The 144179-nt window shown below is 38.6% G+C and overlaps 1 protein-coding gene across 3 annotated transcripts; it reads left to right on the top strand.

Moving 5' to 3' along the window:
• Positions 1-46332: 46332 nt before the first annotated feature.
• On the top strand, positions 46333-117343 carry SIPA1L2 (signal induced proliferation associated 1 like 2). 3 transcript variants are annotated; one of them, XM_081314956.1, is made up of 21 exons: positions 46333-48424; positions 52188-52321; positions 57197-57385; positions 59148-59322; positions 60331-60434; positions 69270-69427; positions 70428-71004; positions 78738-79012; positions 86610-86867; positions 92872-92955; positions 94363-94460; positions 95559-95662; positions 97593-97978; positions 99351-99575; positions 104034-104151; positions 105675-105894; positions 107901-108032; positions 111147-111200; positions 112080-112197; positions 114440-114521; positions 117128-117343. In XM_081314956.1, exons 1-21 carry the CDS (start codon positions 46969-46971, stop codon positions 117272-117274), a joined length of 5094 nt encoding a protein of 1697 aa, XP_081171082.1. In that variant the 5' UTR covers positions 46333-46968; the 3' UTR covers positions 117275-117343. The 3 variants fall into 3 exon arrangements, with proteins under 3 accessions (XP_081171082.1, XP_081171081.1, XP_081171080.1); XM_081314955.1 differs by having other exon boundaries at positions 104001-104151; XM_081314954.1 differs by having other exon boundaries at positions 103998-104151.
• Positions 117344-144179: the final 26836 nt, after the last annotated feature.

The raw sequence follows: 144179 nt of genomic DNA, 5'->3' as shown, positions 1-144179 counted from the left end.
ATTCATTCTGCTCTAGGCCAGAATGTAAAAGCTGTTCTTGTAAGCAGTAGGTTAGACCTTTTTAACAACTTTGCACAATTTCCTTATTTTCATTACATTCCAAAACTCATCTATAAAATTAGGAACCACTATTATTTTGTGAAACTGTGCAGCAAGAAACAAGCCCCCCCCCACCGCTTCAATATGAAGTGTTTAGTAGCATAATGATAGTGATTAGCCCCATAGAAAAATCCCTGAATTAATACACTGATTACTCACAAATATCGTTTGGGTTTTCGGAGATGCAAATTTCATTCAATTGTTGTTCTTTTTATTCTGATCTTAACAAGCTGACTGTCACTCTTTTTTCTCTCCTCCTTTATGTGAAAGATTTGGCTATATAATATTGAAAGCAGAATAAGAGTTAATTCAAAGTAAACCTGCGATTTAAATCCTTTGCAATTAGCTAATCATACTACTACAAAGCAAATGATTTACTATTTCCTTCTTTTGCAGAGGCATTCAGCTAGCTTTCTTTGCTATTCACTACTTTCTTTTTTAAAATATAGATTTTAATGTGGGGACTGATAAATAGCAGAAAAGATTCTTTTTTAAAAAAAAATGTGCTTGTTCTCTATTTAAATCTTGCAAGTAACAAGAAGTGAAGAAGTGATGTAGTTACAGTGGACAACAAATTGATGACACTGCAGTCTGAACGCATTCATCTTATTTATGTGTGTTCAGTGGTCCCTGATTTTCATAACTATGTTTTATCAAACATAATTAATTCTTATTCAAAGTCATGTGGGGATTTTTAGACTATTTCAGCAGCTTTTATGTACAGGCTGTTGGTTACAGTATCTTTTGTGTGATGGCCTAAAGCAAAATTCACAACCAGTAATGTAAAAAGAGATGGGGGTGCCATTCCAATTTTTAAAGTTTTGTTCACTTATTTCAGGTTTTTCCCCCTATTATTTTTGAAATTGATGGAAAATTGCTTTCATTGGAAACAAGTACTGGAGTTTTATTTGGCTTCAGTAGTTAATATTTCAGTTCATATAATTTGATTAACCATAGTTTGCTTAACTGTAATTTGTTGACTAACACTCAATGTAAAATGAGTTGGGCAAATTGCACTCCTTGGCTCTGACATTTGAAGCCATGAACCTATTCTAGTGGAAATGTCTTCTGGACATGTCCAAAAGATCTTGGAAAGGGTTTGAAGTAGCAGTACTTGTGGATGGAGTGGCTTTGCAGCAATGTAGAGGAGAACAAAGTCTCTTTTCAACAAATTTGCACAGACCTGAGTCAATGATTAACAAATTGGAAGTCAACTCATGACCTGAACTGGGACATCAACTAAGGCTGGAGACATTTTTTAAAAAAGAGAAATGAACGTATCATCATAGAAATGTTGTTTCCTTTTTCTGTTATTGGATTTGTATTAGCTTTGCTAAATTGTGTGTAGATTTCTGAAGCACAATGAATAAAGTACTACAGGATTATTTGGGATGCTAGTGGTTGGAGATTTTAAGATTGGAATAAAGAAGACCTATACTGCTTTGTTTGGTTAAAAATCAATAAATAACTCTTTCTAGGTGAGAGTGCAAATGACTGGAAGTAAGCATAAAAATATTTTGGTGAGAAGCTGCTTTTAATATTTTGGAGAAACCAGGACTAGAGCAGGATGGGAAATGAAGCCAAGTGGAAAGAGCCAGATCACATTATGAGCAGCATTTTCTGATCCTTCCCTGCATTTTTTAAAATTTAATTTTATTGCTTTTCAAAAATAAAAGATAAAAAGAAAAAAGATTTGGAAAAAAAACCAAAAAAAGAGAAGTTAGAAGTGTGAAAAGAAAAAGAAAAGTAGAAAAAGAATGAGTTCAGAATTTCTTTAGTGCAGACAAGAATAAAAAATACTTCAAACTCTTGCTCTAAAATTAACATTTTTCTACATTATTTCTGTAATCCCATATAATACTAATAATAAAACCCCACATCAATATTTCAATTATTTCAGTCTCCCACAAAAAAATCCAAAAGTTATTTCAATTAGAAATCAAATTATTCAAAATCTTTTCTTTAATCAAAGCTGTCAGTTTCATCATCCCTGCCAATTCCATCCGTTGTTCTGTAAATATTTGTAAGGAATTCTACCATTTTTTCCATGAATTTAAGGTGGGATTTTGACTTGCTAGATTTAAATGAATGTAGGCTCTTTGTCTCCAGAACAGAAGGCAATGGGATGCATTTTAACAAGGGCTAACAATTCAAAGCATTAAATAACTGACCTTAGTACAGTGCTCCATTCCAGCATGAACAAACGTAGAGATATTCATATTTGATCAACCTTTCCTTTTCTCTAGGGTAGGCATGGGTTATATTTTATCTGCTAATAATCTGTTCTATCATCCTCGCATTCTAGGGGGATGCATGATGAGCTTAGTGTAAGTTCCATAGGAAAAAATAAGTCTTACTATAAATGGAACAAAGTTATTACATTGCATTCACTGATCTTCATCCATTCGTACTCTTCCCCTCCACATAATGTTCTTACATTCATTGTGCTTGGGGAAATAAAATTTGCCAGTGGACAGTTGGGCCCACAAGACCGGTTCTTGGATCATTTTCACCATAGTACCAGTAGAAGAAATTATACAGTATGTAACTCAAGAGATGAACTGTTGAATTTCTGATGCCCTCTGAGCTTGGCTGTTTGCTTGCAGGCCTTTCGTTACCCAACTAGGTAACACCAGCAGCATCAATGATGTTATCTGATTGGGTAATGAAACATAGACCTCATGTATATACTGTATTTCACACGCCACAGCAAGGTACAACAGTGCTTTATTTGACAATTACTGCTAGGTTAGAGACATAAAAATAAAATTTATAAGACTAATTTTCCTGCTTAATTATTCCTACTCATACATAACTAAAATAGCAGAGAATGAGAAGAATTGCCCATTGGTGCAAGGATCAGAAGAGAAGAGCTGCATTCCTCTCCACCTACAGAAAGGAAAAAAATGATGAGAAAATAATAGGGCACATTGTTGGCGAGAAAGCTGAATGAGAAGAAATAAAGAGCCATATTAATTAGCTCTTTGCCCCTCTTTTTATACGCTATGCAGAACTCTGTGTTTGACTCTGACCAGCTATTTTCAACTTGTTCAAATCTGGATATTATTATAGATTTTATGCCTCTTTAGAAGAGAGATATTGTTATCTTCTGCTGTCATAAATATTACTTTCAGAGCTACATATCTTCATTGATCAGAATAGGCAGGCTGGCTATTTGCTGTGTCTCGTGTCTTCCAAGCTGCTCTGTGTCCAGTTTTGCCTCAATTATGCTGGCCTGGAATGGAATATCTCCCTGTTCAATCTGGCATGACTTCGTTCATTAGTCATGTTTACAAATCATCCTAGTATGACTTTTTTCCCATTAAGCTGATCATTAGTCATGCACTGAATATGTCCATGCAGGTTACTCTTTGCTCAGAAGTGGATTCTCTTAGGCTTGGTCAAGCGCTGCATGTCCTCCTTCTATCTTTGTCTCATTTTGATACTTCAGGTATTCTGATTGAGTGTGAGGGTTTCACTGCTGATAGTCTTGCCACCCAGAAGAACAAACCTTGACACCCAGGAAGCCAGAGATGCAATCTTTATAATAACTTCCTTCATCTGGGCGAATTTTCATCTAGAATAAGCAGCTGCTCAAAACCTATACTGAAAAATTACTCATCAACAGGAACTCATCAACAGTTCCTCATCAAACTAGAAATAAATTTCCCTATATGGTGCCAGGTTCAGTCCTAGGCAGAAGTGTCTGGACGAGGGAGTGTCATGTGGGAATGACCTTTGGAGGAAAAGCTGCAGCCAGGACAATGTTTGGATAAGCCACAGCTGAGCCTGCAGAAGGATTTGGGCATGGCAAACATGTCAGAGAGGACCTCCTAGTTTCTTGAGTTGTAAAGGTGATGGGGGAGAAAAGTACTTTCACGCTTGCAAGATAAAGACATCTGTAATGTAATCCTACAATAAAGTCAGAGCTAGTACTTTGGGGTATATTTCCTGGCTGCACTGTCTTGCAAGGATGAAATCAATCTTGCAAGGATGAAAGTATATTTCTCCCCCATCACCTTTACAGCCCCCAAAACTAGGGATAGTCCCTTCTGAGACATTTACTCTGCCCCCATTCCTTCTGCGGATTAAGCTGCCACTTATCCAACCATTGCCATGGCTACGGATCTTCCCCCTGTTTTCCAAGGTCATTCCCACAAAGCATTGCGTCACCAGACCATACATACCTTGTTCCTTTTTTTATGTCTACCATTTTGATACTATTTGGAATTTTTGATTTCGGGCATCAGACTTTAAGGAGGATCCAGTTAAATGAGTTTACAGAATGCAAATGAGGATAACCAGGGAATTAGAAACCAATTATTAAAAAGAGACGCTGGAGGGATTAGGAATGTTTAACTTAAGAAGACTTTGGGGGAATGTGATAGAACTTTTCAGGTACTGGTAGAGGTTTTATACCGAACAAGATTTGTTCTGCAATAACCCAGAATGTAGGACTTGGAATACTGGATATAAGTTTCAGGAAGGCCGATTCCGATACACCGCTAGGAGAAACATCCTAATAACAACAACTGATGGAAAATAGAACCAATTATTCAGAGAGATGTGAGATCTTCTTCCCTGCATATGTCTAAGACAAAACCGTCTATCAGGGATGGTTTCTGTAATGTACTGGTATTTTTACTTGTACTAATTCACGTGTCTGTTTAAATGCTGCTTAAAGGATGCTCAATGGTGTGTCTGTGTAACGGTCACTGACTAAGCCAGACTTCTTGTCTCCAAGAAGATCATTGGTAGATTTGGGGTGGGAATGAGTTCCTTTAAACCTATTGGCTGCTGCCTAGTGGCCAACCGTATAAGTAGCTGCGCAGCATCCACTGTTTCAGTTCTGTTCTGCTTGACTCAAATAAAGCATGTTCCTGTTTGCAACCTTCCATCTCACTTATTGCCTGCAAAGAACCGGCTACACAACACTGGCGATGAAAGTGGGATGCTGCTTCTTCATAAGAGCCTGAAGTCACTAGAGGGTGAGACCAGCACAGCGCCTGGTAGGGACAGCGTTCCCCCCCTGGGTCTGCCTAGCAAGCCACACTGGAGACCAACCTGCCCTGAGGACCAGTCCCAGGGCCTATGAAGAAGCCAGCAGCATGAGGCAATGTGAGACACGAGCCGCGAAGACTTCTCACCTTGTCAAAGGTCGGTAATCTCGAAGAATTCGATGTCACACATCCAGACAGATGGTCATCTTACATTTTGAGTGTGGAGAACTACCTCCGAGCAAATCTGTGTGTGTGGGCCTGCAACGTTCAACATTGTGGTGTACTTGGTTGGACTGGCACAGCTGGAGTCCGTTACTTACGTGGACCTGAAGAAAAGGCTCGGTGACCATTTTCAACTGAAGCTGTTGGTGATAGCGTGGAGGCATCCTTTTGAACAGTGAGAATAACAACCTGGCGAGACAGCCACAGAGTTCATCTCGGTGTTGAGGCAGGCATCTCGTCTTTGTCAGTTCATGGACTTGGAAGAAAGACTTTGAGATCGTCTTGACTGTGGACTCAGGAGTAGAGAGCTCCAACAGAAACTTTTCACAAAGGATACTCTCTCGCTCCAAGAAGCATTGAAAGAGGTCATGGTGGATGAAGCCACCGCTGGGGCCATGAAGGTGTTGTGGGCCACCAAAAGCACACCACATGAAGAAGCCATCCACCACGAGGATGCTGAGCAATGAGAAGACGTCAACTCTGACCATGAAGTTAACAAGTTTCAACAACACCAAGACCAGGAGCAGAGACCCCCTTACAAGGCAGTTCCCTTCCTTCAATGTTTGGGCTGTGATGACTGCCACCAATGAGCAGACTGCAGATTCAGGACAGCCACGTGTTGGGCCTGTGGAAAGTCCGGTCACATCGCAGCCATCTGTAGAGGTTGCCAGAAGGACAGCCAACCAGACGAGCCAGGCACTGGCACGGAGCTACCTTTGGTGGCCAGGGTTAGATAAGGCTATCGAGGTCCAAGTACACAGGTGTTACACGTATCAACAGTCCAGACCAGAGATGCCACAGGCGCCTGGATTCATATTTGACCTCACTGGGCCCTTTCAGGGACAGCTGTTTTTGATAGTGGTCAACAGCCACTCTAAATGGTTGGAAGTAATTCCTATACCCACTATGACTACTGCTGGGACCATCCAGATGTTTAGGAAGCTTTTTGCTACACATGGATTGCCGGACGTCTTAGTCTCAGAGAATTTCAGGCCTTCTTGAGGGCCAACCTCATAAAGGCATGCAACGTCGGCTCCATTTCACCCCTTGACTAACGGGCAGGCTGTACACATGGTGCGTATGACGAAAGAGTCACTAAAGCGCATTGTTTCAGGGGATTGGCAACATAGGCTGGCTGATTTCTTGCTATGCCAGCACACTATGCCATGCACAGCAATGGGCAAAAGCCCAGCAGAACTCTGCTGGGGAAGACGACTCATCACAAAACTGGACAGATTGCATCCTGACTGAGTAGCAGCAGACACCGCACGCCCAAAGGCACCAAGGGGGTTGCAAGTGGGAGATGGGGTGTGGGCCTAGAACTATGGGCATGGGAATTTGTGAGTGCCCAGTAAAATTGTTAAGGTCTCTGGACCCCTCTCCTATGAGGTGGTCTTGGATGGGGGGTGAGTTGTTCACCGACATTTTGATCAGTTGCGATGTTTTTTGCTGAATAGTCACTAAACAAGGACTCCCCAGAGGGTTCGCAACAAGAGCCGGCAGCCAGCAGTCTAACAGAGCAGTTCACATGCTCTGAGGACTCATTCCATCATTACAACGGGGAGGTGGCCGTAGATGGACACAGTCTGGAAGTGCAACTTGGGTCTCCAGATGGGGAAGGACAACCCAAACAGGGCAGCAGCTCCACTGACCCAGCTACCACACTGGACTTTGATTTGAGCTGAACTTGAGTCAATTTGACTCACGTGAACCCAAGAGTCCTGCTCTACCCAGCCCGGCAGGCAAGCAGGTAGACCAGGAGTTGCCCGGAACCCCCAGGCGTTCTGAACGGTCATGTAGACCACCAAAATATCTTCAAGATTATGTTATTAAATAATGTGTGTACATTCTAGGGGGGCGGGGTGTAATGTATTGGGATTTTTACTTGTCTTTTACGTGTCTGTTTAAATGCTGCTTAAAGATTGCTCAATGGTGTGTCTGTGTAACGGTCACTGACTAAGCCAGACTTCTCGTCTCCAAGAAGATCATTGGTAGATTTGGGGTGGGAATGAGTTCCTTTAAACCTATTGGCCGCTGCCTAGTGGCCAACCGTATAGGTAGCTGCGCAGCAGCCACTGTTTCAGTTCTGTTCTGCTTGACTCAAATAAAGCATGTTCCTGTTTGCAACATTCTGTCTTGCTTATTGCCTGCAAAGAACCGGCTACAAAACAGTTTCTTTCAGACTGCTGCACTTAGAAGAATGTTGGAACCAGTGATCTAAATTGCTTCTTCCAACTCTATGATACTATTACCTGGTCATCTGGGAAACAGAGTCTTTGTTCATTCCCAGCTCAGAATAAGGGCAAGTTTTGACAGCATGCACACAACTTTGCATGCATTGAGGGAACAATTACTCCCTTTGCCTTCCCTAGTTCTATCATGACTGCAGGTCACATAGTCTGGCTTGAAAGTTTGTGTGTGATACCTGCTTTATAAGTTGCTGAAACTGCAGAAATAAGTGAGTGGAAAATGAGAATAAAGCCATGATTAAAGAGATTAGTGCTGTAGTTGGCACTGCATAGAAGGTATCCAGATCTGCCTCTGAGAAAAATTGGCACTGATAAGATATAATTAAAGAAACGGCAAAGTTTATCAAATTGCTCCAGTCACTAAAAAAAGAAGGAAAAAAAAACCCATTGGCTTCTTAAAGGGCTAAAAAGAAGTTTCACTCCCATTTCAGCCTGAGGCAAAGAATATTAACAATAACACATGAATGGGTTTGTCCACTCCCAAAATTGTTGGGCAAGTCTTCCGTAAAGAAAAAAAACAGGATCTGTGACTTCAGATGTCAGTTCAAAGTATTTCTGTACTATTACAAAATAGAGGCTATTTTCAATGTGTTTTGGGCCTGCTGATTTCTGAAACTGAGTGTTGAGCTAATTCACTTTAATCCCCACCACACTTCTTTCCTTGCCCGAAGGTGAAATATTATATAAAATCGGTGTCATTGTACTTGTTAGAACAGTAGGTAAACAATATGAGCTGGAAAAACTGACAGCCCACTCTCCCATTAGCTGCCTCATGTGATGGATGAGTCAGGAATGTTGGTCAGCATGATGTGCAAAAAAGGCAAAACAGAGAGTGGGGCAGGAGGGGAGCTGGTGATGAAATGACATATATGAAATGAAGTTGATGGATGGGGGAGAGGAAGGAAGGCAAGATAACTCTATGCCTACGAGCAAAACAAGAGGGGAAAAAAGGTTGAGGGTTTCGGATTTTTTTTAAAGAAAAAAATACTACAGAGGTATCCTTTTAGCAGTAAACTTGTAAGACTGGGGGAAAAAATGTATGGCTGGTTTTGGCACAGCTTTGAGAAAGAGTTTTCAGTGATTTCAACTGTGTGGAGAAAATTAATTGAAGAGCTTGCTGCACTTCACCATTTTTATTTATATTGGCTTGTCAGAAAGAAATTGTGTTTTCTAATGTAGGAATGGTAAGTGGTAGGATTCTTGGCAAGTGCTTGAAAACGTGATCATTTGGAGTACCAAAATTGGGAAAAAAGCAATCAAGGGTATCAGGTCTAAAACCCTAAACAGTGCAGGAAGCTAAATAAAGACATTCTCAACAGCTAGATTTCTTTATTAAGCTAATTTATATGCCACCCCAACTCCCTTATTGGCTATGGGAGAGTTACAAAAGTACTCTTTTTATAATAAAATATATTCAAATATATAAAATACATAAAATATTTTACAGTAAAACCTTTTTTTACAAGTACACTGTAATTTCTGAACTATCTTCAAGAGCTGCTCCCTAAATTGTTTATTACGATAGCCTTGAGATTTAATGTTTGAGGTCAGGTCTTTAACTCCAGGTGAGTTGCAAAAGCAAAGGCTCATACTGGTAGGAATTGTGGAGATTATAATCCCAAAGTAACTCATGGGCACCAGTTTGGGGAAAGATTAGCTACAGCATTAATTTTCAGCACAAAAATCTGTAGGTGTTTTGGTTAAGGATTGGCCCACACAGTAAGTTGACTCGAGGAGTCTAGCTTTCTAAAATAGATTCCCAGTGCGCTGAATTTTATTTCTCCATCATGTTCAGGGCTAGTTTCAAATATACTGAGCAACACAAAGGAGAAACCAAGATCAATAGTGTTAAGTCGTGGGCTCTGGTGAGCAGGAATGATGACACAAGGCTGAGTACAGGAAAACTCATTCTTTCATTCTTGCTGGAACTGTACTGGGGCTTGGGCCGCAACCAGCCACAATATATAAACTAGCCCCTAGGTGGCAGCCAATAGGTTTGAACCTACGCTTGCCGCCTAGGGCTGACCAATTGCAGGACCGGAGACGGCCTGTCTGGGTTGCTGGAGAGCCGTTAGCTCTTTCAGCAACACACGTGGTGTAACACCACAAGCCCAATACATAACAAATAGCACAGTCTTTTTTTCTAGAATTTGCAGGCCTGTGCTGGAAGGTAAATGTTTTGATCTGGGAATCAAAACACACACATGTACGTACTTGGCATAATTTCTCCTCCTTTGTAACTTGCTTGTATAGATGCCCTTCTTGTGAGAAAAAGCAGAGCACTGGAGAGGAGCTCTGACATTTACTGGAAAAAAAACAAGAAATGAGATGGGATGCTGGGATTGTCACAGCACTTTTGTTTTACTGAGTGTTCAGTGAGCAGAAGTAAGTGTGTGTTTGAATTTTCATGTCAAATTCTGGGGCAACAACTCGCAGTGTCGGAACAGAGCATCTTACTGGATTGGTTGAATGAAATAATATTTATTCAGCTTTCCCTGGTCAGATGCTCTCACAACTGCTTTAGTCTCCTCTCCTCCTGCAGGCGTGGGGATGGGATATCCCAAGGAATGAATATTGGCTTTGCACACTTTCTCTGGAGATGACTCCATTTTTGTACAATAATATATGTTTCCTAGATTCAAAGAGGCCATGGGACTTTTGATTCTTTGATTCTCATCTCTCAGGGGAGTTGTGGGCTTTCCCCATGCACCTTGTGAGTCTTTTTCTTCCTTTTCCCGCTTTGTGTTTGTTGTGCTCATAAGACAAAAAGGAAAAAAGAGAAAACTGTATTCTGGACTAAGGATGGCAGGAGAATAATTGGCGTTTTCTCACTGGACTTAATGAAGGAGGAGAGAGATTCTGCCATTCTCACAGCTACTTATGTGTAGGTTTGGGGCTAAAAGGGAGAGCATTGCCATGACTTCATTGGCTGATTTTATGTTCATATATAGCATATAGATTGAGGCCTTTGAACTACGGTGCTGGAGAAGACTCCTGCGAGTTCCTTGGACTGCAAGGCGATCAAACCGGTCAGTCCTAGAGGAGATCAACCCTGACTGCTCTTTAGAAGGCCAGATCCTGAAGCTAAAACTCAAATACTTTGGCCCCCTAATGAGAAGGAATGACTCACTGGAGAAGAGCCTAATGCTGGGCAAGAGAAGAAGGGGACGCCAGAGAATGAAGTGGCTGGATGGAGTCACTGAAGCAGTAGGCGTTAGCCTAAATGGACTCCAGAAGATGGTAGAGGACAGGAAGGCCTGGAGGAATGTTGTCCATGGGGTTGCAATGGGTCGAATACGACTTTGCAGCTGACAACAACAACAACAACAACAACAACAACAACAACATACAAAACACAAAACCTTCAACTTTTCAACTCTTCTTCTGGTTTATTTGACAGCTATTTGTTTCTCGGTTGTCATCCAATCATAAGGAGAAATCACATAAGGTGTTGAAGTTCCTTCCCTGTTCACGTAATTGGGACTCCCCACCCCAACTCACACACTTCTGCAGATCTTTCACCATGCAGTATTTCAGAGTGTAGAAAATGACACTCAAGAAATTCCTCCTAGACTGTTTGCATCAGATTTGTACACATGGTGTTTGTTTTTTTTAAGGCTCACCAATATGACCTTTGAAGTTTGTATCTTTTTTTCCCTCCTCTATTTTTCTTCCTCTGTTTCCAGGCAGGGAGCCAAAGCAAACATACCCGAGCCCATACATAACTACCATTCAAGGTTGGTGGGTTACTTGTTTTATATACAAATATTAGTGTTCTCTGTGGAATACTACAAGTGATTTGCAAATTTGCTTGGTTGCACTCTGTTTTTTGGAAGGGCATCTCCAGGTTCATATATGTAACACAGATATAGCCCAAAAGAATATAAGGACAAAAATTAAGCCTTCTTAAAGTGTTAAATTTCCTTTCCAGCAAACTGATCAATGGATTAGAAGTATTTTTTTCACCTTCTCTGAAATGCAGCCAAGCAAGTACTTATTAACTCATTATGAATCTTGTTCAAAGTGCAAGAGAATTTGAGGCATCTCTCCAACATGCTTCACCTTATCAAATATTATTGAAACTATCCAGAAGGCACTTTAATATCTCCTTTGTTAAAAAAGAAAGCCTTTCATTAATACCATACAGTTGCAAATGTAATCCTATAAGCATCCATTTGAACTCAAAGGCTCTTCATACAGTATGCTGGATCAGGTAAAATAATGTCTTGTGTTTTAGGGTGCGGCTTTTGTAGGAAATTCCACTATTTTGTAGGTATGTCACTTTGTTTAACCCGTAATGTGTGCTGGGAAAAGCACAGCAGTTCTGTTTGGCTAACGTGCATTTGGCTAACTGTGTTTTATGAATTCAACTAATGAGCTCTGATTCACACAAATGGGATTGCTTTGTAAATCTGATTATTTCGTGTGATATGCAACAATATATTGGACTAGAGAAATGGCTACTGCTGATAGAATAATAGAATAATGGAGTTGGAGTTGATCTTGGAGGTCTTCTCGTCTACCCTCTTGCTCAAACAAGAGACTCCAGTCAAATAGTTATCCAATTTTCTTTTTGAAAACCTCCAATGATGAAGCACCCATCACTGGTCAGACCTCGTGTTTGGACTACTGCAACGCTCTCTACATGGGGCTGCCCTTGAGGACCACCCGGAGGCTTCAACTGGTGCAGAATGCAGCCGCGCGAGTTGTGTTGGGGGTCTCCCGATACTCCCATGTTACACCTCTGCTCCGCGAGCTGCATTGGCTGCCGGTTGCCCTCCGGGTGAGATTCAAGGTGCTGGTTATGACCTACAAAGTACTACATGGCATGGGTCCGGATTACCTACGGCAGCACCTGCTGCCGGCATCAACTTCCCTCCGTCCAGTGTGCTCCCACGGAGAGGGCCTCCTCACGGTGCCTCCGATCAAAGAATGTTGATTGGTGGCCCCCAGGGGGAGGGCGTTCTCTGTGGGCGCGCCAGACCTGTGGAACCGCCTTCCGGTTGAGCTCCGGATGGCCCCCGACCTGCGCTCCTTCCGGCGTGATTTTAAAACTTATCTATTTGAACAATCTGGCCTGGTCTGATGGGTTTGGGGTTGGATTTAAATAAGTTCTTAACAAATTTTTAGTATTGTATTCTTGGGCATAATTATTTAATTCTTTTTAATCTCTTTTTTAACTTTTGTATTTACATTTTGATATTTATTTCCCTGTACACCACCCTGAGTCCTTCGGGAGAAGGGCGGTATAAAAATTTAATAAATAAATAAATAAATAAAGGGCTGTTAGATGAAGAAAGAATATAAAATAGTTGTGTATTTTCTCCAACACTAAGGGCTAAAGCAGAAAATGATAGTTTTAAACGGCTTGTTTAACTGTAGATTATTAAATAAACCTTAAGTGGCTGGATTTACAGACTATTTTATTTATTTGTTTCATTTATTAAATTTTTATGCCACCCATCTATAAGGTGATATTTTATGGTTTAAACCACGGGTGGGAAAATGTCTCTGCTAGTACCCCTATTTTATTCCTTAGAATCTGAAATATTGCTGGAAACAGCAGGGGCAAAGTTTGAGGCTGGAGGTTTATGTTGGGGCACAGGGGAATGAAGGAAGTCACAGGATTTCAGACAAGGAATTCCTCCTCCCCCATATTTAGGTTGCAAAACTCCAGCTGATCTCTAGATGGCAACAGAGTGTCAATACTTTCTGTATTTTTGGTCATCTGGGTTCTGCGGCCAAGACAATACGGCATTGTATTTTTGCCAAATTAAGTGTATGTGTTGTTGTTGTTAGCTGCGAAGTCATGTCCGACCCATCGCGACCCTATGGACAACATTCCTCCAGGTCTTCCTGTCCTCTACCATCTTCTGGAGTCCATTTAAGCTCACGCCTACTGCTTCAGTGACTCCATCCAGCCACCTCATTCTCTGTCATCCCTTTCTTCTCTTGCCCTCAATCTTTCCCAGCATTAGGCTCTTCTCCAGTGAGTCCTTCCTTCTCATTAAGTGGCCAAAGTATTTGAGTTTTAGCTTCAGGATCTGGCCTTCTAAAGAGTAATCAGGGTTGATCTCCTCTAGGACTGACTGGTTTGATCGCCTTGCAGTCCAAGGGACTTGCAGGAGTCTTCTCCAGCACCATAGTTCAAAGGCCTCAATTCTTTGGCACTCAGCCTTTTTTATGGTCCAACTTTCACTGCCATACATTGCAACTGGGAAGACCATAGCCTTGACTATACGCACTTTTCTTGACAGAGTGATGTCTCTGCTTTTTAGTGTGCTGTCTAGATTTGCCATGGCTTTCCTCCCGAGGAGCAAGGGTCTTTTAATTTCTTGGCTACAGTCCCCATCTGCAGTGATCTTGGAGCCCAGGAAAATAAAATCTGTCACTACCTCCATTTCTTCCCCATCTATTTGCTAGGAAATGAGAGGGCCAGATGCCATAATCTTGGTTTTCTTAATGTTAAGTTTCAAGCCAACTTTTGCACTCTCCTTCTTCACCCGCAACAAGAGGCTCTTTAGTTCTTCTTCACTTTCTGCCATTAGAGTGGTATCATCTGCATATCTTAGGTTGTTGATATTTCTCCCGGCAATCTTAATTCCAACTTTTGATTCATCTAGTCCTGCCTTTCTCATGATGTGCTCTGCATATAAGTTAAATAGGCAGGGCGAACCAATCAGTGGTTCCGTGTCCAGTTCTCACTGTTGCTTCTTGACCCACATATAGGTTTCTCAAGAGACAAATAAGATGGTCTGGTACTCCTATCTCTTTAAGAACTTGCCACAGTTTGTTAATGATCCACACAATCAAAGGCTTTAGCATAGTCAATGAAGCAGAAGTAGATGTTTTTCTGGAACTCTCTAGCTTTCCCCATGATCCAGCGTATGTTGGCAATTTGATCTCTAGTTCCTCTGCCTCTTCGAAATCCTGCCTGTACTTCTGGTAGTTCTCGATCCACATACTGCTGGAGTCTAGCTTGTAGGATTTTAAGCATAATATGTGTATGTGTATGTGTGTACAATTAAGGAAAACTTGTGTGGCTAATATCTATACAGGTAGTGTTCTACTTACAACATTTTTGTTTAGTGACCATTCAAAGTTACAATGGCACTGAAAAAGTGACTTATGACCATTTTTTACACTTATGACTGTTGCAGATGCCCATGGCCACATTACAGGGGTCCCCAAACCCTGGTCCAATGACTGGTACTGGGCCGCAGCATGCCAGCAACCGGGCCTCACAAACAAGCGAAGTGTCATCCATGGGATGCAGGCAGCACACAAAACTACACACTCTGTGGGCCGTGGAAAAACCTTTCTCCACGGAACCGGTCCCTGGTGCCCAAAAGGTTGGGGACCTCTGAGCTATTATGTCAAAATGTGACATACGTTTACAAATTTTTGATAATAGGACTCAGAGCACAACTTGTTCAATTGATGGGATTTGCACCATGAACCAGACTGGTTGCTTCTTGTTCTTCTGACTATAGGGACGTAAGTAAGTTGACTATTTGCAATGGCTCAGTTGACTTAGCTTGCTTAGAGTAGGGCCAGCCCTGTAGCAGCTTCTGATATAAGTTGCTTGCTTATGTGGGAAAAAGGCCTTGTCAACTATGTACCTTCATTAGTTAAAGCCAATAGTTTGGAGTTGAACCTGAGTCCTTGTAGAAGAACTTAGTTCTAGCCTCAAGAAGGAAATGGGACAGGCAAAATGCTTGCTCACTCCTGGGAAAGTAGAAAGCCCAAGAAACTCAGAACAGTTCCACCTTGGTCACTTTGTTCTTAAAAAAGGGAAAGTGAAGGCTTTGGCCAGGTCTTCAAGATTCTGTTACTATTCCCTACATCAATACTTTTTTGTGTGTGCAATCCTTGCAGTCTCTGTTTCTTGACCTAACCTTGTAACTTTCTATTGATTTTTTTTCACCACAACACAGAACATATTTTCTATTTCAGTCTTTTGGAATAGTTTTTTAACTTCATAGTTCTCCACCTGGGATCTGCTGGTAGTCTCCCTTCAAAGCATTCACTTGACTTCTTAAATGTTTTTTTAAATCAACCAAGGCCAGGTCAATGCTGCTGCTTACCAGGGCTCATCAGGCTTGACAAGAAAATTGGGTTTATTCAACATATCAGCTGAAATATGTATTTGGAGGAGGAATGCATTATTTGCAGTATAACCTTTGAAGATTGTGTGTCAATTACTGGTAGGTCACAGAAGAGGAGGAATTGATTAGTGCATTGGGAGGAATAAAATCAAGTCCTCTTTCTTTTCATTCTTCCTTCTTTGCACCCTTCCTTTTTTCCTTCTCCTGCAATTTGGAGCCTCAGTAGACTTGATTGGGAAGGAAGATGTACATTTACAACTTCCATATTCCAAGCCAGGTAAGTGTGGTTCTTGGCACAATTAGTTAAGAAACAAAAATACTGGACACAGTTTAGTTATGTGTGGCTTCATTGCTACAATTTCTATGCCACCCCAATTTACTCTGGATGGTTAACAATAAAATATAGAAAAAGAATATGCAGCAGAGTTTAGATTTTTCAGAGCAAGCACACACAGCTGGAAATGGAGGCCCAGTCACCATCAGCTCAGATCAAATGCCTACTTTAAAAGGGTCTTCAGGACTTTTTAGAATGCTAAGAGCAAAAGGTGCCCATTTTACCTTTGGGGGGTAATACACAAAATTGGGGCAAGTACAGAGAAGGCCTGCCTTCTGGTATAGTCCTTTCATTGGTCACAATAATGAAACTTTGAGTAAACCATCTCTTGGTCGTACACAGTGGGCAGAATCAGTTTGGATAAGGCAGTCCCTAATGTAACCTGACGACTGTGCCATGTTGAGCCTGGAAGCTTACTACCACAGCAACTATTGCAGGTTGGTTTTATAGATTTTATCTTGTAATAGCAGGCATGTCCCACTAGAAGTCTGGCACCTGCATTTTGTTCCACTGGTAACTTCAAAGACACGTTCAAAGGCATTCCCAACACAGAGCATATTTTGGATAACTTTATTTCGGAAAGAATAGTAAAAATGTGAAAACGTTGCCCCAGAAGGAACCAAGGTAGGAAAGGGAGAAGCAAGTCTGAAAGAGGTCAGTGGATGTTCTCAGACGTAAGCGTGACGGGTATTAAGAATGAGTCAACATGTGTTTTAAAATGACATTCGCAACTGAACCCTACCCTGCCAATAAAATTGACTTTTTTATTCAGCAACTACAGATCTGGTAGTTGAAAGGCTTTAATTTCAAGTGGAGAAAGCAAGGAAAATGACATTGAAAGATCACTGGCCACAGGCCTTTCAAAATCCTGCTCGATCTCATATTGTACTGTTGCTCCTCTGATTATGGTGTACAGCCTGTGAACGTTATCCTGGCACTGTGAATGTTTGATTAGATTAGTTAATACATCACAGTCCCAAAACTAATTCTATTTGGATAGTTAGATACCTTTTTCATCACCTCCCTTGAACTCCCCCCCACCAGAGTAATCATGTTTAAAATCAATAATTTGTTGAAAATCCAAGTCAAAGCCTGGTTTCTTGTTTCAGAAGGGAAAAAATAGGCATAAAAAATAGGAAATGGAGACATGGAGTCAAGATGGGAAAAAAGTCTAATGGAATGTTTCATCTGAAAGCATTTTTGACAGTTTGCAATAATTATATGGCCAGAGAAAACTATCTGACTTTATAACATTCATTTTGAGTTGTGCAATAAAATAAGTGTCTATTCTGTCAGATTTCTAGAGATTGCTGAACTGATTTACGTGCTAGCCTGACTGTAAGGGGTACAGACATTTAAACACTGTATAAAGAAATATATGAATACAGCTCTGTGAAATTGCCATTCATCTTACAAAGAAGTTTTTAAACTCAAGGTATCTGAATGCATGCATAAAGTAGTGCCTAAAACTATGAGAAAAAATGAACATATCAGTCTGAGGCCAAGTACAGTCATGTTTGTAGTAGCCATCAAGTATTAAAATTAATGGAGTAAGCTAACCCAGAGTCACTGTGCATGAGTTGGGTGTCCATATAAATGTGTTTAATAAATAAATAAGATTACATCTAGCAGTTTAGTGAAGGCATCCCATTCAAATGGATTCACATTGTAATGGCAGCTAATATTTCATGAACTGCTTCAGTTATAATTGAAATGTTATAGGCAGATGTTCCTGTTTTTGCAAGGACTGCAGATTTCTAATATGCAAAATTAGTTTTGTAGAACAGTGCAGAAAATAATAATAATAGAGGACACCTAGTGGTAAAGAGTTGTACATTCTTTTCCTTAAGACAATGTGCATTGTGTACATTGTACAATGAAACTGTATTATACTTTGCAAAACTGTAGATAAAGCTTTGTTATTCTAGAATAAATTTGCTACTATAAATGTATGAAATGGATTTTGTTGCACTGCAGTATGGACTAGGAATAGTACTGATGGCATTTTGTGTCTGTTGCAGAAATACATCTGTCAATTATCACTAGGGAAAAGAGTGGTAGATTATAAAGAAAAAAAGGATCTAAACATAGCCAGAATATTTAACTAGCACTTTGTGGAACAATAAATACTGAGTTCAAAGGGAAGGTGGCTGTTGTAATTTTATATGGTAATTTTTAAGAGGATAAAGAGAGATAATATAGATATTAATACAGTACACATAGATCGTTTAAAGAAAATCTATGAGGTCACTAGGAGTGAAAAACAACTTGATGGCACAAAAATCAAATCAATATGTATATATACATGGAAGACTCTCACCTACATACAAAATGGATATTATTATAAACTGCTCCCATAGATTTTCCAGACTGGACTTGGCATTTTCATCCCCCTATCAAGTCCTTCCCAAGAACCTGGGATAGGAGATGTTATGATTTGATTTCATTAAAAGTACCATTGCAGGATGAAAGCTGATCCAAGTAAAGCTGCCTTTTGCAACTGACTAATGGTGCTTTTGTCAATGTGATGATGTTCAAGTATTGCTCCAGATGTTTTGGGTCTGCACCCAAGGTACTCATTACTTTTGGCCCCATCTTTGCTTTCTTTTGCCATAGTTGTCCTACTTCTATTTCCAAGTCTTTATATTTTCTGATTTTCCTCCAGTTCTTTCTTTTCTGTTCTGCTGTCCCTAGGTATTATAACATCCGTTATCCAGATTTTTTTATATTATGAACGATTGTTAAGTCTGGGATGTTAAGTCTTAACAGTTGTTCAGTGTGGGATATTATGTGGCAAGTTCTTGAATTCTAAAGTCCAGAGCGCTTTACTTTTTCATTTTCTATTACTTTATCTACTCTGTTCTCACCAGTTCTTGCTGGTAAGCCTTTATGGCATCTTCTTCACTGTCCTTCATATAGTCTTCCAATGCTCTCTTTGGTTCTTCAACTGTCTATGTTCTTACAACATTCCACACCCATCTATTTTCTTTAGTAAGTAGAATCTGTCAACATTGCTGCATGGAGGAAGGGCATGATTCTTTGTCATTGCTCTTCTGTCTTCCTATCCAGGGCTTTTAGTTCTGCTTGAGTCTGGGCCACTTTTCAAACTTTGTATCTAATTATTTTGATGATGGCGAGGATGATGATTTACTGCTATTCAACTGGTAATATTCATTTACACTCAGGGCCTTTTTTCTCAAGAACGCTCAGAATGGAGTTCCGGCACCTTTTTTGGATGGAACCTTGTAGGGTAGGCAAGGCGGGTTGTATGACGTGTGTGAGTTCCGGCACCTTTTTCTTTTACAAAAAAAAGCACTGTTTACACTATAATAATGGATGATCCGTACAATGCCTCAGTACACTAGATAAGTTGATCATTTCTGATGAAATACCAGCTTGATGATTGTATCATTGGAACTATGTATTATGTGTGTTTATAGAATGCATGAATAGCTCTCTTTGGCAAAAATCTCCCCTCTGAACACAGAGAAATAACTTTCCATGGATGACTATGTAACTGCATTCAGAATTTTACTTGGGAGAGTACATTTTATATGGTACTGATCTGAACTTGGCTATTCACAGTGGATCATTCAATATGATTTTCATCTGTTCTTTAAAAACAATGGGAAATCCTTCATAGAATTGTTTGCCCCAATAGTTGGATTAATATTGTTTAAAGCTTAAAGCAAGGGACGCGGTGGCTCAGTGGGTTAGGACGCTGAGCTTGTCGATCAGAAGGTCGGCAGTTTGGCGGGTCGAATCCCGAGTGCCGCGTAGCAGAGTGAGCACCTGTTACTCGCCCCAGCTTCTGCCCACCTAGCAGTTCGAAAGCACGTAAAAATGCAAGTAGAAAAATAGGGACCACTACGGTGGGAAGGTAACAGCGTTCCGTGCGCCTTTGGCGTCTAGTCATGCCGGCCACATGACCACGGAGTCATCCTCGGACAAACGCTGGCTCTTCGGCTTTGAAACGGAGATGAGCACCGGCCCCTAGAGTCGGAAATGACTAGCATGCATGTGCGGGGGAACCTTTACCTTTACTTTACCTAAAGCTTAAAGCCAGGCATCTGAGCAAAATTTCATAGTATAATAAAGCAGGTCAGGAAGAAGTCTGGTTGTGTGGGAAAACTCAAGGTGAAAATGAAAACTTGGTTGGTTGCATATTTTAGAACAATCCAGAGTATGTGTCAGTGTCACTGTAGTGTCTGCTCTATTTCAAGTTTAGTCATAACAATGAGATTTAGATGACAGTTGGATTCTTGTGCACGTCACTGTACTACTTGTTTCAAAATACAGTGAAAGTCATTCAGTAATGACTAATCCCTATGTCAGTCTGGTAAAGAGCTGAAATTGTGACAGGCAAATTATGTGCAAAAACATGTAATAAATGCATAGTTTACTATACAAAAACAGTCTTGAAAGAAACTGGCTTTTTTCCTGCTAAGGATCTATGCAATTTCCTTGTATTTAAATTGCCTGGAAATAGGCAATTCCAGGTCTTCAAAGATGGTAAGAAAGTATTTGGGGGGAAAAATGATACTGAGTTGAAAAGTCACTTGACAGAGAAGTAGATTTTATGATTCCCTCAAACCTCAAGATTATGGTATGAAGACTTTCATCTTTCTGACTTGGAGACTAGCTTTGCTGTAAACCAATGCATAGTTGATCCACTAATTTCTGTGGAGTTTACTTGCCAGCACTATATTGTCAGATTTAATAAGTTCTGATTTCCTTTTATTACAAGATGAGCTTCTCTTTCATTTGAAGAACTAATGCTTTAATAAATGTCAGTTTATGCAATGCATTCATACACACACACACACATATAATATATACAGATGCAAGAAAAAGTATGTGAACCCTTTGGGATTATGTGGTTTTTTGCATGAATTGGCCATAAAATGCGCTCTAAACGTCATGTAAGTCACAACAATAGAAAAACACAGTCTGCTTAAAATAATACTACACAAACATTAGCTGTTGTCATGTTTTAATTGAAGATAAGATGGAAACATTCACAGTGCAGGGTGGAAAAAGTATGTGAACCTTTGGACTTAATAACTGGTTGACCCTCCTTTGGCAGCAATAACCTCAACCAAACGTTTCCTGTAGTTGCAGATCAGACCTGCACAACGATCTGGAGTAATTTTGGACCACTCCTTTGCACAAAACTGTTTCAGTGTAGCAATATTCTTGGGATGTCTGGTGTGAATCGCTCTCTTAAGGTCATGCCACAGCATTTCAATCAGGTTGAGGTCAGGACTCTGACTGGGCCACTCCAGAAGGCGTATTCTGTTCTGTTGAAGCCATTGTTTTGTTGAATTACTTGTATGCTTTGGGTCATTGTCCTGTTGCATCACCCATCCTCTGTGGAGCTTCAGTTGGCGGACAGATGGTCATATGTTTTCCTGCAAAATGTCCTGATAAACTCTGGAATTCATTTTCCCATCAATGACAACAATCCGTCTAGGCCCTGAGGCAGCAAAGCAGCCCCAAACAATGATGCTCCCTCCGCCATGATGCTCCCTCCGCCATGAGGTTTTGATGTTGGTGTGCAGTGCCTTTTTTTCTCCACACATAGTGTTGTGTGTTTTTCCCAAACAACTCAATTTTGGTTTCATCTGTCCACAGTATATTTTGCCAGTAGTGCTGTGGAACATCCAGGTGCTCTTTTGCAAACTTCAAACATGGACAGATGAAACCAAAATTGAGTTGTTTGGGAAAAACACACACTATGTGTGGAGAAAAAAAGGCACAGCACACCAACATCAAAACCTCATCCCCACTGTAAAACATGGCGGAGGGAGCATCATGGTTTGGGGCTGCTTTGCTGCCTCAGGGCCTGGACGGATTGGGAGCAATGTAGGCTGTAAAATAAAATCTGGTCAGAAGTTATGCTGATGCTGTGAATAACTGTACATAACACAGTATGTTTGTTGGGAATATGACACATAAGAAAGTCATATAGATGAGAGATTGTTACTATTTGCTCATAGTAATAATCCCAAATGTTTCTCTTACTTTAAATAGTTTTTGGTTGGTTTGGCTTTCAGTTTTTTAGTGGGATATCTGTTCCAGCAGAGATCTCTAAATTATAGTATATTACAATCATCCCAACCAACAACCTCCAGATGTATTGAATTATATTTTCAACCGGTTGATGTCGGCTGAGGGATGGAGGAGAGTTGAAGTTTAGTCACAAGGAGGACCGTATCTGCAAAGTCTGGGTCTAGCATCTTATTGTGGGCAGTAGCGTTGTCCCCCGCCTTGCAACTGAGCTGCTGTGATCAGCAGCTCATTTTGGCAATGCTCAGCCTCTCTGCAACATAAGTGCATGTTATTGCTGGAAGGCTACGAAGCCTTCCCCACCATCTCGGAGTCAGCCTTACTCCTCCAGAAGAACGTAACCTTTCAACCTCTTTTCGTTCTTTATCTTCATCTTCACCTTTCGCCTCATCTTCATCCATCACGCTTGAAGAGAACTAAGAGTTTGCCACGCAGCTGGCAATCCGGCCAATGCCAACCCCTGTATTAGAGGCTTGGACCAAAAAGTAGCAAAAAGCCACTGTGCACCGGGAATCATTCCGACGAGGTCTGACGCGCCTTGCGAACCAGTAACGCGATCGCTTGCTCCACTCAGGGCTTTCCACCGATAAACTTTCCCCAGTGAGGATATTCCCCCAAAAGCAGAACTGTCAGGAGCCGAACCCCGCCCCTGCTGCCTGGGAAAGAAAGACAAAACCAGAAGGCGGCGGCGGCTTCCCACGGCCGGGGAAAAAAACACCAACATTGTAAAAAGGGGGGAAAAAAGAGAGAGAGAGCGAGAGAAAGGAAGGAAAAGGAGCGGCAAGAGGCGGGGCGGGGCCTACGGGAAACGGGGCGTTTCTCCGCGAAAGGCGCGGCCCAATCGCGTGCGCCGAGGCCCACCCAGGGGACGCTTCGAACGACGGCAGCCAATGAGCCTCCGGGAAGGCGTGGCCGGGAAGAGGAGCGAATCTACCTCTTCTTTCTCCCCCTCCCATCCGGCGGCTGAGGCGGACCGAGCCGCAGCTCGCCTGGGCTGGCTGGCCACTCTGCGCTGGGAAGCAGTCAGGTGGCGCGCGCGGCGGGGGAACTAGCCGCCGCTCGCCCGCTCGCCCCCTCCCTACGGGAGGAACAGCCCCCCCCCACACGCACACCCCCTCCCGAGCGCCCTGCCCGGCACTCATTCAAACGTGCGTGTGACTCTTAAGAGGAGCGGAGATCTCGGGCGAAGGGCCAATGGAGCTCCTGGCCGGGAAGCAGCCCGGTTGGGCGACCTGATTGATGAAAGGAAGGTAAGGGAATTACGGTAGCCGTCTCCGCCTGCCCTGCGTTTCTTTCCCCGGGAAGCTGCAAGGGAAGCGGGCATTGGGATATTGCTTCCCTTCGAAGGCAGCTCTGGGGCTTCCCTTCTCTCTCGCCGAGAAGGTCTTTTTGGAGTGATGGGGAAGCAAGAAGACTACTACTACTACTACCTCTTCTTTTTTGGGGGAGGGGGGAATTTTGTAGTTTGGGGAGGCGGGAAACGGCACCGGTGGGGCTCGTGTGAAGAGCGTGTTTGGGGGGGCTGGGGGAGAAAAGAAAGGGCGCCTCTGTTTTAAACGTTTTCTGGGTTGGAGGAAAGCCTAAGAATTTTTATGAGCTTGGCAAGGTTGACCCCGAGACCTCCCATCCCTTTGGGCATCGGGAGCGCGACCGTGGATTTCTCCCCTTTTCTCCCACTGGACCCCCCCCCTCCCGAGGGAGACGGGATGGGCAGGCGGGAGGGAGGTGTGACTCTGGAGCGGGGATAAGTGAGGACGCGAGGAGTTGTTGTTTCGCCTGCTTGCCGGGGGATCAGGCCCCTCCCGTAGAAAAAAGAGCAATTGTGGGGGGGGATGCAAAGGGTCGGATAAGCCGCCTGCCAGAACCGCCTTGGCCCCTCTCGCCCTGCAATGTTATTATGGCTGTTATACTTTGACTGCCGCCACGGATATATTATATGCGCGTTATTAATTTCATCCAGATTTTGCTTGCACTGGCAATGGCAGTGTGATATCAGCTGGACCACCTGACTTAAAAAGAACGCTGTCCTTATGGGGATAAATGTACTTGTATATCAGATATGTTTCTTTCCGAGGAGAAATAGCTTATGGTGGATAGCATCTTGCTTCTTCCTAGAAGAGGGGGGAAAAATGCCATCTGCTGCAAATTCAGTCGCTGCGATGTTTTATGTATGAAAAATTACAAAGAAATGTGGTTTTTTTTTTCCTGTTGCTGCCAATTCTTGGATCCTCCTCACCCTCTGAATATGGGTGCACACATATCCCCTTTGTTAATTTTCTGGATTTCTTTTAAAGTAGATGTTGCCCTGTTTTGATGCAAGTAGGTTACACCCCCCACCCCCACCCCTTTATGAATTTTTGTTCAACTTTCATTTAGAAGGGCTTCACACTGCTGTTGGGAATTTAGTTTACAAAGCTCACAGCAGTTCTTTGATCATTACCAGAAGACTTTGCTCAATATATAAAGTAAACTTGTAAAGTGTTGTGTTATTAAAACATATTTGAAGAGTTGTTTATGAGTACAGGTGCTTGTTTCCAAAATATTGCTTGAAACATCTATGTTGTAGAAAAGACTCTCTAAAGTAATACTTTATCCAGTCTTTTTTTTTTGGTCACTTTTCATTTTAAATATTAACACTAGATGGCTTTCTTGCATCAGTTAGAAACTACAGCACTCTTGAACCATCTTCTGATTTCTTATGCTCCATTATTAGAATATGGTATAACTTCATAGTAAATGAATTTAAACCAAATTTAAATTTAACAGTTGTTAAATTGTTCCCTGCTTCTGGTAAACAAATAGTTGGAAGAAAAATCCACATTTGAATTTAGGTTTTTCACATTATTTTTCAATTAATATAATTTCCTCAATGCAAAGAAAGTAGCATTTATATAAAATAATTTTCCAGCAAAGCTTTAACTAATTGAGTGTATTAATGTTTTAAGTACTTGATTTATACAGCTTTGAAATGGAAGGATAGCGGTGAGATAAACCAAGATAATCTCCTTTGATTAACAAGAGACATTTTTTCTCAATTGTTGTTTCTAATATCTTGATATCAGCAGTCTTTTCAACTGTAAGTTTATTGTTTTCCACTCAGAAGTATGTTTGAGTAAATATGTACAGAATTGGGTTGTATGTCTTTCAAGACAAGAGGGCTGCATCCAGACTCAGGGAAATATGTATTTGTTTATTTACATAGATTGTGCCTTAAGTTATTTCTTCTAAAGTATATTCTTATTTTCTTCTTTCTCATGTTTTAACAAAGTTTGGAACAATTGATGTGCTTTATAAAATATACCACTTGTAAATGGCCACTAGTCTTACTTCCCCCCCCCCTTCATATTTAATTAGTTACCCTCTTTGAGTTATAGAAATGTTGGTATTTCAGAATGAAACTGTTGCGTTGGCTTCTACTTTCTCTGGATGATTGTTTGATCTCCATTTAAAAGGTAGTGATGTAATATTTGTTTCTAGTTTGAAGGTGCAGTTTATCCATATGGCAGACAGTATTCTTGCGTTCTCAAGGCTGCATCCTATACAGTACATTTTTTGCTGGAAGAAAATATGACTAAACAAATTCACTACAGTTGTTCTTTGGTTCTTACCTAGGCATATTTAAATAAATGATTTAAATTTCTGATAACCGGGTACTAAGGCTAATAATTTGGTTTTTAAAGAATATATTCAAAATAAACGTCATTTGTAGTTCTTAAAGATCTGAATACATTATATACATACTATTTTTAAATTCAATAAAGTTGCAAATTCATATTAGATTTTCTTGCTGAACTTTAATTTTACACTATGTATTTCTAAGCATTCAAAGCTTTTAAATATAGCCTCTGATTTAATTTTTACATAGGAAATTTCTTTGCAGGAAATTATTTGCTACTTTAGAAAGTACACTAACTTTTAATTAAATGAAAAATAAACCTTGTATTATGTACATTGGTAGGTACATTTCCTTTTCATTAAGTAATATAATTTTAATTGAATAATGTAACTAACATACTTGATAAACTTTGAGCAGTATGGAACAGGTTTTCTTGTTTGTAATGCAATTATTTATAAGAATCCCTAGTTAGTTCTTATAGCAACAAAGTTAGACAATTTTGAAAACAAATTGTTGCTCTGAAAATACAGGCATACTTAGGACAGCAGCTGCTACATAGCACCATTGTTTTTAGTATTCCTTTGACAGTTCAGTGCCTCTTTCACTCTTTAAATACCAACATGGAAAAGCACACACAAAATGAAAAATTAATTGAGACATTTGTGGGATAGGGAACACAAAATGTAATAGGAATGCACTGAACATTGCAGAACAGTGCAGAATGCACTGAACATTATGATAACGTTCAGTGGGATATAAATCAATCAGTATATGAAATGAAAACTATCTGGAAGATGAAGATGGGATCCCTTTGGTGGTATTTTGGACTAAGCAAAAATATTATGATTACCATACTCCAAAATCTCAAGCTATTCCACCTCCTGGTTTTAGGCAAGAGAATGGAGCGTACCAGTTGTACATAGCTGCTTGAAAGTGGCATAAGCCTTGGTAAACTGGGATACACAACATAACATTGCCTGTTTTCCTGGATGAAGTATAAAATGGGTGTATGTGCCAGTATAGTGGGCAATGCAAAGCTGGATCTCACCTTTATTCTTTTGATAACTAATTCAAGGCAGCAAATATGCCTAATACTCTGGAAGTTTGTCAGGGAGATCTAACCTGGAACTAAAGAAAAGTTTCCAAACTGTGAGAGCAATTAGTCCATGGAAACGTCTGCCTCCTAGAGTTGTAGGTGTTTCATTGCTGGAGTTTTTCCAAGAAAAGATTGGATGACCATTTGCCTGGGGTGGAATAAGAACTCCTGCCTTGGGCAGGGGATTGGACTAGAAGACCTTCAAGGTCCCTTCCAGCTCTATTATTCCTCCCTCCTCCTATTTTACCCACAGCAACAACCCTGTGAGGTGAATTGGGCTGGGAGAGAATTATTAGCCCAGTCACCCAGCTGGCTTTCATGTCTATCTTGGCTTTCTTCCCAGCTTTGGACTTGGAATAGTGTCCAAATCAGATCTTTTTATAACAGATCTCCATATAACAGTGTGGATAATCCCTATCCTTCTTTACAGCTTTGTCAATGGAAGGAAGGTTAATTTCTTGTGAAGTTTCTCACTAGTGGTCCTACTGTAATTAGAAAAGTCAGGAATAAAGGAAGAGGTAGCAGATGGAAAAAATTTGAAAATTCCTTCTATAGAATTTAGAGGTTGATGTACGAAATGAAAAACAGAAAGCTATAAAAACCCTGCATTTAGCTTCTTACCTGCAAGCTGATTTTTAACACTGTAGCACTGATAGCTTAAGTTAGATAGCTTAACATTTTTCATTAGAGAAATAAGTGTGCTTCCTTGAAAATTCTAATTGTTTTATTCGACGTATATGACACTTTTCTACTCAAATACTCAAAACAACTAATGTGTCTTTTCTCTCTCTCTCCCCCTCTCTCTCCCCATTAAAATTTAAAATTGAGAGCCAGTTTAGTATCATGATGAAGGCATCAGGCCAAGAAAACTCCAGGCAGTTGCCAGGAGTCAGAAACTGACTTACACACACACACACACACACACACACACACAGAGAGAGAGAGAGAGAGAGAGAGAGAGAGAGAGAACAGGGTAAAGCCCTCTGCCTTATTCCAGTACTATAAAAAAATCAGTATGTGTGCATATAATTCTAGTTTTCTTACTTATTTGCTACTGTATCAGTATATGTTTATTTTGGCTGCTTTATTATAGTAAAGTTTGTAAGTTAATACTTGGTTTTACAAATTGCTGTCCTAGATAATTTGTGTTGAAGGAAGAAAACAATTTAGAGAATTGTTTACAATATATTTCAAGAGTAGGTTGTGGAAGATATGTCTGTGACAGGGGTTGTCTTTCTAGATACTGCAGAACACATCATTTGATGACAGCTGTGGGAGGTTTACATATTAATTGATTATGCTTGATGAAGTCAGTATTGAGTTTTTGCAACCACGTATATAGATTATTTTTGCCATCGTGATCTGTCCCTAACCTGGTCCTTCAGGCCTTATAACAGTACATTCATCATTATTATTAACTGAGTCAGGCCATCTTGCTGGTTGATTGTCCTCTTCTCTTTCCTTTAGCATTAAAATTTTCTCCAGAGAGCTAAGTCTTATGGATCAGAAATAGGATATTGAGCCTGGTTATTTGTGAGAACTCCAGATTGATTTGTTTGATGATACATTTGTTTGTTTTTTGCCATTAAATTATGAAAATTTACAAGTTACAAATGTATTAATGACAAAACCTTTTTTCGTTCTAAAACTGACGTTAAAATTAAGTCCAAAGTATTAAAAAAAACTAGATTTGACTATATTAAAAAGAAAGGAAGCTTTTATTTAAACTCTGGTTCTGATATTTGAAAATACCGGTAATGTAACGAAATTTAACTGTTTGAAACAGGCATGTAATGTAAACTCAAGAGAAGTAGCAAATGTATGTAATAAAGAGATGTGATTGATATCTCACCAATAATACTCTATCATTTTGGTAGCATTTTTTTCATTATTGGGTTGGATATAACAATGCTCAGCTTGCTTTTGGTATTTAAGGGATGCTATTTAAAAGAACTTTGTAGGCCCTTATCTAATTAGTTGTCTTAAATAGTTGCCAATATGCTGTTAGGTATGAGCATATAATCATCCTTAAATAGTTGGACAAATACATAATAACTAATTAAAGTTATGCCAAGAACTGAACTTTTAATTGCTCTGTATAATACATAATGACTTACACAGATAAAAGAAAGAACAGAGTGCAGATTTTAAGGAAAAAAAGATTCTATATTTAAATATGTGAATTCAAACTATAGAAATATGATTGTTTTATTTAGATAATTTGAAATAGAGCATTTAGAATATTTGTAGAAGTGGGCAGTCTTGTATATTTGAAAACATTTTTTTTATTCCTAGGTATTGAACAGTTGTGACAATAAATACACTGGGTAGATAGATTATACACTCAATTAAGGTTGAGTACTCAAAATAAACCCTTGGAATTACATTATATTTTTCCCCAGAATCTTTTTTTTATCCTGTTATGGTTGATCACAGGATCATGGGGATGGTACAGAGGTCGTTAAGTGTGAAAAATAGTTATAAGTTACTTTTTTCAGTGCTGTTGTAACTTTGAATGGTCAGAAAATGAACTGTGGTAAGTCGGTAACTCTCTGTAATAAATAAATGTAACCACATAAAACTGTAGCCTCACAATTTGCGAAGAGTCCTGGGCAAGCTCGCTGCCTTGGCTTAACTGCAGCAGCAAAGGTTGTTTGGCAGCACAGCAGGACAAACTGAGGCCGAGTTTATGGCAGGAATTCCCAGGAGCACTAAGTGATCTTTGCGGCTGCTGCTGCAGTTAAAAGTAGTTTATTGTTGTTAGCATATGGTAGTTTATGATTGTTTTATACTTTTATACCTTGTATTTAGCTCTGGGAAGTCGGGGACGGGGGGGGAAGGGGAGGGGGGGAGGGTTGGGTTGGGTTGGGAAGAGGGGGTGGGGGTGGGGAGGGGTTGTTTTGTTAAAGATAAAATGTATTGAAAAACTTTTCAATAAAAAAAAAGTGCTGGTGCATTTTGTCCAGAGCTTTCCCAGCCTTGGAGCTATAGAGCCTGAAATGCATGGAGGAGTGCCCTCCCTAAAAAAAAAAAAGTTGAATTCATTTTCATTTTTTTGCCCCCCCCCCCCAAAAAAAAAATAATTTCTTCCCCTCCTCCTTCCAGAAAAGGTTTAATATCTGTGGAATTTCTGCATGCAAAAAGGTTTGTGGCTCTTGTTAACAACATAAACATTTCGGTTTTTAAATTAATCAGGAAAGTTTAAATAAGTCCAGGATACATCCAGAGAAGGAGGAAGGAATAGGGGAAATGAACAAGAAGGTTCTGTCTAAATGCCTTTTAATGCTTCCCCCCCGCCCTGCTTTTTCTTTCTATAATTTTTTTTTATTGCACATCAAATTTCAAAGGGAGAGGGGACAATTTTAAATGCTTACAAAACATTGATTGCAATTATCAGTGATAAATGACTAATGAGGTTAAATTATAATCTTGTTAGCGTGTATGCATTGAGCCAGTCTGGTGTAGCAGTTAAGGCACTGGGCTAGAAATTGGAGATTGCGAGTCCAAATTTAGGCACAATGCTAGCTGGGGGTGGGTGGGGGTTGGTCCAGCCATTCTTTCTCAGCCTTAGGAGGAAGACAGTGGCAAACCACCTCTGAAAAATGTGGGGGTGGTTGCCAGGAGTCCAAATCACTTGTAGGCACAACCTTACAAGTGTGTACAATTATTATACTTTCTGATTTCTGTACTTGAAAAGAGATGTAAATATGCTAACATGTTATTATTGTGCGCATTTCCAATTTACTTGTATACTCATATTGTGGTGCGCAAATGTATAGTTGGTTTGGGAAAAGCTGAACAAAACAATTTTTTCCTGCACATGGCATGTCAGAAATTAGAGGGAAACTTGCTGACGTCCAACTAAAATCTACTTCTCTGTAATTCAAAATCACTGTTGCCTTGGATGAATTCCGACAATTTATTTTTTATTTTATTTATTTATTTTTATTTTATTACATTTATATACCGCCCTTTCCCGAAGGACTCAGGGCGGTTTACAGGGTGATTAAAAAACCAAGATACAAAAGTTAAAAACAAATTTAAAAAAAAATTATATTTGTCCCTGCATAAATAAAACCCCAGTTAAAATAAGATTAATCCTCAGCCTGGGCCAGAGAGCTCGAAGAGCCAGGTCTTCAGGCCCCGGCGGAATGTAGAGAACTCTCATGTCTCCCTACAGGCTTCCTTCCTCGAGGCTTAATGGGGCCAAGACAGCTTGTTATCCACCAAGATGCCCAAGTTCTTTCCCCATGTACCCCTGCCCAGTTATGATCCTAAAATCATGCTTTTGATTTTTCTGACACAAGTGAAAGACTTTGGGTTCGTTATTGTTAAAATTAATTTTGCTGATATATTATGCATTTTTGTTCCAGCTGGTCAAAATTTTCCTTTATTTTGATATTATCCTTTAAGATTATTATCCATTCCTTCATCACCTCTGCGTTGTCTAAAAATTAAATGATATTTTCTAACTCTTCATCCAAGTTATTTATAAATATGTCAAGTAGCATAGAATCTCAAGAAGATCCTTCTGATACACTGTTTGACTTTTTCAGCTTGTCAGCTTGATGTGGAGCCATTAGTGTACATTTTTTTTAATCCCATTTATATCCCGCCCTTCTTCAAAGACTCAGGGCGGCTTACAATCTAAGAAGCACAAATCAATGTGCTTAGCAATAGCCTTCATTCTATGTATATGCCTGCTTATTAGGGCTTTCGCCCCCCCCAAGCGGCATTTTTACAAAGTCAGCTTATTGCCCCCAACAATCTGGGTCCTCATTTTACCTACCTCTGAAGGATGGAAGGCTGAGTCAACCTTGAGCCTGGTGGGATGCGAACCTGCACTAATTGTAGGCAGCTGGTGTTACTTAAGGAGGCATTATCCCACTGCTCCACCAAGGCTCTTTAACATTTGTTGGGTACAGTTGGTCAGCCAGTCTGGTGTCCAGTGTAGCATGGTCTGGTTCACATTTGCCATCTTTTCTATTAGGCTCTGTTTGAGATCTATCATATTTACAGTGGAGAGGCCACTCAATTGTCACACTAGGGCAGTTCATAAATAGCTCCTGGCAATTGGATTAAGGGGTCTGGAGCAGCCCTAGCATCCAGTGATGCAGTTAAGAGGCTACTCCATCAAAATCTTGAAAGAGTGCATTGAAGCACAAAAGTCAACCTGAGCAAAAGCAAGGTCACCCTTCCATGACCAGCCCATGAAGTTTCTCCAAAGAAGATGAAGATTAGTTGCTGTGATAGTTCTTCGTGGAGCTTCACGACTGGGCTGATCCAGTGAAATCTGATGTAGCCAACTTAGGAAGGGAAGGAGCTAATGCAAGAATATTGCATATTAAATCTCTGTGGGAAGAAGAGAGAAGCTGTACACTTGTGGGAGGAAAAGGACGGCCATAAGTCCAGAATCTAACCCCCTAATTCCCATAAATTCAAGGTCTTAACTATTTGTGGTTTTCTTACCTGGGATAGGACTTCCATAATCTACTGCAGGATGATAAATCAGGAATCTAATAGATCTAATAGATTTGTTAGTGGAGTACTTGTACATGCAGCTTCTTGGATTGTAAAGAAAATAAAAGAATTTGCTTAGGTAAATTTTGTGTGGGTGGCAGACACATGTTCTTTTTGTTAAATGGCCCTGAACTGCTTTGGGCTCCAATTCTGGATGGGGTTGGGCTTTCTGTTTTCCTAGTGGTTTGAGGGTATGAAGGGTAAAATAGATCCCTAAAGTGTCATAGAGTTGAGGGATTTAACAGTTGCTTCTCTTACATTCCAGGTTCATATACCAGGCTTTCTTGATTAAGATTCTTAGATCAAGAATAATCAGTTAAGTCACTGGCTTAAAGAGCATGATGGATAGTGGCATCTGTGGAAAGGTGGAGGCAAGTCAAGGAAGTGAATACAATGCAAGATCTTCCCCTTTTTGTGCGTGCATCAATATCCTTGTACTTTCAAATCAGGTGAGGTTTGCACTACAGGACTCTGGGACTCTCCCCTGAAAATAGCCATTATAAGACACATCTATTCCTGGTTTACTTATGGTTATACCAGTAAATAGAAAGAAGAGTATGGTATGCAAATGATTCACTAAAGTAAGGGGTCTCCATAAGTTTGGTTAGTTTAATGTGAAAGTGTATTTTACCAATCTTGAAATTTTGCTGCCGATAATAAATTTATTCCAGGTCTATAACATAAGTACTATAGGAGTTCATGGGATTCCTCCAGTAGTTACAGCTGTCTTTAAAAATAACATTAACTGTTGGGTGTGTACATTTTTTACATTCATTTGATTTGTTGTGAAAGTGGGAACAGCTGAGCAGCTGCAAATTGTATATGTTTATCACAATCTGTAGCCGTTGGAGAATGTTATTCTACCTCTTTACACCTAACAAAGGCAGCTTGATGGTTGTTAAAATCAAAGTCATTTACAGTTCCAAGTACACATTGTACAAATTTTTGTTTGCAGTCCATATCTGTGTAAGAGCTGAAATATCTATATACTGTATATTCTTAAAAATGTTCTGTTACTTTTTATAAATACTTGGTAAACATGATAAGCTTCTTAAGAATTATTGGACTATAAGGAATAGAAATATATTCTAAATGTTGAAAATTTATTTGTAATATAGAATTATGCTTATGCAAAGTGACACAGATTCAGTTTGTTAAAGTGGGATTTATTTAACATTTTTTATAATATTAGACTCCCAACATAACCAATTTGTGGTGATTGCAATGTCCACTTGGTTACAGTGAATGAAATGTCGTAAAACAATTGAAAATATCCTAAAACAATAAATCATCACAAAATCTAGTAAAAAGATCAAAATCAAAGTGAAAGCAACATATAATCAATATGTATGTGAGTTTCGCTGGTGGCTAGTTTGCTTCTGGATCCAACTCAAGGTGTTGATTGTATCACTTCAAAGCCCTTGATGGCATGGGACCAGACTACCTGAGGAACTGTCCAGCTCCAGTGGAATTGGAGTGCCCCACTCGCTCCAGCAGAAGGGCATGGTGCAGACTCCCATCAGTCAAGGAATTTCAGCTGGTGGGGTTTAGGAGAAATCCTTTTTTTGCCATAGCTCCTGCCCTCTGAAGCATCTTTCTGTTGGAGGTAGGATTCATTCCCACTATGTTTTGTGGCCCTGAAAAGGCCACAAAACTTGGCTTTGCCAATTGGTTTGGGACCCCGATGGAGGCATTCTATACTGGAGGTGGCTGGTAGACTAAGAAAGAAGAACCTACCTCCACACTTCCCTGAGTCACGTTGATGGTGAGATGGGCAGCACATAAGTAAATCTAGAAAAGGGCTGTTTGTTTGATCTCCGAGCTTGGCGAGTTGGCAGAAAATGCTTCATCTCCATTCAGGGGGGACATCTTTAGTGCGCTTTGAATTGTGCTAATCTGCCAGAGCACTGGCTTTTAAATTGGTGTGAGTATTAATTGTCCGGTTGTTTCTGAGTCATGGTCTGGTTTTGGGCTGTTTGATTGGCTGTTTGTTTTTGCTGGGCCGTAGTCCTTGGTGTTTTAAGTATCATCTGTGTGATGCAAATGGTGTTTGTTCATTTGGTTGCCCCTGAGTCGTGGTCTGGTTTGGGGTCTGATTTTGGGTTGTTTGTTTGGCTGGCTGTTGTTGGGATGTGGTCTGATTTCTTGTGGGGGAGGTTGTGATTTTTGCTGTGTGGTGTGGTGCCTGTTTATTCATTTTACTGTAAATTCTGCCTTTGGGATTGCGGTTGAAGTAGTTCCTTTGTTCTCAGCGGTTGGTAGATTGAGTTGATGTCAGTGTGTTTATTGACTTATTGGTGGAGAACCAGGCTTCAAGGAATTCTCTTTCTCTCCTTGATTTTGCTTTGGTTACAACTGTGGTCAAACTAGTGTCCTTCTGAGTCTTCGTGGACAGACATGAAGGATAGTGGATCATGTCTGACACTATCCCTCATGTCCGTCCATGAAGACTCAGAAGGACACAAAAAGATAATTCCTCGAAGCCTGCTTTCTCTACTAATAAATTAATAAACAGACACATTGACATTGACCCAATCTACCAACTGCTGAGAATGAAGGAACTAATTCAACCGCAATCCCAAAGGCAGCATTTAAAATGAACAAACAGGCACCCCACCACATGGCAAAAATATGTAGAACTGCATCTACATGGAGGGAAGTGTGCAGTGGGTGCCCCAGGGCTTTGTTTTGGGCCCAGTGCTCTTCAACATCTTCATCAATGATTTGGATGAGGGGATAGATGGGGAATTCATCAGATTTGCAGACAACACCAAGTTGGCAGGAATAGCCAACAGTCCAGAAGATAGGCTTAAGATACAGAAGGATCTTGATGCACAGGTATAGTATAGGTGGTACCTCGCTGAATATTCATAACTGTGAGAGGGATCTCGGAGTCCTAGTGGACAATCACTTAAATATGAGCCAGCAGTGTGCTGCAGCTGCCAAAAGGCTGCATTAACAGAGGGATAGAATCAAGATTACGTGAAGTGTTAATACCACTTTGTAATGCCTTGGTAAGGCCACACTTGGAATACTGCATCCAGTTTTGGTCACCACAATGTTAAAAGATGTTGAGATTCTAGAACAGGGGTCTTCAAACCTGGCCCTTTTATGACTTGTGGACTTCAACTCCTAGAATTCCTCAGCCAGGCACTGGCTGAGAAATTCTGGGAGTTGAAGTTCACAAGTCATAAAAGGGCTAAGTTTGAAGACCGCTACTCTAGAAAGAGTACAGAGAAGAGCAACAAAGATGATCAGAGGATGGGAGGCTAAAACATATAAAGAACGGTTGCTGGACTTTGGTATGTCTAGTTTAATGAAGAGAAGGACGAGGGGTGACAGTGATCCAATATCTCAGGGGCTGCCACAGAGAAGAGGGAGTCAAGCTATTCTCCAAAGCGCCTGAAGGCAGGATAAGAAGCAACGGATGGAAACTAGTCAATGAAGGAAGCAACCTAGAACTAAGGAGAAACTTCCTGACAGTTAGAACAATTAACCAGTGGAACAACCTGCCTCCAGAAGTTGTGAATGCTCCAACACTGGAAGTTTTTAAGAAGAAATTGGACAGCCATTTGTCTGAAATGGTATAGGGTTTCCTGCCTCAGCAGGGGGTTGGACTAGAAGACTTTCAAGGTCCCTTCCAATATTATTATTATTATTGTTGTTGTTGTTGTTAGATTTACTAACCTTTATCTGTTTGGTGGTTAAAAAAAGTTTTAAAGTGCTAAATGAGTCAAGCTATCTGACTAAGCATCTTCTCCATATTTACCTCTCAGCGTTATCTGTGTTATCTCCAGGTGCCTCTGTTGAGATTAGGTAAGTAGCTACTAGCAAAACAGCCTTTCCATGGCAGCACCTGGTTATTGAATTGCCTGTGTAGAGAAAAATAAATTTGCAAGTTCTCTTTGTTACTATGTAAAGTATTTTTCAAAACTTCAGCCAAGGCTTTTTAAAACATTCTGTTTCAAAATGCAGTGGTGTCTTTTAGGACTTTGTACTGCAACTGTTTTTCCTTGGTTTTATTCTGTGGTAATATGTGTGTGAACTTTATATATATGTATTATTTAAATTGTAAATTGTTCTGACAGCTTTGGCCTAAAACTCACTTACAGCACCTTTAAGAATAGAACTAATTCTCTAGAGTGCACTCATTCTTTTTGGAGCAGTATAAATGGCTCAGTAAATACGTAGATAGACGGGAAAGGGGCCATCTTCTAGAACTGCTAACCTATATACATTTACTGAGAAATAAACCAGATTTAATTTAGTAACTAATTTTATGTCAGAACTTCCTTTTCAGTTAGAAAAACAATGCAGAAGTGTTCTTGGTTTACGCTTTTATTGTGACAACCTATGTCACTTCACTCTTGCCAACTATGCTTAAACTTTGTTCCCAAATCAATTCTAAAATGCTACACCTATGGAATCAAGAGACATTTTGCCAGTAAATGCCCATCACATTTCCAAACCTGAGAATCTAGGTAATGTTACTGACCTCCCTTTGAGTGAAGGCTGTTCAGCAACGAAATGGAGTTGGAACAACGCTTTATTTAATGGTTTCCAATGATCTTTCAAATACATCTTTCAGGTTCAGTTGGATTCAAAGCACTGGCTAATTTTGATGATGTTGTTTAGCTATTTGCCTAGTCCAGGGGTGTCAAACTGCCGGTCCGCGGGCTGGATGCATCATAGTGAAACCGCGCCCACCCCATTGCTGGCAATGGCAAAAAGTCGCGATATTTTCGTGACTTGTCATGTGACATTGCAAGTTTGACACCTCTGGCCTAGTCCTTCAGATCACAGACTATCCAATTCATGTCTCTAATCCCATTGCTTCCCCTCACTTTGACCATCTAGGAATCTTGCAATTGTATTTAATTTCTTCCTTGCATGTCCCAATTTTCTTGGGGATAGATTGGCTACAGGTACATGTTACTGACATTCGTTGGAAATTGTCTTTTTCATCAAAGAACTGTCACAATTGCTAATTACAGCTAATAAGATCACATTTCCTTCACCTAGAGTTATTTCTGATAGATGGGTGGTCATATATATTTGTTTAATGAACAATTTTTATAAATTAATAGAATTTCCCATCATCACACCAGGCCAAGCCAGTCCAGTCCTGTTTTATCAGAAAAGTTCTCTGAACTTGCTAATGGTTTTGGAAAAGAGGCAAACATGTGGCAAAGCAGCTGTGTAAATGTGGCTTTAGTAAGCTATTTTTTTCATTCTTCCTCATGGGAACAGTTTTGAGAGGTTGTAGAAAGTTTTTTTTAAAAAAACTAAGTTATATTGGGAAAAACAAATGTATTTTCCCCCTGTTGATACGAGGGAGGTGAATTTTAAATCTAAATTGATAAGAGACTTGGATATTCTGCCTTGTCTTGCTTCCTGTATGCCCTCTTTGGGCTTAACTTCTTTCATTTGTATATTGCATGGAAATATAAACATGGAAAATGAGAAAGAATCCTGGTTAGCTCTATAAATTAGTTAACTGTAATAGACACATATTGAACACTAGCTTGTTTCTCAAAACAGCATCATAACCCAGAATCCAATTTTTTGGAATCGTGCTGGAACCCATCTTGAGGGAACTTCTCTCTATCTCTAGAATGTGTGAATGAGAGGGAAGTTCTCCAGCGATGGGCTCCAGGATGAGTCCAAAAGTTTGGAAGACTAAATCTCTTTTCCTGGTGACTGACTCAAATTGGATCCTGCAACATTATCCTGGGAACACGTATATTTGCCTTCATACATCATAAACTAGGCTTGTTTTTTTTAGAAAGAAACAACCCATGTAGCATTTTTCTTTGTATTGTCAATTAGCAGAATTCTTACAAATCAAGATACGAAATATTGAAAATACCTGCTTCATTTGTCTATCTCGCTCTGTCCCTTTTTCCTGTCTCTCTTAGCATGATAGGAAACAAAGTGGTTTTCTGTTTTCATTGCTACACAGAGTGTTTGCAGTTGAATTTCCAGCTTGGAAATAAAAATTCTTTAGTTAAAGAGAATGTGAAATTGTATTTGCAGGATGCTTGCTGTATGAACGGAAGGAAAGGTTCTTTTACAAAGATCATCTCATTGTACCGAATATATTATTGGCTAAATCAGTTTTAGCTTAGTTTAGTGAAATTAACTGAAAAATAAATATTACATTAGTTTGAAGACAAAGCTTGTAAATTTTACAATCTTGCCCTCACAAGCAAACATTCACCAATGTTTAGCAAGTAGTTCTTCAACAAATAGAAGATGTTCAAGTATTTCTTTTAAAACATGTGTCCATTGAATGAATGAACATACACACACAGTATCTGTCTGTCTGTCTTATTTGCTGGGCCTTTGGCAGTGTGGTGATTGAAGTGTGGAGATGGCTAAAGTTCCTTTCAATATGGAAGATTTCTTCCTTTGTATTTACGCCTTCTACTTTCTGAAGTATAGCTTTGTACAGTGTTCATGTGTATAGTATAGAGTCATGCTACACACTAGGCTGAGGATTTATTGCTATATATACCTCTTTCAAAATCAGCTTTCTATTTTCTTTTTATTAAAGTGTTTTTTCAATCAACTAATTGTGTTCTGTTTTATAATGGATATCTTTGCGTCCATTATTTTTTTAGCTTTGTTAGAAAAAGTCATAAAGATTTATTTTTAGATCTGACTTGGCATCTTTTAGATATATCCTCAATTGCCCTCTCCACTCTTCGCTTTATTTGTTCTTTCTTGAGCCTTCTGGACTTTATTTGAAACACAATACTGCAATGTTATTGGGCACCAGCTCTGTTCTGATAGCTTTAATTGTAAACATATTAGAGATGGGAATTATTTAGGTTCCTGAGGAGTCATCTTAACCAGTCCCCCTTCTATCAAAATACAATATCTTCTTATTAAATATTTGAACAACCAGTGGTACAATAAGGCTCATTGTTCTTGCAGAAAAGCTCCATTCTATTTAACTGTGGGTGCTACAGCACTTCAAAAGTAGTAGTCAAAATTCCAAATAATTACAGAAAAGGTTCTCAGATTAAAGTAATAACAGCTTCTGTTTTTTTTCTTTTCCAAAACCCACTATATCCTAGCTGCAACCAGAGATCCCTAAACATGAAAAGCATTCTTAAAACTGAAGATTTAAAGTTGAACATTGCTTGAATGACATACTTGCTTACAGAAAATGATACCCTTTTAGGTATCACTACTTTGATATCTTTGGCGTCTAGTCATGTCGGCCACATGACCACGGAGAGGTCCTCGGACAAGCGCTGGCCCCTAGAGTCGGAAACTACTAGCACGCATGTGCAGGGGAACCTTTACCTTTACCTTACTTTGAAAAGAAGGGATAGCAATCTTCAGAAGTAATACAAGATAAAGTCTAGATTATAGATTCTAGCTTGGGTTAGAATAGTATGACTAGGTTTGGAGAAAAATGTGTGCTTTGGTTGTGCATGTGCTATAGGTACAAGTAAGGATAATAATTTGCTCTGCCTTATTGAGTATTATATGAAAGTCTTGATTGATTTCTACCCAATATGACTTGAGGCAATGTATAGAGAGACCTATCCGGTAGTAATTACTGTATATGAAATATTGTAACTTGTAACATAAGAGGAGGATATGATAAAGGGTATGAATTAGCAAATGAAATGGAAGAGAAAAATAAGTTGTGTCTGTGAAACGAGAAAAGGAAAGGATGTAATAGGTCTGAATGAAAGTGGTCAGATCTTGTGAAATGGAACTGGTACACAGAGAGATGAAGATACAGGATTTATTATGAATGAAAGAGTTGGCTTATGTTAGAAAATATGGATTGGTCTAATCCAGGTTGCTGCAAGGACTAGATTACCAACACTAGAAACAGAGATACTGAAACCAGTACTGGTCCATTGTATATACATGTAGTAGGAAGCTTTCAGATGTAATGCAGAAGAAAGAGATGTAGAAATTAAACTTTGATTCTACTGTATACAGCTTATCTCTTATACTCTGCATATGTCGGATTGAACAATTTTTTTAATTATTTCATTAAAATAGTTTATCAAGGCTTCTACGATTCTATACTTCCAATATTTCACAGAGAGAAGCTTAATAGCTGTTCTAGATGTAAAGTATAAATCTGAAAAATTGTGCTCAAGGTGGCAAGAACACAGGTATAGAATCAAAGGCCAGATAAAGCCATTATGAGAATACAGTGCAGATATCCTCAAAGTTAAGAAAGAGGTGGCAAAAATTTAGGTAAGGAAAAAGAGCTGATACATAAATATGGTTGGATTCATAGCCATCGTTGTAACAGAAATGTTTGTATCTGCAATAAAAGTTATATATATTTTGAAATGTGACTCTTTAGCTCATAAGCTCATGAGAATATGTTTGTATTCCTAGAGAGACCTTTATTGCTATGCCCAGTTAGTAATAGTTGCATGTTATGCACTAATGAGTGTTGATAATGGAAAAAACAGACATGTTTTGGGAATCGTCTGAATAAATATGAAGGAGAAAAATATTCAGCTAAGGGCATAAATGAATGAGTGGGAATGCAATGAGAAAGCAAAGAAATGACTGGGCCATATGGAAGGTCTAGACAAATTTTTTGTAGGTTTTGAATAAACCTATTATGTACATACATATAGCGAAATAATGAATATAAATCTAGAAGCATGATTGATTTATGATGAAAGATTGAGAACATTAGTGAGGGATACAAGAATGACGAGTGTTTAATGTAGGACAGACTATTTTATACTAGTGTCAAGAGAGGATTTTGGAGAAAAAGGACATAGAAGAACAGGAAAGAAAGGAAAAAATCATAGAATGTGTATAGGGTAAGAAGGCACAGGTTCCATATGAGGCAGATAAAGGATATATTCTTCTAAAGCAGACATGTCAAACTCGCGACATCACGTGATATCGTGCAATGTATCAGGACGGTTTTGCCATTGCCAGCAATGGGGTGGGCGTGGCTTCCGGATGATGCATCCGGCCCATGGGCCGGCAGTTTGATACCTCTGTTCTAAAGGAATAACTGGAAAATAGACTTACGGAAAATATGAAAGCTGCTTGAAAAGAAATAAAAATAATATAATTTACAGAATTGTGAAGACTATCCTATCCTATCCTATCCTATCCTATCCTATCCTATCCTATCCTATCCTATCCTATCCTATCCTATCCTATCCTACCCTATCCTGAAGTATGCTGAGTATACTGCATCTCAGTATCTCTTCCCACTATCTAGGAGTAGCCATGACTCCAGGATGTCACAGACTTGGTGTGAGGCAATACCATCCCATCAAGAGACAACATTGGAGATGCCATTTAATCCTAATGAACAAATAATGACACTGTCTTGCTTCTATTCAATTTCACCCTATTTTATCCTATCCAGACCCCACAACTTCCAGACACTGGGCCAAGATTTACAGTTTTTTCCAGTGTAGCTCCTAGTATCCATGTACAGTGTATTAATAGTGTTATACGCCAAATTAAGGAAAGACCTTTCTTCCAGTTTGATAAAGAAGTAAAAAAGCTGGAAGAAAGGTACAAGGCATGAGCTATCCATAAAAGAGCAACTGCTTACACAAAAGAGCAACTGCTTAGCTGATCTTTCTCCCTTCCGTGCCTGAAATTGCTCACTGGAGTAGGAACAGAACCATCTGCTGAGCAGTGTTTCCATTTTCCAGTCTAAATGGTCCAGGAGATCAGAATGGTCAAAGGTATTAAAAATTGTTGGGAGATCTAAGAGAACCAGGAAGGGTCACTATCGCCATCCAGGTCTCAACACGGATCTTCCACAAGAGTCATCAGAGTCATTTCCATGTTTGAAGCCAGTCTGAAAGAGTTTGGTTTATTCACTTTCTTATGGTAGCTGTATACTATTTTATTTTTATTTTATTTTAATTCCATTTATATCCCGCCCTTCTCCAAAGACTCAGGGCGGCTTACAAGCTTAGCAGTAGCCTTCATTCTATGTATATGCCTGCTTATTAGGGCTTTCACACACCCCCCCCCAAGCGGCATTATTACAAAGTCAGCTTATTGGCCCCAACAATCTGGTTTCTCATTTTACCTACCTCGGAAGGATGGAAGGCTGAGTCAACCTTGAGCCTGGTGGGATGCGAACCTGCACTAATTGCAGGCAGCTGGTGTTACTTAAGGAGGCATTAGCCCACTGCTCCACCAAGGCTCTTTAAATACTAGCCACAGTCTTGGTAAATTTCTTTAAGAATATAAGGCTATAGACAGGGTAATAGCTGGTAAAAACAGATGGATCAAAAAGAGCACCCACAATCCCTTTCAAGACTGCTGTCAGTATACCTCCTAAAGAAAGGTGGTTACAATCTCCTAGGTCCAGTCCACCATGCCCTCTATCACAGACATGTCAAACACAATGCCTGGGGGCCAGATCCGGCCCGCGAAGTGGTTTCATGCGGCCCGCAAAGCCATCCTGGAAACAGTGAGGGAACGGCCCCCACTTCCTTGGCCCTGGCCCAGAGACCCTCCTTCTGCCAGAGACCCTCAGATCTGTCCCACTCCTGCCCAGGCCCCTATAGGTACCCTTGATGCGAACGAGGTAGAGCTGGCCATGCCCACTCAGTAGGCCATACGCACTCTAGCCACGCCCACCCAGTAGGCCAGGCCCACCCAGGCCATACCCACCCGGCCCCCTGAGGGCAACTGCAATGCTGATGCGGCCCTCAATGAAATTGAGTTCGACACCCCTGCTCTATCAGATCTCTTTTTTCATATTTTATTTTATTTTCTTATTCTTTACATACATATGTTAATTTTCCAAACAACGTGTGAGCTGAGTTCATAATCCATTAATTCATATACAAATTTCATTTTTTGGTTTTCTTTTCCAACCATTTATAAAATGAGTTCCAGCTTTCATAATATTCTGATTCTTCTTTATCCTTTAATCTCATAGTTAATCTGTCCATTTCTGCACATTCCAGTATCTTCTTTATTAGCTCTTCTTCTGATGGTACTCGTTCATTTTTCCAGCATTGTGCATAACTTATTCTTGCTGCAGTTATAATATGTAAAACCAAGTATGTATTTTGTTTATTAGTCTTTCCTGGTAGCATACCGAATAAAAATAATTCAGGATTGAATGTTACATGTTCTCCTAATATATTTTCTAGCCAAGTATGTATTTTCTTCCAATAAGCTTTTACTTTATCACATGTCCACCAAGTATGATAATATGTACCTAAACTACATTTACATTTCCAACATTTACCTGATACATTTTTAAACATTTTTGCTAATCTAGCTGGAGGTAAATGCCATCTATAAAACATTTTATACAAATACTCTTTGTATGCAATTGACACTGTCAATTTATAATTTCTCTCCCATAATTTTTGCCATTCTTCTAATTCTATATTATAACCAAAGTTCTCCGCCCATCTTGTCATTGACCCTTTGATTTGTTCACTTTCCATCTCTAAAGTTAACAAAAAATTATACTTTTTAATTAGTTTCTCATCAGAAGTTAATAATTTCTTATCAAACACATTTTGTTCTTTATAAAATTCAAATATTTTCATGTCTTTTTCATATCTATTTTGTATTTGTAAATGTACCCACCATGACATGTTGATACCCTGATGTTAATGTCCCATCAATATTTAAAATATCTTTGTATGTCCACGTTTTTTCAAAATCTAACAAATTTACGTGTGAAAAAGCTTCAATTGTTGATAACCACCTGGAATTTTTACATATATTTTCATTTTGATTTTTTCCCATACAGTTATCAAAGCATTTCTAATACAGTGATTTTGAAAATATCTATGAATTTTGTTTTTCCCATACCATAGAAACGCGTGCCATCCCAACTGTAAATCGTGTCCCTCCAAACATAACAACCTTTTATTCCTAAGCATTATCCATTCTTTCACCCATGTCAGTACAGATGCTTGATAATACAAAGTCCACTCAGGTAAACCAAAACCCCCATTTTCTTTAGTATCTTGCAACGTTTTCTTTTTTATTCTAGCTTTTTTCCCCTGCTGTATAAACTTCAGAACTAAGGAGTCCAACTCTTTAAAAAAAGTCCCCCAAGTTTTATCGGGATTGTCTGGAACAAGAATAAAATCTTAGGCAATACATTCATTTTAATTGTAGCTATCCTTCCTAGTAAAGACAGTTTTAAATTCTTCCATTTTTCCAGGTCTAACTTTATTTTCTATCACAGGGGTGTCAAACTCAATTTCATTGAGGGCCGCATCAGCATTGTGGTTGCCCTCAGGGGGCCGGGTGGGCGTGGCCTGGGTGGGCGTGGCTAGAGTGCGTATGGCCTACTGGATAGGCATGGCCAGCTCTACATCATTCGCATCAAGGGTGCCTATGGGGGCCTGGGCAGGAGTGGGACAGATCTGAGGGTCTCTGGCAGAAGGAGGGTCTCTGGGTCAGGGCCATGGCAGTGTGGGCCGTTCCCTCACTGTTTCCAGGATGGCTTTGCGGGCCACATGAAACCACTTTGCGGGCCGCATCCGGCCCCCGGGCCTTGTGTTTGATATGTCTGTTCTATCAGATCTCTTAATGAGCAGGGAAAAGGATGGATCAAGCCCACAAGTGGCAGGGAACAGCTGAGACAGCTCTCTATCTACTTCCTCAGAGTCCATGGACACTAAAACAGCATGTGGTGTGGGAGGAAGGAGAGTTCAAACGATTGTCTTGTTTATGATCTGATTAAATCATGGTCTATCAGACTCTGATGACTGAACCACATCAAAACACTCATTGGATTCTATCATTTCTGCAAAATAAATTCATATGTCTGACACTGCTCATTCATGTTTAAAGAGGTATCAGAGTTCCAGATCAGTTTTGTATATTTAATATGCCGTTAACATTTCTTATTGTGGGTGTGAGTATCAGTAAAAACCCTGTCCGCTTTACTAAATATTAGTAGAGCATTATTTTGACCCATGGATTTTATACCTTTTAAAAGAAAATATAGATCATTTCTTAACTATGTTTGCAAATATCAGAACCTTTATATTAGGGCCTGGAGGAAGCTTTAGTTTTGACAGTCTGTTACATGATAATTTAATCAAATCTATTCATGGAATCATTTTTTGCACAAAGTTAACAAATCTATTCCAGTTCTCAGATCAGATCCCTCTGATGATTTATATGGTTTTCATAAATGTGCAGAAAATATTTTAATCAAAATTGATTCAGAAGTGATTCTTCAATCCAGACATTCAAATTAAATTAGATTTTACATTGGAATTAAAGATTAGAATCAGATTTGGCTGGTTTGCACATTTCTATTTTGTACGTGTCTCCCCTTAAGTTTTGTAACATAAAAATGCAAATAAATGTGCTATCATTCTTTAATACATAATTTGATTCAACTTGGAAATGTAATATTATCTGGTCTGAGATATTTTTTTGAAATGTAAGCATGTAAGTAACTGTAATCTGTATTCAAGTTTCAGTAACAGATCTTTTAAAATGTGGAGGTTCTTGTGATCAGAGAAGCTAATGTTAGCTAATAATTTAACATTGCAATGAAGATTGGTAGGAACAGACTGCCAACATTCATTCCCAGGGGATTCTGTGGCAGAATTATTTTACTTTCCTTAGTCTAACTTTAACTCTAGGTAATTTCCAATTAAGATAATAAAGTACAATAATTATACGGTATATTGTAAACAGTGCGCATATAACAAACAGCGTAAATATTAAATATTCATTTTAATAGTTATTAAATATTAAATCTAATACAGAAGGCTCTAAAAACAATCTCCATAAGTTCTCTATATGGAGAAGCCATGCTTTTACAACGTTAGAATATCCTTGCTTGGATGGCTAAGCTTTACCATTGAAGAGGAGCCATTACAGAGAGCAGGGAATAGTTGGAGTTTCAAAATTTCCTCAGTAGTTTTATGAAACTGCCTACTGTATTTACACCTAGCAATAATAGAACAGGCTGAATTTAATATAATTATTTACAGTTATTTGCATTTAATTATTTACAATTTTAGGTGGTAGTATACAGGGACGCGGTGGCTCAGTGGGTTAGGACACTGAGCTTGTCGATCAGATGGTCGGCAGTTTGGCGGGTCGAATCCCGAGTGCCGCGTAACAGAGTGAGCGCCTGTTACTCGTCCCAGCTTCTGCCAACCTAGCAGTTCGAAAGCACGTAAAAAATGCAAGTAGAAAAATAGGGACCACTACGGTGGGAAGGTAACAGCGTTCCGTGCGCCTTTGGTGTTTAGTCATGCCGGCCACATGACCACGGAGACGTCCTCGGACAAGCGCTGGCTCTTCGGCTTTGAAACGGAGATGAGCACCGGCCCCTAGAGTTGGAAACGACTAGCACGCTTGTGCGGGGGAACCTTTACCTTTACTTTTTTATACTTGTAAAGTATATATTTTCAATGTATTCTTTTCAAAACATGTAAATTTATTTTCTTTCTTTTTTTTAATATGGACAGGTACATGGAGTAAATGCGAATCAACTGCAGATTCATTCTTGATCAAAATATATGAAGAATGAGAAATGAATTGCGTAAGGCTATTGTCTGAAACAGCAACAGGATCCAATTTTAGATATATTCTTATTCTATTTATAATGGAAATGTTACAGCAACACCACTGGTCTTGAAGATAAAACATAACGTTCCATTTTCTTTGGATATGTGTGATAAGAAATCTTTACAAGAAGAAAAGCACAAGCCTAGCAGAGGTTCCTCAAAATACAGGGAATCTGTAAGAATTATGCAATCAGATGATTACTTTGCCAGAAAATTTAAGGCTTTGAATGATAATATGGGTCCTCCTATATCTCTAAATACCAGCAACAAAAGTGAAAATATTAACTCAGCCAATGGTACTCCTGCTGTGCCTAAAATGGGAGTCCGAGCCAGAGTATCTGAATGGCCACCTAAGAAAGAGTGTGTCAAGGAACTACCTAATGCTACCTGGGAAGATAGGCCTCAAAGTGAGAGTGGAGGATTAGTAAATGGGGATCAGGATGAAGGACAGCAAAAGGAGCAGCTTGATTTGGAATTTGCAGGACCCAAGTATGCTCTAGGAGACATTTTTATCCATTCTCCACATAGGGGACTTCATCCTATAAGGCAAAGAAGTAATAGTGATGTTACAATCAGTGACATTGACACTGAGGATGTTCTGGACCAGAATGCTGTAAACCCAAATACAGGAGCAGCTCTTCATCGGGAATATGGAAGTACTTCATCAATTGACAGACAAGGCTTGTGTGGAGAGAACTTTTTTGCAATGCTTCGTGGCTATACAGTAGAGAATGTTGAGCATAAAATACATGCACCGTTTGGACTTCCTGAATTTTTCCACGGTGACTCCACAATTTCTCCAAGTCTCCATGCTGCAACTCAGATTTCAAGAGGAGAATTTGTCAGAATTTCTGGACTGGACTATATGGATAGTACCTTGCTTATTGGTAGAGATCAGGAAAAATCTTTCAAATGGAGATTAAAATCAGAATCAGTAGAAACATCTCTTTTTAAAAAACTGAGAACTGCTAAAAGTGAACACGAAGCACTAAAATTCGCATCTGAACTAGAGGATAGTAGATTTGAGAAGAATGTTCATCCTTGGAATTGTCAAAAGTGCTTTGCACACTACGATGTTCAGAGTATTCTGTTTAACATAAATGAAGCAATGGCTACTAAAATTAACGTGGGCAAAAGAAAGAATATAACCACCGGGGCATCAGCTGCATCGCAAACTTCAATGGCAGCAAGTCAGATTGGGAGCTGTGAATCTCCTTTGGGAAGTAAAGAGGACCTAAATTCAAAGGAAAATTTAGATGCCGATGAAGGTGATGGGAAGAGTAATGATTTAGTACTGAATTGTCCTTATTTCAGGAATGAAACTGGTGGGGAAGGTGATAGGAAGATTGCACTCTCTAGAGCAAATTCAGCATCTTTTTCTTCAGGAGATAATTGCTCTTTTGAATCTTCCCTAAGTTCACATTGCACCAATGCCGGTGTTTCTGTCTTAGAAGTACCACGGGAAAATCAACCAATCCACAGAGAGAAAGTAAAGCGTTATGTGATAGAGCACATTGATCTCGGTGCCTATTATTACAGGAAATTCTTCTATGGAAAAGGTGAGTGATTTTCTTCAGCATCTTTATTTTCGAAGTGTTAGTGCTAGGATTTTATGTTCCTTTTAAATAAACTCATTTAGTTACTGGAAATGCATATTGCTTTGCTGGAGTTGGATTTTTGTCTAGTTTTGTTCTTTCTGGTTATTACAGAAAACCATAATTAGAATTATTTTTAAAAAGTGAATATGACATGAACAATGTTCTTTAGACTATAAGCCATACTATTTCAAAGGAGATGGATATATCTTGACTTTCTTTGTGAAATTCAGGAATTTAAAAAATTCTGTGATATCCTCAATTAATCTTCTCAGGGCTGAACTTGCTTAATTCCCTCTTAATTTTGGTGCCAAAAGCTCGGCAAAATAATTGAAGTAGAGTTTAACCAATTTAGAAAAAATATCACCTAAATTATTATCTTTTTTCTGGTAATTTTATGCTGCTGAATATTATTTAATTTCTGATCAATTAAAAATCCCAAAACCTCTTCATATATACTATTGCCAAATTAGTTAATTCTGTTGATGAGCATTGCTAGAAGGTGGTTTTCAAACCAGTTCTGAAACCATCTAATGGCAGGGCTGTTTTAATTAGTTTGCTAATCTAATGGCTACAGTCTTTCTTTTCAACATGTAAATAGACATATATTGTGTCTACAGCATTTTCACAGTCCACTAACAAAGTTTACCAGTTTAAAAAATGAGATAAGAGTAGTCATTATTTATTCTTGATCCATCTGTGGTGATTTTTAACACTGCATTGTTTCCAAATAATTTAATAATTTTGTCTAGAATTTTCCAGATTTTGAGTACTATATTTTAGTTTTCTGATTCTTCTCCTTTGATTAAAGATAGAGCCATTTGACCTCCTTCATGCATCTGATATTTCAGCTGTTCTCCACAAAGCAAAATACCTGGTTGAAATAAAGTGGCATGTCTTGATACTTTTATTAGTGGCACTGTAGTAGAATGCTTTCCAGTTTGCTGCCTTGAATTGAATTGCTTCTATTATTAGGCTCGAGGTAACTCTGTGAAATGAAGTGGTGCCACTTTGCAAAAAGCCAATTTACCATGTTTTCATCATCCTCAAATAAATAAAACTTGCTGGTCACAATTACTAGCAGAACACAAGGCTCTTGTTGGAGAAGATGAAGCCAAGTAGTTTTGCTTTTTCCATGTTACCTGGTAGTATTTTACAATTTCGCTGAGCAGCTGTTGTATTAATCTTTTTTTTATTTGAACATATTTAAATATGTCCATATTGTTTATATTAACAGCTTTCTGAGCTTTAGCATTCCAGTCTCAATTTTCCCATCCATCCACCCACCCATCCATCCATCCATCCATCCATCTTCTTTACTACCCATCTCACCTAAGTGACTAGTAACTTGTCCCTCCTTCCACAATAGTATGTGTCCTTTTATTATTATTATTCTCAGATCATTGCAAGCCTTTTGAACAGTCACATCAATTTCTTCTTTTTCTTGACATTGTACTTGTTTGGGGCCATACTTTTAATATCTGTTTTAAATTTATATTACGTACCCAGTGATACATAAAACATGTGCACTACTTTTCAAGTTTATTAATTTTCTAAAATATTTTGTCTTATGTGCTATGTTTGAATGTATGACTAGAAACATTGTGAAATCCATTTAAGTCAATCTTCAGAAAGAAACTCTTCTGACTGCAGAAGTGGTAGATACTTAAACTAATTTTTGAAAAATAGTTTTGTTTTCCAAATACGTAAAGATTCTTAATATTGTTCTAAATGAAACATTATTAAATAAACAGGCATGTTGGTTCCCAATATTGCAATTGTGTTCCAGATGCATACTTTTTAGTATTGAAAGTTAGACATTTACTTACGTGGAGTAAATAGGCACTGTGATTATGACAGTGTATCATATGGGTAAAACCTGCCATTTTTGTAGAAAATGAATATTCTAACTTCCAAGAGGAATTTCATGGTGTGAACAGTCCCCCCACCCCTTTGATGGAGCAGTTCCCCCCATCGATAGAAAACACTCACAATTTATTCCTGGAATAAAGAATATAGACAAATTATTATGAACGGGGAAGGGATCAGTGAGGATATTTTTTTAAAGGTGGGAGAACATGCTTGAGAAAATGATAGAGTTTACAGAAAAAGATTTTGTTTCTTCCCTGCATATCTAGGTTAATGGGTTGAATGAGTAATTGAGGGAGAGAGGGAGAATTTGTGTAGAGAACAATTATGTTTTAGTGCACTCATATCAAACTTTGAATCAGTGGGCTCCAATTTTATATAGTCTTTGAATCTGGAAGTCAAAGCCCTGTTGAATCATAACACTAAATGGATTTTTATAAGTTGGCATAATTTTCATTAGCCTTACATAAAGAGAAGAATTATTCCTAGAATAAATTGCATGACAATTAACTTTGCAAAGCTTCCAAAAGAGGTGCTGTATTTGTTTAAAAATTTTTATGGTTGCCTGCCTTAATTAATATAAATCAACTAATGTAATGTGATGAATAAAATGACAAAAAAACAAAAACAAAAAAGAAACAATAAAAAAAATTGAATTCTCCTTTAAACATTTTTCTAGCAGATATAATGCTGGCTTTTCTAATACCCTGTCCACAATGGTGGGAAAAACCGTATCTTCAAGTCCTTTGAAAGATCAACAGTTTGACATCAGGGTCACAAAACCATAAAAAAAATAGGTCAAAATGTTGATTCTTCCAAGTAAATTTCTTTATTGTTCCATACCTAAAGAAGAATCTTACCAAACTGAAGCACTCTATTACCTACGTCAAGCATATATTCTGAAAACTATTATGGAGGGACTCTTTCACTCTCTCTCTGTCACATAAACTATCTGAATTGAGGTGTCTTCTTTCTGTGGAATGCACCTCCTTCCTCCTGGGAATGCAAATGACTACATTCCATCACACACTCCCAACATCAGCAAATTTAGAAGTGAGAAGCTACAGGTTCAATAACAAAACTAACAATTTCCTGATCCTAAACATATAGTGCCATGGTTCTCCAACATGGTGACTTTCAGGATTTTTGAGCTACAGCTCCTATCATGCTTAGCCATCTAGCCGTTGGCTAAATCACATTAGGAATTTACATTGGGAGACTACTAGATGAGGTTGTGTGTCCTACTATCAGTGATTACCTTGCTTTGCGTGATGTTGATAAGCAAATTGTTAATAATGAAGCATATTTGATATGCTTTAATACACTTTAATAATACAAGTATTAATGAAGAATACATGTAAAAATCTATCTTCTTTATTGTAGATATAATCCAAGAAGCACATTTTAATAGTATTGGCTTCTTGTGGATAATTAATTCTTATGCTGTTGAAGTTAATGGCATTTAAAATATGTTTACATGTATTGAATTTTGCCTATTGTGAATTGAAGATAATATCTTTTCTTTTTTCTTTTAAAAGGGTATTTCCCAATATAAGTTAAACTGATTTTAGAATAATATAGATTACTGGAATATCTAAATTAAGAATATCAGGCAAAAATATGATCTTAGTCATTAATTTGTTAATCAGTATTTAGCTGAAAATAGTATTGTGTAGATGTTCTCAATTTTCATCATGCTTTTAGGTATAAAATTTGTCATAAAAATAAAATTGGTATTAGTAATAGAAGAGCATAAGGAAGGATAATCTAATATCAACCAGTGATTTTCATTTGTGATATAAAGAGGAATCTGTCAGACTAATGTTTCATTATTATTTTATCTGTTTTTACATTACAGAACATCAAAACTACTTTGGAATAGATGAAAATTTAGGACCTGTGGCAGTTAGCATCCGAAGGGAGAAGTTTGAAGAAGGAAAAGAAAAAGACGGTTCACAATTCAACCATCGTATAGTGTTCAGAACAAGTGAGGTAGGCTTTCCACAGTGCTTCAGAATTGAGATGTAAAAGAGAAACAGATTTTTATAGAACTTTTTATTGTGTATTTACTTTATATTCCTTCATATGGAGTGTATGGTTCCACATGTAGATAACTGGATTAATTAAATAGGTTCTCTGAATTTTTTCCAACAGCCATGATCTATGATGGCTGGGGAAAGTATCATTACATTGGCTTTATCTTGTCTTTCTGCACATTAATTCCCAAGGATGGTTGGAAATACTAATCTGTGTACAAACATAGTATTCTATTAACATGCCTTCATGCTTATTTCATAGATTAATTAGAGTGAAACCCTCATTTGGAAAAAATGCCAGTCCAGGTTTATTAATTAAAAAGATCTGAGGAATGCAGCTGTTTCAGATAAAACCATAAAATATTTTCTTGCTTGCTTGGTATTTTAGTGTAAAGGAACCATCCATGTTTGCTACATCTTGTTTTGTATTTTGTATTGTGTATTTTGCATTTTTGCATCTTGAGCAGATGGGTAAGATTTTTTTTATTTTTTGCTGCTTTTAAATATGATGCAGGTCTTTTCTTTCAATAATTAGGCCAACCCCTTAGCATTCTGAGTAAACTTTTCTGCTCAGGTTAGGCTTCTGATCATAATGTAGATAATGGACTCCTATCTAAGATGGCGGCGCCTGGAATGGCTGCGGCTGCATTGGCTCTTGAAGGTGAATAGTTTTGGGAGGGATAGTAAGCGCTATAGGCCACATGATAAGGAAGATTTTAATGTGTTTGAGCAACATGGTGGAACTAAGGTAACATACGACATACGACCGACAATCTTTGCTGGCCTGGTGAGTTTCTAGTTGTTTTGGAACTGTTGGTGAGACCGTTAAAAGTCGTTGGCGCTGTTTGAATTTGTTCTACCAGCAGCAAGATCTGCCTGCTGGCCCAGTGATGGATTCTATTGCAAATCAGGGCTGTTTCCAGAGGAGGCAGAGGAGGAGACGACCTGGAGCTTATGGAGCGAAGGAACTGGATGAGGCTGTCAGCAGGTCCAGAGGAAGAGAGAGAGGCTTTTGGAGGAGTTTTTTAATTTTTTTATTTTAATTACATTTATATCCCGCCCTTCTCCGAAGACTCAGGGCGGCTTACAAACTTAGCAGTAGCCTTCATTCTATGTATATGCCTGCTTATTAGGGCTTTCACACACACCCCAAGCGGCATTATTACAAAGTCAGCTTAATTGCCCCCAACAATCTGGGTCCTCATTTTACCTACCTCGGAAGGATGAGTCAACCTTGATGTTGGAGTTGGTGGCGGCGGCAGCGTGCTCCAGGGGCGAAAAGAAGCAAGGCCTCTTTAAGGAAAAGGTGGAAGAGTCAGGATCAGAAAAAGGAAAGAAGGCGAGGTTGTCAGAATACAAGCGAATTTGAGGGCTAATCCACATGGAGCCCCATTTCCATCTGTCCTGTTTGCCATCGTTCACTCCCTAGAGACTAAAATGGACAATGTGAAATTTGAGCGGGCCCCGAACAAGGAATATATATCGGAGGTGGTGACCCTTTGAGAGCTGTATGCAACAAAATTTCATTTTGATGTATGCCGATTGGTGTACATTCAAAGTGTCAATAAAGTTATCATCATCATCATCATCTGTCCACACTTCGGAGATACCTATAGAAGGCAGGATATGGAGAACTGCTGTCATAAACAACTCAGTGAAAGCAAATGAACTCTAATCAATTATCTTTCAAATAAACTTATCTGATACACATTATTTGAATATTTTAGAATGCAGAGACAAATGTACATGTGTGTATTTCCATGTGCGAATGCTCTTAACAATATATTTCATCACATCAGCTTTCATTGCACAGTTTAGTATGCAAGATAACAATGGCCTTGTTCATTCTATTCCTTGTCATGCATTTGCTCATTTAATACTGATCTTCTGTACTCAGCTTTTATTATTATCTTTTACCATTCAAATAAAACTGAGTAAACAAGTAAGCCACTTTATGTACTGTTGTGCATGAGATGTTTCTATCAATTTCAGGTTTTCATACTTTAGTGGAGTGTTAGTTACACTTTATAATGCAATCATATAAGCATGTATATACATCTTACTTGGAAAAGATTATCCTGTTTTTAATAGCACTTATTTGGACTTTTCCCACAATAGTATGTTTAAATATTTTGAAAATAAATTCAAAGATGGAATGTAATGGTTCTTAAAGTACCAAAACATACTAGAACCTAGTAGTTCCTAATTCAGAAATTAGTTTTCCCCCTCAGTTTTAGCAACTAAGGGAAAGAGCTGTAGGGAATAGTTAACTTTTTCCAAACACAAACAGATGGAGAAAATAGAATCAGCAAATATGCAGAAGCTAAGTATAACTGTAAAGAGGATTATAGAACTATAAACAGACTTGGGAAGAGCATTTGGAAGAAGAACTGACTTGGAAAAAATTAAGAGAGGGAAGTAAGTGAAGGATGCCAATTTCTATTTTTAAATACAATATTGTTTAATATCAATTTATTTATAGAGTTTAAAAATGGACCTGGGTGTTTTATTAAAGTTAAAAGGAAGGGTATTTGAAATACCACTTTTTAAATTGTATGCATTTCTTAAAAAGTAAGATTTGCTTTTTAAATGTGGCTATTGAAAATTTCAGATTTATCATAGGCCTCATGAAGAGTCTTTGTAAAATATACTGTAAGGCCCTGAGTAAGTATGCTGGCTATTACACAGAGGTATATTTCTAGGAAAACATCAGGAAAGTGAAATGAAATAAAATCTAGGTTGACAACATTAGACCTTAAAGAGAATTATTTTTCATTCTGGAAATGAACCGGTCAACTTCTAAGCTAAGTCTAGTTATTTATTCTGTCCTTTCCAAATGCTCCTCTTTTAGTTATCAGAATGAAGCTTTCTTGTGCCAGCCCCACTCGCCCATCACTATCATAACTATTCCCCTAACAGATCATTTTTAGAAGTGAGACATAACTCTGCCAAAGCCCTACTTGGTATGGAAATTTGGACAGAAATTTGCTCTTTTCTCACAATGTTAGAATTCAAGAGTCATCTATTGAAGCAAATGCAGAGAGATTCAGACCTCATAAAACGATTTTATTTTGGATATTGTACAAATAATAGTTAAACCATACAGTTCCCTGTCTTGAAAATAATACATCAGTTTAGACAACCTGGACAAATCCATGGAGGATACCAATGCTTATATCTGCTTACAACCATCTGAATGAAAGTAGCACAGTAGCTTCTAGGAAGATCTGTTATCTTCTTGTTCATGTCTGAACTTGTTGAATGAATCTAATTGACTATTGTCCATCACCAGTCAGTGTGAATTAACAGAGCATTTCTTATGTTCTTATGAGGCCCCAATTACAATCAAGATCCCTCTTGGACTTCTTAAGTGATAGTATATCACCAACAATTTTCTTAATGATTGCAGTGGTTTATAAATGGGTTTAAAGTAAATAAAATCTACCTCCTTTATTCCACAAAGCTCTCCATAGAAGATCCTGCTTATTCTCTACATCATATCCTGCAGCAAGTCAAAGTATAAATCTTGTACCAAAATACTGTTATGCTTCAAAACTTGCAGAATATTAAAAATATGTACCTTTGAATCTGTATGATCATTAACTCTATATTTTATGTAATACACATGTTTGAGATAGTGAGACAAACTAATTGATCCAATAGATCCTATCTGCTTATCTCATAAATTCATTGGCAATACCACTGTTGAATCCAAGTACATATCATGAAAGACAAAGGATATTGAGGCAGAAATATTGCAGGGAAGACTTGGAAATTAAAGTTTTAATCATTTTCATCTAGGAGGTTGGAGATCAAGAATTTAATTCTTTGAATAATCTCTTGATTGTTAATCCAAAAGTGTCACACCATAACTATAAGCAATTGTAGTGCAATGCAAACAAAAGTTCTGGAATCTCTTTATTAATAGATTCTCTTTTGCCCTGACTCACTTTGGAAATTACATAAATTTGAATTTCAGGCCATATCAGAGATAAATTTTCAAGCAGGCTTCTGCAGAAAATATGCTAATAAAATTTATGCAATTTATTTAAAATGGAGTGGAAAGTTTCTGGTCCTCCAGATTTGAACCACAACTCCTAATATCCCTGATTAATGCTCACAGTGCCTGAATGTGGAGAAAGTTGAAAGTCGGTAGCACCTAGAGAGCTACAGCTTCCCTGCTTTATTCAGGGAACTGAGTAAAACATGATGGCATAATAATTTAAATATGAAAGTGATGCTGCTGAAAATATGCTCTCTTCCCCAGAATATTTCACAATGGAAAAGTTAACAAAAAGTAGTAAATACAAGTACAGAATTGATTTAGGCAATTGAATCATATACTGTATATATTTTATCTTTTAAAAATACCATATATATTTTGTTTGAATCAATGGCTTTCTGCCAAGGAGCCATGGTGGCGCAGTGATTAGAATGCAGTATTGCAGGCAAACTCTGCCTACAGCCAGAAGTTTGATCCTGACTGGCTTAAGGTTTTCTCAGTCTTCCATTCTTCTGAGGACCCAGATTGTTGAGGGCAATTTATTGACTCTGTGAACTGCTTACAGAGGACTTTAAAGCACTATGGAATGGTATATAAGTGCTATTGCTATTGTTAAGAGGGATGGGTGGAGGTTAAGATACGTAATTGTGGCTTTGAATGTGGACTGCACACATGCATCACAGTGCCATGGTCACTATTGTTTTGGTCCCCTACAAATGCCACTGATTTGAACTGGTTTCACATCATGAATTAAGCATCAGTGTGTCCACATTGTTAGTTGCTGAAGACTGACTAAACAGATTGAAATATATTTTCTTGTTATTATAGCTTACAACATTGCGAGGAGCCATTTTAGAAGATGCCATTCCCTCTACTGCTAGACACGGCACAGCACGAGGCTTACCTCTTAAGGAAGTACTGGGATATGTAATACCAGAACTGAATATTCAGTGCCTGAGACAAGCTTCCAACTCACCCAAAGTGTCTGAACAGCTGCTTAAGCTGGATGAACAAGGGGTAGATATTGTTTTTTTTAACATTAGTATACCAATGTGTTATTTCCTTTTCATAAATTGAGATTTGAGAATCTGATCTTACCTGTTTGAGGAACCACAGATTTTCACTGCGATGACTTCTCTTAGGTTAAATAACAGAGTAGAAAGAGGATTTTTGCATTAATAGTCATGCAAGCAGATTCAAAAAGTATTGCGTTAAGAGCATCAAATTACATAAAAGGAGAAAATTATTGTCTTGCTAGTCTTTCACCTTTTCCAATTTTCCTTTTCTAATTATAATTAGCGCATTTTATTCACAATACTAATCTTCCTACTGATGTGGGAAATTTGATGGCTCATACAACTGAAATTCTTAATTGGGACTATAACAAGTTAACACTGCATGAGCAATGAAATGAATATATACTTTAAATTCAGAGTGAATAAAGGTGAGATTATCTGGTTTAATGCAGCAAATCTGACTTTCTGCAACATTAAAAGGCATATTTATTTGAAGTAAACTGTATATAAATAGTGTGTGTTTATGTGTTTGTGTTTATATGTGTGTGTGTGTGGAAAAAATGAAACTACTGTTTTAATTATCTTTGTTCATTGGTAGAACATTTATTTAGTCATCTAAATTGTATCAATTTTGTAAAGATGCTCATGTATAAAGGACATATCTTTTCCAGGCTGAGGTATTTTGCTGTGATTTTAAGGCCAGAATAAAATTACATTTGATTTAATTTCATTTAAGTTTAGTTAAAATTGAATGTAGTTAGTATGCTCATAAAAGAACTAATGTTTGAACATTGGAATCATACAATGGTGACAAATTAATAAGAATGTCAAGAAAATTATTTTTTCTACTGATAGTAGTTTATATATGCTTTAAGATCTGATGACTATCAGAACTAAGCACAATGAATTTGATAATACATAAAATTATTCTTAAGTGAGAGGAAATCCCCCCCCCAATATTCTTCAAATGGCTAGGAAAATAGAAAATAATTATTAGTACAACAAGGAATGTATCAAATAGTAGGAATTTAACTAGCAAATAAATGAAAAAAATACACTTTAATTGTCATACATTTTTAGAGTCATTATATTCTTTGAAGTTTTCAGTAATAGCATCTTTTATATAAAGCGTATTCTATTCGTACTGTATATTACTTTATTTACAAATGGCTACCTACAATAAACACATTGCATGTTCATTTAACCAGATGATCTTATATCAGTTTAATAGGTTGCATTCTGGTAAAAGTAAGTTATTTCATTGGCAGATCTACCTCACATACCCTCCCCACATACTTTTCTTAAGGAATGAGGATCTTTGTTTATAAAATAATCCACAGATCATCGTTATGCTGGGACTAGAGAGAAGAATCTTTCATTTGGTTTCAATGAAAACTGGAAAGCTCAAATAACTAATCTTTTCTATGCACGTTCATAATGAAAATTCTGGATAATATGATATTGCTGTAAGAAGAGAAATGTAAAAATTCTGATGAACAACTTGTATTGTAAATGGAAAAGCCTTTCAAAGTTAATTTGCAACATTGGGCTTGCTGCGGTCATCCAAAAAGGATAAAATGCTGCGATTATCCAGTACTTCATGGTTTAGTACTTAAAACGTCGTATTTGCCATTTTAATATTTCAAAATGTTTTACGCACACAAACCATATACAATTTTTTTTAATACGATGAAAAAGTGGATTGGATGGAAGATGGAAAAATATTTACTACTGCCTTTTCTCCCCCCCCCCCCTAATTTCAGCTAAGTTTTCAGCACAAGATTGGAATCTTATATTGCAAAGCCGGGCAGAGCACTGAGGAAGAGATGTATAACAATGAGACAGCAGGCCCTGCTTTTGAAGAATTCCTTGACCTTCTAGGTCAAAGAGTACGACTCAAAGGTTTCAGTAAATACCGAGCACAATTAGATAATAAAAGTAAGTGGCAATGACAAAATGCAATCAAATGTAAGGATGGTAATGAAAGATTGCATTATTATTTTTTTGCTAGAGTAGTACCTGTAAATTCCGCGGGTTTTTCTTCCTCTCTTCTGCAGAAGAGGCTGTTCATAATGCCCTGCAACCATCCCTTTGGACTTAAATGCTTCCATCTCCCTTTGTGGTCTGTCATTATAGGTGCCGATTGTTTTGTGAGGAGCAACCTTAAATCGTAAAGCAAAAAAGTGGGAAGTAGGAATATTGCTTCTGCTACATAACCGATAGATTTTGTGAGGGGCTGGTGTCTGTGGACATTGTGTCAAAGGGTTTGTATTTAATTAAGAGCAGGTTATTTTTACCGGAGGGGGTGCAGTGGCTCAGAGGTTAAATACACTGAGCTTGTCAGCTGGAAATCTGACAGCCTGAGTTTGAGGCCCAAGCATCACGCAATGGGTGAGCTCCTGTTTCCTTGCCTCAGTTCCTGCCCACCTAGCAGTTCTAAAGCATGCAAATGCAAGTAGATAAATAGGGGCACTGTGGTGGGAAGATAGCAGGCTCCGTGCGTGCACCTTTGGCATGTAACCATGCTGAACACATGACCACAAAAATGTCTTCAGACAACGCTGGCTCCCTTGGCCAAGAAACGGAAATGAGCACCTTGCCCTAGAGTCGGATATGACTGGACAGGAAAATCTTTACCTTTTATTTTTACCTGCCAGCGGTGACTAGTTAGCAGTGACTATATACCAGTTAAGTTATATCAGGGGTCTCCAAATTTGGCAACTTTGCAACTTGTGGACTTCTATTTCCAGAATTCCTCAGACAGCGTGACTAGCTGAGGAATTCTGGAAGTTGAAGTCCACAAGTCGTAAAGTTGCCAGAGTTGGAGACCCTTGGGGTTATATGGAATGAAAAAAGTTTAGCATGGGAAAGAACATTTACTTGAAGAAAATGCACTAAAGTGCACTTTAATGTCTATATTTATTCATTTTTGGAATTTCTTTTCAGCTGATTCAACCGGAACTCATTCTCTTTATACGACATATAAAGATTATGAAATAATGTTTCATGTTTCAACTATGCTTCCATATATGCCCAGTAATAGGCAACAGGTATGTCTGATTTGCAATCTTATACAAATATTTGGCTAAGTAGCAGCAACAAAAAAAGTTAGCTTGTATTTTTTTTCCTGTCCAATTGTGTGCTATGAACAGATTACAAAAATTATGATTCATTTAAGTTATTGTAATTTAAATATTCTAAATAATTGTGATATTTCTTTATATTAAAAAAGATCAGGCAAAAACAAAAGAATTAAAAGGGGAGAGATTTTTCTATTGCACAGTATTCCCAGTATTCAGTGATACAAATAGTTATAGAAAATATATTTTTTCTAAAACAAAACTAGCCATCTATTTTATAGTATATAGTATGTCATGCATTTGATTCATTTTTTAATATATTTTGTTATACAGTTTGACATGAATTGCTTACTAAACTATTTGTACCTTATACAATTGGAAGCATATTATGCAGAAAATGTAATGTCTGAAAATGTTTATTTCTAAGTGTTTTTTTTAATATTGTAAAACATTAAGGGTGGCTAAAAATGACGTATTTGGAATTTTATAGAATTTGGGCGGTGTTGCAGTCCTGATTTATTGAAGTTTTTTTTTTGCCATTGACTCTAAAGAATTCAGATTAATAATTTTGTAATGTTGCAATTGTCTGTATTGGTCTTATAGTGTGTTGAATTCAAAGCTTTGCAAGTGCTTTGGGATTATCAGGAATATTTTATATACAAAGTGATTGGAGATTTAAAAATATCTTTCAAAAATAATGTTATCGGGGATAATGTTATCTTTTAAAAATGTTATCGGGGATTATAAGTTTAAAACTAGTGAATAAGCTATTCACAAATTAGATTACTGTTTAAAATATATTATGATATGTGCAGTTTGGAGAAGAAATGGTCATAATTCTACATACCTATAGAAATAATTATGACTCTTACACATGTATTCCAGGTTATCTGGAAGAATTGCAAATCCTGGTCTTTTGTTGATGAGTGGATTGGAGGAAGTGTTAAAAGTAATTTTAACTATGATAGATTTATTAGAATATGCAATTGTGCCTGTAGAATATTTCTAGTTATTTGAGAAGAATAGTATTCAGCAAAAGTATGTAGGTATTTTAAGAATAAAAGGAATAGCTTTGTAAACATGTAGTCTGGTATATAAGAAAAACTGTAATGAAAAATTCCTCTTTGAAATAGAGAGAGAGAGAGAGAGAGAGAGAGAGAGAGAGAGAGAGAGAGAGATATTTTGGAGAAAAAAGGAATGGGAAAGATTAGGAAAAGTCATAACATACACACAAGAAATGGCTTCTTGAATTCTTTCCATCCCTTTACCAGCAGGGTAATAGGCACCATCTGTATTTTATTCTGAGTAAGAAAGTAACTGCGCTTGTATGTGATTCAGCTTTACCTTTGAGTGTTGGTGTGTCTGTGTAAACTGACAAGAATGGAACTGGAATGACCAGCAGGCAAGGAAGGAGACCCCACACACTATAGTAATTTTTGTCCTATTTTGCTCAGTTTTATTTTATTTTATTTTATTATTTTATGTATTTCCTCATTTATTTATTAAATTTATATGCTAGTCACCCCATTCTGCAAAGCGACTCTGCAAAGTAGTATCAGGAGTTTTAACGAAATTTCCTGCAAATTGACAAGAGTCCCGAATCTCTTTACATCATTTCTTTCCCAGCATTCTATTGGATTAGAAATATATTTTTAAAAACCAATAAAACTATCTAATTATATTGTAAATCATTGGACTGAGAAGTGTCCAAAACATACACAGAATGTAATGTAGAAGGGACGGTCTGAAAGAGGACTTGTGAGCTTTCAGTTTAATTTTTTTCCTTCCAAAACTAAAGGGAAGACTCAGGGAAATCTACAGCTTTGCTCAACCAAAAGGTGTGCTCTGTTTTTAATGTTAGAGATCAGTGTTAAGGCTATCCTTTTGCTAAGGCTAAGGACTATAAGCTCTCTTATATGATGGTATTCAATGGTATTGAAAGGTTGATGGTATTCAACCTTTCATTCGCTCCAATAAATATTCTGACAAAGATTATGGGTACCATTAAGGTAGGAAGAAAATACCATTTTTTTTTCTGAAAAGGACACACATATTCATTTTGGTTTTGTACTTGCATGCTACAGTAAATGCTTAGTTACTGCTCATCAATAATTCCTCATCTAATTGAAGAGAGATATCAAGTAAGAAGTTGCAAGCATTAGTCCTGAATGCTCCATTCTTTAATATTTTATGGATGAACAGGTGGGAATAATGATATCAGGTTTTTATGTAACAAAAATTGGATAGAGAGATAAAGACTTAGAAAAGAAATGTGAAATTTTAGATTTTAAGATAACTTTAAATTATCTTGAAGTAGCATAATGAAATTTAACAAATATAAGTGCAGAGCTTCCTTAGGAAACAAAAAATAAAATGCATAGACATAGACTGAGCATTTCTGAGCTAATAAAAGATCTTGAAATAGAGATGAATATGAGCCAGGAGTATAATATGACTGTAAAAAGGCAAAGTATATTTGATCTAAGACTATAAATTGAATAAGTGAACAAACATAGCAAATTCAATTTTAGATATAACAATAGAGGAACAATTTCCAAATCATGGCTATGCACCATGAGTATTATGCCCAGTTCTGGACACTACATTTTCAGAACAATCCAGAGAAATTAGAACAGTTTCAGAGAATGGCAATAAAAACTATAATTAGGAGACTAGAAAATAAGTCAGTGAAGAAAGTTTGAAGTTGGCTATGTTTATCCTTGAAAAAAGGAGACTGAGGGAGATATGTAAACATTATTTAAACAGTTGAAAGAATATCACATAGAATAGGCTTGCTTTGTTGTATTCTCCTCCATTTTAGAGCTGGCAGCCTGTTATTACTGTGCACCCGAAAATGGATCTGTGCTGTTTGCAACATCTAAAGGGCTGAAATTCAGGGTTACTCTTGATGATATGGGCAAGAGATAAATTTAATAAATAAATACAAAAATACCTTGATTGAATTTTGATTCTGCCCAACACTATCTGCAAATTGTTTTCTTTTTTTCTTTTCCTTAACTGATTGAACACTTTAAATGAATTATATGTGTGTGTTTCTTGGATGTCATCTCGTGTTCATCAGGGTTTGTGCAGTGCTGGATAGGTGACTTGAAGAACTTGTGCTGTGAAAGGGCATTAGCTGTGGGAACTGTAAATTACCTAAGAACATGATGTGAGGAGAGGAACCAATGGCCAAAAAGGAAGCGGATTCTGGCCGAAAGGGGGTCAGGATAGTCATTGAAAGGTGATCAGGGACTGGATGGAAGGGGGCAGTACAACAAGAGATCCAAGTTTGCTGATTCAGAACAGATCATTTCAAGTTTTCTGTCCCATTCACATCAACATATCTCTACATTTTCTGCATTTGGTGTCTAGAGATAGAATGAGAAGGAAAACACTGCTTCCAGAGTCAAATATTTAAAACTGTGCTCTGATTGTCTAAGCCATGGGTGTCAAGCTCGCCATGTCATGTGATGTGTCGTGATGTATCGTGACTTTTCGCATTGCTGGAGGTTGGGTGGGTGCGGAATCTGTATGATGCAACCGGACCGCGTGCTGGCAGTTTGACACCCCTAATTTAAGCTATAAGTGGGCCATGAAATGCAGGCAGTGGCACAAGGACATGTCCTCTGGAAATGGTTAGTTAGCTGTTCTCAAATTTTGATTTTAAATAGGTTTTGTTTCCAATTGTAGGCAGCGGCAAGAAAAAACTCTATTTTATGTTGAATGTTGTTTATTATAGCTTTGTTGAATCTGAAACTGTGGGCAATAACCTTTAGCCTACCTATGTTTACATCTTCCAGACTTATATTATATCTGTCACTGAAATTGTGGTATTCCTTAGCTACTCATATCATTGTTCTTTTTTCCCCTCGTGGTTTTTCTTCCTTCCCTTTATTTTATTTCCAAACGTTCCTTGATTCCTCCACAGAGAAATTAAATCTTGTTTTAGGTTATCTCCAGCATATTGCAACACTTACTTTCAGAAGCAATCAGTCCCTTTCACAATGTTAGTAAACATTAATTAGTCTTTATAACTTGTACTATCTTGTTAAATTTAACATTCGTATCACATCATATTCCATAAATTCTCTAGAATTAAAACAATGTGGGCATTGTTATTGGACTTGTAAATTCAAGTAATATTGATATCTGAAGATATAAGTGCCTGTAATTGTATTTGAATACTAGGGATACCTCTCCATAAGATCTGATAAGCATGCTCAGATAACTAGCTCTAGTCAGCCTTAATATATAAAAGTATAATAATATTTACACACCTTGTTGTTATCTAGTTGCAAGAGAAATAGTGTAGAACATGTCCACAGGTAGATTCTAGATATGGTATAATAATAATTCTTTTCCACTGAGGTGCAATTGCAGATATTCTCAAAGAATAACCTACCTGATCTTACTGTATAGAAATTCAGGGCTCGAATTATTTTATCCCATCCCTTGTTCAGGTGTGATTAATCAAAATCTATTATCCATACTTTTTTCTTTATTTTATTTAAAAATGAATTAAATCAATCTGATGCTTCAGTATCTTTGATTAATACAGTGTTTGGGATATATCTACTATGATCAGGTCTGACTGAAAAATATGACATTATTGTATCTTGTTATAATTGTAACTTCCCATGAAATTTTACAGCTATTGCATTGCAATGACTATTCACTTCTGTCTTTAAACTGAATGAAGAAAGGTGGTTTATCCTTTACTATGTAGCTCTGGTCTTTTACTTTAATTCCACACAACAAAATCAGCACAGAATCAATCTACTTGATTGGAGTGGTTTGTTAGTTCAGAAAATAGGCAATCAGTTAGACCAGGGGTCTTCAAACTTGGCCCTTTTATGACTTGTGGACTTCAACTCCCAGAATTCCTCACCCAGCATGCCTGGCTGAGGAATTCTGGGAGTTGAAGTCCACAAGTCATGAAAGGGCCAAGTTTGAAGATCCCTGAGTTAGACAATTAACTTTATTGCTTTATCTGGGACAAGCTAGCCCAGTTTATAAAATATAGATAGCTTATTTGGATATGTATATATGTGCATATGAATTAAGGATCAATGCCTCTTGGGGAGTTTAACAAATAGAAAGAAATTAATAAATATTACAATTAAATGTTAATGAAGCATGGTGAGAAGGATACTGAGCCATAAAAGAATGGCAAAGTCCTATAGTAGATTACTTTAGATCCATCAGAAATGCATTGGGTACTTTTTTTTAACATTCTCTTAACAGGATGTACCTTAATGACAGGGTAAATTTTCATATTAATAATTAATGTTTATATATCATTGAATTTATATTTACGGAGATCATGCAAGTTAAAATATACTCTTCATTCCTTACTTGAAAAATTCTACAGTAATGTGCATATTGTGATTGAGGGAAAAGAGGGATGGAAACCTCCTGTTGATAGTGGTTACCTTCTTTGGAAGTAATGACACATGATCTATGTGCTATATTGTATATTGGGGTTTTTTAACAGTGATTACATAGATTAAGTTGGAAGGAAAGATAAATCAATAAAAAGTGACCAATGTGTGGAAAGAAAAAAAATCAAATTTAAAAAAATGAAGTGAAATGTTTGTATGCCTCTGTGTCTATAAACACACACACACACACACACTTTATTTTTTCTTACATTTACTTCTACATTTGGACTCAGGTCTGTTTTCCTGATTTGTTTCACTTGGTGATAATCGTAGCTGTGTTGTTTTATACATCAGTTGATTTATACATGTAGTATCTTGGAACTCATTCATTTTTAAGAGTTTGAGAATTTCATTCCCATTTTATTTTAATAATTTATTTATTTGTATATCACCTTTATTATTTTTACAAATAACTCAAAGTCGCAAACATATCTAACACATCTTCTTCCTATTTTCCCCACAACGACAATCCTGTGAGGTGTGTTGAGCTGATAGAGGGTGACTAGACCAAAATAATTACATTTGAAGCTATTGGGAACAAATGTGTATCATGCCAGTTAAATGGAAATATACAGTAGGGCTGTGCAAGAAATGTCTGTAAACGTGGGGCACCACAGTTGACACTATTCGCACTAACAGAGTGTAAATTTCAAGAGCATGACTCAAACAGAATTATGGCATTAGTCCAGAGATCTTTCAGCTAAGGCTGAGCACATCTTTGCCTTTCCAAACAAAAATGTAGCACGAGAAGACATATTCCATGAACATATCAGTATAAATGGGTGCTGTCGAGTACATTCTGACGGATTGACTGATTATGTGTCATCAAGTTGGTGTCCAGTCTTAACAAACACATGGATTTTTTACAGGACAATCTGTCCCCAGTCTGGTCTTTCAGGTCTTCCAGTAGTGCACACATTGCTGCTGTAATTGAATTCATTCAGTTTGCTTCTGGTTGTTATCTTTCCTTTCTCTTTTCCCAGAATTATAGACTTCTCCAGGGAGCTAGTTCTTTGCCTAATGTACCCAAAGTATGATAATTTGAGTCTGGTCATTCTCAAGAGAAATTCTGAGTTGATTAATTATAGGATTTATTTGGTTTGTTTGCTATCCATGGTATTCTCAGTAATCATCTCTAATACTAAAGTTCAAAGATGTCAAGACTGTTATCTATCTTGCTTCTTCAAAGTTCAATTTTTATTATCTTAGAATAACACATGAAAAATCATTATCTGCACAGTCCTGATCTTTCAGGTTTACACATATCCAGCAGCTGAGTATTTCCCCCCCCCCCAATACTTTCATTGCTCCTGTATCAAGTACTAGTCTGTGGTGTGTTTTTTGATTGCCAGATCCTGTCGATATTCATTCCTAAAAGGCAGAATCTGCCCATCATTTCAGTATCTTCATTATCAATTTTAAGGCTGGTTGCTACACTGGATGTCATTAGTTTGATATTTTATATATGTATTTAATCTTATAAATAGGAATTTGTTTATATTTTCCTTGAAGTGGGTTGGGAGTTGGGAGAATTTCTTTTCTCTCAGGAATTAGGATGGGGCTAATTTGGCACAAAAACCTGGTCAACTTTTTATAAAAATAGGTTTAAACTGGGGAAAAACACTTTTTTTGCTACAGAGTGAAAATAATGCATGTGAAAGTTGTATGAGTTTTTCTGTTTTTTTCCCTAACAGTGATTTATCAGTATAATATTTCATATACCAATATGAAATTCATAGGTTTTATTCCTTTGCTAGTAGCAACATCTGACTGTCAGTTGTTCTTCACTTTGGGAAGATAAACTGGCACTAATTCAGTTCACTAAAGATAATCCAGTCTATTCTTAGATTTAACAATTTACACTCCATTAAAATGAGGTGTGTGTGTGCATTTATAAAATGAATTATAGCTACAGTAAAACTGCTATTCTGTTGCTTTTCATTCAGCAAACTTTGGTTGCAAACAGATGAGGTTTTGGTTTGGACTTCTCATAAACGTTTTGCATTATTTCTGAAACAATCTGGACAATTGCAATAATTCATATCATTTGTATCTACTTGGATAATTGGCATATTTACAGAAAGATTTAATATTAAATCACTACATTGTTTGCATAAGGGTAGAAAAAAACGACAATACCACAATTATGCAAATGACACAAATGGATTCAAATGCCCTAGTTCTGTATTTAATAGTCATTCAGAATTAAGTGGACACCCTTTTTCTCCAAATGGTCCATTAAACTTTAGTTGGTTATTTATGATGTCATGACAAAACTTCCATTAATCTTAATAAAGCTTGATTATGTTCTAAAGCCATCGTTAAGCTTTCTCACTATCTTCTCATTTGAAAAGCATAATTAAGTTGCCATTTAACTGAAACAGGTTAAATATAGTTCAGTGGCCTAACTGATTATTATACCAAATAAATACAGGGAAAAAGAAATCTTGCAATAATTCTAATTAATTTTGAAACCCAGGCACCTGATTACATGGTTTTCTACAGTAGTTCCTTTCTCTAAAATCTGTGCTTTTAAAATAGTGCAAGAAGTAGCTTTTGGTTTGATGCTGTGGAGCGCTCTTGTGAAAATGCCTTTAAAGAAGAAAATAGGTTCATGTCTACAGAATTCCTAGAATTTGATATTTCTAATAGTTTTTTGCTTCTAAATAATTGCAGAATGGTTGGTACTATCAGCTTTTAAATTTTGTGCAAAGAAAACCTTACTAAAGAAACAACTACCATTTTGTACTTTGGATATGAAAGATTAAGAAATATGGAGTCCTTGGTGCTCTTTGAACTTGGTTATTTTCCTGCAGACGTTTCATTACCAAATTAGGTAACATCATCAGTGCTAAAAAAACCAAACCCTAGGTAACATGATCAGTGCCTTTTCTTTTTAAAGCACTGACGTTACCTAGTTTGATTAATGAAGCATCTGCAAGAAAACAACCAAGCTTGGAGAGCAGTAAGGACTCCATAGGTCAACCCTGAGTTACAAATATTCTCTTCAAAGATTAAGAAATTACATTTCGGGAATAAAGTAGAACAAAATAACAGGGATCAATAAATGTGGCTTTATATTTCATGTTGCGTACTTGAATATAATTAACAATTCCCTTTCCTCAAAAGCTTATTATATTTCAAATATATATAAGAGATGGATTATTAAATATACTTGGAAGTGATTAGTATATCATTATTGATTCATCTCCTCCATGTGCAGTAATACATTTATTATGATCTATATGACTTCATTTTCTTATGTGACTTCCAATTTTTTATATTAACACTTTTTTCCCAATAAGTAAAAGAGTCGAATTTTCATAATTAATTATTTTCTTTTTCCCCCCTTCCCATCTAGCTTCTAAGGAAAAGGCATATAGGAAATGACATTGTTACTATTGTCTTTCAAGAGCCTGGAGCACTTCCTTTTACTCCAAAAAATATCCGTTCTCATTTTCAGCATGTCTTTGTCATTGTCAAAGTCCATAATCCATGCACTGAAAAAGTGTGTTATAGGTGAGTACACATGTGTGAAGCAATAGATTTTGCTTCTTGAAGTCCATTAAGTCCTGAATTTTAGCATTTTCCTCTGTCATCTACAAAGCTTAATTATTCGCAAAACTTAGAAAATCAATATTTAGTCACTATAATTAGCTGAGTCTGTAATGAATTTTCCTTAGAGAAGCAGTTTCTATTCACAGAAGCAAAGGAAGTGATTCTTTTCCCCTGCAGCCTCCCACATTAGACCACCCCACCCCCACCCCACCCCGACTTTCTAGGGATATCTGAAGGCTGCAAGGGTGAGAAAACCAAAAGTATGTCTTATATATAAGCAGACGTATGCTTGTGTTCTATCCCAGCTTGCTCATAGCACTATCAATAGCTCTTAGATCAGCGGTCCCAGGCTATGGCCCACGAGTTGAGCTGTGCACGTGCACGCCGGCCCACACCTTGCATGGCCCAGTTCCCCTCTCCCCTGGCTGGGCTACCAAGCCACAAAGGTTGGGGACTGCTGACTTAGAATATATACTGCTTCATAGCCCTCTATAGGTAGTTTACAGAGTCAGCATATTGCCCCCAACAATCGGTCCTCATTTAACCAACCTGTAACTCCTGGCGGTAGGCAAAGTTAGACTGCAATACTAACCACTGCACTTCTAACCACTGCACCACTACAGCTCCTAGTTACATGGCTAGAGAACGGCATCTGTAGTTGAGGTAGAAGTTTCATGTCTTTGCACTGAATCTCTTCCAATCATTAAAGCTTTACCAGCACTCATATTGTGATGCGCTGGTGCAATGGTTGAGGACTAATTGGCTAATAAAGCATATATTAAAATGTGACAGCAAAATGCCTTAATTAGAATGAGTTCTTCAATCTCTACTGCTGCTGCTGCTTTAGTCATCAGATATCTATTAAGGAGTATAAAAATCATGATGGAAAAATAATTTTTTCATTTGTACAGAATCATGACGTGAACAGTAATACTTCTTCAGTCTCTCTTTACTTTTTTAGTGTTGGAGTTTCAAGATCAAAAGATGTTCCACCTTTTGGACCGCCAATTCCTAAAGGAGTAACTTTCCCTAAGTCAGCAGTTTTCCGGGACTTCCTTTTGGCCAAAGTTATTAATGCAGAAAATGCAGCCCATAAATCAGAAAAATTTCGAGCCATGGCAACCAGAACACGTCAAGAGTACTTGAAAGATCTAGCAGAAAATTTTGTTACTACTGCTACAATAGAAACTTCGGTCAAGTTTAGCCTCATTTCACTAGGTGCAAAAAAAAGAGAAAGAGTTAAGGCAAGAAAGGATGCTCATTTATTCAGTGTTGGAGCAGTAATATGGAATGTGATAGCGCGAGACTTTGGACAGTCTCTTGATATTGAATGCCTGCTTGGTATCTCAAATGAGTTTATCGTCTTGATTGAAAAGGAGTCAAAAAATGTTGTGTTCAACTGCTCCTGCAGAGATGTTATTGGCTGGACTTCTGGGTTAATGAGCATAAAAATCTTTTACGAAAGAGGAGAATGCATTCTTCTGTCTGCATTTGATAACTGTGCCGATGACATCCGAGAAATAGTTCAAAGGCTAGAAGTAAGTATATGTGTTAATGCTTTTATTCGTCAAAAATTATTGATAGTTTTAAGAAGCTTAAAGATGAATAAAGTTAAATGACACTATTATGTACATGCTTCAGTAAAAATAATCTGATAGAGCTCTGCCTCTCGGCAGGGAAGCTATAGAGAGGAATCAGCACATGTTTATTCACCTCTCAACATGCTTATTGGATCACAGTGCCTATTTAAACAGATGCATGTTGTATTTGTACATATGAGAGGGAGGGAGGGAGGGAGGGAGAGAGAGAGAGAGAGAGAGAGAGGAGAGAGAGAAAGAACAAGCACCAATGTTGTATTGTAAATTAAGACTGAGGATTACGATTGCAGAGATTTTTAAAACTTCCTTTAGCACTGATGGCAGCTGGATGACTTTGGCCCAGGCACATTCCTTCAGCCCTAGTCTGGGAAATATGTACATAGAATTAACATGTGAATTTTTATCTTTCATAAATCTGTAGAAACGTATGAAACAACTTCAAATAAATTTGACCAGCTTGCTGCTGACAGATGATACCTATCGGCAATGCACTGCTGCAACTTTGATGCAGATTGCAATTCCAAAGTTGTAGTCTAAGTTTTCATCAGATGAATTATTTGCATTCTTAATCAGCAGTGATTACTCAGAAGGCACTTTAGCAATCCTGTAGATTTCAGCCACAAATGTGATAATAATAGGACGTCTAGAATATATGAATTAAGATTCCAATTCCTTAATTGCATACTTAGTTCCAGTGCAGTTACACCCAACTCTTGTCAAAACATCTGCTAATGCAACAAAAGTTCCTATTGTTTAAAAATATCTTAATGACCGCGCTTGATGACCATTTGTTCGGAGACCATTTGAACTTACAAGAGAACTGAACAAATGATACGTATGACCGATTCTCAAAGTTCTGGCTGTCACAGTTTTCTTACAGTCACATAATTGCAACCCAGGAGCTCAGCAAGCACTTTTTCAATTATGATATTGCAGTATTGCAAGGTCTGGCAACCACTGTTGTCCGCCTACACTGCTGACTTCTGATAATGGGGAAACCGGCAGGAGCCAGTTGACATGCTTGAAAATGATACGTGATTCATTTAACAATGGCAAGCAGAAGAATTGGAACTGCGTTTGCTAACAGCACAGTCACATGACATTGTGTGTTACGATTATGGCCTTGGTGGAGCAGTGGGCTAATGCCTCCTTAAGTAACACCAGCTGCCTGCAATTAGTGCAGGTTCGAGTCCCACCAGGCTCAAGGTTGACTCAGCCTTCCATCCTTCCGAGGTAGGTAAAATGAGGACCCAGATTGTTGGGGGCAATTAAGCTGACTTTGTAATAATGCCGCTTGGGGTGTGTGTGAAAGCCCTAATAAGCAGGCATATACATAGAATGAAGGCTATTGCTAAGCACATTTATTTGTGCTTAGATTGTAAGCCGCCCTGAGTCTTCGGAGAAGGGCGGTATATAAATGGGATTAAAATAAAAAATAAAAAAAATGTCACTTACTGTTGGAAATTCCACTCCCAATTGCCATTGTTAAGTGAGGACTGCCTGTAAAAAGAAATTAATTTATTTTAAAGCCAGCTTCTACTGTTTCCTGAAAATTATTTGGAAATTAAAGTAAATAATGTCATGCTTAGACATTTCAAAAGAAGCAGGTTGCTGCTTAAGAAACTCAGATGGTTCCTCCAGAGACCCTGACAACTATGACATTTCAGTTAAAGCAACAATGTCAGGATCAAATAGCCCAAGAAACAAGTGCTTCAATTGACTTAATAACCCAAGAGCATTTTATGTTAAAGATAGCTACATTCTGACAGGTTCATCCAAAGCAAAAGATCCAATGTACCCCAACGCCTATTTAAGAGCTATTGTTAATTATGATTATCCTCTAATGAGTTAAAAGATTAAAGCCAAGCAGTGATTCAATATGTTTCCAATAGTTCTTGCAACGTTAAGTTCTGTTATGCTAAGGCAGTATATCCCATGTAAAACAAATGATAATAAACTAATCTAGAAATGGTAAGGATTGTTTTTAGTGCATTGTGTTCCATGTAAAGCTGCAAGTGGTATATCAGGTAAAACTGTGCAAAAGTCCTACTTGCCACAGTCTAACCGTAACCCTAATCCACTCAGATAAGACTAGGAGAACCATAACATTGCTTCCGGCTCTCAGCCCTCACAGATGTTTTGTGGTTGATGGTATTAAAACATCCAGGAAGACGAGAATGGTCATACTCCTGCCATCCAAATCCTATCCCAGATCATACATGAGGAAGCTCAGTACAGTTTCTGTCTGATTCGCAGATCCAAATCCAAATTGCCACAGATCCAGATAATTCCAGAGTCCTCTGTAACCCTACCACTTTTTCAATAATCCAATAACCTCAAAGTTAGAGATATGACAATAGTAGACCACTTTTTTTTGATCCAGGCTTGGCCCCTTGAGGTGTGGGCAGACCAGTGCCTCTTTAAGGGTCTCTGGCACCTTATCAAAGTGTTGACCCTACAACGCAGATATGGGCTGCTCCTCCCTGGCTGCTTTTATTAGCCTGGTGGGACAGGGATACAATCCACAAGTTAAATATTTATTTATTTAACAAATTTATATAGCTGCCTACTTTATGAGAAGTGACTCTGGGTGGCATACAATAATTTATGAACTTTGTTCACAAGACTGTGGGGGGACTGCAACGACCAGAACATTGAAGACCAATCTCAAGTCTCTTCATTCAGTGCCACTGTAATTTCAAAAGGTCTCTACAAAATGTCATAACATAACTCAAGGACTACCTTTGTTTTCATCCATGTTTCCTAGTTGATTCCTTCTTCCACTCTGTCTTCACTTCCAGTACTTCTAAGTTCATGCCAGCTCCTTAGCTGATTCAACTTCTCCTCCTTGTAAAAGAATGTGTGAAAAATTCTACTCTTGGTTATTTCTCAGATTCAGGCTATCATCCACAAGTTCAGTTCATATGTCTGGATGGTCATATAATAGAATAGCAGACTGTATTTACTATTGTCTTCTCCATTTTGGTTCTTACATATATTATTACATATTCAGGTAGCTGTATCACTAAATGCATGGAAGAAGTGTTTAATATTCCAAGAGTACAATATTATTTTAAGACACTGGGATTAACACAAAATGAAAAGAGTTGATTGTCTTCAAATGGAAAACTTACTTCTCTAGACAAAATATGCAGTGGATCTTGTGGTTGAGGCTATTTTTGCTCTTTTTCCTTTCCCCTTCTATTCCAAAGTATAGCATCACAAATACAGTGGTTCCTCAATTAAGGATTGTTTTGGAAATATGAGCAATATGGAGGGAAACATGCTAGGGCTTCAACTGCTGCCATTCATAAACTCTGTTTATGCAACATGCTTAACCGGGTTGGATTTAGCAGCTCTATTTACACGACAAGCTTAGTTAATTTAATCTGTGTTTATATTCTTGTTTCATGTTTGAATCCAATTTGTTGAGGGTTTTTTTAAAGTTCCTTATTGTGTGAATCCAGCAAATGTAAGTTTATTCTAGCCTAGCCCTTTGTAAAGATGCTTTTTGTTATAAATAAGAAAGCATAAGGCAGGAAAATTTCCAATCACTTTGTTGAAGACCTCACTTGGTACCATGAGATAATAAATTGTATTTTAATCTCAGACTTTTTTAAAAAAAATATCTTAAATTCGAATACTCCGTGACACTATCCTATCCTTTCCCTCAGGTTATACTTCTTTCACTTCGGATAGTTATGTGGCTGGTTGTGGAATTAAGGTACATAAACGGAGACAGAATTTACAGATTTCATAGGGATAACTTTACAGTTAACAAAAAAAAACAACCACCTAATCACATAAAAGTAGTAAAACAAGTTCAGCAGGGTTTTGCAAATGATTACTTAGTTACTGAAGTAAAAAGAGAACAAACTGAGAATGCATCTGGCAAAGGCACGTTTTCCTTCCCAGCTCGCTGGTATTTTCTATAACCAATTATTTTTCAAGCCAACTTCTTTTAGTTCATTTTCTTTGTATTTCCTAATAATCATTCCATTCAAATCAAAGCTGAATTCTTGGTGAATTTCTTCCTCCCAAGGATGGCAGAGCAGACTACAGAGATTTCCTTCCAACTGGCGTTTTCCCTGTCCGCCGAGCATGCTTTCCCCCCTGACCTCTGGATAATGTCAGAAAGATTCCTTCTTTCTACCTCCCTCCTTATTATTCCTTCCAAACCTTCTGCTGACCAGTCTTTGTTAATTTGTCAGTTTCCTTTATTTTCCTTCTTCTCCAATTCTAGGTTTCCAGTGAGGTCCTAACCAAACCATTTCATTTTTTTTAAAATTCCATTTATATCCTGCCCTTCTCCGAAGACTCAGGGCGGCTTACAAGCTTAGCAGTAGCCTTCATTCTATGTATATGCCTGCTTATTAGGGCTTTCACACACACACACCCAAGCGGCATTATTACAAAGTCAGCTTAATTGCCCCCAACAATCTGGGTCCTCATTTTACCTACCTCGGAAGGATGGAAGGCTGAGTCAACCTTGAGCCTGGTGGGACTCGCACCTGCACTAATTGCAGGCAGCTGGTGTTACTTAAGGAGGCATTAGCCCACTGCTCAACCAAGGCTCCTTAAAAGTTCATTATCCATGCAGACTTCTTCTGAGAATACTTTTCATCCGTTGAAACTGATACTTTGTGCATATAAACCAGTTTCCAAACATTTCAGTGATTAGGTTTGATGCATTGCAATAATTCTATTATTTTCACATCAAAACATTGTAATCCAGAGATTGCTTTATCAAGGCTAAACAAGGCAAAGATTACTGCAACTCGATTATCTGATGGGGATAGGCAAAATAATAGTGGGGTGGTGTCCTTTTTTTTATTAGACTTGTATACCGCCCTTCTCCCGTAGGACTCAGGGCGGTTCACAAGGTTTTTTTAAAAACAATGCAAGTTACAAAAATTAAAAACAATTAAAATGATTAAACTAACCTTGAACTAAAAACCCCAATTACAACTAAAATACAATTAAAACCCCAGTTAATATTCTCAGTCCAGGCCAGAAAGCTCGAAGAGCCAGGTCTTCAGGTCCCGGTGGAATGAGCGAAGGTCAGGGGCAGTCCTAAGCTCTACAGGCAGCTGATTCCAAAGGGCCGGCACACCCACAGAGAAGGCCCTCCCCCTGGGTATTGTCCTCCGGCAATCTTTTACCGGCGGTACCCTGAGAAGACCCTCCCTGTGGGAGCGCACAGGACGAAGGGAGCTTGATGCCGGCAGCAGGTGTTCCCTCAGATATCCCGGACCCAAGCCATTTAGGGCTTTATAGGTCATCACCAGCACCTTGAATCTTACCCGGAGGGCAACTGGAAGCCAATGCAGCTCGCGGAGTAGAGGTGTTACATGGGAGTATCGGGAAACCCCCATCACAACCCGCGCAGCTACATTCTGCACCAGCTGGAGCCTCTGAGTGGTCCTCAAGGGCAGCCCCATGTAGAGAGCATTGCAGTAGTCCAATCAGGAGGTCACGAGCGCATGAGTGACTGTGCGCAGGGCATCTCGGTCCAGGTAGGGCCGCAACTGGCGTACCAGGCGAACCTGGGCAAAGGCCCCCCTGGTCACGGCTCCTATATGGTCTTCAAAACTGAGCCGTGAATCCAGGAGGACGCCCAAGTTGTGAGCCCTATCGACGGGGGGTAACACCTCACCCCCCATCATTAAAGATGGAATGGACTGGTTAGTCCGAGATGCCGTTATGCACAGCCACTCAGTCTTGGCAGAATTGAGACGAAGCCTGTTTCTCCCCATCCAGACCTGGATCGCCTCCAGGCAGCAGGACATCACGGCGAGGGCATCACTGGGTTGGTTCGGGGTGGAGAAAAAAAGTTGGGTATCATCAGCATACTGATGATACCCCACCCCGAAACCATGAATGAGCTCACCCAGCGGCTTCATATAGATGTTGAACAGGAAGGGAGAGAGAACCGACCTCTGAGGAACTCCACAAACGAGAGGCCTCGGGGCGGACCTCTGCCCTCCCGTCAACACCGATTGTGAGCGGCCCAGGAAATAGGAGGAGAACCACTGCAAGATAGTGCCTCCCACTCCCAACCCCCTGAGATGCCGCAATAGGATACCATGGTTGATGGTATCAAAAGCCGCTGAGAGATCTAATAGAACTAGGACAGAGGAGCAACCCCTGTCCCGAGCCCGCCAGAGATCATTCACCAGCGCGACCAATGCCGTCTCTGTGCTGTGCCCGGGCCTGAAACCCAATTGGTACGGGTCCAGATAATCAGTTTCCTCCAGGAACAGAGAAAGCTGATGCGCCACCACACTCTCAACAACCTTCACCAGGAAGCAAAGGTTGGAGACAGGACGACAGTTGCTTAAAATCGCTGGGTCCAGGGCAGGCTTCTTGAGAAGGGGCCTTTTGTGGCCTTTTTTCCGGTGGAAGATCTAGGGAGAAGAGTTCATAGGGACTATCTGTCATATTTTTTCGAAAACTTTTAATTCCGTAATACAGAGTTTCCTATCCTTGACAACTTTTAAGATGAGTGGAGTTCACCTCTCAGAATATGCGAAGTAGATGGGTAGTTTTCCAAATTTGATAAATAAATAAAAATTGGGAGTTGAAGCCCACACATCTTAAAATCTGTTTTATATATCAAACTTAGAAAATGTCCAACTCCATGCTCTGTATTGCTCAGGTTGAGAAACATTGCCACGTTTCACTGTCATGATGTATGGGGTTATTTCTCTCCAGTGATTGGAAATAAAGCATTGGAAGGTGTTGGTGAAAGTGGAATTTATATAGGTGAAGGGCAGGTTTTTTACATATTTCCTTTAAACTTCAGAAAATTATAGATAGGTTTTAAAAACCATTTAAAGGAAAATGAGATGGCTTTTTAAAAAATCAATATGTGATTTGCTAATGGTTGATCATTCTAATTATAGAAATCATTTTAATGCTTTATGACAAAATCTAAGGTGGAATGAAAGATAAGTAAGTAATGTACGTAGATGTTTCAAGAAATGTGACTAATGACTTAGAATGCTGCTGCCCCAATTCTTCCATGTTTCAAATACATGTAACCTAAAGGAATTGTCAGATGTAATTCATCATCATGGAGATTTCTTGCTCTGGCCCTGGGTTCTCTGCTTGCTGATTTTTCTTTTTCTCAATCGTCCCTTTTTATTATTTATTTAGTTTAGAAATTTATGAAGTCTCCCAATTATTAGTTTTGGGAAGATTTGAAAAAAAAAAGATGATTGAGATATCAACCTTTCTGTGAAACGAAACTAGGAAAAATCCTAATCATAGCAATATTTGAATCAACATTTGTACACTCTAGGAAATATTGGAGATCAAGGAAACCATTTTTTTTAACTTTTGGATTTAAATCCTGAATTCCAGAATTGGGGAAAAATATGAATTATAACTCAGGGCTGTCTGTTTTTGAGTAAAGATTGAAAATCCCATGTTGAAATACAAAGTACGTTTTTCTAAACATCAGGTCTTTTAAACACAAAGGTATCCCACTTCCTGGATAATGGTGCTAGAATTACACTTTTAGGCATAGTAGCTTTGCTATAAACCTGGAATATTTATAGCTGTTCTGAAAAAATATATATTCACATTTTATAATGAAAAATGCTACCTTGTTACATGCTAGGTGATATGTAGAGATGTTCTTGTTCTTATCAAATCTGATGGTTCTTTAGATAGTAACCAGAGGATGTGAAACAGCAGAAATGACCTTAAGAAGAAACGGCCTGGGACAGCTTGGATTCCATGTCAACTTTGAAGGGATTGTGGCTGATGTTGAACCTTTTGGTTTTGCGTGGAAAGCAGGCCTACGTCAGGGCAGTCGCCTAGTAGAGATTTGCAAAGTAGCTGTAGCAACACTCACTCATGAACAAATGATTGACCTATTACGCACATCTGTGACGGTCAAAGTGGTGATTATTCAGCCTCATGAAGATGGTTCACCTAGAAGGTAAGACATTAGTGGGCATTATCCTTGAGCTTACAGATGAATTTGCAAGGCTTTCCTTGCTGAGTTGATGAAATTGGATACAGGTAGTCTTCAACTTACGACCACAAGTGAGCCCAAAATTTCAGTTATTAACTGAGACATTTGTTAGCTGAGTTTTGCCCCATTTTACAACTTTTCTTGCCACAGTTGTTAAGTGAATCACTGCAGTTGATCAAAATTAGTAAACCGGTTGTCAAGTGAATCTGGCTTCCCCATTGACTTTGCTTGTCAGAAGGTTGCAAAAGGTGATCATATGACTTTGGGACACAGCAGTAGTCATAAGTATGAACCAGTTTCCAAGCATCTGAATTTGGATCACACAATCATGGGGATCCTACAAAGGTGGTAACTATGAAAAATGGTCATAAGTCACTTTTTTCAGTGCCATTGTAAGATACTTTGAACAGTCAGTAAATGAACCATTGTAAGTCGAGGACTACCTGTATTTTGCCTCTGTAAGAGACTGAATTAGAAATTGTTTGGTTAGAATGTAGTAATCTTCCTTTTTTAAAAATTATTTTTATTAGATAATTTTTTGGAGAATAAACAAAGGAAAAATCTTTTTTTAAAAAAAAGAATAAAAGCAGGAAAAAGAAAATAAAGGAAAGTGAAAGTAAAGTGAGAATAAAGAAATGAAAAAGAGAAATAGAAAAAGTAGTGACTTTCAATCTGTCTTTAAAGTTGCATCAGAACTCCCTTTTCTCCCATAATCTATCCTTTTTAATTGTCAAGACCAAAAGTCCGTGGGAACATGGTTTCCATGAATGGTTTCCAGTTGCTAAGAAAAGAATGGAGTGATGTCATATTTTACTCAGTATGTAAAATTATTTAAAAATATAAGACCCATCCACCTGGACCATACAAAGGCTCATATTATCCAACACTTTTTTTCTATTAGTTGTACACTTGGGTGTCTCTGGGAATCACACAAGCTTTATTGGCATTTCTGAAACTAGAGTTCCATTATCATCTCTCACAACCTGGGTGAGGTACCCTGGCAGCCCTCATCCTGCGTTCTGAAGAGCATGATAATGGAGTCACCCTGGACCTGAATCTAAAGATTGGATGTAATCATACAGACCCTAACTAATTATTAACCATTTAGAAACCATTTAAGATAATAGTCGTTACCATAACTTGTGGAAAAAGATTTCAGAGAATAGTCATGTACTGTTTGAAGCTACCTGCTTTTGTCTGCTTGAAATCTCCTTTCATTGGATAACCCCAATTTTAATCCTATGTATGTGGGCACAAAACCTGCCTCTCTGTACTCGGTGTAATTGAATTGACCCCTAACTTGCCCTCTTTTCTGAAGTATAAAGCCATGAGCATTTCTTGTACAGGAAAAGCATTCCAATTGTGAATATCTTTGTTGTTCCTCATTTGTTCAATCATGGAAATAACACACATGGACACACGGACACACGCACAAATGAAAAGCATATACTACTGTTCTGTACTAGCCTACTACTGGCCCTGCAGATAAGGCAGGGACAACCCCTTTACAAGAAGGCAAGAGGCTAGAACTAAGCCTGCCAAATTTATGGACACAAAAGCAAACAGAGCAAAAACAAGACACGAACCATGAAACAGGAGCTATTCAAACGGTTGCCTTCAGCAAACCAGCCCTCCCACTCATTCCCCTTTTAAACAGTTCAGGGCGTGGCTTCTCTCTGCCTCCTTCCGAGGTGCCCCATTGCCTTCCTCTGTTTACTCCTGATTGACTGCCTCTTGCGTCAGGCATCCTTGAACAGGGCCAGCTGTGGGTCATCTTCATCCACGCTGTCAGGCTCACACAGCTGGGTCTGCGTCGTAACCAGGTGGGAGGGGCCTGGCTGAGGGCTCTCATCAGCAAGCTCTCCAACACCCTCAGCAACCTCTCCAACACCCCCCTCCTCCTCCTCTGAATCGTCCGACCCAACTGCCGAACCCACAGGCTGACCCTGAATCACAACAACAACCAGATTAAAACCATAATATTTGAAAATACAAGAGTCAGATAAAATACTTAGGAGGCGTGGTATTAGCACCTTATAGTTCTCAAGACTAAGCAGGGGGGGATTGACTTAACCACTTTCCAAAAAAAAATTAGCAAGGAAGGAGCATCCTAACTTTGCTCTACGGAACTGGGACTTCCACCAAGAAAGCCCCTTTTCAAATGTCACATTCTAAGTAGGAAAAATCAGAATCATACATTTCAAAATGAATGTAAGATAATCAGATTATACTTAGAAAAGATAGTCCCAAAGATAACAAGGACCTGAGCCATAAAGAGATTTATAGATCTCCACCAGCAGTTTTAGCTGTACTCAATGGGAACCAATGGGAGCCAATGCAGGATCTGCAAAACAAATGTTACTTGGCTAAAATGCTTCTATATTTTGAATCAGTTGCAGTTTTTGAATAAGCATCAAAGGCTGCCCCAAAGTTAAGAATTTGTGCAAGAATAAATGCCACCAGGGCATCTCACTCCACTTACACTTATATCTGTTGTAATCAGTGCTTTTTTTGTAAAAGAAAAAGGTGCCGGAACTCACACATGTCATACAACCCGCCTTGCCTACTTTGGTTCCATCCAAAAAAGGTGCTGGAACTCCGTTCTGAGAGTTCTATGAGAAAAAAAGCCCTGGTTGTAATAATTGAAGATAGCACAGGTTTTCATGGCTATTGTTGTTGTTAGTTGCAAAGTCGTGTCCGACCCATCGCGACCCTATGGACAACGTTCCTCCAGGCTTTCCTGTCCTCTACCATCTTCTGGAGTCCATTTCATGGCTATAGCCTCTATCTAATATCCAGGCCGGAACTATACATCTCCCATATTATGGATCTATTCCTTCAAAGAGATTGTGACCCTTCAAGAGCCAGTATTGAAACTAGAAAATTTTTTGAACAAACAGCCAGTCCTTATTGCTGGAATTTAATCCATGCCTGTTTTATCTAATGCAGTTTCACAGACTTTACATATTGTGGTAGGATTCCCATGGCACTGGTTGCTTGACCTGGGATGGCTGAGCCTGTCTTACAGAAGACATTGTCTACTCTCTTGGGATTCAAAAGAACTGAATATGGTTCCCAACTGGTGTCTCATTTTTTTCTCACTGAATTCTGCTATGATGTTGATAGCTCCATGTAAATATTAGTGGTTTTAATCTGTAAATAGGTGAAATAAGGAAACTTTTTTCTGAGAGGCCATTTGGAAGCAATCTCATCAAGTACTGTTTTACTAATTCTGTATTCCAGAAATTAACCAGATGCATAGTGGTATAGTCCACAAGATCTGTAGCAATTTCCTTTCTATTACATAAGTTTTAGAAATTCTATAGAAACTTCCATGAGCACCTGCTGGAAATCAATGGCTGATTTTCTTCCAGTCCTGTGGAGATTGGTAGCACTGTTTCACAGTGATTAGAAAATGAGCTGATTATGAAAAAGAACAGATAGAAACATTCTCCAGTTCTAGTTCCTAAACCAGCTGCTTCCAAAAAGAAAGAAAGAAAAGAAAAGAAAAAAAGATTTAATGTATGGCCATCTGTATGCATTGGGTCAGTAATGATCTGTGACAGGAGTTGACTTGGAGGTCGTGAAATCCTGAGCCACTTCTTTCCCAGCCTTCAGAGCATGGAGATTGAAATCCATGAATACCATCATTCTGGAAAGTTGACCACCTGCAGAATAGATCACTTTGATCTACTCCTCTTCCACAATCTTAGAATTACAGCTACTGCAGCACCTGAATCTAGTCAGGAAGCTTTCTAGCAAAACAATTCCTTTCCCCAACCAGACTATAGTAATACATGCCAGATCTGCCCACACACCTCTGTCCAAGAAAAGGATGGATTGCAAATTGATTCAGGTCAGGTCTCTGGATGATTTGGCAGTCTTTTGGGTTTCAAGTGGTATTCTCTAAATTGACAATATGTGTAGATGACAGTTCTACACATTCTACACTATTTCAGTTCTAGTATTGAATTCTAGTAAATGAATTGCAGGTTTTGTCCATAGTCAACTGTCAGATTTTTCAGGGAACTGTTATGGCCTTTCAAGAGGGGCACCATCTGAATATCTCACTCTGGAAATATTCAGCCCCTGAACAGTCAAAATTAACTTACATTGCAATCAGTAAAGAGCTTCGTAATGTTCTATCAGATTCTGTTCTTTTTTCCTCTTCTTGGGAGTGCCTTCTGGGTATGGTCATTGGATGCCCATCTTATCAGTAGAGGATTTATCTTCTTACTGTTGCTGGGAGAAAGATCTGTTTGTAATCTGAGAGTGATAAATAACAACTTTAGCCAATTACGTCCCCCTTACAAGGGACGCGGTGGCTCAGTGGGTTAGGACGCTGAGCTTGTCGATCAGAAGGTCGGCAGTTTGGCGGGTCAAATCCCAAGTGCCGCGTAACAGAGTGAGCGCCTGTTACTCATCCCAGCTTCTGCCAACCTAGCAGTTCGAAAGCACATAAAAATGCAAGTAGAAAAATAGGGACCACTACGGTGGGAAGGTAACAGCGTTCCATGCGCCTTTGGTGTCTAGTCATGCCATCCACATGACCACGGAGATGTCCTCGGACAAGCGCTGGCTCTTTGGCTTTGAAACGTAGATGAGCACCGGCCCCTAGAGTCGGAAACGACTAGCACGCATGTGCGGGGGAACCTTTACCTTTACAGCTAAGGACTGTATTTGAATTCAAGATCTGAGGAGTTCTGATACATGCATTGTTCAGTATAAATGATAAATGTATTTTTCTTGGTGTTGTTTTGTTTAAATATAAGAAGCCAATAGTGAGACATGAGGAGAAGGTAAAGGATATTGGAGGGAGGTTGCAAATGCTGTTTGATTTTGCTTGTGCTCTTTAATTCTGTTTAATAAAGCTGTAGTTTTATGCTTTCTTGTCTGGGAATAAAACTAGACTAAGTTGGACTTATATCTGATTAGGGACATAGAGCATTGCATATAGTAACTTATCAAACATTCAACAAAAATAGAAAGTGGATTAAAAGGGGAGAGAGGAACTGTTTCTATTTTAATCACATAGTGAGTTTCTAGTTTAATTATCTGTAAAGAGGCACTAATTGTACATAGGATTACCTGTGAATAAGGTCACCTCGATGTGAGCATGGAGAAGAGAAGGATTAGTGTGTGTGTTAAAAAAAATCTGCCTATGGTTGCATAATATAGACCAGTATGATAGATATGGCTCTAGTCTTCAGTGAAGAGACCTTCATTCCTCAATGGATTGTTTTGGGATAACAATAACAACAACGGCCCATGGTCCATTTTTGCCTAAATAGTGGAGGAACAAAAGATCAGCTCCTAATTGTCAAGATGGTATTGGAAAACTGTAAGAGAAGAAAGACCAACTTGAACATAGGTTGGACTGATTTGTCTCCATGCCACATAACTGGATAATCAAAAGCATAGAATTAACAGGAATAGTAGAAACATCAGAAGCTTTGTGCAAAAATAAATAAATGGCACAGTGAAAGATATAGTTGCTGATGAATGGTGATAGACAGAAAGAGGTTAATATCAAGAGAGGATGCTTTCAAGGAGATTCACTCTCACCAAAACTGTTTGTCATTGCATTGATTCCTCTATTAACAATGCTGAACAAGTCAGGCCATATCTATCAAACATCAAAAACATATGCCAAACTATCCCATCTTGTTTATTTGGACAACTGAAGCAGTATGGAGAAACATCATCTGAAATAGAATTGTTTTTCAACACTGCTTATGTATATATATATCCAAGATATTGCAATAGAGTTTGCAATAGAGTACCCCCACCATCAATAAGGGAAAAATAGTGAAAACTGAAGGAATCAAGATTTCATATACAACTAACATCAAGAGTCTAGATGTTGCTGATCACTATAAATACATATGTGTCCTTCAAGCTGACAACATCAAGCCCTCTGAAATCAAGAAGAAGGTTAGAAATGAATACATCCTGAGAATGAAGAAGATCTTAAAGTTCAAACTCAGTCAAGGAAATATCAAGGCAATTAACACCTGGGCAGTTCCAGTCATTAGATACACAGCTGGAATAGTGGACTGGACTCAGGTAAAACTAAAAAACCTGGATAGGAAGATTATTTTTCTTTATTATTATTTTCATAGTGAATCATGCCCTTCATCCATGCACCAATGTTGACAAACTGTACTAAACTAAGGGAAATATTTGAGCGTGGAATGTTGCTAATACATTGGACAATTGAAGAAGAAAAAGGGAGAACATTGAAGAATCTGAAGGACTCTGAAGCTGGTATACCATGAGGGCTTCCTGAGTGCCGAAGAGACCAAACTTACCTACAAGAAAAGAACAAAAGAAGAATAGAAAAACATGAAAAGGCAAATATTACATGGCCGGTACATAAAAAGCAGGCAAAGGAGACAACAACAACACTTGGCAATGACTAAGAGCAGGAAAACTGAAGAAAGAGGCAGAGGGGGCAATTCTGGCTACATAAGACCAAGCCTTAAGAATTAAGTGCATATAAAATCAGATTTCAGAAAACGGCAACAGATAGCAAATTGCTGCCTCTGCAAAGAAGCTGATGAAACAGTGGATCACCTACAGTAGTTGCTGCTGCAAGAAGATTGCATAAACTGACTTGCAAATGACATCATGACAAAGTAGCAATAATGGTGCATTGGACGGTCTACAAGAAATACTATTTGCCTGCAAGAAGAACTAGTGGGACCACAAAACAGACACCGTAAGAGAGAAGGAAGACGCCAAAGTGCTCTGGGACTTCAGGATTCAAACTGACAAGCATCTGTCACATAACACCCCAGACTTGACAACCGTTGATAAAAAAGAGGGGGGGGAAATTGGATAGTGGATATGGCAGTACCTGGAGACAGCAGAAGAGAAGAGAAAGAACAGGAGAAAATCACAAAATGCAAAGACCTACAAACAGAAGTAGAATGACTAGAGCAAAATAAATCAGAGATAGTACCAATAGTAATAGACACTTGGGTGTAATCTGAAAACATCTGGAGCATTACTTGAGCACCATCGGCAACAACAAAATCACAATCAGGCAGCTTTATTTGAAACAGCACACGTCCTGAGACAATATCTTTAATACTGTCAAACAATTTCTGCCTACCCCAGATCCTTGGGAAGGGCTCGATGAGGGATAAAAATGCCAAATCCAGTGTAAAAATTTGATTAACTGTGCAACTAACCCTAATAATTATAATACTATACAGACATACATGGGTACACATATTTGCTTCAACTTTAAAAAGTTCCACAATTTATGTCATCTGTCTTTCAACCTTCCAGGTTCTGAAATACCACAGTGTATAAAAGTGGCCTATACTTTTTATTTAGCAGACAGTTAATTATCTACCCAACATGCAACTTTTAAAAAACCTTAATAATTCATGCAATTTTAAATTCACTGCTCTTCGCTTTGTGATCTACTTGTATGACTATGCCAGTGGTAATAAATTAAATATGCATAGCGTGGAATGGGACATCATTGTTATGGTAGAAAATACCCGTGTGATTCTCAAGAGACTCATGGTGATGTTCACCTCTGCTGTAGGGGATGCTCAGAACTCTGTCGAATTCCCATGGTGGAGTACAAACTTGACAGCGAAGGCACCCCATGTGAGTATAAAACTCCTTTCAGGAGGAACACTACTTGGCATAGGGTGCCAACCTCTGCTGGGCAGCCTCTCTCTCGTGCCTCTCCAATCTTAGGAACATCTGACAGACTGCAGTGCCAGCAGCTTCTTCATCAGGCACAAACTGCTATTCCTCGCAGCACCTCTTTTGACAGAAAGCTCCCCGATGGCGCAAGGTAATATACACTCTTCCAGCTTATATTTTATAAATGCTGTATCAAGTGAGCCCACGCTCTGCTCTGTCGTATTTTTTCTTTCTTTCCTGGAAGCAAACAATAGTCGATGCTGTTAATATTGATACTGAAAGGAAAATGCAATTTTAATTTATGTATCTGCCTGGAGTATTAAAAACTAACAAGCTTCTTTTGACACCCTCAGATGACTAACCAGTACAGTAGAATACATCTTCTTGAGAAATAAAATGAAGAGTAAATATTTGCCTGTAAATACATTTGATTCTAAATTGGGCAATTTTAGTTTTTAGGGTTTAGTGAGAATGTCTAGAGAACAGATTTCCTGATGTTTTGCCGGCAACTGTGGTCCCCAATTTTACAGAGCGTTTTCTCAATGGAAAGCACATTAGTATTTAATTTGGAAATATTTATTTATTTATTTATTTATTTGTTTTTATAAACCGCCCTTCTCCCGAGGGACTCGGGGCGGTGTACAGAGTAAGATAGGCAACAAAACGAAACAGTATTGAAAACAATAATCAGAACAAAACAAACTGGGACCCCAATTAGAGCTATCAGAGCTATCAGGCCAGGCCGGACTGCTGGAATAAGTAAGTCTTTAAGTCGCGCCGGAAGGTGCGGAGGTCGGGGGCCATCCGGATTTCAGTTGGTAAGCAGTTCCAGAGGGCTGGCGCACCCACTGAGAATGCCCTCCCCCTGGGCGCCACAAGCCGACATTCCTTGAGCGGTGGCACCCTGAGGAGGCCCTCTCTGTGGGAGCGCACAGGGCGGTGGGGTGTTGACATTGGCAGAAGGTGCTCCCGTAGGTAGTCCGGACCCATGCCATGTAGGGCTTTGTATGTCATTGTTAGCACCTTGAACTTCACACGGAAGGCAACCGGAAGCCAGTGCAGCGCACGGAGGAGAGGTGTGATATGGGAGTATCGGGAGGCTCCCAAAAGTGTCCGTGCCGCTGCACTTTGCACCAGTTGAAGCTTCCGAGTGGATCTCAAGGGCAGCCCCATGTAGAGAGCGTTACAGTAGTCTAGGCGAAAGGTCACAAGGGCATGGGTGACTGTACGTAAGGCATCCAGGTCCAGATAAGGCCGTAGTTGGCGCACCAGTCGAACCCGGGAGAAGGCCCCCTTGGTCACAGCTCCTATGTGATCTTCCAGGGAGAGCTGTGAGTCTAGGAGGACACCCAGGTTGCGGGCCCTATCAGCAGGGGGTAGTAACTTGTCCCCGATGTTAAGGGATGGGATATACAGCGTACATAGTAGTAACTGTGAGAGGGATCTCGGAGTCTTAGTAGACAATCACTTCAATATGAGCCAGCAGTGTGCTGCAGCTGCCAAAAAAGCCAACACAGTGCTAGGCTGCATTAACAGAGGGATAGAATCAAGATCAAGTGAAGTACTAATACCACTTTACAATGCTTTGGTAAGGCCACACCTGGAATACTGCATCCAGTTTTGGTCACCAAGATGTAAAAAAGATGTCGAGACTCTAGAAAGGGTACAGAGAAGAGCAACAAAGATGATTAGGGGGCTGGAGGCTAAAACATATAGGGAACGGTTGCTGGAATTGGGTATGTGTAGTTTAATGAAGAGAAGGGTGAGGGGTGACATGATAGCAGTGTTCCAATATCTCAGGGGCTGCCACAAAGAAGAGGGAGTCAAGCTATTCTCCAAAGCACCTGAAAGCAGGACAAGAAGCAACGGATGGAAACTAGTCAAGGAGAGAAGCAACCTAGAACTAAGGAGAAACTTCCTGACAGTTAGAACAATTACCGTATATACTTGAGTATAAGCCGACTCGAGTATAAGCCGAGACCCCCAATTTCACCCCCCAAAACTGGAAAAAGTTATTGACTCGAGTATAAGCCGATCCGCCGTTCTGCAAGCCTGAATACACAGGAATACCCTGTGTGGCCGCGGCTCGTCGGCAGGTCTCCGTTCCTCCTGCCGACCTTTGGGGAGGTTTGGGCGCCTCCCCAAACCTCCCCAAACGTCGGCAGGTCTCCGTTCCTCCTGCCGACCTTTGGGGAGGTTTGGGCGCCTCCCCAAACCTCGGCAGGTCTCCGTTCCTCCTGCCGACCTTTGGGGAGGTTTGGGCGCCTCCCCAAACCTCCCCAAACCTCGGCAAGTCTCCGTTCCTCCTGCCGACCTTTGGGGAGGTTTGGGCGCCTCCCCAAACCTCGGCAGGTCTCCGTTCCTCCGCGCAGACCTGCCGACCTTTGGGGAGGTTTGGGCGCCTCCCCAAACGTCCCCAAACCTCGGCAGGTCTCCGTTCCTGTTTGGGGAGGTTTGGGCGCCTCCCCAAACCTCCCCAAACCTCGGCAGGTCTCCGTTCCTCCGCGCAGACCTGCCGACGTTTGGGGAGGTTTGGGCGCCTCCCCAAACCTCCCCAAACCTCGGCAGGTCTCCGTTCCTGTTTGGGGAGGTTTGGGCGCCTCCCCAAACCTCCCCAAACCTCGGCAGGTCTCCGTTCCTCCGCGCAGACCTGCCGACCTTTGGGGAGGTTTGGGCGCCTCCCCAAACGTCCCCAAACCTCGGCAGGTCTCCGTTCCTGTTTGGGGAGGTTTGGGCGCCTCCCCAAACCTCCCCAAACCTCGGCAGGTCTCCGTTCCTCCGCGCAGACCTGCCGACCTTTGGGGAGGTTTGGGCGCCTCCCCAAACGTCCCCAAACCTCGGCAGGTCTCCGTTCCTGTTTGGGGAGGTTTGGGCGCCTCCCCAAACCTCCCCAAACCTCGGCAGGTCTCCGTTCCTCCGCGCAGACCTGCCGACCTTTGGGGAGGTTTGGGCGCCTCCCCAAACGTCCCCAAACCTCGGCAGGTCTCCGTTCCTGTTTGGGGAGGTTTGGGCGCCTCCCCAAACCTCCCCAAACCTCGGCAGGTCTCCGTTCCTCCGCGCAGACCTGCCGACCTTTGGGGAGGTTTGGGCGCCTCCCCAAACGTCCCCAAACCTCGGCAGGTCTCCGTTCCTGTTTGGGGAGGTTTGGGCGCCTCCCCAAACCTCCCCAAACCTCGGCAGGTCTCCGTTCCTCCGCGCAGACCTGCCGACGTTTGGGGAGGTTTGGGCGCCTCCCCAAACCTCCCCAAACCTCGGCAGGTCTCCGTTCCTGTTTGGGGAGGTTTGGGCGCCTCCCCAAACCTCCCCAAACCTCGGCAGGTCTCCGTTCCTCCGCGCAGACCTGCCGACGTTTGGGGAGGTTTGGGGAGGCGCCCAAACCTCCCCAAAGGTCGGCAGGAAGAACGGAGACCTGCCGAGGTTTGGGGAGGTTTGGGGAGGCGCCCAAACCTCCCCAAAGGTCGGCAGGTCTGCGCGGAGGAACGGAGACCTGCCGAGGTTTGGGGACGTTTGGGGAGGCGCCCAAACCTCCCCAAACAGGAACGGAGACCTGCCGAGGTTTGGGGACGTTTGGGGAGGCGCCCAAACCTCCCCAAAGGTCGGCAGGTCTGCGCGGAGGAACGGAGACCTGCCGAGGTTTGGGGACGTTTGGGGAGGCGCCCAAACCTCCCCAAACAGGAACGGAGACCTGCCGAGGTTTGGGGACGTTTGGGGAGGCGCCCAAACCTCCCCAAAGGTCGGCAGGTCTGCGCGGAGGAACGGAGACCTGCCGAGGTTTGGGGAGGTTTGGGGAGGCGCCCAAACCTCCCCAAACAGGAACGGAGACCTGCCGAGGTTTGGGGACGTTTGGGGAGGCGCCCAAACCTCCCCAAAGGTCGGCAGGTCTGCGCGGAGGAACGGAGACCTGCCGAGGTTTGGGGAGGTTTGGGGAGGCGCCCAAACCTCCCCAAACAGGAACGGAGACCTGCCGAGGTTTGGGGACGTTTGGGGAGGCGCCCAAACCTCCCCAAAGGTCGGCAGGTCTGCGCGGAGGAACGGAGACCTGCCGAGGTTTGGGGAGGCGCCCAAACCTCCCCAAACAGGAACGGAGACCTGCCGAGGTTTGGGGAGGCGCCCAAACCTCCCCAAAGGTCGGCAGGTCTGCGCGGAGGAACGGAGACCTGCCGAGGTTTGGGGAGGTTTGGGGAGGCGCCCAAACCTCCCCAAACAGGAACGGAGACCTGCCGAGGTTTGGGGACGTTTGGGGAGGCGCCCAAACCTCCCCAAAGGTCGGCAGGTCTGCGCGGAGGAACGGAGACCTGCCGAGGTTTGGGGAGGCGCCCAAACCTCCCCAAACAGGAACGGAGACCTGCCGAGGTTTGGGGAGGCGCCCAAACCTCCCCAAAGGTCGGCAGGAGGAACGGAGACCTGCCGAGGTTTGGGGAGGCGCCCAAACCTCCCCAAAGGTCGGCAGGAGGAACGGAGACCTGGGGAGGTTTGGGGAGGCGCCCAAACCTCCCCAAAGGTCGGCAGGAGGAACGGAGACCTGCCGAGGTTTGGGGAGGCGCCCAAACCTCCCCAAAGGTCGGCAGGAGGAACGGAGACCTGCCGAGGTTTGGGGAGGTTTGGGGAGGCGCCCAAACCTCCCCAAAGGTCGGCAGGAGGAACGGAGACCTGCCGACGTTTGGGGAGGTTTGGGGAGGCGCCCAAACCTCCCCAAACGTCGGCAGGTCTGCGCGGAGGAACGGAGACCTGCCGAGGTTTGGGGAGGCGCCCAAACCTCCCCAAACGTCGGCAAGTCTCCGTTCCTCCGCGCCCTGCCTGCCTGCTTCTTTCCGCTGCGGAAAGAAGCAGGCAGGCAAGGCGCGGAGTTTGGGGAGGTGCGCGCGCACCTCCCCAAACCTCCCCAAACTTCGGCAGGTCTCGGACGGCGGTGGCTTGGGAGAGGTGCGGGCGATCCCGGAAGCACCAAAGCCTCGGCCGCGCACAAGTCCTCGGTAAGTTTTTTTTGTTGACTGGAGTATAAGCCGAAGTGGAATTTTTCAGCCCAAAAAGTGGGCTGAAAAATTCGGCTTATACTCAAGTATATACGGTAACCAGTGGAACAACCTGCCTCCAGAGGTGGTGAATGCTCCAACACTGGAGGTTTTTAAGAAGAGACTGGACAGCCATTTGCCTGAAATGGTATAAGGTTTCCTGCCTGAGCAGGGGGTTGGACTAGATGACCTCCAAGGTCCCTCCCAACTTTATTATTATTATTATTATTATTATTATTATTATTATTATTATTATTATTATTATTATTATTATTATTATTATAGGAGACTAAATATGATTTTCCTTGCTCAGGACTCAGAGAGTTAGTAATGCAGTCTGAAAATATATTATTATAGAGCAGAAAGGGGATGAAGTGTACTATTGATGGTTAAGTGTGCTACAATCTGTGGTTCAATGAAGGGTATATTTTTGGAAGAGCACAGCATTAATTTAATTTTATTAGTTTAATAAATGACTAATAATTTTTATTATCCTTATAATTCATTATATAAGGTACCATTAACTGAAGTAGTTTGACTATTAAGAAACATAGATGTGAAGAGGGCATGCATAATGTGTACTGCTTTGAAGTTTCAGTGATTTTCACTGGAATATAGATGAGTGTTCTGGAACATACCGGTAAATCAGTCTCTGGAAGTCATAAATGAATAAATGAGTCATAAATGAATAAATGAAATGTAAATCAGGCTGAGTGCCTGATTATTACAGTTTTTTTTTATATAGTGGTGCCTATGTACTCGAATGCTTTGAAATTCATCGAATTTGGTACTTGACACATTTTGATGCAAAATTTTTGTCCCACTACTTGTTTGTTTGGTACTTGAATCAAACTTGTTGCTGTCAGTTGCCTTGTGGTTAATATATTGTTCCTTATGGAAAAAAAATTGTTTAATACTCACCTTTTTTGGTACTCATCATACACCCTGGAACCAATTAATGACGAGTACTGAGGTATTGCTGCATAGTAAACCCATTACATAGTTTAAGTTTTAAAGCTATTGTGTATCACTACTTCATGTGCTTAAATATAAAATTTCTTCATGAGGAATTTTAATAAACTAATAGGATGCTTACTGGATGACTACCTATCTCGCTACATCTTAAATTACTAATTATTTCAGAAGTTCTCCAAGCAACCAATCATCCTCCAGTGACCCAGGACCAAGCGGGAGTAGTCAGTGGAGGCATCAAGTAGGATATGATGGGTACTTGTTTTTTTTTTAATATCTTGATTGTGAAAAATATATATAATGAATAATATGTACATAAAACATTAAAACTGCCTGTAGTCTTTCTGAAGGTTTTTAATTTTTATAAAGGTTATCAAAATATAAAATACAAATAGTGGGAAAAAGGGAAGGGAAAAGGAAAAGAAAAAAGTGTAGGGAAAAAAAAGAAAAGTATTGACTTCTGATTTCTTTTAGCACAGTAGAATAAAATAATAACATTCCTGGCTCAACTTTTTACTTTCACATACTTAAGATGTACCAGCCATTTCTGTAACAACAAACTTACCTAATCAGCAAAATCTAAAGTCTCATTTTTTTTCCTATCTCAAGCATAAAATCCAAGCAGAAGGCAAGGTTGGATGTATTTTTCCCCCCTTTGATTAGAGCAGTTAGCCATTTCTCTAGTTCCATCACTTTTTCCAGCCATTCATCCATTGTGGGAATGTCTGTGAAGGTTTTTGTTGAAGGAGATAACTAACACCCTTGCAGAAATAAATTTTCACTTTTCTCAGTCTCTGAAAATTTAGAATTAATTCCCACTTGCCTCTGCATACTATCTCAGAAAAAAGCACTTGCCTTTTTAGATATATTTGTGCCCCAGTGTGCTGCAGAGCACCTTTTTGCCTTTGAACGCAAGACACTACAAAGCATTGCTACTTAGCTAAAAAGGAGGAGAACCATACCAATCCAATATAAATGGAATGCAGGTGTCAGCTGTGTTTAACAGAGATTAGAAATGAAGAGCCGTGGTGGTGCAGTTGTTAGACTGCAGTATTGCAGGGTGACTGCTCACTTTGCCAGGAATCCTGACCGGCTCAAGGTTGACTCAGCCATCCACCCTGCCGAGGTCGGTAAAATGAGGACTCAGATTGTTGGGGGCAATAGGCTGACTCTGTAAAAACCACTTAGAGAAGGCTGCAAAGCACTGTGAGGTGGTATTGCTATGGCTAAAGGAGAATATTTATAGCTCAGGGTTGAAATGAGGGGTCCTTGGTGCTCTCTGAGCTTGGTTGTTTTCTTGCAGACGTTTCATTACCCAAACTAGGTAAGGTCATCAATGCTAGTGCATCACTAGCATGGATGATACCTAGTTTGGGTAATAAAACATATACAAGAAAACAACCAAGCTCAGAGAGCACCAAGAACCCCCTCAGAGATTAGAAAATATTTAATTCCATGCATATCATGATTAAATGAACATTACTTCAAATTCAGCAACAGGTTTCCTTAAAAACTGTATTAATCAATATTTTTTTTTTGTTCAGTCATCTGATGAAAATCATATTTAAAATGCTATGCCATGGGAGCAATAAGGGGTTCATATGGAATGAGTAGTTTGCGTAGTGAGTGAGAATACCCACCACTTTCTCTTTCCACTTAAAGATGCCAGTCCCCTTTACTTCATGACCATCAAGGTCTCTTGGAGAGTGAAGAAGGCAGAGAACGTGAAGAAACTCTGGAAGGGTCCAGACATCCTAACGGTAATAAAAATTCTTTTAAAGTTGAATTACTTATTTTCTGAATTGTTCATTTCTGTCAGCTTATGAAGAAAAGGCAGGATATCAATCTAAACAAACAAGCACAGCTGTGTGTTATCATCAGTATTCTGATGGTGACGAATTCCAAACTTTTGTAACTCCCTTATTAGTATGTTTACATAAATCTGCATATTTTAAAGTATACTTACTGAAGTTTTAGAGAATAACAGATGAAAATACAGATGCCCCCTTAAAAATCTGATGGAACCCTACATAAAATGAGTAAATTTACATTCATCAGAAATCATTCCCAGAATTGGGTGGAACTTTTGGAAGTCATAGCATGACAACTAAATTTATACAATATGGGGTGATCCATAATGTTTTCTACCTAATATTTTGAAACATGTTATTTCCAGTTTACATGTTCATATAATCTTTCTCATTAAGTTGCAAGGATTGTTATAAATGTTCCTATTTTGTACCTATAATTTAATTATATTATCTAGCACAAAGAATGGAATCAGCTATATCTCAGTGCATTTTCTTTGTGGATAGTTTTTTTTCCCCCCCCTACACATGCAAATATCTTTTTTCTGAAAACTTCTGGGTTTTTAGGGTTACTTTATCTGTGCTGCAAATTTCTGGATGACAACATTCAGAATTCGGGAAAGAGATACTGAAAACTTTTAATTCTTTTTTGCTATCAAGTGGTCATGCAGATTTTTGGATCTGGAACTGATAGCCCTGTTTAGAGCAATAGACCTCCATTTTTCACTTGCTTTTTCCTGATCACCTCCATGCTCACTTGATGGAGAGAGGTGGCATAAGAGTGTCAGTGTTGATATTGGGGTTTTGCTCCATTCCATAATTTATTGGGATGATATTGCAAATGTATATGTGATAACTGTTTCTTCTTATTCAGAACTGTCATAGCTAATACATCATGTATCTCTGTTTGATAAGGACAAGATATGATTCCAAAAATTCCAAGGAACATCCTTGTTTTAAACCAAACCATTAACGTTAAGATACTAGCTTTTTTCCTTGTACCTTATGCTTGTATTATTGGATATTAAAACAAATAATTAATTATGGCAGAAATGAAGTGGCATGCACCATCAACCAAGGTTTTGAGTTCCTATAAAGATCGGGCATTGCAGAAAGAAAACAATGGAAAGGATTCACCAAATAAATTTTCTCATGTAAGTTTTTTTACATGTGTCTGAACAAAGCCTGTGTTGCAAAGGTCTGAAGAAAAGTGAAAATGCTTGGAAATTTTCAGGTTGTTACTTTGATGAAAGCATATTTCCTCGTAATCTTTCAATACAAAATCATGAAATAGGAAATATAAAGAGTAAATTGTAAAAAAAAAGTTCAATGAGCTTGTTATGTTAATTTATATATTTCTATATTCTACAACTTAGTTTGGCATAATTTTGCATATTCCTGATGAAATAACCCTGAGAAATTAATTTGAGTATAGAGAAGGTCACCCAGTAGTATCTACCAGGTTTGAGTATGAAATAAATGGAAGTCTCTTCTAATAAAAAATAGTAACCCTCTTTGATACAGATATAGCTGTAAGTATTCTTTCTGGGAGTGACCTCAAACAAGCACATGATAAAGAGCACATCCTTGTTTCTCGGCCACTGAATAGCTCATGGGTGTCAAACTCAATTGTGTCACGTGACATATCATGAAGTTTTTTGCGTTTGAGGAGCCGGGGTGGGTGTGGCCTGTGCGTGACACATCCGTCCCACGGGCTGTCATTTTGACACCCCTGGAATAGTTTAAACACTAAGTAAAGTAAGCATCACTTTCTATTCTGAGCAGAATTTTAAACTGTGTATTTAGAAAAACGCACCTTGTTATTTTTGATGGGCATTCTTGTATTTCCATATCTTGGAATAAACAGAATAAATGTTTATTTTGATTATGACTATATATTATTTTATTACTTAGGCAAAATGAAACATAGATTAAGGCACCCAGGGACGCGGTGGCTCAGTGGGTTAGGACGCTGAGCTTGTTGATCAGAAGGTCGGCAGTTTGGTGGGTTGAATCCTGAGTGCCGCGTAGCAGAGTGAGCGCCTGTTACTCGTCCCAGCTTCTGCCAACCTAGCAGTTCGAAAGCACATAAAAATGCAAGTAGAAAAATAGGGACCACTATGGTGGGAAGGTAACAGCGTTCTGTGCGCCTTTGGCGTCTAGTCATGCCAGCCACATGACCACGGAGACGTCCTCGGACAAGTGCTGGCTCTTTGGCTTTGAAACGGAGATGAGCACCGGCCCCTAGAGTCGGAAACGACTAGCACACATGTGCCGGGGAACCTTTACCTTTACCTTAAGGCACCTAAATAGAACTTTTCTCTCCGTATAGTGTATTCCTGTAAAAGTTTAGTAGTGATGGCAATGAGCCAATAACAATGAAAAATATTTCCAGATGAATGTAATAATATTGCAGACATGGCAGAAGGGAATGTGAAAGGGAACTTTGCATTGGCAGAGGTTACCTGCTTAATGTTGGATTTAGGCCACAGAGAGAAAAACAGTTACTATAGTTACAGTTAATGCTTAGTTAATAGCCTCAGAATGGGGAACTTGTACCCTGCCAGATGTCATTGAACTGCTCCTGGCATTCCTGACTCTTGGCCATGCCAGCTGGCTCCAAATTAGGGTAAAACTCCCCACAGTGTCATCTGGAAGAGCCTAGCTTTCCCAAATCAGTAAAAGCAATTGGAAGATGCAACACCCCTTCTTGAATTCTGAGCTTATCATTTCAAATTCTGAACATAATTCACTTTATGCAATAAAGGAGAATATTTGTAGCTCAGGGTTGAAACGAGGAGTCCTTGGTGTCCTCCGAGTTTGATTGTTTGCTTTCAGTACCCAAACTAGGTAACGTCATCAGTGCCCAGAGAGGACCAAGGGTCCCTTACTTTGTACATTTTTATAGAATCTTATAGATTGTTTTTGAACATGTGTTAACTGAAACACTAATAATGCAAATATGGTGGTGCATGGGGGGGGGGCTTTGCTTCAAATTCATTTGGCATTTCTAATTTGTAACGTGTTTCTCATTTCATTGATTAATCTGCAGATAATGGAAATAAAACTATATTTCTTTTTAAGATTGGAGACAAAACCTGTTCCAGCCATTCTAGCAGTAATACTCTATCCAGCAACACATCAAGCAACAGTGACGATAAGCACTTTGGTTCTGAAGATCTAATGGACTCTGACTTGCTTGGATTAACGTATATTAAGGGAGCCTCTACTGACAGTGGAATTGATACTGCTCCCTGTATGCCAGCTCCAATGTTGGCTCCATTGCACATTTCTGGAAGTCGGTCGGGGCTTCATGGACGGACAGATCAATGGGCTGAATCATCTGAAACTCCAGGGGCAGATGATGAGATGAAAGTGTATGCTGTTCACAGCTATGCTTCAGCCATTTCTAGCAGTCACATAGGTGATGGCAGCATGGGAGACCTCAGTGAATTATCTTCACATTCTAGGTGAGTTTTTTCCCCCCAGTTTTTTTTCAGGTAACTAAATTAAAATTCTGAGTAATGTGTAAATTTGCTTTTTATACTTTGCTGGGAGCGTTTTAACCTTCTATTGTCAGTGTTAGATTTCAGAAATTAAGAAGAAATTGCTTCTTGTAAATCATGAGCCCCTATCTGTATGGTGATGCCTATCTAGTCCAAAATTTTACATATTTTTACTTTTAATAAACCTAAATATGTTCCATATTCCCAGGCGTTGAGAAAGATTTGGCTTGAATTACTGTTACTAGATTGCCTTACAATATATCAAACCTGTCTTTGTTGAGCAATGTAATTTAAGATAACACATTTTGTACAGAAATGATAAATTGGGTTCAGCTTTTCCCCCCAATATGTTCATTTCATTGGTGGGATTCTCCCTCTGCCATGGGAATCTTCCTGTCTAGCCATAGAAGAAAAGTTTTGCATAAAACACATTCTAGACACCGATTAATGAAGAGTTATGCCTTAGAGCAAGGATTAAATTGGATATCATTCTGTCTACTATACCCTATTATGAAATCAATTTATGATTACACTGCATCTTTTTTACCAGCAAAAGTCTTTGAATATTCCATGGAAGGATTGCTATTTTGTATCAATAATTACTTTTTCCTGGCATTAATGTGAACACTTTTAATTTGGATTTAAAGATATGATTAAAGTACTTCTGCATAATTTTATGATCTCAAATCATTGACCATGAATGTAATGTGTGGTTTCCTTTAATCCCCAGTCACATATGCACAATTTGTATAAGTCATGAACTACAAAGCAGGTTTTTTGAATGCCATTATAACTTCAGTCACTAAATGAATAGTTGTATGTTAAGGACTACCTGTAGTAACTAGAGAGAAGACATTCTCAGACATAGTAGTATTCTCTAATATCTTTCCAGGAACACTCATATGATACAAATATTGAGCTTTCTCAAGTGCTAGAAAAAATATTTAATCAGTCTTGTAAGGTTTCATTTCTATAATATCTGTACCAACTTTTGAAGTTCTGTGTTTCAATTTTACTATTTTATATTATTTTAATTTTAATTTTTGAGAGATACGTTTCTAACCCAACAGATAACTAAAATCAAAACCATAAGAATTCAGCTTTAGTTGGATTACTGAAATAAATTACATGACATATGGTTGACTTTTAAAGACTTTATAGAGTGTGTGTGTTTGTGTGGGGTTTGTGTGTGTGTGTGTGTGTGTGTGTGTGTGTGTGTTCATCTCTCTCTCTGTGTGTCCTTTTAAGATAAATAGCCAATGTTTTTCCTGTTTCAGATTTCCTCCGGTAGTACTACATTAAAAAATTTATTGTACGCATTTTCCCCCTTTTCTAGTGGGTCGCATCATTCTGGAAGTCCTTCAACACATGGTCCTAAAAGCATTGGATCATTAGATACCTCCAAAGTATATATAGTCTCACAAAATTGTGCTCAGCCAATCTCTGGATCCATGGCAAAATGTTACCCCCGACAAGGAGCAATAAACAAATATGTTATTGGCTGGAAAAAGTCAGAAGGTAGCCCCACACCCGAGGAATCTGAAATTTCTGAATGTCAAGAGTAAGAATCTTTTTTTTTCATATGTGGGGAAGAGAAGTTGGAACTTGAGAAGGGAGGAGGTCATGAAAGGAAAAAAAGAAAAGAGAAAGAAAAGGCACCTCACATGATGTTGATTTCCTAAGGATTAAAAGCAGATAAGGGTCCTGTACAAATAAAGCCTCTGGCTTCTACTTTTAGGTACTTTCAGATAAAGTTTCTATCGAGCAATTTGTCTGGTTTATACAGGAATTTAAGGGAATCTTAAACTTATAATCTATTACTCCATATTCTCCCTGTGCATTACATTTGTGCACACAAACACATCCGTGCACGTACGCGCAGTGAAGAAAATCTGTGCGATAATGTGTTGACAAAATAGGTGCAGTGCTGAGAACAAGTCATCGGACAGTACTCCTATTTCATGGACTTAAAGCTGAATTAACATTTGACTTGTATCTGCTTTACTACAACTTTGATACATTAACAAATCCATTGGTCCTGTCTTTCCCCTTTTCCCTTCTGCGGTGAAATCTTTTGAAAAATGTCCCTCTCAACCATATTTTCTCAGAGCTGATTGCGCCCAGCTTCTTCAAAGCTCTGGTTATAAACCATAGTTACTGGTCCTCTGGTCTTCTTGCTTCCCCGCTCTCTGAATCTTTTGTAATTTCTTTTAAATTCTTCTTAAAAGTGTGCTGCCCAGAACCAGACACTTTTAAGCGTTTAGTGTGGATATTCATTATTTGGTAATATTGCTCCTGCTGAAGCAACTTTGAATTGGATTTATTTTTTTTACAGTAACCTCACACTGCTGACTCTTATTGTTTTCAGTTAACTACTTTTCCAAGTTCTTTTTGCAAGTATGATACCACGTCAGTAATCCTCCATCGTGCATCTGTGCATTTGCTATGTTTCTTAAATGAAACAGTGTACACTTTTTCTGTTAAATCTTATTTTGTTACTGTCATTCATTTTCCCAAGGAAGATCATTTTGAGTCTTATTTCTGTCTTTTAGAATATTAGATATCTCACTCAAATTTAGACAGTCTGCGGGTGTAATGAACATTCACCCTACTTCTTCATTCAAATAAGACAAAATCATTGAAGAATAGGAGATCCAGAACTGATCATTCTTGTGGCAGCCCACTTAATGTTTCTTTCAGATCAAATGTAGACCTTTGAAATACTTCAGATTTGAAGTATTTTTGACAGTGTTTTTATTATCTCCAAGCTTCAATCCTGCCTCTTTATCCTCCTCATAAAAAAACATTTTTTGTTGCATTGTACCAAAATAGGTGCTGAATAGCTCTGTCTTTTGTTTATTGTCCTCTTTACTGAGTGAAGGTGAAAGTATGATGGCTTGCAAGATAATGGTCAGATTAGAGTCCTAACTTGTATAAAATTAGGTGATCATACTTGGATTAAAACGGCTTTGGTTACACCTGTAGAATATAACCGCAAATACTATTGTCCTTATAGTTTCAAAATACAAAGTTTACTTATGGACTTTCTGTGTAATTTATTTCATATTCTATTTGGCAGAATTCTGATCAAAAGTATACAAGATATAACAGTGATTAATATTTGTTAAATATATACCTTTACTGACAGGGGATGTGTAGGCTGTAGTTTTCCTGTTTGGCAGGTTATTGAGAAATGTATTAATACGAGAAATATACAGGTACATTTATATATGTGTATGATAAAATGAAGAGTCCTACATTATAGAACATTTCGTACAAATACGGAGTTTAATGTTGCTTTCTGAATGTGATGAGTGATATGTAATTAAAAAAATATGTGTGAGGAAAAAATAGAATCCTTAGCAGATCCTTCATGTTGGTAGGAGTGTAGTCAAGAATGTTTGTTATCTCCTTGGTTTTTTAAAATTTCCATATAGATAAACATATAAAGAATGCTTGTGGTGATGTTAGAGGTGTGATGGTTGGGAATATGAATTTATCTGTATTTTTTTGTATGCAGAGGATATGATGTTCCTGGCTGAGAACCTGAATTATTTGTAGGGAATGTTAGGTTAACTGTATGAAAGAAGGAATATGGAGCTGAAAATGAATCTTTTTGAGGTTAATGGGAATTGTGTTTGCTGGAAAAGATGGGATAAAAATTGCAAGCTAGGGATACATGGGAAACAATTAGATTAAGTAGATTAATACTTTGTGTACTGTACTTTGGTTTACTGCAAGATAAGGAAATGATGTACAAGTGTTGATAAAAATGTAGTGAATTGTATGCTATTGATAATAGTCTACTTAAATGTTGCCAAGATTGAATGAATCAATGAATGATCAAAGAAAATAAAAAGTGCTATTTATATGGGTGTCCTGCTGCCTTTTGTAAAGATGCCAATAAATTGGATATATCAGGAAGAAGTATAAATGTTGAATATTCAGGAATTCAAATCAGAAGACAAGTATCTATTAAAGTCTTCAGTCACTTCATATCTTCATATCTTTTTGAAAGATTCGTGTCTTTCTGAAAGATCTTACTTTTGAAACATATCTTCACATCTTGGCAGTGTGGGGGCAGGATTAGATGCTTTAATCAATAGGCTTTTTATTTGTTCTTCTACGTCCTTATCTTAAGACAAATGCTCTTTACAAAATTGCCCACTCATTCATTGGGATTTCTGAGTAGGAAGGGGTGTTCTTAATCCAGGTTCAGCTGTTCCACCTTCTCTTCTGTTCCTTTTGAACCAAATATATCCTTCAGCTGCAGTCTTGAAGCCCCAGGTCTCCATTGTCCCTATTAAACAATATTTGCCATTAGAGTTTGGGCTTATCTTGTTTATTTCCTCTACTCTGCACAAGGCTGCATAGACAATGAAAGGCAGAGATTTTGTGAGCTTTTGCTTTGTCAGATTTGTCTTCCAGGGATTTCAGAGGCCTGTTTCACTAACACTCTCATTTTCTTCAGTGCAAAACTCCTTGTCTGACCTCCTAATATTTTCCTTCATTCTTAGCCCCCAACCCCCAGTGCAAGATGCAAACTAGCCTGTCCTAACAGTCCATGATACGGATATGTCAGAGCACGATTCAAGAAACCTAATTGCTTCTCTTGATACCATTTGCATAACCCATTTTTAGCATGCAGTACTCTTCTTGGAAAGCTCATTATAATCATGCTCACTATACAGAGCAAACAAAGGAGAGGGCAATAAGAACACAATAACTCCAAGCTTGTTTTTATTTTACTAAACCTTAGTTTTGTACAATTAGGAAATTTATTTATTTATATAGCCATTCAGCTCATACATGGGTGACCTCCAGGCAGGTTATTTTTTTAAAAAAAATCTACCGTATAATAAAAACCATTTAAAAAAAAACCTATTTCACTCCCCATGGCAGCAACAACAGAATCAAATCAGCCACTTGATCAGCTCTATCTCCATTAGTGGTCCCCAGACCCACTAAACCCCCCCCCCATGTTTTTAGGGGCTTTTGGAGAAGCAACAAGGTAGGGGGTCAACCCTACATCAGAGGGATATGGTTAAACATCATGTTTAATTGAATGTTTCTAATTGTAGAAGTATGTTTTCTTCTGATAAGTATATATCCACTGATTTTGTTGGATTAGATAGCTATTGGTCTTACATATATGACTGAAATATTTGGGGAAATTTCAGTCTACATGATTTTAATATGTAATTTAACAGTGTCTTTAGGAAAATAAGATACTTTGTGTAATTGTTACACTGAACAGTTTTGTCAGATTTCTGGTAATAATGAAACCATGTCTTTGTAATTGAACCAATTATAATTTCACACATTATCACTGGAACTTAACTAATAATGTAAATAACATTCTTAGGGGATAAGCGAGCTTTGTTCTTTATTTTGATCTTGGATTTTAATTAAAATGTATTTGAGAATATCGTGAAAAGAATAAAGCGTGTTTTATCTTTTAGGTGTTCTCTGAAATGTCAGATTGAACCCTAGAGCTGAATTCAATTGGCAATGGCTTCCATTAAAACAAAAAGGGGGAAGGATTACCTCTGTGTTCTTTAACACTCATTTGCCCCCAAAATGTTCTCTTGGGTGTTGGGGAACACTTTGGCGCCAAGGGCGAGAAGGAAGAAGTATCATTGTGTGAGCAGATATCTGTTGCATGATACAGTTTTATGCCCCAGTATTTTAAGGGATTATTGCTTCATTGAACATTTCATCACTGGAAATATGTTTCTTCAGATAACTGTTCTTTAATATCTATTTTGATCATGATTGTTATTAATTTTAGTTTCCATGCTTAGTTTAAATGTTTTATAAATTAAAATTTATTTATGTATTAGGACTAGAATAGTATAACTATAGTATAACAAATAGTATAACTACACATAACTATGTGTAGTTATGTGTGTGACATGAAGAGGAATAATTATAAAGATATTTAGATAACGCATTATTAGTTAACTAAAAAACCTTGTCTCTGTGGGATGTATAATTATGTTGATGGCCTTTCTTCAAGTCAGCTTCAAGCTTCTGTCAGGAGTATAGTTTCTGAAGGCCAGCAAGCTCTCTCAAAAGAAGAATTTCTGAAGTTGATGATGCAGAATAACATCTCTGCAGAGGATGGAAGAAGAAAGGTTAGCTATTTTAAAATATATATATATATATATTTACTTCTTAGAGGCTATTGTGCCCCAAATCCATTGCTAAAGGTATAAAAATGTTAGCAATGAGCAAGAAGATAGAATAATTGAGAGAAGTAGGATTGTACAATGCATTTAGAAGAAATATTTTGCAAAACATAGTGCACGAATGGGGAATCCCTTCTCAAAGAATTCAAGCACTACATTCTCCAGAAAGCTTGCTCATAACTGTTTTTAAGCTTGCTCATAACTGTTGTCCCCAGTCCCACAGATAACATTGTCTTCAAAGCTATGCATAATTAGCTAAATAAGAAAGGCATTGTTTACATTTTTTCTTGTTTATTTAAGAGCACATATTTGTATAGTAAATTAGAAAACAACATTTGTATCACATTTGGAAAGCTGTACTTAAAATCACTTTGCTTTAATTATAGTTAAAAATAAATAAATGATAGTTTACATTCCAAATATTCATGCATTCTGGATTACAAGGAACATTTTTTCCTTCCAGAATTGATTCAGATTTGTGAAATGAGAATAAAATTCTTTGATACATGTGTAGGGTAGTTTACCAACGCTTGAGAACTAGTCTTTCTTAGCATTCAAATTTTATGTTGTGGCAAAAAGGAATTTATAGTGGACAATATAGTGTCTTTCACTTACCAGGATAGAGGGAAGAGTAACCTTAAAGAACAAATCTTATTATGTTAGCTTCCCAAGCATCTGAAATTCCCAGGGAAAGTCCTGCTTCTCTGTGCTAAGGCTTATAGAATGACACTTGGTGTGACATGGAGACAAACCTTCTCAGCAATGGCATCTACCCTAGATAATAGCTTCCAATTTGCAATATGCTAGGGTGATGTATTTTAGACTCTTTAAAATATTGACTTTCTTATATTGATTTTCCTCGTACATGACTCCATCCCCTATTAATTTATTGTTCAGTTCATTAACTTTACAGAGTTCCACTCTGAAATGTTTTTGCAACTTAGTTTAATGCTTTGGATTGTTTTATAAAGAGAGGTGTTACATAAATACATAAAATAATGGTAAATGTCTTCTAATTTCCATTAGGGAGGTTAAGATCCAAGTTGCTGTTTTGTTTTTTTTACATAAATATAAATAAATAATATTTTCAGGAAGTAGAAACACATTTGTTTTGTTCTGTATTATTTTAGGGTTAGACTGTATTTCATGTAGAATTAATTATATTGATTCAGTATTAAAACTTAGTCTTACTCCTTTTATGAAAACATAATTATTTAGTACGGGCTGCATATTCTATTCAACCATTTGGAGCTAATTTTTTACTTTCCAATAATTCATGATAGGAGAAGCTTGTATATCAGGATAAAATTACAAGACGTTTACTATAATAATACACTGTAGTTTCTGATGCTAGCAAAGCAGTATGAAACGAGCTATCTCTAGAATAAGGTTTGTTTTTGTGTAAACTAAAAAAATTCATGATAATTGTTTTAAGTCTGACTACTAATTTATTTCCCTAAAATGTTTAGTTTTCATTTTATGGCAACCTATCTCCAAGGAGGATACTGTATCGTACTCTTTCTGATGAGAGCATATGTAGCAACCGGAGAGGATCTTCCCACGCTAGCTCACGGAGTTCAATGCTAGACCAAGCATTGCCAAATGATATTTTGTTTAGCACTACGCCACCTTATCACAGCACCTTACCTTCCAGAACAAGTTTAAACAATGGTGTTGGAAATCTGCGAAGTAAGTTGTGTGTGTTTGTATGTGTGATGCATCTGCTGATTTTATATTTGATTTTCAGTTGGCAACACATATCCTTTAATTGAAACATAAAAAATGGCTTTATATTGATGGGAGCAGTTGATTCACCTAGCCAGGATTGTCTGGTGGTGGGGTAGAAAAGAGTCAAGATGGCAGGCATGAATTGCAGAATCGAGCCTTTGCCTTTTGGATTATAAGATCATGCCTGCCATCTTCATATTTTTCTTCTTCTCTTCCCCCACAATTCCTTTGCATTAACTGGAAATAGCTGTCCAGAATTTCAGTTTTAAGACATCAGGCTAGAAACCTGGAGATTTGTAAGTCCTAGTCCTGCTTTATACATGAAAGCTAGCTGGGTAACCTTGGGCTAATCACTTTCTTTCAGCCCAACTCATCTCACAAGGTGGTTGTTATGGGGAAAATAGGAAGAAGAAGGTGTCAGCATCCATCTTAAGGATGGTACTGTTGAAGCAAAATTAACTCTGAGGTTCCCAGACCCCAACTCATAGAATTAATTTTGCTTTGACGGTACCATGCCGTGTATTCAATTAACAGTAAGATTTTCAGAAACTGAATGAACCTGGTGATTTATTTGGACCCTCAAGATGGATGCTGAGTTATTTCTAAAAATAATCGAAGGTGGAAAATAAATAAATAAATGTTAAAGTCTGTGAACTGTAGCTACAAAGGATGTGAAACTTTACTGAACTACATCTGTGTCTTATAATATTTTTTAGACTACTGTACAGATTCACAAACTTTGGGCACAGTCCCTAGATTCTCCTACAGGTAGTTGCTAATTTATCATTTTAAATGTGAGTGTTTCTTTGTATATAAAATACTATAAATTTCTTCTTCGATCGCACAAACTGCATTTAAATTAATTTTAAATTAAACTTCTTCTATATAAATGTGTGCTTTTGAGTCATCGACTCCTGGGGAATCCCTGAAGTTTTCTTGCAACATTTTTGGAAGTAATTTGCCATTACCTCTTTCTCAGGGCTCAGAGAAAGTGGCATCAAGTCGCCCAGTTGACTTTATGCTTCTAAGGGAGGGACTAAAACTCATTGTCTCTGATTTTCTTGCCTGGTGCCTTAACCACAACATCAATAAATAAAACTTTTTTAATTAAATTCTTTTTTTATGCTTTAGTCCTCAACTCAAAATACTATGTGCACCCAAGCATTAGATTATTGTAAAGGACATGTTGTTTGTATGTATTCATCGTCTTGGAAACAGTTTTCATGTACTAGTAGTACAAACTCCATGGGTTTACTCTGCTGGTATGGGAAGTATTTTTAACCACTTCTCAATCTCAGCTGCACTCACTCTTTTTAAGGGGAGCTAGGAATAAAATGAATTGTTCAACATTTGAACAAACCTGAAGAAACACTTGTGGTCTGTAGGTATTATTTGAAAGATTATTATCTATGATATGAAAATTAGATCATTTTCTTCAGTCAGTTAAAAATGTACAGCAGAAGGAAACGAAAAGGTTTGGTAGGTAGTGAGTTGGATGATAAATATGTGACATTCATTATATGAGCTGTCATATTTAGTTTTACCAGGGCATTGAAAATCTCTGACAAATTCAGGAGCAGATAACAATTGCCAGGTCAACCAGCTCAAAAACATCTGTGTACTAAATATAATTGCATAAACTTGCAATGAAGCACAAGAGAACATATCCAATTACAAGTGAACTCTGGTGCAGATTCTGAGACTAATAATGCCTTTTTTCTGTACTCAGTCTGACCAATGAAGAATAAAGTGAGATTATTCACATAACTCAAAAAATATACTTACATTGCATCTTCATCCTATATTTTCAGAAAAATAAGCAGCTGTTTGAATTCTACAAAATAGTCATCCCACCTCTTAATAGGACAATTTGTAGCAGTTGCCCGATGCTCATATATTTCAATGTTTTTTTTTCTTTTCTAACCTATTAAGGAATCATCTTAAAGCCCACTTTCTTTTTAATATAGATGAACTGTGGTTCTCAGATGGATCTTTATCTGACAAATCAAGATTCAATGATCCTGGCTTAATGCCCCTTCCAGATACAGCAACAGGATTAGACTGGTCTCATTTAGTTGATGCTGCACAAGCATTTGAAGGTAATGTGCGATCAATGTAATAGCAGCTAAATTAGCATAAATTAAGATGCAACCCTCCTATTATTACCAGAGACAGTAGCACTCAAAACATTTGATAATTTGGCAGTTCCATGCATGTTCTCCTAACCCATCAGTTTTCCATTTCTAAACCTGTAATTCACAGTTACTAAATGGATTGTATAGGTTTCATGGTCTATCAAATTACTATTAGGTGCAGTGAACTTAAGACAAAATGTACAGCTACAAGACTAAAAAATACCCTTCATCAAAAGCGAATATTGATATTTTTTTCAACAAAATTAAAAACAATATCTACAAATTATCCTCCAGGTAAAGACTTTTCTAAAGTCATTTTTCTAAACCTAGTCGGTTTCTGTTATGCTACAATAAAGCTAATAAACAGGTAGCAGGACAGAAATGATGATAGATAGATGATAGAGAGATACTGTTGCAGAATCCGAACAGTTACATAATTGCAGTTTGGGTGCTTTGCAACCGGTGCTCATTTATAATGGTCACAGAATTCTGTGGTTATTTGATCACCAGTTGTGAGCTTCATATCCAGCTTCTGACAGAAATAATGGAGAACCTGGTGTTAAAATCAAGTCATGATTGCAGGATGACTCAACAGTTGCAGGTGATTTGCTTGAGGAAATGACATTATCAATCTGGCATGATGAGGTGGACTTTCACTTAACCACATCACTTAGAGACAAAGTTGCTGGTCCCAACTATGATTACTAAGTGAAGACCACCTGTAGTTTTCTGATTCTTGTGTTTTTTTTACACACACACAAACACAGACACAAAATATTGAAAGCAATCTAAAACGTGTTAGTTAGAAAGAGTGCTATCACGGTCTTTTTAACTAGAAAATGTCAGACTCCTGAAGTTTTGCTACTATAGAATAAAGCAACTCTCCTACTTTTTCTTCTAATGTATCATTTATTAAACTTTGTAAAGTAACTAAAAGATAAAAAAGATAAAACACCCATTTTCTCTAAAAAATAAAAATAAAATAAAGCATGGGCATACTATAAAGAGGTTGTTTTTAACTTGCCCCTGAACCCATCTTAGTATCCTACGTTGTGTCTCAAAATGTTGCCAACTTGATTCAGGACAGCATCTGTAATTTTACAGATACCTACAGTAGTTTCAATGAATTGTCTTGATTGAACATGGTGGATTCAATTCACAGTTGTATGAATAGAAGGATGTTTGTGCAATGGGTTTCTTGCTGGCTTTTCATGGTAAGATAATGAAGCCTCTCCTGAAATTTGAAAATTCCTGAGTGGTACATGCTATGGTTATTGCTTCTGCCCAAATTCCAATAGATCTTACATAAAATAGAAAATGAATATAATGAAAAACTGCATAACCTAGTAAACTTCATAAGCTTAATGAGAACTTGATACTTGATTTCTCCTTTCTGTTTAGACGTTCCAACCCGATTAGCTCATTTATTTTCAATTTAGACATAAAATGGGCAGTGATGTTATAAGCAATGGAAATACTATAATTTACTTTTAAGAAACAAGTATATAGTTTTTCTGGTTGCTTTAGACAGATATAAGTCATGTTACATATTAAGACTTATAGTATAGCAAAATGAATAGAATTTATCATGCAATGAAAGTTAAAGAATTTCTGTTTTGTGTTCAATTTCTGGGATGCCAGATAGAGCTAACTACAAATATTACACAAACCATCTCTTTTTAATGGTGAATTATATTCATACATCTTTTGCAAAGTAGCTTCAAACAGTACTCCTATTCATGACACACAGCCCCATTTCCTCCTTTTTATTTTTATTTTTATTTTTTTATTTTATTTTAATTCCATTTATATCCCACCCTTCTCCAAAGACTCAGGGCGGCTTACAAGCTTAGCAGTAGCCTTCATTCTATGTATATGCCTGCTTATTAGGGCTTTCACACACACGCCAAGCGGCATTATTACAAAGTCAGCTTAATTGCCCCCAACAATCTGGGTCCTCATTTTACCTACCTTGGAAGGATGGAAGGCTGAGTCAACCTTGAGCCTGGTGGGATGCGAACCTACACTAATTGCAGGCAGCTGGTGTTACTTAAGGAGGCATTAGCCCACTGCTCCACCAAGGCTCTACTTTTTAGCCTTTTCCTTTTTTAAATCTTTCATAGCAGTTGTTTTACTGTGCTAAAAATTAATATTCTACAAACCTGAACCCTTTATATAGTTATAACTCACGGTAATAATTATGCAGCTAGTGATACCGTTAGTGTATTGATCATTACATTGGATATTGCTCATTCAGCCAAAGTCGATAGCAATTTCTCTCCAAATTAAGGCTAAACACATAAAGCAAATGAAAGCATTTTATATGAAGAATCAATCCAGCAAAAGTGAATGCTCATATCTTGCTATAAAGAGGAAGAGAGAAAGTTACCAAATATCCAAGCGAACATTGCTTTGTGCACTTTCTTTTCTGTCATTTCTCAACATGTACTAGTAAACTATAGATTGAAAGATTAAAATAAAGTACTTAAATATATTCAGTAGAATTAAAAACATTAAGCAAGAGAAAAGAATATGCTGTATGTTTCTGTGTTTCATTATTTCAGTACATAGATGTGCAAGGCATTTTTTCTTCTTTTTCTTTCAGAGTAAGTTCACTTTTGAATGTAGTCATGTTTTATTACAAATTTGGCTTGTAAAACAAAAAAGAAAACGAAATGCTGTTTCTTATTTTAAAAGTTCAGCTATATCAAAATCAGACTAACCCACAAACCTATGTAGTAAATTTTATTGCTCTTCCTCTACTACTACCTAACTGACAAATATATCTGGGGGGAAAAAAACCTTACTCTTTTTGTTCCACTTTTATTTCATATATTTTGCAACTACTTTAACTACTAGAATTGTCAACATCCAGGTGAGAACATGACAATGCTAGATTGATGATGAAAAATATTGAGTAGGTTTTTTTTTTAGAAATCCCACAGTAAAGTTTACACAACATGACCCTGTAAATTCCACAAGCTTGAGTTGTTTCACGTAAGGATAGCAAGTGCCATAATCCAAAGCTAGTTCAGTCGATTCTGTTTGTTCATAGGAAAATTCTAAATCTTATTTCAGATTATGACTCTGACGAAGAACTTGGGCCAGTCTGTCATCACACTTCGTTTCTAGGTGATGATCTGGGTAGACTGTTGGATATTATGTTATTTTTTAAAAAAGTATATGCTTTTATATGTTTGCACGGTTGCATGATTATATACAAGGTTTGCGTCTTTGCAAGAGGAGAGGAGGGCATGCTGTGGTCAGGGCCAAGACCTAGAGACATAATGAATAAAGTCTACAAACAAATTATCTTTGCCTCTACCGAATACAAATGTTGCATGGAAAAAGCTCAGAGTCCTGTTCTTTCTTGTTCTATAATAAATGTCTGTGTGCCATACTTTTTTTTTTCTTCTTTTAGTACTGGGTGTAATTTTGGCTGCCACACTGCACGTCTTTCAGTGGGGAAGCTTATTTCCCAAAGAGTAAAGCATGTATTTTGTCCTTGGAAAGGAAGTAATTTAAAAATCATTGGTGTAAGCAGCTTTCTTTTTATGACTAAAATTGATCTGCCTGTGATAAGATCATAATGGAAATTTTAGCTCATTGAAGTTCAAGTGTATAGGTAATTAGTTCCTTTATTCAAGTAAAATAGTAGATCGGATTTCATATTTTTAAAGGAAATATAAAGCTTTTTTTCTTATGAAATATCTGCTTTGCCTTAAAGTGTTTTGGTTTTAGAATTTCTGTGAGCTTTGGGAAAATGAGATGAGTAATAAATAGGGGGGGAAATGTCAATTACAGCAACGCTCAAGCTGTAATGAGCATGCTTTAGTATTTGTCCGGAAATTCAAGGGATGGGGAATGCAGATTTAAAGAAATGGTTGCAAGCATTTTCTTTTTGGGCTCTGTCTGGATTCAGATAACAACAGTTCTTGATCAGTTTTGAATTCTGAAAGTATTTCTACGTTACCTTTTTTTAGTTATTTGCTTATGCATTTGCCTTTCTAGATCAAAGGGTGGCATCTTTTTGTACCCTGAATGACATGCAGCATCTGCAGGCTTTGGAGAATAACCAAGCCTTGGGCTCAAGTCCAACAAATGGAAAAGACTTCATTGATGCTAATGGGTATGTAAAGTATGTACAAAGAAGGCTACTTCTTGCGTGATTCTACTACTTCAAATTTTGGGGCAATGCCCAAATCCAGTAGCAGCCAGTTCATCTGGATGCCATTTCCAACAGACTGTCTCCGAAGTGAGCCACCCTGTGTGGAATTCCCTTTCCAGCGGAATACAAGGAATTCCTTCCATATTGGCCTTTAAGAAGACTTCAGAACACGCCTTTCTCAAGTGACTGTTGATAACGTTTAGTTATGCAGTGCAAGTCTGAATTCGTAAGGTTTTAAATAGTAGTTTAATAATGATTTAATTTGCGGTGGATCTGTTCTTTTGATAGGGCTGTTTTTTCGGCTCAGATCCTTTGAGAGTGGGTGGCCTAGAACTGGTATAAATATATCTCTTGTTTCACCTTTGTTATTTTTCTTTTAATGCTGATAATCCATGTAGGCAGAAAAGTTCAGAACAGAAGTAGGAGACATGATCTGCATTTCTGTGGCTTTAAGACAGCAAAACCAAAGTGTATGCTGTAGGTTGCATCTGCAGTTTAGATATATTCAGTTGTTTGTTTGAAGTCTGTGTGAGCTATAAGGAGTTCTGGTACTTTTCTTTCTTTAAAAGGCCAGGAGCCATGTCAGCAAAACCTATTTGGTTAGACTTGTTACTGCACAGAAAACCATTTGAAGCGGCATCACAACGTCACTTAAAACTTTAGGCTTTTCCAATTCTTTTCCTTCACTACCATAGTCATGGTGGGGCAAGTACGCAATGTAACAATGTCTTAGTCTCTTCCCACATATTTGCACTAACCTGTCATTGTTTGAACAGTACTTGCTTTTCCCAATTTGACTACTTCCTTCCTATTCCCTTGCTTTTTCATCACTTATTCTCTTGCATTTGTTCACATAATCTCAGTTAGGTAAGCACAGCAGGAACCAATCCTAGTAGAGCTCAACATGCATGATTTTATTGGATTAGATTTTAGGGAGTTCAGTATTGTTGCTTTATTATTTCTTCTCTTTGTTTTGCATTGTGATCCACAAAATGGAGTTGGGCAGCTATATTTGTCTCTCTGTGTTTGTCTGTCTGACTTCTCGAGGGATCCAGCAATGCTGGTCTTGCTTACATTAATCTTGGTGAGCAAATATGTGTATAACACTTGCAGCTTCTTGAAATCATCCACTTTCCTTGCAAGTTCCATCACTATGATTTCATCTGTTTATTTACATCCTTCCTTATTTCCTTAATTTGTATGCCACCCATTCCCCAAGCAGCCCAGCAATTTCAAAGGCAAATTCCTTGGGGGAAATATCACCCTTCCTTACGGAAAATAGAGAAATGTATGAGGAGCAAGAAAAATCATATTGGTTGTTTCTCCACTTTATAGTTGTATCTCCATTGTGGAATTTTGTCCTCTATAATAAATTTATTTACATTGTTATTCATATCGCTTCTGAATATATTTACTCTTTCTTGCATTTGTTCTAACACGCATTCTTCTTTGGACACATCTGTACAGTTTTCTTAGCAGTATGGAAGTGATTGGCCTTTGTCCTAGTTTTTGTTGTACTTCTTAATCTACCCTATATCCTTGGCATTTCTTGTGGTCTGCCATCCAATTATTAACTAGGTTTAAACCATGAGATCATCTAAAGTTTACTAGGCGTTACTATCTAGCTGGGTATATTAATCCATACTTCACTATGTCATTAAGACTAATTGTTTTGGATTTCTAGTAACAGAAAGCCTTTAATTAATGACCAGACAAGGCTGTGGCTGATCATGGTGTTTGTTTTTTTTAAAAAAATTAATTGTTTCTTTAATGGTTGCCCACTCTGGGTGGCTTACAAAATCCAGAAATAAAAACAGGTAAAAATATAAAACAGCACAAGCAACTGGACCAACAGCCCTGACAATAACAGGAAACCACAACAGTGCTCTTACAAATGCATTAAACCCTGGCCTAAGGCCTGAATCAGGCTTTAAGCAGTTTTCTAGAACCCCAGAAGAATGATGTTTAATACATGCTTTTCATGTATAAAGAATGAATCTCAGCAACTTTTTCATTTAAGATTGGGTCTTTTAACTCTACGTAATTTTGAATTAGAATCTGAATGCTTTCATATGGTTTTGAAAACCATGATATACTGCACATTGCTCAGTTGCTATGTATGTTTTGTCTGGAAATGTTTTATTAGGAAATCTGTATGATATTTTGAACTAACCCCAAAGTGCATTTTGATTTTTTTTTTTAGAGAGGATAGTCCTACTACTTTGACTGGAAAAGTAAACCAGCTAGAAGTGATCCTCCGACAATTGCAAACTGATCTTCGAAAGGTAAAAAATAAAATGTATTCATTAATATCAGACAGTTTAAATGAAGATACTGTAGAATTTCTGTCTAGGACCTACACACTAGCATACATGTTATATGAAAGCTACACTCATGTGGTACAGGCTGCTCTTGCCATCAGAAGTAACGTGGAGTCAGCATACTCCAAACAGGGTAATTAGTATTAGTGAAATGAATTAAAGAAAAAAAAATGTGTGTGTTGTGACCTCAGACCACATCAGGCCACAGAGCAAACCACATTTTGTTCTTAAAATTATGGGAAATCTGCACATGACTTCTGCTTTCTAATTTCATTGTTTCCTAAGTGTTCAGATGTATTTATTGTATGCTTGCAAAAGTAACTTCTTTGAAAGGCAAATATGTATTCTCAGATATAAATTCAAGTAGCAGTACATACCATAGAGTCTCTAATGAATCACATTGCTATATTGTCCTAGAGTCAGTGTCTGCCTCCATAAAAGGCAACTGTATTTAAATAACCATTTTTGAACCAAGAAGTATACCAGGGGTATTTTTTATTGGGTGGCCCCATTGCTTCCATGGAAAAAAAGCCATTTCCATACCCTCATTACAAACTTAACTAGTAGGCTATCATGAAAATAATTTGAATAGGAAACATCCTGCTTTATCTAATTTATTTTGGAATTACAAGCGTTCAAATACGCAAAAAGGATGTGTCAATTTAATTACTCAATATTTTCCATTTAGATTGTTTTTGAAGACTCAGATTGTTGGGGGCAATATGCTGACTCTGTAAACTGCTTAGAGAGTGCTCTATATCACTATGAAGCTGTATAAGTCTAAGTGCTATTGCTGTTGCAATCTAAATGTGGTATGTTGACTGCATATTTCAGAATAACAACAGTATAATAATAATACTGTTCCCACCTCAGTGAGGTATGACAATATAGATGTACTGTTTTTCCAATTACATATGATGGTGAGTGAGATTACATACAAATTTTAGAGTTCATTACTTTGTGACTTTTGAACTTTTAGTATCCTCTGTAAGATTAATTAACAGAAATATGTTTTCAAACACTGTAAGGAATAGTTTCATAACATCAGCTAAAGACCTTATTGTGTAACTAGAAAGCTTGATGTCTCAGATTAAAATTTTCATAAATATACAGCTCACACTGCATCTGACTGGAGTAGATCTGATTAATTAAACTCATATCTTGTACAGTTTATAAAAAGGAGTGGCTGGAAATGATTTTGGGAGGTGTTGGTGGCATGAACTGCTAGTTAAAATTGGCCCTTTGGATAAATGTCCCACTGTGTCTATTTTTTTAAAGGAGAAATGCAGAGAATTGGAGGGAGAATAAATGTCATACCCACCACTTACCTTCACACCACATTTCCTCTGGCAAACTCAGTATAGGAATAAAGGGTCCTTTTACCCTGAAAAAGATGTATCCGTTCCTCTTTACCAAGTTGCAGTTCTTTGGGATTCAACCCGCCAAACTGCCGACCTTCCGATCGACAAGCTCAGCGTCGTAAACCACTGAGCCACCGCGTCCCTTTTATAAATCATAAGATAAATCATAAATCACAAGATACAACCAACAAAGTGATAGTCATAAGATACCAATAGGAGTAGGTAATAGGAAAGATGAGAAGGATAGCAATACATGGTTATGTATCCTTAGGCATAAGAATTATGTGTATAGCAGAATGATGGCATGGCGGAAAAAACTGTCTTTGTGTCTAGTTGTTTTGGCACATAATGCCCTATAGAGGAGTCCCGAGGGAAGAGGTTGAAATAGATGATGTCCAAGATGTGAGGGATTTGTAGATATTTTCTCAGCCCTCTTTCTGGCTCTTCCACTATACAGGTCCTCAATGGCAGACAGGCTGGTTGCAGTTGTTTTTTCTAGAGTAAATAGTAAATAGGTAAAGGTTTCCCCGCACATGCATGCTAGTCGTTTCCGACTCTAGGGTCCGGTGCTCATCTCTGTTTCAAAGCCGAAGAGCCAGCGCTTGTCCGAGGACCTCTCCGTGGTCATGTGGCCGGCATGACTAGATGTCAAAGGCGCACGGAACACTGTTACCTTCCCACCGGTGTGGTCCCTATTTTTCTACTTGCATTTTTACATGCTTTCAAACTGCTAGGTTGGCAGAAGCTGGGACGAGTAACAGGCGCTCACTCTGTTATGCGGCACTCGGGATTCGACCCACCAAACTGCTGATCTTCTGATCGACAAGCTCAGCGTCCTAACCCACTGAGCCATAAATATTAATAAATAGTAAATAGAAACCATTCAGCTGGTCATCTTGTTTTGTCTTACAGTTTTGTATTCTCTTTGCAAGCACATTTAAGTCATATATGTTTTTTGTGAAATTATATCTTTTGGTTGATAGCATGATGCTATCAATGATATAGAAACTGGGTTATCTAGTCCCATTTAGCTTGTTTAGGCTGCAAGGCTACCTTCTTTAAAACCAAACTAATTGAGATAATTTGAGAATCAGAATTCCACTGCCGTCATTGTGACCAAGGAAATAAAGTAAATATGCGCATGTTTGTTATCTGTGCTACAAAAAGAATGATTATAAGCATAATTTCAATCCTTTTTCTGTGATCTAGGAAAAGCAAGACAAGGCTGTTCTCCAAGCTGAAGTCCAGCATTTGAGGCAAGATAACCTAAGACTTCAAGAAGAATCACAAACAGCAGCTGCTCAGCTAAGAAAATTTACAGAGTGGTTTTTCAACACAGTAGACAAAAAATGCTAATATCTGAATTTTGAAAAAGCGCTATTGAAAAACTTTGTAGTTTTGAATTTGCCTAATATTATTTTAATCAGCCTTCAATCTTTTAGACATTTTCTGCTGTAATCTCCACCCAGGCCATTTAAACAAAGCTACAAACTATGAGAAAGTCTTTATATCCAGTTGAAGAAGAGAACAAATGACGTGCATTTGCTTTCGTGAAAATGAATGTACACTACTGGTGTCATTTTAGACATTTTAGAATAAAATTCTGGTTTGAGCATGCCTGGAAGAGAATGATTTGGGATTCATGGTCACTCTTTCAGGTGCTCCAGTGAAGTTGTTTAAAAGCAATTTATGGTAACTTGGGTTTCAGCATTGTAAGATAAAAAAAAGTAGCCGTATACTTTCATGTTTAAAGGTGCTCTATTTTTTTGTATGTACAGTAGATATTTCCACAGTCACATTGTCATAGCAATAAGAATGGACGTAGAATTAAATAGTCACAAAGCTGTGTTTATTAATAAAAAATAGCACTGATAAGTTTAAGAGTAGTTTGGATGCAGATATACAAGGAAATATTTATTTGCAGAAAAAAATGGTGCCTGAATTTAAACTGTGTTCCAATTTTCTAAAGATACACATGCTTTGTATAATGGCTCATTTGATCAATTCACTGTCAGTGACTTTATATAATTCATATTCAGCAAAGATGGTTATAGAGAGCCTAATTATAATAATCCTATGTGATGTGAACCAGCCAATCATTTGTATAATGCCAGATTTGTTTATCTTTGTACAGAAGCTTTGAGCATGTGACTTGTATTTAACATCTTTATTTAAGCTTATTTAACCTCCTTAATTTTATAAAGCTTTTGTTTTACCTGCACTATGGTGAGGAGGGGGTTGCAAGCTACAACGTGTGTTTAGCTTGCCAACATGGCACTGCAGAGTTCTAGAAGAGTCTAACAATTGAATGCTGCTAGTACACAACTTGTGTTTGTATGCTTTAACATTTAACTGATTTGTTTGAAATGAATATACTTTGCTTTTTTTAAAAAAATAAATAAATGTTTAAAATATCAACCACAAACAACAGTGCTCTGTTTTCATTGATTCGAGTTACGGTTGGATCTCATTCAAAGAACAACATAATAGAATGTTTTTGTCACCTACACAGTTCTATAGGTTGTAGCAGATTTCTGGAGGTTGGACTTGATAGTTTTAAGAACTTAACAGTCTGACACTGAACTGATACACAACTTGAGAGATTTGCGGAGCTATGATTCCAACTCACTTCATACTTTTAAATGTCTTTCAGTAAAGGAGAAACCAAATATCAATGCTTGTAGTTCTACACACCCATAAACAACGAATACCATGGGGCTTATTTTTCAGTAACATGTACAGACGTGCCCTATAAATCGTTGATTCAAGTTTTCTATTAAAGTATTGATTGAGAATATTAATGTGAAAAGGCTATATATTAAAATATTCTCTGTGGTTTTAAAATTATATTTTTTTCTTAATGTTAATACTTTTTTCTTTGCGTAACATTCTGAACGTAGGCTGTTTTTTTAGAAATCCTGCTTCAAATGTATTAACTCAGACATTTATAAATATAAAATAAAATTATGCAATTAGAAGAAAGGAAAGAGGAGGGACACATGGCCACTTCTCCCTTAATTCTGCCACTGTAGTGTCAACTCAAGATCAACACATTTTATAAAATTTGTCTTTAAAATTGTAATTTAATGTAAACCTGTGTTTTCCTATTGTTCAAGCATTAGATTCTTTGCCCATTCCACCATGCAATGTTTCACATACACATTCTCCAAATTCAATAACATGTTCATCATTACCATACAGTACAATTTCATATTCATTTTTGCAAAGTCAAACTCATAGCTGTTTTATTCGTTTAAATGTTTCTTTCCATTGTAAATATGTAAATCAGTGACAGACACATCCTTATGACTCCAACTCTTCTTTGCACTTAAGGGTAGGTTCGCCTTGATTAAAAAGTATTATTTGACCATAGGTCCACCAGTCTGGCCAGACAGGTGTTTCTTTTGTTTCTTTTCTGAAAGAGGCTTCTGAGGTAACACCCAAAGAGATACCTTTGTAAAGAAAATTTTCACAAATTAGTTTTGAGGAGATGCTTTGTTTGAAATGTTGAAGGAAAACAGTTCTTCAATGCTTTGCATAGTCCTTATAGGCATTGCTTTATCAGTATTAGCCCAGGTTCCATTTAATGTGTGAGAAAGAGTGAGAGAAATATATGTAACAATGGAAAGATAAACCCAACTCTAAATTTAACTAAAGGCTTCAGTTAGTTAAAACCAAAGAACTGAAATAATTTATGTATTTTCAGGTGTACTTCTGTTCTCAAATGAAGTTGGATTGATTTATCGTAATGATGTTGCTTACCTGTTCTATTTGGTGTGTACCCTCTCTCACCAAACTCTCTCCACACAAAAGCAGAAATACAATTCTTCAATTGTATTTTGAAAGACAATCTCAAGTCATGTGATCTGGTTTGCTTCAGTTGCTGAAGGCATTTTTTTTTAATTGAATAAGCTGTGATTAGACTCTTTGCCAGTTTAGAGGCAACTGGATCTCCCTCCATTTGAAAGTGAGAAGGTTTTCATAGCGGAACCAAATATGAAAAGAAACATCTGCAATAATAATTGTGTATTCATGCTATAAGGTTGCTCAGATTACAGTATTAATGAAGCACTTCAATGTTTAACTGACCATGTCTGCAATAAGTTCTTAGATGTGATATATAGAGACATCAGTATACTGGAAAAAATACCTCAGTGAAAGCACAGCTCTATAATAGGCATCACTTGCTTTTGGAAGAGAGCATGCAGCACTGAGAAAAGAATGGAATCCATACAAGCATTTGATGTATGTTTATCCAGAATATAATCAAGAAGGCCAAAGGAAATGAACTGATGGCTCAGTGAGGCACCCTACAGTTTCAAATAATTGAGCAGAATTTTTAGCTCACTGTTCTGCCATAAGTAAAACTCTGATGCAGGATTTCAATGGTTCTCTTTTTTAAAAATTCTCTAAATCTTCCCAGAAAGTAAATTACCTGCAAAATATAAAACTGTGTCTTAGGTAACTACAAACCTGATAGTTTTATTTAGGTCTTGAAACAAATACCGAGGGGCAAAAATTATCATAAATCATCGAAGTTGCTGGGTATGAGATTTTAATAGTCTTGTACACGATATGGAGAATTTGATAGGTTTAATTAGCTGGGACTTTGGAAATATGAACTCACTGCCAGGTATTTGATCCTCATTGGCTCAAGGTTGACTCAGCCTTCCATCCTTCCGAGGTCAGTAAAATGAGGACCCAGATTGTTGGGGACAATATGTTGACTGTAAACCGCTTAGAGAGGGCTGTAAAGCACTGTGAAGTGGTATATAAGTCTAAGTGCTGTTGCTATAATAAATAATAGAATATTGCTTTTTAATTTGGGGAAGTGTGTCATTTATAAACAATAAAAATTGTTTGCTTGATTGATTTATATTTCATTCTATTTTCATGAGCTACTGAAAGATGCAATAATATTTAGCAAAAATGCTAAAAATAAATAAATCTTAGTTCAAAAACTTAGTATTAAAATCAGTGAATAATTGAAAAAAACCTGGTTATAGAGATGTTTATTTTTTTTACTCTGCAGCTTTATCTAAACACCAATAAAATAAGTTACAGGAATACCTTATAAGAACTTCTTCTTCCATGAATAAGATAGATGACACTGAAGAGCAAGAATATCTTCAGAAACATATATCCTATATATTTTATTTTTATTAAATTTATATGGCTGCCCAACTGACACAATGTGTGGTTTTGATAGGGTAATATCACTTCAGTCTGATGGAAATCTAGAGGACTCAGATTATATTTAAAGTAATAATAACATCGTCCATGCAGCAATGTTGACAGACTATGCTTCTTACCAGAGAAAATAAGTGGGGATGGAATGTTGCAAGTACACCAGGCGACTAAAGAAAAAAGGACATTGGAAAAATATCTGAAGGACAGTGAAGAAGATGCACTGAAGCTAATATATCATAGAGGCTTACTGAGTACTGGAGAGCCCAAACTGGTCTTCAAGAAAAACCATATGAAAAATAGAAAAGAGACATGGCCAGGTAAAGTATTACATGAGCATAATGTTTTTTGTTTGTTTGTTTAAAAAAAAAAGAATAGCAGGCAAAGTAGATAACAAGAAGACCTGGCAATGTATAAGAGTAAGAAAACTGGAGAAAGAAACAGAAGGCTTAATTCCGTTTGCACAAGACCAAGCTTTAAGAACCAATGCATACAAACCCAGAATTGAGAAGATGGCAAATGCTGCCTCTGCAAAGAGGCTGAAGAAACAATGGATAACCTAACTAGGTGCTGAAGAAAATCACACAGATTGATTATAAACAGTGGCATGACAAAGTAGCAACAATGGCACATTGGAAGATCTGCAAGAAATACCATTTGCCTGCAAGCAAGAAATGCTCTGAGACTTTAGAATTCAAACAAATATCCGATAAAGCAGTGTCCCCCAACCTTTTGGGCACCAGGGACCAGTTCCTAGGAGGGAGGTTTTTCCCATGGACCAGAGGGGGTGTGGTTTTGCATGCTGCCTGCATCTTGCAGATGGGGCTTCACTGGTTTGCACAGAGCAGTTTCTGGCATACCACAGCCCAGTGCCAGTCCATGGCCCGGGGATTGGGAACCCCTGTGTTACACAACACCCCAGACTTAACCATTGTTCATAAGAAAGGTAAAAAAAAGTCTAGATAGTACACATGGCAGTACCTGGAGACAGCAGAATAGAAGAGAAAGAACTGGAGAAAAATCACAAAATGCAAATAGCTGCAAATAGAAATGGAACAACTGTAGCAAAAGAAAGCAAAGATAGCACCAATAGTCATAGGCAGCTTAGGTGCTATCCCAAAATGTCTGGAGCACCATTTGAACACCATCGGCACTGACAAAATTACCATGCAAAAGGCAGCTTGAAACAGTTTGCATCCTGCGACAATACCTTTAATATTATTAACAGCAACATCTGCCTATTCCAGGTCTTTGGGAAGGACTCAATAGCTGGACAAAAATGCCAAAATCAGTCTCAGCATTTGGCTGACTGTGTGATCAACAAAAATAAATAAATAAATGTATGAATAGGCCATCCTCTCCTTAATGGAATGCCGGGCCCCTATAGAAAACATTTACCATTGGGTTCATTCCTGGCTAAATGACCAACATCTTGAATTACACTCAGAAAGAGAACAATGTAGTACCTGCAGCAATAATGTAACATGGCATTGTAAAGATTAACCATAAAAGCCCATGGGAGAAGCAGCTGCTTAGGCGATAAAGTCCTACGATATTTAAGGCTATAGAGGTCCATAAAATTTTCTTGAATTTAAACTCATAATTGGAAATAAAATGATATAGCATGACAAAAATCATATACTTTCATATTTAACAGACATTTGCAAAATAACTAATACATCCTCCCATTCATTCATTAAACTGAGATTATATCGCACCTAAAGAGAGATTTTCCAGACAACACCATTCAATTAATATTGACCATAATGAAACATCTGAGGTCTCATTGTCTGTCTTCTGGATTATGTAAAAACATGGCATGGGGTAAGTAAGAACATTTCAACTGATTCCAATTTTCCAGTCACTTAGAAATTATCAACTGATGTTTTCAAAATCCTAGATTCTCAGTTTCCTTAATATGCCTGGTTGACACTTCCAAAATAGTATTAATAACTCCCAATCTGAGTCGGTCACCAAAACCAGAGGTTTAGTTTTCTGAGTTTTCAGATTCGTGCTGGAACCCATCCACAGAGAACTTATTTCTCACCAGAATATGACCTAGCCAGATTGAATCTGCAACATTATCTTGGGACATGTATATTTGCCTTCATTTGTACCTTGTTAACATCACAGAAGTAAAGCAAACAAATATTTCCATAACTTTCTAAATGCCTCCATCCCCTTAACAGCAGTGGTAATCCTATTTAGAAAGAAACTTGGTACTTGAAAATCAATTGTTTCCCCATATTGCTGTTTTCCAAGTACCACAATTCTTTTTAAAATAATAATTTCCTTTTGATAGAGACAGCAGCTTGATAAAATCCACTTGTAAAGTATTATGACTTTTCAAACATATAAATTTTCATTGAAGAGAGTGTGCAGAATATATATATAGCATTAAGAAGGTTAATGGAAGAGGCATGTTTGGAAAAGAAGAACTGAGGTAGAACTTGGTCAACATCTTTAAATATTTGAACATTGCCTTGTGAAGTAACATGTGTCTTAAAATGGAATTTCAATTGTCAATGGAAAGCATTTATTATGCCTATTCAAACTTTTCCTCAGGACCTCTGCCAGATGCTACCTTTGACAGAGAGAGTGAAAAAGGTAAACAGAACTCCAGGAAAAATGAATGACTGAATAGTTTGCTTATGTTGAGATGAGGGTCTTCAGTTCATCTAATATTTTAAATTTTCTAAATACTAGCTTAAATATATCTGCTGTGCTTTTGGTCTAAGTCAGGGGTGTCAAACTCAATTTCATTGAGGGCCGCATCAGCATTGCAGTTGCCCTCAGGGGGCCGGGTGGGTATGGCCAGGGTGGGCGTGGCCTACTGGGTGGGCGTGGTTAAAGTGCATATGGCCTACTGGGTGGGCGTGGCCAGCTCTACATCGTTCGCATCAAGGCTGCCTATGGGGGCCTGGGCAGGAGTGGGACAGATCTGAGGGTCTCTGGGAGAAGGAGGGTCTCTGGGCCAGGGCCAAGGCAGTGGGGGCCGTTCCCTCACTGTTTCCAGGATGGCTTCGCGGGCCACATGAAACCACTTCGCAGGCCGGATCTGGCCCCCGGGCCTTGTGTTTGACATGTCTGGTCTAAGTTAATGATTTATTAGCTGCCTTTTAAACCCAGGGCTCTGCTAGTTAAGTGGCGTTCTTTTACAAACATTACAAACCTGCTTTAGTGTGCTATGGAGCCTCATTTTTTGTTTGTTTGTTTGAGTTAAGGAGCGAAGAGTTTTGTCTTAGTCATTTTTATAGCAGACTGCCTTCTGTTGCACATCTTCTGTTGCACATTCCATCCTCACACATGGCATCCATTCAAAGTTCGATAGCAGCAAACTAGCACTACCTTCTACTTCTGAAGAGGCCTTCCTTTGTCACCCTCCTCTCTCTCTCTCTGTGAATCCCTTTGAACTTAACCCATCAACCTGGCAACAAATCACATCTGTTCTATAGCACTCTTTAAACTGAGAAAACTAATGCGAAAAGAGGTCAGACTGCTCAGTGTCATTATTTCCATGGAAGCTATTATTATCTTGTAGAGGGTGAAGACCATTAGAATAGTTTGCACAGGAGAAGATTCCACAGTTTGGGGCGGTGGGGGGGGGGTCTTGTTTAATGTTTGCTTTGTTTGCTTGCTGTTTTCTGTTAAAGTTTGTATTTTAACTTTGGAAATTAAAAAAAATGTATTTAAAAAAGGGAAGAGATTCGAGGAAAAATAGCAACATTTTGGCAGCGGTTTCCTCTCCAAGCCTGTTTCAATTTAGTTTCTGAACATTTTGTTACCAGACTAAGTAACATCAGCGGCAGGATTTTCTTGTCCTATTTTCCTTAGCTTATAAATGTCTAGTGTGGTCATGTGACTGGTTGTTTGTTTGGAGCTATATTTAAATTCTGAGAAGCTGATTGGTTCTCTTATTGATTTGCTGTTCGAATGGTCTGGTTCTTACATATTTATATGATGGATCTAGATCAATATGCTTGTTAATTGCTCCTTTGGTAGAATTCCAGGCTTATAATCTTGCCCTCATGTCTTGGACTTGCTCTTCAGAACTCTAGAGTAGTAGAAAGAGAAGGCCCTTGTGTCTTCTGACAATTTGTTTACTTCCTAACTAGGGTTGCTAAATGCTAAATGTCCAGGAGGAATCCTCATGTCTTCTGTCCAACAGGCATGGCCTTAAAATTGAATATTTTCTGGCTTTTTGAGTGTCTTATTTTGTTTTGGATTGTTTTCACAACAGTAGTCATTCAAAGTTTGGTGTATTGTGACCTTGTAAAAACTCGACTTCTTTCTTTCCCTCATCTGCCAACAGCCTAGATTTACATTATTTAATTGACTTCTTGATTCCAGCCATTGGCTTCAATCCAGCCCCTTTAAATCTATAGTCACTCTAGACTGCAGGTCACGTGTCCTATTTTGATGGTAGATGAAAAGCCTGTCACCATCAAATTTTTATTATTGCTAGCAAGTTTTCGAATACTGTATAAAGATGTGTTGGAAAAATACTGTGCTTAAAAATGATCTTTTTGATGCTGGAAAAAGCAATTTTACGTATATGTAGAGCTAAGTACGTTTTTGCAGTAATTTTTCTTGCAGATGTCAAGAAAGATAAACAGTATGTCCTTCTCCCTCTCTCCATTGTCCTCTTTTCCAGTTTTCCATGTTCTCCTTTGTCTCTTCAGAAATCTGATAACCCTATTCCTAACCACTCTTTCCACACAGTGATTCTTAGGCATCACTAGAAATGAACTTCTAGACCCCTGAAATTTGTGACAGAGAATTGTTTATTCTCTTGATGTATGTAGTTGACTGAATCTAATAACGTTTTTAAAAACTTAATACTTCGATGCCTATGTGTAAGCATACACTCTTTCTTAAAAGGAGGAGTTATTCCTTTTCTCCAAAGGGACAAGCTCAGTTTGCTCCAGCTTTACAACATTTAGACATGCTTCTTTCTAAATCGATCATTGATCAGGTACTATCTTTCACCTCCCTCAAGGCCCACCTCAAATAGATTGTCTATATTATTTAAAATCATATACATTGGATTAAGTGATATAATGGTTATGTATTAATCTTCATACGACATGTTTTGAGTTGTAGGCATATGTATGTATATGTGCATAGAAATTGGGGTGTGCATATATGCATATAGACCCTGGGTATTCAGGTAGTGTTATGTATTTATGTGTTTGGTTTAATACGTTCTCTAGTTATGAGGTAAACCGGCCGGAATACACGGCAGCTTTGACAGCTGTCAAAGCTGCCTTAGCTTCGCGCAGGCACAGCAGTCTGACAGCTGTCAACTGTCAAACTGCGGCGACTGAGCAAGCACGGCTAATGTTGCAGCTCCGGCTGTCTAAACCAGCCGCCGCGGATTGGACCTCGCAATCTGCGGGAAACCGGCAAGTTTCTGATTGGTCCCCAGCGTGCCAGCTGGAGTATAAATAGCGGCGCAGAAAACCTGTCAAGCGCCCGGTTCCGCACTACAATAAACTGGTTGTTTCTTGAGCCTGCTGTCTCGCCTATTCCTTGCTGAAGCTAAAGCAGGTAGTCTTTGACTTATTATTATAATTTAGCCCCAAATTTTTGTTGCTAAGCAAGACAGTTGTTAAGTGAGCTTTGCCTCATCTTATGACCTTGCTTGCCATAGTTGTTAAGTTCATAACATGATTGTTAAGGAAATTTGGCTCCCCCATTGACTTTGCTTGTCAGAAGGTCGCAAAAGGTGATCACATCTTGGCATGCTGCAACTGACAGTTGACAAGCATTGGAAATTTTGATCCTATGACCACGGGGTTACTGAAATGATTGCAAGTGTGAAAAACAGTCATAAGACACTTTTTTTCAGTGCCATTGCAATTTTGAATGGTTACTAAATGAATGGTTGTAAGTCAAGAACTACCTGTACAATCTGTGCCTACTTGGTTTATAGCCAGCCTTAAAACTGTAAATTATAGGGTTAGAATAGGCTTAGAAATCAATCCTTTGTGCCAATCCCTTGCTCAGGGTAGGATCCTGGCAACTTTTAGTCAGAAGAATTGTGCTCCATTTCCAATCTGTGTTTAAGAAACCTGGCAATGGAAAGATTGCTATTCTGGAAGTGCCCCAAGGTCTAAAGCAACAATCATGAAATAGTGTGAAAACAATGGAGGGAATGGAATTTGCAAACTCTTTATATATATAAATAGACAGCTTTCATGCCTGCCCCTGCTTTCATCTGTGAAATGTGTGCCAGGAATTTGGTTCAACTATGTAATACGTTTATTAGCTTAATAATATAGGCAATTCAGGAATGCTACAGCACCCCCTTGCCCCCTCTTATTTGCAATATCTTGCAGATTGTTTTAATGGGTCTATATATATTTTTTCAGACATCTTTCAATACTTTTTTTTATCCCATTTATATACCACCCTTCTCTGAAGACTCAGGGCGGCTTACAATCTAAAGCACAAATCAATGTGCTTAGCAATAACCTTCATTCTATGTATATGCCTGCTTATTAGGGCTTTCGGGGGGCCCCAAGCGGCATTATTACAAAGTCAGCTTATTGCCCCCAACAAGCTGGGTCCTCATTTTACCTACCTTGGAAGGATGGAAGGCTGAGTCAACCTTGAGCCTGGTGGGATGCAAACCTGCACTAATTGCAGGCAGCTGGTGTTACTTAAGGAGGCATTAGCCCACTGCTCCACCATTCATTTTCAAGTAAATGAATGTACTGTATATCATGGTAGAAACAGTTCAAATTGGGCAAAATGATATCTTACATTTATCGAAAATGCAAGCATTTCAGGGTTTCCATCTCCAGCTTTTTGGTTCAGGGGCAGGATCCACTCCACACACATATTTACACCACTCTTCACAATAAATTGAAAACTCCAGAGCGTCGGAAGCTTTTCTTTGGCTTTTGAATATTGTATTGTTTTAAAATATTATAATTACATTTCACCAAGTGGAAAAGTGTTTTTAATTAGCTGACTTTTTTTATTTTAAAAAAGAAATACTTCCGATTGCTTCTCTTCCAAACTTGAGTTTTTATCACTAGTTAACTCTACAGATTTTAACAGATTCTAACCAGCCACTTCGGAGATCTATTTCTTTACTCTGTCTAAACATTCATGTGAATAAGACATTTTATATTTTAATAACATGGGTGATAGTTTTGCTTTCCTAATGGAAATTTCTCAACATAGTAGAAACAAAACCTCTTCATCAAAAGAGGCTGGACTGATCTTAGTGTGAAGAGCAAGTTTTCTATATTACATCCCACCTGCTGGGAGAATCTCACCTTCCTGGAAATGTTTCAAACAAAATAATTTGATAAAGAGCAACAAGGGTAGCATGACAGGAGTAGAAAATAAATCTGAGAATTGCAGAAGGCATAATCACTCCTGGAAAAAGAAAAAGGCTAAATCTTGAAATCTGAACCCTTGTGAACAAATATCTGGGTCCACCAGCTTCAAGGGAATGAGGTAGAGAATGGCAAAACACTTGGGACATTTGCTCAACTTGCCAATATATTTTCTACCAGAATAGCAGTAAACATGGGCAGGACCTCTTGGTATGCTATCCAAACAGACCCCGACTAAGTAGAGAACATATGCTGTGAAGCCACCGACTGTTCAGATGAAGGTTTTGAACAGATGCTCTCCTGCCTGGCAATCAACAGCTAAGAGCCAAAAGCATTAGAATTTTAGGAGATAGGAGAGGCTATGAAACCATTTGGTGGAAGGACATGTTTACATTTTAACAAAATGATTTATTTCTGAATTAGCTTGCTGAAATTACTCATTTGTCCTCAGATGGATCAAAGATATAAAATTAACTGTAAGGGACCAGAGGCCTAAAAAATGTCCACCATGACCTAGCTTTTTATTATGGTTGGCTCTTATTGATCTAAAAGAAAGGGCCCTGTAATATTATCTAAGAAAAATTTAGAATAAGGAAAATCTCCATTAAAAAAGGCTTTTTAAAATGTTAATTGTAACCAAATTGGCAAGCCAGGCAGCGATGCAATGTTCTTCAAGAATGGCTTAATATTCAATTAATTAAAAAAATTGAGAGCAGATTCAAAAAGAAGGTCTTCTGGAAGTGGAAAATGCAGTTTTACATAAGAGGAGAAACATATCCAATTGAACAATCAGCATTTTTGAAAACTGTTTTAACAGTTGCTAAAATAATTGCTGTGACTATTGCATATGTCATCAAGCAAAACCCATTACAGAGTGGACAGAATCATTAACTAAGTAACAGATGAAAAATATGAAGTATCCTATAGAATTTCTCAATTTGCCTTCACATATCCTTTCTGTATGAATACAATAATAGGCCTGACATGAAATTATTTTGGCAAGCTCCATAGGGGGTGTCTTCAAGTCACTTTTGACTCCTGGATACTGCCTGGACAATTATTGCATTTTCTTGGCAAGGTTTTTGGAAGTTGTTTGCCACTGCTGTCTTTCTAAAGTTGAGAGAAAAGTGATTGGTCCAAAGTCCTCCATCTGGCTTCATGTCTAATAGAGATTACAACTTACAACTTACAATACAAGGAACGGCTGCTGGAATTGGGTATGTGCAGTTTAATGAAGAGAAGGGTGAGGGGGTGACATAATAGCAGTGTTCCAGTATCTCAGGGGCTGCCACAAAGAGGAGGGACTCAAGCTATTCTCCAAAGCACCCAAAGGCAGGACAAGAAGCAATGGATGGAAATTAATCAAGGAGAGAAGCAACCTAGAACTAAGGAGAAACTTCCTGACAGTTAGAACAATTAATCAGTGGAACAACCTGCCTCCAGAAGCTGTGAATGCTCCAACACTGGAAGTTTTTAAGAAGAGACTGGACCAGTGGCGTAGCGTGGGTTGTCAGCACCCGAGGCAAGGCAAGTAATTTGCGCCCCCTAACCCGTGGATCGAGTCTCTTCCACTAGCTCAGGAATTCTGGGAGTTGAAGTCCATGAGTCATAAAAGAGCCAAGGTTGCCTACCCTTGAGTTAGGTTCAAGGCAAAAAAGGGTCTCTGGAGAAGAGGGAAAATGCTAGTTTAAAACTGAAACAAGGCAACTTTAAGGTGCCTCAGCTGTGATTTAGGATGAGACAAAGAGAGGACATGGCGTTGAAAATGGTTAATGGGGCATGTTTGTTCCACTCTTAGTGGATGTCAAGATAAACCCCACGAGAGAATGACCTTACAACAGATGTGAATAGGCTTGGACTACGTTTGTAGATTGAGTGCATACATCACATGGAGCGATGATGGGCTTCATCAAGATTTATGATCCCACAATTGGCTAGTTTTCTCCATCTTGTCCTAAACCCTGGATACCAACCACGGTTTATGGCTTAGCATGTGGTGTGGGGTGACCCAACATGTTAGGCAACAAACAATGACTTCCAACTTACAATGCCTCAGCTTCCCAAGGTTATTCCAAATTGTCCATATTCCAGATTGTTGCCTCCTGCAGACCCACAGTCCAGGCTACCCCCTTCCTCCCCCTTTCCCCTCCCAACCCGGGCTCGCTCGATGTCCTGGATTTCAAGTCCCAGTCATCACCAATTCGTCCAGGGTCAATCAAGGATGAGGGATGCTGTAGTCGAACGTACTGGGAAGTCTGGGAATGAATCTCACGGAACTTGCTTCGGCTACTTCTCAGCACGGAGGGGATTGGACTATAAAGTGACCTTATTAAATTCAACACGGATTCGAGAGTGGGTCTTGTCAATTTCTCGGACCTACCCCCCAAAGGGAAAACTCTGAAGTCCCGTTGACTAGTCAATTTCAGGCAGATTCCTCTTCCCAACTAGGACTAGGACAAGCGCCGTTCTCTTCCTTCCTTTTCTGGCAGAGATTTCAGGAACTTGGCGCTACCTGGACTTCCGTCCCTCTCCAGTCACCTTCCTCCTCTCCTCAATACCTTCCGGACAAGGTACATTGCCCCCCTCCCCCTCCTTACCCCACAATAGAAACCCAGTGAAACCAATTGCCCAAAGATAGCGGCTGTCTCAAAAGTGAACTTCCACGGCCGAGGGGAAGCTCCTCCGAATTCTCAACCTGGGAGCTCCCGTTTGTCTTGGTTAAGAGGAAGTTCAAGATCAGGGGCAGCCGCCGAGTGATTTTGAGAACCGCCTATCCGTTCCTCTTGCTTAAATGGAGGGTGATGGATTGGTTATTTAGATTTAACACCGACGCCTTCATTCAGGCCCCGTGAAGACGGGCGCGACCTGGCGAGTTCACGACTTCAGCAACCGGGTCTTCTGAATCTAAGAGAGATGGGGGGATCTCATCTTTACCTTTACCTCCGGGAAAGGAGATGGGGCGGGAGCTGGGTTGGGGGGGGCGGGCTTGCAGGTTGAGAGCCAAGCGGAGGAGAGCCGCGGCGGGAGAAAGAGAGGGAGGCGAGACGCCGCCAAGCCTCCCCACCCCCACCCGAGAAAGGAGGCGATCCGCAGCCGCGAGAGGACGGGATCCCGCTCTGGCTGGGCGCAGCAAATGCGGTTGCTTTCTATGCTCCGCCCACTCGCTCGCTCCTCCGACCCTCGGTGAAGCAGAATCGTCCCCCTCCGGCGAGCTTAATGGGCGCCCCCCCAGATGTTGCGCCCGGTGCGGCCGGCCTCCCCTGCACCCCCCACGCTACGCCACTGGACTGGACAGCCATTTGTCCAGAATGATATAGGGTTTCCTGCCTGAGCAGGGGGTTGGACTAGATGACCTCCAAGGTCCCTTCCTCCATCATCATCATCATCATCATCATCATCATCATCATCATCATCATCATCATCATCATTATTATTATTATTATTATTATTATTATTATTATTATTATTATTATTTTCCAGTTTCTAGCCCAGTGACCTTAATCACTATACCAAACTGGCTCTTCCACCTCTGTTAAGGCTCTGCAAATATTTTGATACATTTCCTTTAAGCCTTTACTTTACTTGAGTCAGCAAAATAGCCATTTACGCTTCCAGGGTTGGCAGTGGCTTTGTAACTTTCTCCCAGTTGACGATGCATGCATAGTCATTTCTATGGGGAAAAATATGAACGTAGGAAGTAAACCAGTGAGCTTGGAAAAATATGCGACTGATTTATGGATTTGAGATGAAGTACTTTCTGGGCTCTTCTGCATGCTGCAAAACACCTCTCTGGAAGGATTTACATTGTCCCAATATGCAGAGTTTTATTATTCACAGATGAGGGAATTTCATCTTTTCTTTAAAAACTTCATCATAACCTGCAGCCATTCAAACAATCACGATAGTAGCCTATAATAAAATGTCGCATTTAAAATGAGTGGTGGGTTGCTGTAAAGACAGTAGGTCTTTATAAAAGTCAGATTGGAAAATTTCCTGCATTTTAGAGCAAAGGTTAAGGACAAACAGTAAAAGCATGAGCTTAAAAATAAAGTCCTGAGGAAAACTATCTATTCAAAAATGATTTTTTTTAAAAAAGACTTCCAGGTTTTGAGCAGGCAACATTTGTTTTGCTGAACAAAGATCCTAACCATTCTGTTGTTACTCCACCACTGAAAAAGGGGTTTGGAAACTACACATAAGTTCATTTAAAGGAGTAGTCCTTCTATAAAATAGCCAGTGAGTTGCTGAGGTTGTCTGCCACAAATTCAAGTATTCAAACCCAAATGGACAACAGTACTCAAAGAGATATTAACATATACTTTGGAAGTAGAACAGAGATCCAGGTCCTGAGATCAGTTTGAAAGATCAGTTTGCCTATTGTCCATTTCTGCTTCCAGGAACAGTTATTAGCCCATTCGTTTGATGGTGCAACTACATAGTACAAATAAATCCAGATCTAAGCTAGCAAATGTCCTGATTAATGCTATCAGATCATGCTCAGCTCTTAGTGATTACATAGATAAATTTTCTCCTTGATGATCTACCCCTAAAATTGTCCTTCAACTTGTCCAATGACATTCTAATTACCAATGTAACTGAGTCTACTCAACTTGTTGCTGGCTGTTCTCTTCTCTTTTCTTGGCTGCCCATAGTATTCTCACGAGTCTTCTCCAATGACAAAGTTCAAAAGCTTGATGAACTTTTGTTTCAATAGAGCAACAAACACCCTCATGGCATTTGTCCTAGTTTTCCATTTATGAAACCTTAGTTCAACTTACGTACTTTGGATCATCACCAGTTTGTATTGTTAATAATAAATGATTTATACATGTTCACATTTCCTTCTCCATATTACCTGTTATATCATTAGTTTGAACACAGAGTTATTATCCTTATTACAGTTTAAGAGCATCTATTTCACCACTATCTCCTTTTGATATTGCTGTTGCTTCCTGTTTCTGAATAACAAAATACAACATGCTTGGCTGGTCATTTTATCATGTCTTCTAGATTCCAAATTTGTCATATTATAATCTTACTACCTCTGATATTTCTCTATTTAGTTATGTTTACCTACACTTTCTGTATCATTCAACTGCCTGTTTCTTAATGCTTTCTCCTTTATTGCATCATAAATCTTCATAAACTGTGTGTATTCATGCTTCATGATACACTGATATAATATCAGCCAGGAATTTTCTTCCCTGCATTATTTCATTTTGTTTTCTAAGTCATTCTATGATTCAGTTTTTGACATGAAATGCAATGTATAATTCTTTGGAATTACATGTTTAATACTGACTGCCATTTTTTTTGTTCATACTATTTGGTTGCGGTATTTGCCTCCATGCTCTGCTGCAGTTAAGTAGCAGTCAGTTCTGTGCCAAAAACTTATCACCACCGTGATGATCCATGAAGAGAAACAATACAAAACCCTTAATTGGATAACTTTGCTAGGAATGTGCAACTGTCATGATCTTCAGAGCAGCTGGATTATAACAGATGAAAAATATTTGGAAAACTGATTGTGGATTAAAAGATTGAAGATGACCAAATATAGCTCTTTCTCAAGAAAGAGAAGAAAGGGGATCCAAAAAACAACAGTCAAGTTAGAAAAGGTACTAGAACAACTTGTAAATGGACTTGAACATATTTTTGACAAAGCATTAAAATGGACTGCCAATCAATACATATGTGAGAAAAACAAGCTGTCCTTATAAGAACTGTGAAAGGTTGCTCAAGTCTAACCATATCTCATGAGAGAATGACTTCATTGATGGAACAATCAAATATTGTGCTGCAGTTTTAATTTTGCAAAACATTTAACAGAGTGTTATATCTCTGTGGACAAGATAAATGAATATGGAGCAGTGTAGTGTAGTACACTCCAGTTGACCCTCCTTTCCTCCCGGATTCAACAACCACATACAAAGGATCCTTTGAAATAGTTTTTGCATAAACCTGGAAATATCTAGTAGCACCCTTCAGAGTTATGTTTTCTGCACATATTATTCATCATGTTTATAAATGTCCTAGAGGACAAAATAGAAGGGAAACAATCCATAATATCCAGATAACATTCAGAAGATGCTCAAGGAGACACCACTTTAATTCACTGGGCCATAAAAAGGAGGAGGAGGAGGAGGAGGAGGAGGAGATACAGCACAATCTGTTGTCATAGGAGGAGGAGGTACAGCACAATTCTATTGTCATAGCCAGCCTTGTGTTTTAGCTTTTGCGGGGAGTTGCTTTCATGGGCTGATCTATCTAGTAGTGCTGACACATAGGAGGTTGGTTAATAGCACAGAGAACACAATCACATTTCTGAATAATCTCAATTGACTAGAAAGGGGTCCCTAACCCCCCAGTACCGGGCTGCGGCATGCCAGCAACCAGTCCACACAAACAAGCAAAGCCCCATCTGTGAGATGCAGGCAGTACACAAAACCATGCACCCTCCAGTCTGCAGAAAACCTCTCTCCACAGAACTGGTCCCTGGTGCCCAATAGGTTGGGGACCACTGGTCTAGAACAAAGATGGGATAGTGTTCAAAAAGTTTTGATCCTGTATCGTAAAAATCAACTGCATAAATACTGAATGGAGAAAACTTGGGTTGATAGGAATGCGTTTGAGAAAAATCTAGAAATCCTACTGAAACATCAGCTCAGCATGAACAAATAGTGTGTGTAGCAGTTTTAAAGGATATTGCATATTGGGTTACATTAATGCAGTCATTGTGTCTGGCTTACGAAAAATAATTGTTCTACTGTACATAGCTAAAATTGGAACCTGGACCCCTAAGTCCAATTCTGGATACTACAATTCAGTCATGTTTCCCCTGCTATTCTAAATGTTTTATCAGATCAATTTAAAAAAGCAAAAAGATCAACACACAAATATGAGACTCTGAACTAACCAAAGGGACATCTCCAATCAATAGCAATTTAATTTCCTTCTGCTTGCTCCCATCTTCTACTGTTTTCTGTGTGACTTCTCATCTGATCTCTTCACCCTAGCTTCAACAGAATGAGGCATAAAATTTCATTATGTCACCCTAAGGTAACTGCTTCTTTTTTTTTTTTTTTTGTTGGTCTTTTCCTTTAAACCCCCCCCCTTCCCCCTCCCTCCTCCCCTCCCTACCTCCCCCCTATCCCCCCCCTCCCCCTCTCCCTCCTCCCTCCCCTACCTCCCCCCCCTACTTCCCCTCCTCCCCCCCTCCCCCCCCCGACTTCCCAGAGCAAAATACAAGGTATATATCTAAAAAGCAATCATAAACAATCATATACTAACAATTATAAACTCTAAAATCCATCACTCTCTAGCTTATATAGAGTAAACCAATCCTTAATAATACTAAATGTGTATAAAGAACTAAAATAAAAGAAAACTAGCGTCATTCCCATCTATGTTCTTCCACAATTCACTATTTCCTAAACATATTCTCATTTACACATCACAAACACCTATCCCTATTAACCTCTCTAGCCAAAATAGGCTATAATAGATAGTTCTTACACAAATTAACCCACATTAACCCACAAAACTTTCTTCCTCTTCCTCTGTAATAAATTGTCCATTAATTCCAAATTAAAGATTCTGTTACCATACATATCATCCCAAAACTCTTAAAAACACAACTACCACTTGACTATCAGTATGTTGTGGAAGTTCCATAGATTTCTACTAGACCTATTTTCTTTTCTTTTTTGAGCGTTTTAAGGCAGCACGCGTCACTCTCTGTTCTCTAGGATCATCCAAAAGAGTTGCATCTTGATCTCCTCCTGTACCAATCTCGTCTATCTGTCCATCTTCATCCTCTTGATGTTCTCCTTCTCCAGATCCCTCTGCAGCTTCCAAAAGTGTTGATGGGGTTACTTTTAAGACATTGTTGTAAAAATCATGCGCTTGCTTCACAGTACCCAAACAGTACCTTTTGCCTTCATACAAGAAGCTCAACCCAGCTGGGATCTCCCATCTGAACCTTATATCCCTTTGCTTGAGCTCTTGCACAAGAAATATAAAGTCCTTCCTTCTCTTTAAAATCTTTGGAGGAATTTCTTTTAGAACCAAAACTTCTTGACCAGCAATCACAACTTTAGTATCATAGGCAGCTTGTATAACTTCATCTCTAATTTCCCTTTTTACAAAATAAACCACCACATCTCTAGGCATGGCCCCTGCGCAAGGATGACACGCAAATTCGTGAAGCGTTCCATATTTTTTGGGGCTTCCGGTGGCTCCGAGGTGCCGGAGACAGCCTTCCCGGGCTGCCCGCCGCCCAGCTGTGTGATTTTTCGCCCGAAACAGCGCCGATCAGCTGTTCGGGCGAATTTGAAGCCCCCTCCTCGGGAGAAGAGGAGGGGGTGAGGCCCCAGGTAGGGGTAGAGTTCTCCGAGGCCGCCTGAGCTTGGAGCTTGGAGCTTGGGCGGCTGAAGGATTGAACTCCCCCGTAGCCTGGGCTGCTCCCAGCTGGCTAGCGTCTCTGCTTCGGAATGGAGCAGAGCCAGGCGTCTGCGACCATCCCTGCTTGAAGGAGAGACTATGAAAGGAAAAGAGCAGGCAGAGCAGTACAAGAGGGAAAGATGAAGAGATGAAGAGGATTATTTTATTTTACTCTCGAGCTTGATGGACTTTGCTTAAAACTTAAAGTGAAAGTGCGACACAATTGTAAGTAAAAGATGGCGTCTAAACCTCCCCCTAGAACTTTTCGGAGTGCTGGAAATTCTCCAGTGCAACAACAATCACTACTGCAGGCGTTGCATTCTCCAGATGTAGTGACATCGAAGGATCTTGAAAAACATACCCAGTTAATTTTGGAGTCAATGGGTGTTAAATTTGCACAGATGGAGGAGAAATTGGAGAAATTGGAGCAGAGAATGGAAGAAAGGATGGAACAGAAACTTAGAGAGATAAAGGTAGACATTTTGTCCTCAGTGCATAAAGTAGCTAAATGTGTGGAGGTGCTGGATGACAAAGTGGAAGAACTGACTCAAAAGAATGCTATATTAGAAGCAAAAGTATTGGAAATTGAAGATTTAAAAGACAAAATGGATAGCGAACTGAGTCTGGCTCAATTTTATCAGATGCAGTTTGCTGTTAGAATTAGAGGCCTAAAAGAGAATATTAAGGAAGATTTAAAGCAGCTGGTTTCTGAGGCTTTTGAGGTGGTATTGAACCATCCAGCATCTGAAATAAAACAAGGCATGGACAAAGTGTTTCGTGTGAACTCGTGGATTGCTAAACAGAGAAAGTTGCCTAGAGAAGGTAACTGCTTCTTATCTCCAAGCTTCTGCCTTCATTTTAAGTTTCTAAGTACAATCTGAATGTGGCCTCACCTTTACTATATTCTAGAGTCTCTTCTTTGGGTTTTGGCTCTTTTAAAAAAAGCTAGTTTTTTTAAAAAAATCTTGGAGACTGTGTTTACAAAGAGCAATCTTAAGAGAATCCATTCAGAGATGTCTGTCTCAAGCAAGCAGATACCCCTTTCAACAGCATTTAACAGTGATATTCTCTACAACTTTGAACAGTGCTGAGGATCTTCAGAAGTCTTGGACATTACAGCTAGACAGGTTATTATAAGCCTTAATCTTGTTATTGGATCATACAAAACAATCCCACTTTTTCCTTCTGTAACAGAAATGATTAATGGCTTAACCCAAGCATGTTCCATTTAGGAATTCCTTGCTAGGAATTTTATAACATCATCCAAGTTTTTTGAAGGTGGTATAATGTTGACAAAGATGGACTTTGTATTGCCATAATGATGGATGGGTGAAGCAAGTGCAGAAATGGTCATTATTACTTTCTTGGAGATAAGAGACATGGAAACAATGTTGCATCCTGCCTGAGAAAACTGATAAGAAACACGTATATTGTCACTAAAATGTGAATGTAAGCTGAAATGCACAAACACACATGAGCATAACATAAAGTTCTGAGAGAAAACTTAAAATTAATGGGACAATTATCTGTAATTTAATCATTTCTCCACTGCATTGCTTGTATAGTTATTATGGAACATAAGTAAGTCAAGGTACAGGTAGTCATTGACTTACAATCATTCATTTAATGACTGTTCAAAGTTACAACAGAACTGAAAAAAAGTCCTTGCAGTTACAACTGTCACAGCATCCCCACATTCATGGGATCCAAATTCAATCCCTTGGTGACCAGCATGTATTTCTGATGCTTGCAACATCCCAGGTTAATGTGATTGACATTAACAACCTTCCTAGCCACCTTCCAACAAAGTCAGTGAGAGAAGCCAGACTCGCTTAATCACTGGATGATCCACACTTAACAACTGCAATGATTTGTATAACCACCATGGCAAAAAAAGGTAGTAAAATCTAGGACAACTCTGCCTTAACAACTGCCTTGCTTAGGATGGAATGGAAATTCTGATCCCGTTTGTAGTCATAAATCAAAGATTACCTGCACACTAATTTCACCAGTCCCTACCCATCATTCCTGTGCAGATATTGAAAAGATACACACCTTCCTTCAACAAATCTGTTCTCATTCCACCTGAACTATGAGGACTTTCAGAGATCAGTGCTTAAACAGTACACTGACCTATTTCTGGATCTTGGCAGAAAAGAGACTTGTTCTATTTATGTAAGAATTAGACTGTGTTTGAGAGGTGTGAATAGGATGGTAACATAAAGTGAGTGATAGTAAGATTTTCCACAACTTTTTTTTTGCAGAAAGTGGGCTTTGATTGTTTATTTATTTATATTTTTTATTTATTTACTCACTTTCTATAGCCACCCACCTCAACCAAATGACTCTGGGTAGCTTACCATTCTAAAACTATGAAACAATTAAAACAATTGATAATAGTAAGAATGTCTCTTTAAGATTTATATGCTCGAGTATTCTCACCTCAGACGTAGGAAATCACATTGCATCATTTCAGCACTACAACTGCCATAAATGAGCAATGTCCTCAGAGTAAGTTCTAAAAATTGCAAAAAGAAGAGAGCTTTGCATGCCATGTGCAGCTTTGTGGTTGTAAATTGCCTATTTGTGGGGCAATTGGCTAAGATTTACAAATGGAGAGGGCTCCATCTCAGATACAGTTCAAATGAACAGGTTTTTAGTGCTGTAAAATTAATCAATTAAAACTTAATGTCAAGATCTTATTTCAATAGAGATGCTGAAAATAGGTTTTGGGCTAATCTGCATTCCAAGCATGTGCAGTGTGAAACTGAGCTCGCCTTTGCCTTTGCCTTTCCCAGCATACGCCTGCAAACTCAAATCATTTAATACAAACTTTTTTCTTCTATCTGTCAATTTTCCTTGAGAAAACCACATAAAAAGATTGACCATCTAGGAAGCTATATTGCTGGAAAGTATTGTGGAGGCTTTCTTTACTGGAGTTTTGGACAGTACTTACCAAATATAATAATAATAATAATAAAGTTGGAAGGGACCTTGGAGGTCATCTAGTCCAACCCCCTGCTCAGGCAGGAAACCTTATACCATTTCAGGCAAATGGCTGTCCAGTCTCTTCTTAAAAACCTCCAGTGTTGGAGCATTCACCACCTCCGGAGGCAGGTTGTTCCACTGGTTAATTGTTCTAACTGTCAGGAAGTTTCTCCTTAGTTCTACGTTGCTTCTCTCCTTGACTAGTTTCCATCCGTTGCTTCTTGTCCTGCTTTCAGGTGCTTTGGAGAATAGCTTGACTCCCTCTTCTTTGTGGCAGCCCCTGAGATATTGGAACACTGCTATCATGTCACCCCTCACCCTTCTCTTCATTAAACTACACATACCCAATTCCAGCAACCATTCCCTATATGTTTTAGCCTCCAGTGCCCTAATCCTCTTTGTTGCTCTTCTCTGTACCCTTTCTAGAGTCTCGACATCTCATGCAAGTCTCTTTGGGGGCAAGCCTTGTTATGTAAAGCGCAGAAAACCATTCTTGTTTCCATATAATTGCATGTTATTTTTATTTTATTCTTTGCATTTTTTGCGTCTCTCTTTCAGATTTACTTCAACAGCTATATATCTTTTTCCTGTGCAATCACTTATGCATTATTTTTTGGTTTGTTATACTTCACTTATACAGTGAAAAAATGAAAAAGCCTCATTCTGGAGATCTTGTAAATTATAATGTATATAATTACTTTCTTGGGTCTTTTTCTTTACTCATAAATGCTGTGTTCAGAGATTTGTTTTGCAATTCATCTTCATTCTCAGGGATCAAATCACTTCATATATTTCTTTACTACTGGCACTCCCTTTTTGTATTCAGTTCACATAAATTGTGTTCAGCTTAATTTTATATGTTTCCTGACATACTTAAATGGTAAAGTGGGCTGAAACATTCCTTTTTCATTTATTTTAACAAACTTTCATTCCTTGCACAAACCTCTTACTACCTATTAGCTTTCTAAGATTTGTGTGTCTGAAGATTTTTCCATTTGATTCACCAACTTTACTAAACATTTTACCAATACATCAATGATTGCCCTAGTTTTGTGATAACTTGAAATCATTAACTCCATTTTGTTTATCAGACATATCTACCTTGATTACATAAAGTTTCAGATCCATCCATAACATCATAAAGTCAAATATTCACTGCAAATAAATAGATTCTCAACCAAAAGCATAGCAGCATCTACTTATGAAAATACACATATGTTCACATTGCCCACCAAGAAAATATTGTCACCACAAATATTTTTATACATACAGCCGTAATTACAATAATCAGGCAAAGAGACAACACAGAACTTGTGTTTCTTCCTTACTCAATATCGAACAATTCACCAAGCATTCCAATTATTTTCACATAGGTTTTATTTCATCAATCCCTGCTATTTCTGGATTCAGCTGTCAGCCTTCATATTCACACAAACACTTCATAATTCTATTCTATTCAGTTCTATGGGGGGTGAGCTTTTACCCCCCGTAGATAGGGCTCGCAACTTGGGAGTCCTCCTAGATTCACGGCTTACTCTGGAAGACCATATAGTGGCCGTGACTAGGGGGGCTTTCGCCCAGGTTCGCCTGGTGCGCCAGTTGCGGCCCTATCTAGACCGGGATGCCTTGTGTACTGTCACTCATGCGCTCGTGACCTCTCGTCTGGACTACTGCAATGCTCTTTACATGGGGCTTCCCTTGAAGACCACTCAGAGGCTCCAACTGGTACAAAATGCGGCCGTGAGAGTTGTCTTGGGAGTTTCCTGGTACTCCCATGTTACACCTTTGCTCCGTGAGCTACATTGGTTACCAGTTGTCTTCCGGGTGAGGTTCAAGGTTCTAGTTATGGTCTTTAAGTCCCTACATGGCATGGGTCCGGAGTACCTTGGGGACCACCTGCTGCCGGCGTCAACTCCCCTCCGCCCTGTGCGTTCCCACAGAGAGGGACTCCTCAGGGTGCCTCCGGTCAGAGAATGTCGGCTGGCGGCCCCCAGGGGGAGGGCCTTCTCTGTGGGAGCTCCGGCTTTATGGAACCAGCTGCCGGTCGAGCTCCGGACGGCACCGGACCTTTGCTCCTTCCGACGCGGTCTGAAGACCCACTTATTCGAACAAGCTGGCCTGGCCTGATGGGGGGATTTTAGGGTTTTTAATGGGTTTTTATACTGTATTGTTTTATTGGGCGATTATTTAATTCTCTTTTTAATTTTTGTATTTGTTATTTATATGTGCCCTGTTCACCGCCCTGAGTCCCTCGGGAGAAGGGCGGTATATAAATTTAATAAATTAATAAATTAATAATAATAATAATAATAATAATAATAATAATAATAATAATAATAATAATAATAATAATCATGTACCTTTTCTAAATAAACATGCAAAAGTGAAATAAAATGTACTTTTTCTCAATGACTTATTTATTTGAATTTATTAGCCACCAAACTCCAATGGACTTGCTAAAGAGCAGAAGTCTGGTGTGAATATCCATGCCCAAGTCACATTGCCCTTTTTTATTTTTGTTCCTTATCTCCTCTAATTTCAGAATTCAGCAGGATGCCTTCCCACACATTTAACAAAGGAGCAACATCTCCCCCGCCCGCATTGTTTACACTCTTTCTGACTACCTCTCCCCTTCCATATAGGGTCAATAATGTTCCAAATCTTGGATACACACAACCACTTACTTCTGGGGGGGAAAAAGAACTTCTGAATTTGCCATTCAGTCAAGAACCCAATGTCTTGATGTTGTGATCCAGGATAATCCAGGATTTATTTACATCTCCACCAAAGAACCCTAGTAGAAGCCTAATAGTCCATACTACTGCTACTGATATTGGCTGTCTCTGTATGAAATGTAAATGGTGGCCTGCTAAATACCATGGTCCTGCATTCACTGTTTTTTTACAAGAGCAAGAAAATTTTCCTCAGGGGCTTAATGGAATGGGTCTCTTGTTTTCAGTAATAAATGCCGATATCTTGGTGGAGCAGTGGGCTAATGCCTCCTTAAGTAACACCAGCTGCCTGCAATTAGTGCAGGTTCGAGTCCCACCAGGCTCAAGGTTGACTCAGCCTTCCATCCTTCCGAGGTAGGTAAAATGAGGACCCAGATTGTGGGGGGCAATTAAGCTGACTTTGTAATAATGCCGCTTGGGGTGTGTGTGAAAGCCCTAATAAGCAGGCATATACATAGAATGAAGGCTACTGCTAAGTTTGTAAAGCCGCCCTGAGTCTTCGGAGAAGGGCGGGATATAAATGGAATTAAAATAAATAAATAAATAAATAAATAAATAAATAAATAAATAAATAAATAAATAAATAAATAAATAAATTCTTTCAAATAAACCCCTTTTCAAACCAAACAGCACCAACTCTGTGCAGCAGGAGCAAAATTTGGCATTTTTTTTTATGACGTTTATGCTAAGATCCTTCTTGAGCTCCAGAATTGCTGCAGCTTGGAGCAGATAGCAATTTTTTTAAAAGATGCTGTTTACTATTAATTAATTGGACTATTATTGATTTAATTTCATTTTCTTTGACGTTGCCACATTTCAGAAAAAAGGTGGTGGAGGCTATCTTAAAGCAGCAGAAACCCATCATAGCTACACCCAGTATTTTCTTGGACTGTATACCTGTTCTCCTTCTATATGGCTTCAGTTCTCTTCAGTAGAGTATTATTATTATTCTATCATTAGTATTTGCCTCACTTCACTCTACATTAGGCAGCAACAGAACTACAAATAGGCAGCTCCAGCCAAGGAATTAGAAGACCACTCATAACACATGGTTTCTCACACTCCCACAGTTTCTTTTTCCTCTCATCACATTAAAAGTGGGTGTGGGTGTGGGTGGGTGGGTGAGATAGAATAAATGAAATGGAATTACTCAGGAGGAAAGGGAAGAATGGAAAGGAATTTCAATTGGATGGCATCTCACTATTTGAATATAAAGCCCTTCCAATGTAGATATAAAGTAGAAAATAGGCTTCCTTTTGCAGAAAGGATGGGAATGAAGGTCTAAACATCACTGGTCTGTGCTGTTCATTTTATATTTACTTTTTTCTCACATTTTTCTTTTACACAGAAGGCATTTAAAGTAAAGTATAAATTTATCCTCTTATGGATACCTTTCTCACACTTTCTTTCTCTGTTTTATATTCATGGTCCTTCCTGTTGCGACAAGTAACAGGGGAATCCTCATGTTCCCATCTCTTCAGCCTATAAAAGCTCATAGACGACAGTACCCTAGTTTTGATACTTAGATGTTTTAGTATCTCCTGAAACATCTGATAAACT

This window comes from Vipera berus (assembly GCF_964194415.1).
Source record: "Vipera berus genome assembly, chromosome: 1".
In the NCBI taxonomy this organism is placed as follows: Eukaryota; Metazoa; Chordata; class Lepidosauria; order Squamata; family Viperidae; genus Vipera; species Vipera berus.
The sequence above is the reverse complement of the archived record's forward strand: the minus strand, read 5'-3'. Positions and strand labels throughout refer to the sequence as shown.

Bases quoted from the DNA above. Each gene is read 5' to 3' on its own strand.
- SIPA1L2 (XM_081314954.1), top strand. From the start codon at position 46,969: ATGTGTGATAAGAAATCTTTACAAGAAGAAAAGCACAAGCCTAGCAGA. The intron at 57,386-59,147 runs GTAGATATTGTT...CCCTAATTTCAG, and splicing joins TTAAGCTGGATGAACAAGGG to CTAAGTTTTCAGCACAAGAT. The intron at 95,663-97,592 runs GTAAGTTTTTTT...TTTCTTTTTAAG, and splicing joins CACCAAATAAATTTTCTCAT to ATTGGAGACAAAACCTGTTC.